This window comes from Ixodes scapularis, unplaced genomic scaffold (genome assembly GCF_016920785.2).
Source record: "Ixodes scapularis isolate PalLabHiFi unplaced genomic scaffold, ASM1692078v2 PGA_scaffold5__190_contigs__length_132052651, whole genome shotgun sequence".
NCBI lineage: Eukaryota > Metazoa > Arthropoda > Arachnida > Ixodida > Ixodidae > Ixodes > Ixodes scapularis.
Window position 1 is genome coordinate 95,427,365 of NW_024609880.1, and position 119,524 is coordinate 95,546,888.

The window sequence follows — 119,524 nt, forward strand, 5'->3', positions numbered from 1 at the left end:
CCCCCCCCCCCCCCCCCCCCCCCCCACGCGCGGTTGCCTTTCGCACTTTCGACGAGCCTCGTCGTCGGCTGCTGTGTGCGCGCGCAACCTTGGCCTTTCGTCGGAACCATTCCTCGTCGTCGTGTTTCTGTCGCCGCTCTTCTGAAATAGAAGGCACCCGTTGAGCGCCGCGCCACCGAACTCCCCGACGTCACGGCCTACGTGTGACTGCCGCAAAGTGACTTCCTCGCGCGAGCTGTACAGGCTCACCGCGAGAACCGCGTTTCGTTTGGAACCTAGCCTAACCCAACGTAACGTGATCAACACCTATCGGCGACTGTCCCACAGCCCCTATGACGTCTTCAGTATGGTTTATTGAACTCCTATCGACGGGAATGAGGGCAGTGTCTGAACGTAGATTTTGACGGCGTTGCTGTTTGTGAGTTTATTTAATATTTCTTTTTTTTTTTTTTTTTTTTTTTTTTGAGAACGCGGAGACAGCCAATCACGGCGAAGGATAGATTTGATCCCAGGGCGGGGACATCGAGCAAGCGGAACATCACACTCCTGCGTCTACGCGTGTTCTTAGAAAAAATAAACTCGCACACCTTTTTTTTTTTTTTTTTTTTTTTTACAATGATTTATTTTTAATTTTAACTGCCTTGCATAAAAAATTAAAAAAAAACTATCGTATTTTTTTTTTAGATTTTTTATCGCAATTTTGAATTTGAGTTGAGCGCGCGTCGCTAAACATGCGAATCGTAATACTTTTTTTTTTTATATACGCACGTTGCGCTCTCCCGTGTCACTTACCTCGGTCACATACGCACATCGCACCGTCTAGGCGTTTTTCCTGGGATGCCCTGCGTGCGTCCCTCGCTGTAGCGCCCTTTCGTGGGCGGCGGTATACCCCTCTATAGGAGGTCGCGCTGTTGCGAGTCTCCGATGTTTGCGTACCACTCGAACGCTTGCGGCCCAGCACTCCTGTTTGCGCCCTAAAAGAGGGCTGGGTCACCACCGAGGTCGTTGGCACGCTGCTCTGTCGCTCAGGCCGTCTCGGCCGCCCAGACGTCTCGCGCTTTTATGATCGACCGCACAGGACGCTACAGGCCATCCCAGCCAATCCGGTGTTGCGAACGGATCGCCTGACTATATACGCGGACGCGTCCCGCGCGTCGCTGCAGCGCCTCGTTCGAAGGTCACGCGACAGTCGCGCGGCATTTTGGATCGGCTGAAATGGCGATAACGTCCGCCGCGGTCTATCGCGAGAGGTGAAACTGTCTCGCTCGGAATCGAACGGTCGGGCCGCGTGGGCACGGAGAACAGCTAGGGCTTGTCGATGGTTGGCCGGCAATTATGCGGCAGCGGGAGACCCTCCGTCTTCCGCAGAGGAGCTGTTGACGGATCACCGCGCCTTGTTCGACGTGCTTTAGCGCCATCCTCTAAGGGTCTGTAGCCAAAAGTAAACGGACCGCTAGGTTCCATCACGAGCTCGTCGGTTTGCCGACGGTTCCAAGAAGTCCCCGACTGCATATGGCTGCACGGAATGCTACATAGTAAACACTGAAATTGGCTGAAGCAGTGCGAATAATGCACTCAGGGACACCGTACAAATACTAAATGCAATCTGCCATGATTGGTCTAAGCGAGCAGCGCGATTGGCTGCAGGCTAAGACCCAGAACAAGGACGAGTGATGGATGGAGCAGATTAGGGTTATGCTCCGTGCAGGGCCAATCTGAAAACGGTACGCTTTGGTATAGAAATGTAAAAGAAATCGACAGATGCTCGCAATAAAAACGCCGGGCAAGAAATGCCGCGCGGTAACGATAATAAGATGCTATCTGTACTTCATTTAACTTTATTTCCTTTTAATGCGCACGCATTATTTTTATAATGAGCCGTGCTTGGTCTCGTCAAGAGTAAACGACAACCTTCTATAAATTAAGTTTCTGACACGATTAGGTATGAAGTTCGAAAGCGCTTCTGTACTTTGTTCCACTCCTGTGCAAGGATGCGACGGATGCAAACCCGTACATTGTTCACTGAACCAGACGTTTATAACTATCGTGTGTGGTGCAACAGTTGGCGGGGCTGCGCGCGTTCCTTCGTCGTCTGCTTGTCGGTTCCTTGGCGCGAGCGTGTTTACTTTGAGTCCGCTTTTGTTTCCTCTGGCAGGGAAGAGTCATACGGGCATTTCCGTCGACGGGATGTCTCGGAGCCACGCGGCGCTCTCCAGCGCCCGCACAGAGTTCTGCATCGCGCGTTCTGCCACAAATAGAGATCGTTGCATAAACGTCGACCAGACTCGGACAGCACAAAGCCTCGGTGTTAGTTTGTTACCAGCATGTCCTTAAGCTGCTCGTACCTCGTACAAAAGACTAGGGTTTTCGCAGCAGGCATGAAGACAGAATCGTTTGCGAATACTCCTCAAACACGATGTTTGTTTCGCACAATTTTCGTTCAAAGTCCTTTTTTCTTTTTCTTTTTTCTTGCATGATCAACGTGACCGGATTGTTATACAAGGAGGAAACAGGCTCGATACAGTGCCTGAAGACTGTCCTTTGTATGATGTAGTAGCACAGAGGCTCTTGCTCACGTAGACACGGAGCGCTGGATTGCGTGCGCGGTTGACTGGGCCCCGTTCATCGCAAGAAGAGAAACGGATATCGAGAAACGAGAACGTCGTTGAAGACACTGGTCCGTTGCGTAACGTATATTATATGGATCGCTTCGGTGGAGCGTGTCGAGCAAGCACTAGAGCTGCGCGGTGAACGAACCGTATATAGAGAGTTCAGAAGCGTGCACGCTCCAAATCGATTGCCCGCCGACCATGAGCTTCGTTTTTGGCGACGCGGGATGATTTCCTTGGAATCGCCGTATAAGCGCCCGGTGGCGTTTCCTGTGTACGGAAAACGGTGTGGTGTTCTTCGGGGTTGTTCAACTTTTCTCGTAAACACGCCCGACCTTTCGACCGGTCGTGCGGATTGCGCACCGGAGAGGATATTCCGCGCGAAGATAAACGGAGCCACGGAATTGTCAACGTCGAATTTGTTATATATATATATATATATATATATATCGCCGACGTTCTCTGTTTACAAACGATGGGTGCATGCGTTCGCCCACATCGGGCGTGGCTATCTGCGCGTGCGCAGAAAACAGAATCGCGTGAGCGTCTGCGCGCATGAGCCTTGCTGACAGCCGCGCCACCGCAACGCAGTGGCAGTATACGACTCCTAACGGGAGATTTCTAAGGTGGTAATACACCCATCGCATAGAAAGAAAAATGCGAGAAAGAAAACAGATCCTGCAAGTCAACGTTTTTTTTTTTTTTTGTGTTAGGTACCAAATTGTAAGGGTGTGCCGATGCTGCCATTTCCCACTTAAAACGTCGCGTGCAACTCCATAAGTACCGCCTCCGGGCGCAGCCATCTTGCCGCTGGCGTGTGTATATTACTCGCGGTGAGAAGCTCGCTAGGGGCGCTTCTGGTTTCCTCACTATGGGCACGTGCTACCCACGCGGTTATGTTTTCATTTTCATGGTGCGTAGAAGCTTTTTCACTGCGCGTGCTTGCACCAGAAGAGGAAGTTGGAAGTATCCTCACTCTGGGTGGTGAAAAAACATTCCACTAGGCGGCGACACCCAAACTTCTCGCCGAGCGCGACTGCTGAGCGCGTGCTGGTGGCGAGATTACGCAGTTATTTTTCAACGTGCATTCCACACACCATCGAGATCGCCGGTCTTAGCAGCATATTAATGTGAGCTCGCTCTGAGCATGCGCTCTAAGGCATGCGCACGGTTGCCAGACGGGCGTAACAAGGAAAACGCTTTCCATCCACGGTGGCCAGACTAGCTTTTCAAGTGTGGCTGCTTGTGACTTATCTCGCGACTCCAACTAAACAAACGGCACGTATAGTGTTCTATATTTGAACCTGTCCAGTATGAGGGTCTCCCGCTAATTCCTTCTTATGCAGCGAGATTGTTGGTCGCGTAGTGGAAAACGTACGGAGCTGTTTAGTGAGGACCTGGAGGCGCGTGCTTGGAGTCGCGGTTGAACAGTGTGCGCCACAGACCCCGTGAACACGTTTCTTCGCACATCCCGCAAATCTAATTCCGTATACGCACGCGCAGTGCCGTCACCTGGTGTGGGCAAAGTCCGCTTGTTTGTAAACACGCGCATCGGAAGTTAGGCCGAGTGCAACGTATTAAATAAAACATTCCGACTTCATTCCAGGAAACCTTGAAGATCTTGAAATCGTTGCGCGTGATATCCCATTGGATAAGAAGGCGATTTCGTGACAGCTTGTTGACATATCCGCTTGCGGCATATTGACATTCAAGAGCCGCACCACGCGGCGGCGGAACGCGCAACTGTTCCTTCTCTTTCCTCCCCCGAGCGATGTCTTTGTCCGCTCGGCGGAGTTTCCGTTCGAATGCCGCCGCGTCGACTCCGAGTCAACCTGAAACTGTCAGGCTCTTTCTTCCGCGACCCGAATGACCGTGCGACTCACTCACTGCACGACGACCATTCGCGCAAGTCGTCGAGCTGCTCGGAGTCCCCCCACCTGGTATGGAGCGCAAGGCCACGACCGAGCGTAGAAACCGCAACCTGCAGCCCTTTGTCCGCGGCAACTTCCCGCGCCGAGAAATGTTTCTCTCGGACGATTCTGCTCGGCGACGCTTTCGCTCAGCGTGAGCAGGCTGCGGTAAGACTCCGACGACACGGACGAACGTTTTGCGCAAAGCGGCGCCGTCTCTGAAAAAAATAAACGAACAAGTTTGAAAAACAAGGAAAGCCGAGCGCCTCTGTGTTTGGCGTGAATATCGCGAACGCACGCGCACATTTGGACACGAGAGAAGGACCGCATACGTGTGCCCACCGTCGCTTGCCTTTTCCGACGGAGATTTCGAGGGTTTCCGGCTGATTCGGGGTTTGGTATAAAACGAGGTAAAAAAGCATTTATGCTCGATTTAAACCGGTTGAAGTCCGCTTAGAAAAAGGTATTGGGGACGCGGAGATTTGACTAATGGTCTGCGTTGAATGTCGGATTGAAGTTAGATCACCTTGATGGGTCTTTCTTTTTATGATCTGTTTTACAAGTATATATGATACAGGTTTCCCTCAGGCAGGAATCATTGTGCGACTGGTCGATTGAAAGCACGTCTTTCTTTCCAATTTTCTCCGCGCACCAGTGCTGATGCTGTAGTTTGGGGAGTTTGGATGTATGATGATTATATAGAAGGGGAGCTGCCACCGGTTTTATTCGTACACGATCCTTCGTAGTTGGGAAATCGATGGACCTTTTTCCAGTAAGCGTCTGCGCACGCGCACACCCTTTTCCCTTGCCCTTAACCGCCCTTTCGCCATTCTTGGGGGGCACTGTTTTCTTGCGACACTAATCTGTTCCTATGGGAGAAGGCGAGTCCGGTTGCCCTCCATTTGTAGTTGGCGGCGAGACCGTCATGAGGCACTCCTTACTGGAAAAAGGTCCATTCCGGTCCCGTCTTTAGGTGGGACGACGGACGTAGAGAGCTCAGCAAACTTCTCAAGATAGCGGCCCTACATGATACTAAAATGCTGTTTCAACACTGAATAGAGACAGGGACAGATAGCCTTTGCGTCTTATCCTTCCAGCCAGAGCTCGGCGCACCGACGTTCCCGCGCTTTCTCATCTCCTCCTCTCCCTCGGTGCCTTTCCGTACAACCAAAGTTTGGTAAGTACTGTATACGTGGGCGAGAAGTCGGGGCTCCGTTACTTTATCTATATATATATGTCCTTCCTGAAATTGTATCTAATCTTGAGAAGCGAAAGACTCCTATACAACAGCTAGCGATCGGCCTGCGACCGAGCGACTATTGTTTATGGGCTGCCGCGGGGCATGCGTGGAGGCGGCGGCGGACGGCGGCAGCGGGAAGTGACATCTCGATCACTGCTCTTGACAGCTGTCTCAAAGGCACGCGACGGGGCGCTGAAAGAGCTCGAAACAAAACACCCCTAAAGTTGACACACGCAGGTGCCGCCCCAGCGCGCGACCTAAACAACAATGCGCTTGTCGCATGGGCTAATAAAGGCCGACTTGTGTTCTTTGTCTCCTTCTTTTTGTGCCATTTCGTACGTAGTTATAAAATATGCCGGATTACGGGAGGTATTCCAGATGTTTTCTCAGCCCTGAGGGTCACTATATTCTGACCACGTGCCGCCTTTTATTTATTTATTTTTTTTTTTTTTGCGTATTGCAACATTTTGCGCAATTGTACACAGCCTTCGACTCCAGTTTTGCTAAAGTATAAGCGCGGCCTCGAGATATCCAGGAATGTATTTTACGCGAAAACGGAGAACGGTACTCCACAACGCACGCCGCAACACAAAACCAAGGCCGCCGTGTATTAGCGGCGAGATGTTTTGGTTGCGCCCTCCTATGGTTTCCTCTCGTGACGTCAATACCTTGCGAACAACAAGTTGGATGGTGTTTGTAATGAGCATGGTGGAAGCTTAAAATCATTGCGTTCTTAAAGCAACACTGCCATCTCCGTCAAAATCAAAATTCTTGCATTGCATTCCTCTTAGTTCCGTCGATGAAGAATCCTTTGCTGACGTCATAGTCAGCATTCGGCCAATCATGGCAGGCCGATCACAGTGACGCTTTCGATCACTTTCGTCGCCAATAGACGCTTTAAACATGCCCCAGATTGAGCCGCCATAGCCGACTTTCTCTTGTCTTACCGAGGTGCCGAGCCACTGAAGCGGGCGTTGACGCCCCTCCACAAAGGCCAGGAGAAGGACACAGCAGCTAGCAACTAAAGTGGCAATAACCTCTCCTACTGTGGGAATGATGAAGTGAAGCGAACGAAATAAGAGGAAACAAAAACCGTAGGTCGGTTTTGGCGGCGCCCATGCACAGCTGCTGCAAAGCGTCTGTATCTGGGGCCCCCAACTCCTTCGAATAATTTGTTATATGTATATGCGGAAGGTCAAAACAGTTTACGACAGTGCTAACCTGAATCGTGCATGAAGGTGACTGGATTATAGCCGGAGAAAAAAACAAAAATTACGCTCTAAAAAAACAGAAAAAAAAACAAAGTTACGTAAGTGTTTTTTTTTTCGTTATTTTTTGCAAAAGATTATAGATAATTAACGAGTCACGGCCTAGAAGAGAAGAATCCAAGCGAATGACGATGCTCACAAGGTGATGAGACTTGAAAGATTCAGTGTTCTGAGGGACAATATGAGCGCGCGAATCGTGATAATTTATAGTTCCTGCGTGCATCGCGTTTCCTACGCTACAACTACAGTTAAAGGCATTACTCACAACTAAACGCGGTCGCTACACGCATCGATTACGATGACCGCTCTATACTTACTGATATCTTAGCAAACGCTGGCCGCGGCGTGTCTCGGGTGACTCATTATAGCTGCACAGCCAATCAGATTGCAGTCGAACAACCAATCACGATGCAAGAAATGTGAACATGATAAGGCACGTCCTGCGTTTCTTAAATTATCTGTCACTATAGCAGTTTGGGTTGATTACAAACGTGGCTTCTCAAATAAAATAAAAAATAAAATAAAAAAATGTTCTTTTTTTTATGGTCCATTTGTGCGTTGTTGGCATACCTGGGTCGGGGGGCTCTTTGAGCTAATATCGATCGATCGTCACGCAGCGTCCTCGGAGGGCACGTCGGGCAGGGCGCGTCGCGCATACGTTTGCCCCGAAGCCCCTGAACCTGAACGAGGTCGTGTGTGAGCTGGAAACGCAACGTTGGCTCGGTCCCGGAAAATGGCTTCCGCCCGCGATTCCATGGACGCGGAAGCCCCACCTTGTGCGGCTCGTACAGAGCGGTCAGTGTTGCCCGTGCATGGCCGCTCGTCGCTCCGCAGAACAGAAAACGTGCTGGAAGGATGTAAAATAGCCGTCTGCGAATGCGGCCTCTGGGCGGTGCCATCTCGCTACTGCTGACGGTTGCCAGACTGGCCGCTTCGCAGAATGGACAACACACAGACGTCTGTGAAGCCTCAGGGCACCGCCATCTTGCTGCTGCTCATGGTTGCCAGACTGACCGCTCTGCAGACAGAGAAGACAGACGTCTGCAAGTAGGGCCTCAGGACGCCGCTACCTTGATACTGTTCATGGTTGCCAGACGGACAACAAACAGGATATATATATATGTCTGCAAGTACGGTCTCTGGGCGCCGCCATCTTGCTTCTGCTCGCGGTTGCCAGACTGGCCGCTCCGCAGACAGACAAAACACAGATGTCTGACTCTGCAAGTACAGCCACAGGGTATCGTCATCTTGCTGCTGCTCATGGTTGTCACACTGACCGCTCTGTAGACACACAACACAGTGAACACACAGACGTCTGCAAGTAAAACCTCAGGGCGCCACCTTCTTGCTACTGCTCACGGTTGCCAGGCTGGCCGCCCCGCAGAATGGACAGCAAGCAGGACCCTGTTTGTTGTCCATTCTGCGGAGCGGCCAGTCTGGCAACCGTGAGCAGTCTGCAAGTACGGCCCCTCGGTGCCGTTGTCTTGCTTCCACTCATGGTTACCAGACCGGCTGAACCCCAGACAGACAAGAAACGGAAGGATATATGGGCGTCTGGAAGTACGTCTTCTGGGCTCCGCCATTTTGCTGCTGATCACGGTTGCTAGACTGGCCGCTCCGCAGACAGACAATGCAGAGTAGGATGTGTACACGTTTGCGTGTGTGTACCCTGGGTGCCGCTATCTTGCTGCTGCTTACAGTTGCCGGACTGGTTTCCCAGCAAAGCGTTTTCTACCCATGGTGGCCGTATTTGCTTTTGAAGCATCTTGCCGACGTGTATACTATGGTCTAAGATGATCGTCACGCAAGCTGCTCCGCTAAGTACGTCACGGTGCCTCCAGTCGACTTGCCGAGAAATGTCGACTCCGCCCTTTTTTACTTGCAAACTTTGCTCGATCGATTGACGTTTATACACGCTCTATACTCTGTTTCACCTTGTGTTGTACCGCAGGGAAGTCTACAAGCGCGAGCTCCTTGCTCTAGGGCACATCTCGGCGGCACACGCTCTCGTGCACCAAGGGCAGCTGCCAACGCTATGAGCTCGCGCTTCTAGCCTTCGCTGCGGTACAACATAAGGTGAAACGGAGTATATACTCTGTTTCACCTTATGATGTACCGCAGGAGAGGCTACAAGCGCGAGCTCCTTGCTCTAGGGTACATCTCGTCGGCACAAACTCTCGTGCATTAAGGGCAGCTGCCGAAGCTGTCAGCTCGCGCTTCTAGCGTTCGCTGCGGTACAACATAAGGTGAAACGAAGTATAGTATATGCGCGCTCGTGCCGGCTGCCGAATGGAGCCTGGGCCGGTTTTCTCGTAAGGAACTGAGCAAGATCCAGCCTGAGGCAGTATCAAAGAACACACAAACGAAGGGGAACGGGTGTGAATACGTTCTCAGAAGCCCCTGAGTGTGTACTGCACTGCAGTGCACTCTAAACACCAGTGACTGGTCATATTTTAACCAGTTATTTGGTGCTTCCGATATCGAAAACACACACACACGCACAAACACAAATACACGTGCGCGCGGGCGCAAACGCACAAAAAAATATACGCACACACACACAGAAAAAAAAAAAAAGCCATAGCGGGTAGTAGCCATGACGAATCATGTAATGTCAGCGCGACGCATCCGATTTTTTCTCAGGAGCGGACTATTTGTGCATAGCGGAGGAACAGAGGAGTAATGAGGGTGTTAAGGAGGTGGCTTCTTGTGCATCCTTTACTTGTGTCTGACTACACCTTAAAGTCCTTTCCCTCTGTCTGATCGAGAACGGAGAACAATGCGCAACATGTCACGATGATCTCGGTATGTTGAGGCGGTCCATGGGATTACAGCACCGCTATAAGAACGGGCACTTACCAATCGGGAAGCCAAGGCTGTAATCAGGAACACACCCCCGTCTTTTAATGGAACTGGTCGTACGATTCTGTAATCCCGGGTACGTCAAATTCGTAGTGACCCCCCTCCCCGGCACACCCACTTCTACCCTTTTCTCGTGGCCCAAATCAGTGTCAGACGAAGTGATTACGTAAAGCTAATCAGAAATCAATGCGAAAACCCAACCTGCGGAAGGAGGGCACTCTAACAAATCGGGTGTGTCTACTTTCCCGCAGAGCATTTCCGAGAGCCAATCGCTGCAATCTACGTAGCGTGCTTGGCGAATGACGATGATGGTTATCTGTTTAGACCCAAAACTGTCTGCACTGTGACAACGAGCACCGTACGTTCCAACGTAGGCACTACTTTTAGCTCGAAATATATTTTCAGCCGCGTCATTCCCAAGCGCTTTGCGGGCTAGTAGACGGTCCAGATTTCTTATAGTCTAGCTACCGCAGAAACAGGGTCACACTCACTCGAGTGTTGCTGGTTCTCTAACCATTACAACGAAACATTTTTTTTCCTTTTCGTTTTGTTACGCAAACTTCGCGATTACGCGACACGTTTTCATCGAGGTCAACCAAACGGGACGATTACGTAATAAGCGGAGTGGTCTATGGACCCGACATACGCGAGCTGTACGCAGATTACAACGCGTAATCCAAAGGGCCCGCGCATTTGATCGATCGATGACCTCGGACCGCGCTGCGTGTGGCAGCACTGCGTGCGTGCGCGCTCGGTCGGTGCGTTCACCCATAAGCTGACAATGCGGTGGAAGCTAGGTGATCGCCGTGACCAATCAGCATCCTCCCTTTTGTCACCTGACCCCGCTTTCTGTGCATTGTGATCGCATGGGGAAGGATAGGGTGGTCCAACGAGCACCTACAGCTTGCACCGTACTGTCAGCTAAGGGTGCGATACACCGCACATTTGGGCACACACAAATCGAATGGCGCGTTTGGGCCTATGCCTGTCGTTTTAAACGCTCTCGTGTGATGCGGAGAACCATTTTGCGCGGAGCACGTGCTCCCCAACGGTTTCTTATTCGCCTTGCGCAAGCGCGCACGCGTGGGACGCGTAGCTGTGCAACGACGTCTTTATGGGGGGCCGAAATGCTGGCGTAGACGCGTGCCGACGTATGACGAGGTTTCGCGGAAATCGTTTCTGGAGTATCGAACATTTCCTCCACCTTTTTTTTTTAATTTTTTTTTTATTCGTTATTCTCAAATCACAATGGAGACAGAAAGAAAAAAGAGGGAGAGAAAGAGAGAGAATTGCATGTTATCATTTTCCGGCGATTCGTGTCACACTCGCGGAAATATGTCGTCTGCGAGGTTCCCCTCCCACAGAGCGAAGTGGAATGCCTTTTGCTCAATCTCTCGGGAGATTGAGTTGGAGTGTGGAGCTTGCGGCGGCAAAGTATAGGCAGTTGCGTGACGTGTGACGTCACACGCCGCACTCGATTTGTTCTTGCGTTCGTTCCACCGACGCTTTTTGGTCTATTCGTCTTGGCAGGCCACATAAAGCATCCAGCAGACTGTACAAGGTGTAAGCCAGACTTTGTGAAGCGGGGTGATTACTGCTACATAAAGCAATTCAGCCGACAAAACAAATCAAACAACGAAGTCCGATATAACCAATCGTTTCTTTTTTAATGCGAGAGCATTAACTGTCGCAAGGAGCGAGCCGACGTCATCAGCCTCGCCAAATGGCAGATAAATTCTTGAAGCCGCGATCTGAGGCATCCCAGTTTTGGAGCCGCGCAAAAGGCCACGCAAAACGGGAAGCAAGTGAAGCCGAAGGAGGCCGCCCCGCGTCAGCTTCAATTAGCGCCACCTCATGGCGCTGCGTGCCCGCGCCGCCAGCGCGCGGACGCGCGCAAGAACGTCATTCATGCTTTCGCATTCACAACTCTTAAAAAGTGCTTAGGTGTACCTCGAGCCTTTTTTAAAGCAGCAGTAGTGGTCACATTGCTAAATACATCATGCAGAAGACTGTCTTCCTGTAACATTGGTCAGATAAAAACTGCTTTTTTAGGGTGCGTTCGAAGCACGCATATGTATGGAATATGCGTGGGCGGCGTCCCGCCGTGTCTTTTGTATTACGTACATAACCAGGGTGACTACTGGTTAGCAATTAAAGGAGTTTCTATTACTTTCAGTGTTCCACGTGCTTTTTTACTCGCACTGGGAAAATAAGTCACCTGAATCACGAGCATCGCCCGCCCGTGGCCTCATATACAAACCACAAGATGTGCGCCACTGCCGCATGGAGCATCTCGACATCATATGTATATATATATATATATATCCCGCACGCAATCTTCTGTATAGTTCCTTTGTCGGCGACCGTGTACATGCTGGGCGCGCCGTTCGAGTGAGTATTATGTAAAGTTATGCGGCACACGCCCCACAATGCGCGCGTTTGTTTCTTTGCTCGTCGGGCCGCGTCTACTAACGCGTGTGCTATAGACGCCGACCGGACAGCGTCCACGTGTCCCATTCCATCATTGCGGAGCCGCACCCGGCGCGGGGCGAGACAGGGGCCACTCTGTGTCAGTCCGCGGGGTCGCCCTTCCACATCCGCCGTCAGACGCGTAACGTCGTTCACGCAAGCAGCGGAGGCTCGGGAGGCGTTCGAGTCGACCCACGGAGCGGGGGTGTTTGGAGACTGGCCAACTACGTCGAATACCAGAAGTACGTGTTTTGACTGGCTGGACGCGACTCCGTGCCGAATGCTGACGAGGCACATCGTGTGTAATCTGCGACCCCGCGCCGTGGCCTCCGATTGGTGACGTCAGGAATCCATGCAGTCCGGCCTTGTTTGTATTTAGGAGGTGCTGGTAAATGTCTGCCTATCCGTACGGACACGCTAAGCGTGGGCGTCTGCTTCGACGACCGGAGATGGCGTTTGCATGACGTTTAAAAGCGGCCGCTTTGGAACGATGTGAGCGTCCCAAGATTCTGAGAACTTCACGTTCGTCCTGTAACATACGGACTTTTGTCTGCTTGGCAGACGCTCGGAAGCACGCGGAAGCGACTGAAAACGTCACTTCCGGCCGCCATATTTGGCGTGCACGTTTAGCGTGTCATGTTCAGCGCGTCTCTGTCCGCCGGAAACGGAGGCATTTTGTTCTCACGCGAACATGCAATCTGCTCCGTGACACCGAGCATGATGTTTTTTTAAGTGCCCGGACCCCCGATTGCTTTTTTCGGCAGCGTAAACTACCTGGTCCTCCATTTCCTGGTGCACATTGCGTGCGTCTTAATGATTGGTTACACGCATGCTCTAGCAGAAAGCTTGTACACAGCCACGTGCAGCTCACAAAGAAACCCGCGTTTATGGTCATAAATCAGTCTGTTGGCTGTAATCATCATAAAAAAAACCAGCATTACATTCAAGCGTGGCTGATTTCTCGATTAAAATAGGAAAAACAGATGGCGCCATCAGACGAGAAAGGGCAGAGCCCTTCCCTTCCTTGTGCGACGGCGTCCTCGTTTGCGATAGTTCCGAAGTAATCGATCTTTTGATACCAATTTTAATAGAGAAATCGGCTACGCGCAAATTTAGTGTTTGGTGTTTTAGGATGCGTAGAAGTCTTAGATTGAGTTATGACCACAGATAGACTATCGCACACTGCCCCTTTAAACATGCGGCTTTGTTCACGAAGGCTAAGAAAAGTAGTCCATCAAATACGGTGTACGACTGCTGTGGAGTTCGTAAGCTATACGCTAAAGAAAAACAAGATATCTGATCATAAGGACACCGGGTCACCAACCGTTCCGTATACAATGGGGAAAGCCTCTAACTAGTATTTGGTTTGAGATCGTGATCATCTGCGCTGGGACACTGACCGGTGACATATCCGGTCAGTGTCCGATTCTCGTGACCTGCGGTGAAGTATCCTCGCGAACATGCTGACCATGCAACTCATAGGTCTGCACATGCGTCTCGCTTGAATAGATAAGACAAGAAAAACGCATGAGTCGAGCTATTCCATGCCGAGCAAGAGTTATTTCCGTCGTTTAATCGGCCTTAGTGATTCCTGAGGTCGGTATGATGCGTGAGTGGAGGCCTATCTGTTCCCATGGGAGGCGAGCGTCTGTTTACATTGCGGCTGGCCGCGCCCGCCTGCCGATGACGTCTGCCGATGAAATCATCGTTGGAGAGAAAGTCCCTTCTCGGGGTGCATCCGGGTATGTGTGTTGACGACGAGTCCGATATGGAGGCAGGCACTGGTTACTCGACGCATCGCGTCGCCGATCTCGTATATGCTTCAGCTACTCTTCTTCTTGTTGATCTCGTCCTAACAACACATCCAAACTTCATATCAACAATAACCTATCTGCCATCTCGAAGCGACCATTTAGTTGTACACTTTTCATTGCACATTCCGTTAGTAAGTCCTAAGGTAACCATAAAACATATTCGTGATTATAGCCGAGCTGACTTTACGTCAATTAACTCCGAACTGTCCCAGTTTCTTGATGACTACTTACCTAATTTTTCAAATCGCTCCGTGGAGTCGAATTGGGTTTTGTTCAAAAATGTTGTAGCATTTTTAACAGAAAAATACATACTCTCTAAAAAAATTCCTTGCAACACTAACTCACCTCGGTTTAACACTACTCTGAGACGACTGCGAAACTGGAAGAAAAAACTGTTTCGCGCTGCCAAGCGATCGTCTACAGACGCTCGATGGGCAGCGTACCACAAAGCTGAGCATGATTACACGTCAACTCTTAAGGAAACAAAATTACATTTTTTTAATCACACTCTAACTACCATGTTAGCGACTAATCCTAAACAATTTTGGAGTGTCATTAAAGGAGCTATGCAACAATTTTTGTACTTTGCGCAAATACCGCTTAAAACGGATCCCTAACGTTAATGACCTATGAAACACGCGTTCGTTCTTCACCCCACGCAATAGAAGTCCCAGAAAAAAATTTAAGAAAAACGAGCAGCGTTCGCCCCCTCAACTCACAGCCAGAACAAGCGATCACGTGATCTGGAGCCGATTTTATGCCGCCAGTGTTGATCATAGCCACGCGCTGGGGTTGGCAAAGCTGAGGACACGCGCTGAGTTCCAGACATTGTTATGGTTCGGCTGTTGTCGTCGTTGCAGCGATTGGACACGGGTCACTACCCGAATGCTTCTCGAGCTAGCAATTATCACGAGCCCGAGTCGAGTGCCCACGCAATGCTCGGGTCCAATTTATGAACCGCATTCAAATATCGTCACTTGGGAATACTGCGATCCCCACGTTACGTCATCAAATTTTGCAAAGGAGAGATTGAATAAAAATGATCGCTTTTGTCAATGAAATTACACCGCAACAAAGGAGTTTCTTGGCCAGTGTCGTTGCGTGTGGGTATCATCGAGTCCCAGGTGTGCCAGTAAGCTCGTGTAGAGTGAAAAACATTCCAATTGAATATCGTTGCACCGGTCCTTTAATCCCAACTTTAAGTCTGATGTTAGTCTTCAGTCTTCAGATGGTACAAGCATATCTTTTGCTGATTGTGCAACGGTGCTAAACGATGTTTTTAGAATGTCATTTTCAGCCTGTGATGTCAGCCGAATACCTGCATTGTCACCCACTTCTTTTTTACCGATGAACCCTGTAACAGTAGACGATATTGGTGTGACTGGAAGTATTAACAATATGAAACTTTCATCATGTGCCGGAATTGATGTAATCAACAGCAAGTTTAAAAAAAAATTGTAATGTGTATTGTTCTATAATTCCCTCAAGCATTTATACGCAGTCCCTTAACCTTGGCGTACTCCCGAGCGATTGGTTAGTTGGGAAAGTGGCTCCTCTACACAAATCGGGTGTAAAACATAATCCGCTCAATTATCGCCCGATTTCTTTAACCAGTGTACCTTGCAAAATTTTTGAGCACGTCATCTACTCGCAGTTGGTTAACTTTCTTGAATCTAATGACTTCTTTACTACTTCACAACATGGCTTTAGAAAACATTTATCATGTGAGACGCAACTAATATCCTTCACATATGATCTCCATCACTCTCTTGATGACCATTATGAAACTGATTGTGTCTTTCTGGATTTTTCAAAAGCATTTGATAAAGTTTCCTATAAGCTACTACTTCATAAATTGCAATCACTTAACATCGACTCACGCACACTTAACTGGATCCAAGCCTTTTTAACAAACCGCCTACAATTTCGTCACTGCTAATAATACCAATTCTCGCACTGTTCCAGTCAATTCAGGCGTTCCACAGGGCTCCGTGCTTGGCCCGCTACTGTTTCCTATTTACATTAATGGCCTGGTACTGAACATCTCTTCTTCCATCTGTCTGTTTGCTGACGATTGCGTAATATGTAGAAAAATAACTGACATATCTGACACATTACTTCTACAATCAGACCTTAACCAGATCTCATAATGGTGTAACCAGTGGCTAATGGAACTAAACACTGACAAATGTAAATATATGAGAATATCACGTGGTTCATCTCTGCCTCACACTTAACACCTTAACAGTAAGCCTCTCGCATCAGTGTCAAGTTACAAATACCTTGGTGTTCATATAACGTCTAACCTTTCTTGGAAACTTCATGTTGAATACGTGATTAACAATGCTAATCGCATGTTAGGATACATTAAAAGAAATTTCTTTCTCGCTCCGTCCTCTCTGAAACTAACCATGTACAAAAGTCTAATGCGCCCAAAATTAGAATATGCCGCCGCCTGTCTGGGACCCCTCACACTCTTCACTAATTTCCCTTATTGAATCTGTCCAAAACCGTTCAGCCCGTTTTATCATGCCGAACTATCACCGCACTGCCAGCGTTTCTAGCATGAAAACCTCTTTAGGCCTGCAATCACTAACGCATCGTCGTAAAATCTTTCGTCTGTGTCTTTTTCATAAAATATTTCATCAAAATGCTGACCTTCGCCGTAAGCTAATTATCCCACCATTCTACATCTCTGCTTGCATTCATCATAGTCATAAAGTTGGTGTGCCAAATTTTAAAACTTCGTTGTTTCAATATTCGTTTATTCCCCAAACATCATTGGATTGGAACCACCTTCCTGCCTCAATAGCTAACATTACTGATATTGTTTTGTTAAAGAGAGTTCTAACTAACATGTGCACATTGTAATTATTATTTTGATGTCCACTCCCCTCTTCAATGTTTTACTACCTTGAGGGCATTTGAAATAAATAAATAAATAAATAAAGTTTTTTTTCACATGACGCGCGCAACCCACTAGTGTGACGTAAAGCTGCTATACTCTTACGTAGTAGCTCTATATCCCCGGATCCTTTTATGTGTACCGCCATGTTGGCGTTCCTCGAGCTCTGAGCCCCGAAATGGCAGCTTCCGCAAGAGCACCGGGGAATTGAGTGCCCCCGATATTCTAAGCGTGGTCCTGAAAAAAAGCTTGCTTTTCGTCGGGTCCTTCTCGGGCGAGCGAGTCGGCGGGTGCTCCCCGTTCTCGTGACCCAGCGTTGCGGCGTAGCGTGACTCACGGCCGGCTGCGTCGAATGTTGCGTCGTGGGGTTTGCTCTGAGAGGAAGCACCAGCGCGTGGATCGTTTCTGGGCGTTGGCCTCCTCCCCGAACGGCCTTGCCTCCGCTTAGAATTCTGCGATCCGACATTTCTTTTTTTCTTTCTGGGTGCTCAATTGACACGATTGAGATCGACGAACCGATCAGATACCCGAACGACATCTCAGTGATGGAAGGAAGTGCTGCAGCATTTGCGCCAAATCGTTCTATGAACGAAAGTCTGCTACATGTTGCGCCAACGTACCTTTCTGGCTAAGAATTGTGCCACACCCGATCTAAAATGGGCTTAGCAAAGCGAGAAAAAGAAAACGTTATTATTGGTTGACTCTTATATTCAGGTAAGTAGGAGGAAAGGAAAATGGTAGAAATATGTACTTCACAGAGTCTCTACTCGCCGTATAGAATCTTAAGTCAGAGCACAGTCGAAGGCTCGAACACACACAACCACGAACACAGGTAGTAGAAGCGCAAATTACGGGACTCGCCGCATTTGATTGGTTTAATCGATCGAAGAACACGCATAGGAGGATGGACGAAGGCCTTGAGGTTGCGCTTTGTTGTTGTTTAGTTTATCTCCTGGCTCGTAGCGTCGGCCGCGCTTTAAATGTAATGTGAAACGAAGTATTGAGATTGCTCGTCAACCGCGCTGACTGACTGTTGCGCTGACGGGTTGATGGCCGACGTTGTCTACCTTTCCAGACGATATTGGCGATGTCAAAAGATAAAAGTAGCGAGGAAACATTGCAAAATAGTAGTATGGCGGATTACTGTGATAAGAAAGAACCAGGGTCTTGTACTCCCACTGAGATTACTGCGCGGGCTGGTGAGACGCGGCACGGTATGTCTCCGTGCCGCGTCTCACCAGCCCGCGCGCGTCGAGCTTCTCTGCTTTGCACCGGAGTGCTAGGAGAGGCGGCTGACACGGGAGAGCCCCTGGGTTAGCACGATTTGCTCGGAAATCATGCTTAGTACTATTGCTGGTCTGCATTCTTTGGTTTTGATTGCATGATCCCTCATTTTAAAATGGTGCGTCAAGAAAAAAAAAAAAAAAAAAAAAAAAAACGAAAGACGCGGGTCTATGTTTGCATAAACACGGAGGTCAAGGTAGTTTCTGTGTAGCTATCGATCGAAAGAGCAGCAAACTTTCACTTCACTCGGGTTCTAACGTTGCTGAGGGGCAGTGTCGCCATTAAAGCACGGGAAAATTTTCGTAGTATTTGTGGGTGGTCGTTCTTGCAGTTTATGATAATGAAGTCTCGAGTTTGGTAGGGTTCATAAATTTTGGGGGACGCATTTGTATTGATAGATACGTTAGCGGATATGCTGGTTTTCGCAGGCCCTTTACAAAAAATTACATTTACAGTCTAAATAGACTACCGCGGGCACGTAGCCAGGATTTTGTTTCGGGGGGGGGGGGGGGGGGGGGGGGGGGGGCGGCGGCGGCCCATGACAAAATGCTTTATGAGGGGGAGGGGGAGAGGAGGTCCCAGCAAAGTGGAAGATTCCGGAGAAGGGCGGGCCCCATGCCCCCCCCCCCCCCCCCCCCCCCGGAATCCTGCCTGGACTAGCGATGCAAAATTGGGATGGGAGAGGGGATTTATACAGGCTGAAGTGATGCGCTATGATTACTTGTTTATCCATTTTTTTTAGTACCCATCGTGAATCTGCTCTAAACAAACCTTATTTTGAAAAAAAAAAAAATGTTTTTTTTTTTGTTTTTTTTTTTTTGCGCTCGATCATGTCGTACTACAAAGGTAACATGCTCCAGTATCCAAGAGGAACTCTCAATAATTATCAAATATAAACTCATTTAGCGGTGCAATCATTAATATTTTTTTTTTTTTTTTTACTTTTTGGAGATATGATAAGTTGCTAGCATGTGTTGGCACCTTCTCCAAAAGATGCAGTGGCTGCTCCAAACCAATAGTTGGCGTGCTACAAAACCTGCTACAAAAAGATCAAATGCCGCTTCCACCTCCGACATCTGTATAGACCCTTTTGCTGTTTACAAATAATGAACCACTGCTTGCGTCCCAAGCGAGTTCCGGTCGCTCCGTCTGTGCTAGCCTTGTCGAGCTTGCTTATATCACCAGTGCTAGAAAGCATAAGTGCTACACGGACAGCAAAGTTGGAGATTTAACGAAGGCCTTCGGCTGTACAATATTACATCTTGGAGGAGGCAAGTTGGTTTACAAGAATATTATAAAAATTTAAAGCGCTTCTTGGTTCTTTTAACGTTCTCCTGGATAATTAATGGTTAAATGCTTCATCGACGTTTCGGGGAGCGGTGGTAAGGTGGACTTTGTTCATTCTTTTTATGAACCGGATGTTCTCTGGGACATCATAGAGTAACTGTATAGGCTCTGCTCCGCAAACGGAGCATATACAGTTACTCTAGGACATCAAAGACTGGAGCACCGCCTGGTGGCGTTTGCAAAGAAAAGGGCCTATAGACAGCGCAAAATCCTTCCCTAAAGAAAAAACAAAAATCTGAAAGATTTTATTAACAGACATAAGATGGTCTGAGTGCATATCCTTACTGTGTTGTGTTTATACATCCTTACTGAGTACATATCCTTACTGTGTTGTGTTTATACAACGAGAAGTTTGTGGGCCTGCTTGTACGCTGCTTGTATGTCATACGCTGCCTGTACGCCATACGCTGCTTGTACGCCATACAAAAGACAGTCTCCCAGTCACCGCGATCCGTGGTTCGAATGCCGCGTGCCCTCATTGCCATGCGGCATTCAAAGCACGGATCTCGTGGTGACTTACGTTCGAATCTGTTTGCAATCTGCGGCTCGGCGAATGCCGATGCTGAAGATGTGTATAGATCTAAAAAAAAAAAGGACAGTCTGCGTTCCGACACTAAGCACGGCAAACAAGTGAAACGTCAGTGCCACAGCGCAAATTGCAGACTGTGGCACATTTCGCAGAGATCCTTTCATAAGATTGCAGTGATTGACCCCCCAAACACTTTTGAGGGAAAGTAGAGACGCTCCAGATTCCTTAAAACGCACTTTAAAAAAAGATATAAAAAACAAATCGACACGCACGTTTTTTCTTTTTTTTTTTCAATTTGTGCTCTTGTATGTTTAGGTTAGCCAGCTCCAATAGGCGTCTGATGTCTCTGCTGTGGACATGAAATCTAGCCAGGGTAGTAGTAGTACCCACCGCTAGCCTGAGGTCTTTAGAGAGTGCTTCACGCAGTACACGACGGCGCGGCGTATACAATGTTCACTCAGGGACCCTAGTCTGGACACTAGGCGAAGAAGTCGGTGAAGAATTCGGTTGCCGTGATCGGCCGACGCCGCGCTCGACCTTGACGCCGGCCAAACACGGCGGTCGAATTCCTCGCCGACTCTTTCGCCAATTGTCCAGATTAGAGGGCCAAGTCGAAAACTGGAAGGGGTGGGGACTGAGGCTGCAGAAATGCTCAAGGTATATGCAGCGCGAGCTTTCGCTCCACCGAACTGCAGTGCGCGCCGACCCCACGCACGTTCGAGACGGGCCGCGAGTACAACGGCCTTAATCGGAACGTGCCGCCCGCACAACCCGATGCAATAAGGATAACAACAGTCATAATTGCGACTACTCGAGAGGCCAAATGGCGCGTATGTATCACGCATGCGGCAATTACGTTCGCGCGAAACCCGGCGCGCGCACTACTATAATAGAGGGCGAACAGCGGGTCAATGATCCTGCATGCGGCGGGGGCGCTTCACTCAGTCTCGCCCGATCCGTTGAAGGCTGGTGAAGGGCTGGTGTCTCGCCGCCCGGTTTCCCCGAGCTGGCAGCTGACGCGCCCCGCGTCGTCACTGTCACGTTGCCCGGGACGTGGAAATGTGCAGCCTAATTGGCCTCGTGCTGCGGTCGAGCAGCTCCTCCCTCCTGGCGCCCGCGCGCACTTCCCCTTGGGCGTTGTTCTCCGCAGTTGTGTCTCGCTCTGAATACTGCGACGACGGCGTGAGTCGTCGCCGTTCTTGCGTTCACTTCACCTTTAAACTGTTTTTGTTTTTGTATAAAGGTTTGTTTACACGTAGAGCGCAGCGCCGAATCGGCGCTGATGCTGCACCGAGTTGTCCAATTGGCAGCGACGCGTCGGCGCTGTGTTGGCGCTCACCCACTCCGGGGAACACAATCCGGTCACAATATAGTCATAAAAGAAAATTGGCAGACATGTTTGAAGCATTCGTACGAGTGAAGCAAATACGGGCTTCGAAGATGCTTGAGGTGCGTTCGGAGATCCTGCGTCTGTAGCGAACGCTGTGTCTTTTGTATCATGTATGAGCAATCTGGGTTTCTTTTCTTTTTAACACAAATTGTGCGCTTCTGTTGACGTTACATGAGCAACCATTGTGGTGACGTCGCAAGAAAAAACACCCTGTCACTGCCACTAAACTTAGCATCCAGCTAAATTTGGGAAAATTTGTTAAGTCCCGCCAATTGGTCGACTATAATGAAGAATGGTAATTAATTAATTATGAGGAGACAAACCTAACATGTCATTCCGCTGCACCCCTTGTGTCTCCTGACTTTACTTGTTTTAATGCTTTATTACGCGTCGAAGCTTCGGGTGAGACAGGTTACAATTTGCTTATATATATACGTGTATACGATCGATTGTGCAAAAGAAAGAAGAGCGCGTGTGAGTTGCCGTACTAAGGAGCCAACACCTTCTCCATTCCCCGAAGACTATAGTGAGATGGCTCGCAACATATTCGTCATTGAAAAGATAATAGGAACGTCTAGTCAAGCGGTGCTGTGTGAAAGGACCCAGGGGTTTTCCTTTAGGACCGACGCGGGGAACAGATTAGGAACCAGTTTTGCGTCAGCGCTCGGCCAAGATTCGTGTCCAGTCAGAGAGATCACGAGTCCTGCCGAACGGTGACACAGCACTCGGGTGACGCTCTTCCGTCACCAAAACGCAGTGTAAATATATATATATATTGATCGTTTTTTTTTACGTGCGTTTCCAGAAGATTCGTATATTCACGTGCGCAGGTGTGTGCGTTTTACGCACCTTTTCTTTTTGTTTTCCACATTTCCTCATCGACATCTTCGTCTTTCCTGTTATCATTCATTGGCGCCTTTGCGGGGAGCGGTCGGGCCCCTGCCCATAGATTAGGAGGAGGCGGATTGCCCGGACGTCGTCTCCCAGTTTCCTGAGAACAATCTCGGGCGTCCGCTGCTGCGTGAGTTGTGACACATCGCTCGGAACAAAAAAGAAAACGATCGCCTACTAGACTTATACAGAGAGCATGCAACAATTCGTGTGCGTACCGCAAGCCTGCCGAACCGGGCATCGCACGCAACCCTTTGGTAACTTCTTTTTATAGTGACTTCCTCGTTATTTAATATAGTAGTGTAAATAAATTTGGATACACGGTAGATCATTCTTAAAAGTAATTAAAGAAATGGCCTTCAAGTGACGACGGACAAATAAAGACAGTGGACAGTGCTGCTAATGTTACTCCTTGTGATATCATGTCACGGACAGCTTTTCACGCTTTGTGATTGGATGTTCGGTGTCCTTATTTGCTAATGTCACGCCCTTAGAGGCCGTGAATTAACTGACGGTGTCGTTTTCACTCCAGTCCGCGAATGTGAATCGATCCACTATGTGGATCGAACCGGGGTCCGTTGCGTACGAAGCAGACACCTTACCCACTACGCTATGCCACCGCTGCGAAAACGCGTTGTAACCATTCGTTTTATACGAGTTTCGCGTCGTGCGTATAGTAATTTGCGGCACGAGTTGCACGAGCTCGTGCGTATAACTTTACTCTTTCAAAATGCAGTCGGCATCATTCAAAATAAAACGTGTTAACGTCAAAATAACCTCCGTGACGTCAATGGTCACGCGCCCTGGACATCAAATCGGTGCCGAAAATACGCACCCCATCGGCTAGTCAGAATTTCCCTAGCGGACTCCTGAAATTTCCCTATTTGTGCCCAAAGTTTCCTCGCTTGCCCAAATAACTAAATATTCGTTGTTTTCTGCACTACTTTCATTTTTACGATGATAGAAATATTATATAGCCTTAACGCCTCGCGTACGTTTCGAAACAAAAATGAGTATATCGGGCCAAAACCATGACCCAACCTAATCTGGCGAGGGGAAGTGTTACCGGGAGATTCAAACTGGCGAATGAAACCCTATCTTCGCCTTAGGTGTTATGCACGTCACCAGAACATGGTGCTGCTTTTATAACTTCTTTAGCCCTTTTTATAATGGTCAGTTGAAAACAAAAGGTGTAACCCAAGCTAGAGATATCAAACTCGGACACACGGAACACGACACAGTAAGTACCATCTCGTGCACGGCACGACACGAAACAATATTAGTCATGGTAAGTCTGTATCTTGGATATGGTAAGTTTGTATCTACAGATATCTCACTAAACCTTCTTGTACTCAAGCTCTTTTTTTATCTTTTTTTTTTTTTAAGATCTTTTTTAAAGGCCTTTTTTGAAGCTTTGAGTTGGCTAATCCCTTCCTCCAGTTTTCACGGATGCAATAAAAACTAATTTTGCACCCCCCCCCCCTAAAAAAAAAAGTGTTCGAGTGGTTTTTAGTGTACCCAGATGGAACAAACCGCCAAACGGATGGAGAGAATAACCTAAATGTAGCCAAAGTCGCTAAAATTCAATTTTATCTCGAAAAAAAAAAAAAAATCGTAATTGACTTATTTATTCCCAGATATATACGGTGCCAAAATTTTCCCTCAAACCAGCAATATTGTTATTATTCCCACGTATACCTGAATAGTACCTGAATCTAGGAAATTTCCCCCGGGTTGGCAGCCCGGTGTTTCAGCGAGGACTGACCAAAAATTCCTAAAATTTGTGTATTCCAGATTAAAAAGATAATTTTCTCGGGACCGTATTACCATGGTAGCGGCCGTCAGAAAATGCGCGGTACTTACTAATTAGTTCGCTAATTAACTAGAACTGACCAATTAACTTTTTAATTAGCAAAAAGAGACATGGTTCCAATTAGAAACTTGCTGAGCGTCATCGTGAACCACTAAATCAGTAATTTTCAGAAATATTGTGAGAGCGTGAGAAGCGTAGTAGTGCGCTCAAGTTACCTCTCGTGGAGCAGGTACAAGGCTAGCGGTTGCGGTAAGGCGCCCGCTAACATTGTACTTCCGCGACTCCTCCACGACTGGTAACTTTCTGCTACGTTTCTCACGTGCTCAAAGTATTTCTGAAAATTACTGATTTAGTGGTTCTCGACGACGCCCAGCAAGTTTCTAATTGGAACCATATATCTATTTTCACTAATTAAAAAGTTAATTCGTCATTTTTTTTTAATTAATTAGCGAACCAATTAGTGAGTATCGCGCATTTTCTGCCGTCCGCCACCAGGAGCAATGCGGTCCCGAAAAAAAATTACCCTTTTACCTCGAACACACTAATTTTAGGAATTTTCGTCACTCTTCGCCGAAACGCCCGGTATAGTCAGAGTTCAACCACACCTAAGGTTGGGAATTTTGCGTGACTGTATATAGTATACACAGCTCGCGTGGGTTGCGCTCGCGAACCGGCGGCCTTCTGCAGAAAACAAAGGGCGTTTTCGTACATCTTCGGCGCGCGGTTCGTTGGCGCATCGTCGTCGCTGCCAGGCGAATAGCCACGCGGAGCAGCGCGACGGCCTCTCGCCTGGTTCGAAGGACGCCCTTCGTCGTGGGTGTCCGCGAAATGTCCGATCTCTTCGTCAGGGCGGGACCGAGCGATGCCCGATGACGGCAAGAAAGTAGCCGAATCACGCCACCACCGGGCTCGAGAACGAGACGAAAAGGGCCGCTGCCACTGCCGCCGCCGCCGCCGCCGCCTGGAAGCGTGATGGAACGAAGCACGCGTGCTCTTCGAAGAATCCCCAGCTCTTCCTCGTACCACTTCATCCATAGGAGAAAAAGAAACGCGCCGGTGCTGCTTCTTTCTCCGCGCAGAGAACACGGAGAGACAATTCATTGCTGTTCAGGGAAAGGGATGTCGGCCAATGACAAAAAAACAAAAAAAAAACGTTTTTCACGCACTACGTATACACACTCCGATACATCATGCATCATACGGACGATCGTTCAGGCCCCCGCTCTCTGGAACTTTCTGCCAGCTAATGCTCGCCGATCCCTTGACGTGGCCGAGTTTAAGGACTTGGTGCGGAACCTGGACCTGAACGTGTAAATGGACCTTTTCCACATACCGACGGCACCAGGCGGTAGCTGCACGAACTAAAAATCGAGGAAGTGACCTACCTGCGCTACCAATCGATAATGGCAGCTTCGCTACCAGTTTCTTCGCTCTCTGAGCAGCGGCGCCTGCACAATGCGACTTGAAAGAGGGGCATCCGTGGCGTCCACCCAAACGTTGTGTTTTCCTTTCCGTCGACGTTCTTTTTTTTGTAACACAATTATATATATATGCTGCAGTTACGTGTTCTACTCGCTGATATACAGCTTCCTTCCGATTTTCCTCGATTTTTCGTTCCGACTTCCGCCGCTTGGCATCGGGCGCTCGCGCGTGCGCAGAACGCTTCTCGGAAAAGGTCCATTGTATAACCCGATTCATTCTTTAGTTCCACCTGTACATGCTCATCATCATCATCACTTCGTTATTTTAGATTTCCTCTTTTATCATCTCTTAACCTACAGTCGAGGAGGTAACCAGCACACTGCTGCACGGGCTTCTGCCTTTTGGTTACCTCAGGCTCTCGGCTTTATGATCAATGTTTAGCCAATGAACACCTTGAACCTTGAATTTCCGAGCGTGTTCCAAGAATGTTTACTTCATATACTTGGCGCAAGTTCGTCTGCTTCTTGCTCAGGAATTGCGACGATGTCAGAACGCCGGGCTCTTATTGGCTGATAGAAAGAAAATAGTGGATAGTCCTCGAGGCATCTAGCATTGAGGTCTACCCACTATTTTATCAGTCGAAGCCAATCAGAGCTCTTCGTCGTTCTGACGTCAGTGCAACTCCTGCGCAAAAAGCAGACGACTTGCTCGCCGCATAGGCTTCCAACATGTTCGACAATTTCTTTTGTTTTTTAAGCGATTTTAACGCAATTAGTTTTTTTTTTTTTTTTAGGATCTTTAGGCCACCTTGAAGTAAGTTTCTGGCTGTTCATTTTCCTCGCTAAGTTTAGCGGGAAGAAAAAGACGTCACATGACTCGATGTCGCGTGACCTATACACAAATTGAGTTTCTCCGCTGCGGGAAAGTTGACGTCACGTGACCTCACCGCCAAATCAGTTTCCCCGCTAAATTTAGCGGGAAAATAACGTCACGTGACCTTTCACACTAATTCAGTTTACCCGCTAAATTTAGCGGAAAATTTTACACGTGATTGCGGATATAATCGCTGAATTAGACAGCGAGAGTAATTGCTCTTGACCGAATTTATTTATTTATTTATTTTTTGTGAGGCGAGAGGGCAGGACACTAATGTTACAGGACAGAGAAGAAACGCGTCTCAGAGTGTTAAGGCTGTCTTTTGCATGGATGGTGTAATAACAGTGTAACCGCACGCTTTTAAACGACCTTCGGAGATGGTATACACCTTTGACGGATCAACCGCGGCATTCCCAGTAAACAACGTGTATCTTTTTCTCGGCGATCTCGATGAAGCTGCGTCCGCGCTGACAGAGACGCATCGGTCGAGCCTGTCTCGCCCTCGCCCCCACGTTTCCAATCGACGGAGCAAACAAAATTGTCGGTCACGTTTTTGGGACGTCTACGGCCGGTGGACCGCGCAGCGATGCTGTCCCAAGGACGTAATGCCGCGGACGTATTCGTTCCTTTGCGGGGCGCGCCGCCGCTTGCTACCGGCCACCGCCGCCATTTTGTTGCCCAGATTGGAGACAGCCCTTTGGCGGACGGTCAAACAAAGTGCATGAATGTCGCGATTTCTTTTTTGCGAATTTTCTGCTTGAATTTTCGAACTTTTGGCAAAATTTGACGAAGTTCGACTTTTCTTGAGCAGTGTTGGCTCGTGACTTCAACTCGTTGGTTTAAAATCTTTGGGGAAAAAATAATGTATACGATAGTTTGTTTAGTTTGTTTTAAATTTGGAGAAACTATTAAGCCACAGTCACAGTGCTCGTATACCAACAAACAAACCTTTAATGATTTAAGTAATTCATTGCACTATTTTTTACCTTTTTCCTTTTTTTTTAGGGGGGGGGGGGGGAAGGGGTGATGAGAAAAGGGGAAGCCAGTAGAGCCAGAAGAATGTGGTGAATGTGCTTGCAGGTTGCACTACTCCCTCCGCCAGATGGCGTCAGCTCCCTTCCAATTTCCGCGCATGCGCGTATGGGAATAATCTACCTTTATTCGAATGCTTCTCAAACTTCGTGTCTTCAAAAGTTCGGAAAAAAAAAATTGTATCTGTTCGAACATGAAATTCAGGAGGTTTCCAAGCGAGGGATGGAGGACCAGGAAGGAGTATATATACTGCGCCCGTCGTCGGGCTGTCTGTCATCGAAGTCGTAACTCGACCACATCTACGACGCGCCCCTTGGAAGCGCGAGCGATGAGGAAATGTTTTCCGGTGGCAGCAACAACGACGGTGTTCTTTTTTTCTTTTCTTGAAGTGTTTGGAGCACAAACATCACGTGTGTCGCGGGACGTCAATACAACGTTGCTGCATGCCGCTTTCGCTGAAGGCCCGTTCTTAGCGTCCCTCAACCACAGTCTTGCTGTGGTTTAGGAGAGCGCGACGACAACGCCCCATACATACGATAAGGCTGTTTTGGCAGCGCACAGCACTCCCAGCCGCGTAACAAAAACTGTGTGCCAGTCCCGGCTGTTGAACATATCTATCGTCCTGGCTCCTTCGCGTATGCATGGTTGCTTGTGGCGAGCAAACCAGACTCGCCCCCCTAAAGAACTGTGACCACACGAACAGCGAATCGACCCCTGGTGACGCAGCGTTTGATCCCTGGCACGTTCCAGACGGCCGTCCGCGAACGTTTCGTTGCGTTTTCAAAATCCAAAAAAGTCGTAAAAAAAAAAAAAAAAAACGAAGATCAAACTTGTTGCAATCTTTGCTGAGGATCGCGGCGAAGTTTTCTGCCGACTATTTTCCTCCTGAGCAGAATACAAGCCCAAACCCATCTCTCCAGCGCTTATGACGCATAAACAAAAATCACATCTCCACGTGGTGAATGATGTTGATTGGGGCGAAGCTCTAGTGGTGCTGATGATACTGATTTTATTGTTCTAGGTAATGCTGATAATGCTGCTCTTTTTTTTTTTTTTTTGCTTATAGATAGTGCTAAGTTCCGAATTGCGTTTGGTAACCCTAGCTTTTAAGTTACTACCACATCTCAGAGCCCCCTACTCGTCCCGCGGTCGTGGTTGAGTGGTTAAGGCGATGGACTAGAAATCCATTTGGGTCTCCCCGCACAGGTTCAAATCCTGTCAACTGCGCAAACATCTTTTTTTTTTATTTTTTAAGAAGACATGTGGGATGGCAGTCGATGTGAGCACGGACGCCGGACGGACAAGGTTAGACTCTAAAGGCCCGCTCACACTCTTGCAACCGAGTACGACCGAGAGAGACCAGACCGGTTTTTAAGCCTCTTGCGACCTCTTAGGACCGGATGCGCTACAACGGAGCTGGTCCTAAGAGGTCGCAAGAGGCTTAAAAACCGGTCTGGTCTCTCTCGGTCGTACTCGGTTGCAAGAGCCAAAAACAAAACAAAACAAAACAAAAATTAAATGCTGCGTCGCAGGGTTGTCGTCTGCTGTTCCGCAAAAGAGAGCAACCGCGCAAGCTCAGAACGTATTCCACAGCCCAGTAGACAAAGATGGCGGCGACCAGAAGGGGATCATTTATTGGTATACGATGGATCCTCTGGTACGATGGATACTCTGGTACGAAGTGCGCATGCGCTACCGCAGGAGACTCGCATATGCGCAGTCCGTACCGGACGGGCCTTAGTAGCGTATCGGATGTGTACAAACGGTTCCCTAAATCTCCCTATAAGGGAGTTTTAGGGGACCGTTTTTACATATCCGATATGGTACAATGGGCCCTCCGGAACGAACTGCGCATGCGCTACCACACAAGACTTCCATATGCGCAGTTCGTACTGGGGGGTCCCATCGTACCTTATCGGATGTGCAAACACGGTTCCCTAGAACTCCCTAGTGTCCTCGTGAAGCGTAACGGTACGTCCTATTGTGTGATATTATAGCGGGTCGCAACTAAGTAAGACAACGGAGATAGCATAAAGCCACAGTCACTACACGGACGCGGTTTTCGCTGCAGACACGGTGGCAGAAGCACCTGCGGACATGTTTCGGCCATGTTCCAAACATGTTTTAATTCGCACACGCTTATGACCGCAGACAGCTTTTGTACGATCCAATCTGACATAAGCGTCGTACAGGGAAGGCCTCAGACACTAGGGAGTATAGGGAACCGTTTTTGCACATACGATACGGTATACGATGCATGGGCACTCCAGTATATATATGAAGTGCGCATGGGCTACCGCAGAAGAATCGCACATGCGCAGTTCGTATACCGTATAGTATGTGCGAAAACGGTTCCCTAGAACTCCCTAGTGTCTTTTGTACGATGAGGAAAACGGAGTAAAACATTAAAACTTGGGTTTGGGCTAGTTGGTCCATTACTGAATAAAAGGTTAAAAAGCGCGAACAAACGAGGACATCAAAGAAACACGGATGACGGGTCAGGCGCTTCAAGAGTGAGATGGTGTTTCTGGAAGGTTGGCTCCGATTGTGGCGATTGAATTCGATGTGGTTCGAGCGATGTATATGTATAGGTGACAATGGTGTTAATAAAAACCAGTTGAGAGTGAAGCGCCTGTCCTGTCGTCCATGTTTCTTTATTGTCCTCGTTTGTTCGCGCTTTTTAACCTTTTATTCAGGAGTAAAACAGTGTTGCCAAAACGCGCGGGGCTAGCATTATTTACTCGTAGGCATCGATGCAGCGACGGGAAACTTCGTCAACAATTTCTTCTTTTGCCTCCGCCTGCGATAAATAACTTTCGACTCCCGTTGACTACAAATAATATTTGTATTATAGTTTTTTTTTTTTTTTGGGTGGGGGGGGGGGGGGGGGGGGGCTCTAGCAGCGCTATACGATGGACGCTCTACACCAGTGCGAACAGCATTCCCAATTCCACGTGTGTAAAGAACGAGATCATCTTTGAAAAGAAAGAGATCATCAACTTGGAATATGCCATATATTCCAAGTTCGTTCACCCAAAATTATTCAAATGGGCGCGCGCGTCTAGTGGGAAGCTGATCACGTTGATCAAAGAGGCTCTTTCTGCATATGCACCTCAATTATATATATATTTTTTTACTCTTTAGGTAGGTTGCACATTCAATACCCGTGTTACTTATAAAACAGAAAGCCCTTTTCACCAGGACGTTGGAACGGGGATTAGCGTTTAAATGTGCCTTTTTCCGCTTTACCCAAGCGTCAAAGAGAATGCTGGGAACGTATGGTACACGTGCTGCGCTTGCTGGCGTCTGCAGATATGTAGCCTTCGGTCTACCCACTAATCCTTCCAATCAGAGCTCGGCGTTCTGACGTCCCCTCTCCTCCTCTCCCTCAGTTGCTTGCCGCATAGGGAAGGCGAGCGCGTGCAGCACCTGTAGGTTCCCAGCATTCTCTTTGATACTTGCGTAATTTAGCGAAAGGTCTATTACGCATGTGGAAAGCAGATCTCACACATGCGCATGCAGTATACAACCTGCCCGCGCGCACCTTACCTGTTTTGAATGCATGACTGATTGTTTTGTGGTGTATTCTGCTTTTCCCTCCGGTGTCCCCAATATCTCATATATGTAAATAAAAACACCCATTGGGCAGAAGGAAAAAAAAAAGGACTTCGAGTGATTTGCTTTTTTTTACCATTCCTATGTAGCTTATATTATAAGGTTGCTAAAAGCTGTAAAAAAAAAAAAATCTGCGCGCATGAGACAAACATGTTTTCAAGCTCCTTTTTCGCGCAAAACAAACGCGTACTTAAAATAAATAAATAAGTAAAAATAACAAAAAAATAATAATAATATTTTTTTTTTAAAAGCCATTGACAACTTAAGAAACTCGAGGGCGTGGTTTGTCCCGGGCATTTCATTATCGGTTCTCAGCCAATGATATTGCTGCATTAGATGAGTACACCCAGGGACCGATCGGCAGTGATGAATTATTTCTTCTGTGCTTTGTACTGATATGTAAACTATGTCTAATGATCGATCTAATAGCCGTGCCACACGGATGACATTTGTGTGATCGGCGAATCAGCTCGCAATCCGTGGCGCGTGGAATGCGCCACGCCCGGAGTGTCGCGAGCTGATTGGCCGTCCGCTCAAATGTCATTCGTTGTAAATGGAATTCGAGTTGCCCGTGTGGCACGGGCAACTCGTGTATGCTATGTTGACAATGTATAACAATCTGTATAGACCCTTTCAGGCAACATTTCATGGGCGCCGCCATCTTGGCGTCACGTGACCCTGCCGCCATAGCCGCCCTTCAGTTTCTCGCCGTTCCTCCGCGTTGTGTGCTGCGCCGGCCACTACCGGAGCTTTGTTTTCGCGTTTTTTTTACGTCCCGCGTAGAAATCGTGTGTTTTCTTTAGGTCTTTTCGATATTTCGGGCTTTCATTTAATTATTTGGTATCTATATGTCAACATAGCTCTTGTATTTTCTTATTTATGAAATGGAATCGGACAGCGAATGGATCGACGATACAAGATTATGGCTTTAGAGGCGATGTAAGTTCATCCCATTCTAACGTTTTTTTTCTAATAAAGGGCAGTCAACACCATTGCGACATATTCAAATTTCAACTAACGCAGTGAGGCTATCGCAGTCATGCTTCTCGCTGCACGCGCACGCTCGTTTCTGTAAAGCCGACCCGCATGTAAGCGATTTAGCGTGCGACGAGACGAGCGACGGCGACAACGACGAGAGTCAGCGACGAAGATTTCTCACTGTCGCCTGTTGCATCGCTCGGTTTTTTGGGTTTCTAGAAAACATCGCTCACCGTCTTGGTCGCTTGCTCCCGTCGCATCCATGCGGTTTGCCTCGTCGCGCCACTGCCCGAGCGACAGCGAAGCGGGTCACCGTCGCGTGTCTCGTTGCTCGCCGAATCGCTTGCATGCGGTTTATACTTAATATCGAGGCGCCAAAGCTTCAGTGCTGTGTGCATGGAAATTAATTGAGTATAAACCGCATGTAAGCGATTTGGCGAGCGACCAGATAGGCGATGGCTACCCGCTTCGCTGTCGCTCAGTCAGTCGCGCGACGAGGTAAACCGCATGGAAGCGACGGAGCAAGCGACCAAGACGGTGGGCGACGTTTTTTAGAAATCCCAAAACCAAGCAGTGTGACGGGCGACTGTGAGAAATCTCCGTTGCTTGTCTCGTTGCACGCTAAATCGCTTACATGCGGGTCGGCTTTACGGAAACGAGTGCGCACATGCAGCGAGAAGCAAGACTGTGATAGCCTTACCGCGTCAGTTGATATTTACATATGTCGTAATAGTTTTGACTGCCCTTTATTAGCGACCAAAACGTAAGAATGAGATGAACTTACATGGTCATTGAAGCCTCATTATCTTGTGTCGTCGACCCATTCGCTGTCCGATTCCATTCCACAAATAAGAAAATACAAGAGCTATGTCGAAATATAAATATCAAATGATTAATGAAAGTCCTTAGTATAAAAAAGACCTAAAGAAAATTCAAGGTTTCAACGCGGAACGTACAAAAAACACGAAAACGAGGCTCCGGTAGTGGCCTGGGCAGCACACAACGCGGAGCAACGGCGAGAAACTGAAGGTCGGCTATGGCGGCCCGGAAAGCGCGCGATGGGCGCGCCGACTGGTGGCAGCTTGAGTAACTGACTCGCTGAAAGCGTCTATAGACCGACACGCTCTTCACAAACCAGCCCGCCTTTGCCCACACCAGGTGTGGGCACTGCGCGTGCACAGAACCCGCATTTGGGAGGAGGGAAGCGTCTGCGCATGCACTGTGCCGCCGACAGCGCCACCGCAGCTGCATGACGTCAGGGCCGCGACACGCTGTTTACAAACCAGCCCGCCTTTGCCCACACCAGGTGTGGGCACTGCGCGTGCGCAGAACCCGCATTTGGGAGGAGGGAAGCGTCTGCGCATGCGCTGTGCCGCCGACAGCGCCACCGCAGCTGCATGACGTCAGGGCCGCGTGTTAGTCTATATTTTCCTGAGGTGAAGCATCCTGCATTTGTAACAGCTCCCTACTAAAATCCTTATATGAGGATTAGTAGTATTCATAAATAAAATAAAATCACGAAGCAGCTACCGTAAACATCAAAAACCACGCCTGCATTTTTTTTTTCTTTTAGCTTTTTGTGGTTATTAAGTTTTGGTTTCGCGCTTCAACGTTTCAAAGGAAAACGACGTTCGCCGACGCGATCTCTGGCTTTCTTTTTTCAGATCAAAAAAAAAAAAAAACAGTGTTGTACGGAACGGCGTTCCAAGGAACCACGTTCCTGGAGCGCGTTCCCTGTGGGCAGCAACGGAGGAACACCGCCGCTTCATCTTGTGTCTGTGGAACTGGAACGGGAACTCTTTAGGTTTTCAAGGAAGCGGCAGCGAGCAACGACGTTCCTTTGTGCAGTTTTACTCCAAGTTGCGTTTAGGCTTTTTGTTAGCGACTTTTTCAACCTCCGACTTCGAGAGATGCAAAACGTGACCGTATCGACACGACACGACACGTAGGTCGATGTGGGTAATTTCACTTGCTCGCTTGTTCTTGTTTACAAATTATCCAGCACTATATATAATAAATTAAAATATGCAAATTGAACGTTATAACGTTAACGACCTGTTACAATCTTAGAAATATGACGGGAGCGCGTTCCAAGCTTGAGAAGGAACGAAAAACGAGTTTTCGTTCCCATCTTGGAGGAACTTGTACAACCTTCGCGAAAGCAATCATGAAAACAAACCAACTTACTTTCCTTCATTAAAAAAAAAAAAAAAAGACAGAAGCCACTTAAGAAAAAATACTCAACATTAAAGCCGTCCCGCGTGTAACGCGGGTATCATACACACAATGACATGCTTCCTCGTTTTTCTCGCGCTTTTTTGTTGTTTCATTCGTCGGTCGGGCGAGTCGCACGCACGTACGCTAATTGTTTCCCGGTCAAGACTTCCTAACCCGACATAATTCTCCGGTGTAATTTAAAGAGTTTGCGTACACCGGTTACCGTCGCCCTGCCTCCGTTGTGCTCTGGGCAACGAAGACGCCGTTAACGCGCATGCGCGCCGCTAGCCTTCTCAGCAGCGTTCCGAATCTGATCCGGAGACGCGAGAAAGTACGTTGATCTGTTCGTTGACTCAGTTGATAACAACATCACGCGTGACCCACACCTTTCCTCCTTTCTTTTTAGCGGCGTCCTTTTCGTCGTCTGCTTTAACTTTAGTTCGTCTGCGAAAAAGTTAGCACCGCATGGATGCACGCGGTGGCGGCAAGACAGCGTAAGTGTACGCAGACGATATGAAGGAGCCGTATCCGAGTACGCGTATCGAAACGGTGAGTCACCGTGCCATATGGCGCGTGAAAAACAAACCGCCGCACCTGCAGTTTTTTTGCTGTGACGTTATCTCAGCACACGAGGGGAGTGTGCTCTGAAACGGGACTACTTCGATGTGTTGCTGTTCTTGACGCCCGGTTAAAAAAAAAGTACGTATATACCTATGTCGATTTACGTGCATGATCCATTGCTCATATCTCGAGATACCTGGTGGTTGCTTTGCAAGAAATGTTACAGGTATTGCTCGCAATTCAGTCAAGAAGCCTACCTTGAACGACACGCCGCTTTTCAACGCGGGCCTCAATATGGCGGTGCAAGACGCATTTGTGCGTGTATGACTCCACGCTTGTAGCGGAAGTAGCAAGATTCAGGTTCATGGCGATCCCGCGATTACACCGAGTGGCGTGTCTGTGAGATACGGCGTGCGCACCTTTTCGCTCTTTAAACGCTATTCACACGGACGGAGAAATCTGCGGAGGGATGTTGGTGACGTCATCAGCGAGCGCAACTCCTCAAAAAATCCCGGGAAGAACCCCGCGATTTCTGCCCCGTGTGAATATGCTTTATTCGCTGATTTCCGCAATTAGCAACGAAAAGCACAAAGTCTGCTTCGGACGACCTTTCTTTTTGACTGGTATGCCGTTCAGGTTCTGACTCGTTAATCTCTTTCATGCTAATGCATTTGCACTAAAGTTAATTTTTACACCTTTGAAGGTGTGTGAAAAGGGTGGCTCATGGCCATGCCCTTTGAGCACGATTATTTTGAGTATAAACCCGTTATAAATCCGAAGATAGGGCACTGAATTGAACACTCTTCATATTCTAAAGGGTGTAAAAAGGGCGTAGAAAAGGGTGTTGTGGTGCAGTGCGGGGAAGCCAAATCGTATCCGCTTCAAACAACTTTAGTGGAGGTGTTTATAGCGAATATATGCCGAATAATGATTGCCCGTGCCAATGTTTTTTACTTTGAGATACGTTGCTGGAACATCGAGATATTATGCTTTATGCGGAATTTTGACGAGAACAGACCAACCTAATTGCAATTTTCGAAATTGCGAAGGTGGTCACCCTCGCGAATTAGTATCTTTCGTTTTTCAAGATATACTGTTCGCGGTCAAAAGCTCACGAGGGGCGCTTTTGTTTTCCTCACTCTAGGGTGCCTACATGTCTGTCTGTCTCAGGGTGAAGACATCCATTGTTGTACTGAATGTGCCAGCACGTGATGCTCTCGCGCACTCGGTGCGTGACATGGGTGGTAAAATGGCGTCCATGCATAAGCCAAAGCTACGCGCTCGAGCTGAGTGACACCGGATTGCGCGCACTTAGAATTGGGCGGAAAAATGGCTGAGATGTCACCACTCAAGCAGAAGTGCGCCTGTGTATGAAGGCACTCTACCTCACTCTTGTGAGTGCACGTGCTAGCCACGCGGTTATGATTTAATTTTCATAGTGCGTAGCAGCTTGGCATTGCACGTGCTTGCTTTAGCAGAGGAAGTAGAAGTATGCCTCACTCTGGTTTGTGAAAGAATTCCACCAAAAGTGGAATAGTCAACAGGGTAATGATCCCAGTCTCGAGCACGTGTCTAATTGCACTTGTATGTGCGGTTTCCGTGAATGTGCGAACTGCATGTGCCGCGTTTTTGCTCGTAAAATACCTAATTCCGCCGCCATGTCTCTGCTTGTGCGGACAAGCCCGTGCAACTGCAAGCTTGCCAGAGCTATGTATGTTCACGCGTAAACTGCACGTGTTACATTCATGGGGCAGCAACCGGGGCGCCATGCTGCCATGCTTGCAATTATCTCCCTCGCCCTCAAAATGGTAGCCGGTTTACGAGCTGTTTTTAAGTGTGTAAAAGGTTTCGGCGTATTCAAGCTTAGCCTGGCACGCATCCTGTGCTCGCTTCCTTCAATGACAAAAAAAAAAATTAAATGTCATTAGCTTTGTTTTGAGAGGAAAATATCTACGAGTAGCGAAACTACCAAAGTAGCGGCATTTGACTTCAGCGCTCGTATATTTAAGTACGGACGATGAGGATGACGCAGTGTGGCCGAAGTTTGTACAGCTATCGATCATCAGCATGGTCATTATCACGGTAAGGCCGGTTCACACGCTGGCATTTGAGTGTGGTCGAGGACTGGAAATGCGTTGCGACCGCCGTGTGACCGCTTGCGACGAGAGGACATACTAGTGCCATCTATCGGTCTGATCGCCTATAACATTGTCAGATTTATTTGATGACCGCGGCAAAAGAAGAACGCGTACAAGGTACGCAGATTGAAAGTGTGCCAAGGGCGTTCGATAGGTGGCGCCACTGCGTCCTCTCGCCGTAAACCTGTATAAGAAACGGTTACACCGCAGTCGATCACATTCAAAACACAAGTGTGCGAACCGGTCTGTACAATAATATTAGTAAAATAGCGCAAAACAACAAGGAAGAAAGGGCGAGATAGACAGGAAGGGCGCTTCCTTGTTGTTTTGCGCTATTTTACTAATGATGAACGACCAACTAGCCCGCCAGCTCACCTTATTGTACAATAATAATTCCCCCATAGCCGTATATACACGGGTACCTTTTTTTTCCCCCGATTTCCTGAGCGGGAGCTAAATATTTCACACAGTAAACCCTTCCAATAATCGCTCTCTGCACGCTGCCATCTTTGCCTACCGAGTTGTGAAAACACGTTCTAAAGAACATCCGACGCCGCGCGTGCATTCCCAGCCCCGTGACTCGGCATTTTTACGCCCGTGATAAGCGCTTGAAAGATCGACTGCCAATCTCTCCACTACTTCGATTTATTCTGTATCTCTCTCCCTCCCCGATCGAGACAAATTGAAACCGGAGCGCTTTCGGACTCGCCGTGAAAACAACGGAAGCAGAGACGGCATCGATAAGCACTGATTGTTGCGTGGCACCCTGTAATCAGGGGCTCCGAAACGCGCAAGCAAAACACGTCCGAGTACAACGAACCCGAACGGGGCAGGCGGAGGGCGAACGCGAGATCGTTGGCTCGCGGGGTGAGATCGCGCGGCTCAGTTCGGAGAACGCGTATCGCATGACCTTCGGTCATTAGTGGAGGCCGTGCGCATATTCCCGGTACCAGGGCCAGCTGCATGCTTTAAGAACATCGGTTAGTATAAATTCGGCAACTCCCGATTCCGTATCATTCGCGGTGAGAAGCTCGCGAGGGGAGCTCCTGTTTTTCTTGGGTAGTGCACGTGCTAACCACGCGGCTGTTCTTTTTTTTTTTTTTTTAATTGTCATAGTGCATAGAAGCTTGGCATTGCACGTGCTTGCACCAGCAGAGGAAATTGAAGTATCTTCACTCTGGGTTGTGAAAAAAATTCCACCAGGCGGCGATATCCAAACTTCACGCCGGGAATGGGGTCTCTGGTTTTCGGTGATTTTGTTTTATGCGAGATAGAGTTATAGGTTGTTAAAATGGGTGGCTCGATTAAAAATACTCTTTCCCCGAAAAATAAAAATAAAAAGCAAACATTTCGAGCGATTTCGAAACGTGCTTCTATTTCGGGGTTGACGCCTCGAAAATAATACATGTTTCGGGAATCGCTCCTAACTTAAGTGTAACTGAAAGTTACACTTAGCGAGTTGTGCAGGTGAGCTATAGGAACAGGGTGACAGACTATAAGGGGCTAATCGTAACGATCAGTCGGGTAATTAATTAAAAATCGTTGATAAACTTTTTAACTAATGAAAATAGACATATGGTTCCAATAAGAAACTTTCTGAGCGTCATCGAAAACCACTCAATCAGTAATTTTCAGAAAGACTTCGAGTGCGTGAGAAGCCTACTAGTGCACTAAAGTTACCACTTGTGGAGCAGGTACAAGGCTATGCTCTGTTTCACGTTATGATGTGCCGCAGGAAAGGCTACAAGTGCGAGCTCCTTGCTCAAGGGCACATCTCAGCGGCACAAGCTCTCGTGCGTTAAGAGCAATTCCCAACGCTATGAGCTCTCGCTTCCAGCCTTCTCTGTGGTACAACATAAGGTGAAACGAAGTATAGTGGTTGCGGAACGCGCATCATTAGGTTATCATCGCGTTCCGCCGCTGCTAGCTTTGCGTTTGCTGCACGTGTGGTAACTTTGGTGCTCCCCTGAGTTTCCCCACGAGCTACAAATCACTCTAAAAAAAATTTGATTTATTGTTTTTTTTTATGACGCTCAGTAAGTTTCTAATTAGAACCATATGTCTATTTTCACTTATTAAAAAGTTAATTAACGAATTTTAATTGATTAGCCGACTTATCGGAAAGATTAGCCACCCACACAATGTCCCCTTAGCCGTATAACTCACCTCCATAAGCCGCATAAGTGTAGCTTTCACGGAATTTAAAAAAAAAATTGTTAAACTTAAGAAATACCTTGCACATATATATATAGACACACACACACACACACACGCACACACACACGCACACACACACGCACACACACACAGTAAAAGAAAATTTACACGGCCATTTTTACCGCAAAAATAAACTAGGCATCGTCGAACGCTCATTCTCCGCCCAAAGGTAGAGTTAGAGGTCACAACCAGATGCCAAAGTTTCAGCCCGATCCGATAACTTAATCAAAAGCTATTCGCGACTCCAGCGACCTATAGGGGGCGCCACCACCAAACAAACATGGCGGCTGAGTACAGGCAGAGCCGTATATGTAGAGAGTTTGGCCATTCGTTGGGAAGTATAGGAGACAAATGAAGCGGCGCCATTGGCCGAAAGCGGGCTGGGCGTGTTCCAGGGCGTCTTCAGAAATTCGAATGTGACCAACCAGAAGCCGGAAATAATACCCTGGCGGTGGTCGCGAGAAACAAACCTGATAACTGCATTGGAGTAACTCTCGATGGCTGAAAATATGGTACACGTGATGTTTCAATCACGCTCATCTAAAATGATGGTGGAAGAGTGCGACTAGCGGAAAGATCGACATAATCCTTACGCCAAACGCCGAGCGCCGGGAATCTGCCGTCGGAGCGGTCACACTCTGTCCGCGCAAAACTGAGTTGATGCGGCGCATTCGTTTCTTACATCTTTCTGCATGATCATGATGAAATAACACGTGCACCCTATTTTCAACCACAAAGAGTTACTACACTTCACTCTTACGCACTTGTTAAAATCATATACGAACAGAGACCTTCGATGATCGATCGGCTCAGAACTGTTTCTCGCTACCACCGCTAGGGGATCCTTTTCGGCTTCTGGTTGGTCAAGAGAGCATGCCAAGCCCTCTTTCCGAGTCTGCCGCACACCCTGGCCGTGTTCCAAAATTAACTCGATCATACTCCAGGGTAAGGGTTTCGTACCCTTGGCGTTCTGAAACCTACTCGCGTCCAGCGTTTTTCAATCTGTGCTGTCACGTGACACGATCCGCCGGAGTAACTAGGATCCATTAGGGTAAGATTTGGAACACAGCCCCTGGCTCTGCCCGCGCCTCCCATTGACCAAACTCTCTACATATACGGCTCTGAGTACAGGCCGCGTCGGCTCGGCCCGGCCACTGTATCCGGGCCGCCTGAATAGGTGGCGCGTTCGATTTAACAGATTTTCTTTTGTTTAATGCCCAATGTTATAGGTATTTGAACTGAGACGGTTTAGTGTAGCCGGTGCACATAAACTTGCAGAGCATAGTTTTGTTTTCCAATTGTGTTTTTTTTTTTTTTTTTGTTTTTTCATGTCAAACCTTCGTTTCGGAAATTTCGTTCGAAACCAAAACTATGGGCTCTGGAGAGACGGTAATATACTAATCAGTTTTGATCATCTAAGGAAAGCGGCAATGAATGCAGAATTCTCCCACCGGCAGTAATTTTCAGCCAACTCGCATGCCTCGACCATATGCGACTTATCTGTCCGCGAAATCGAGCTTTTGTGCGTATCCGCGTTTAAGAAACAGCTTGAGTCGTATGCTCGGTCAACAACACGGGCTGCAGGAAAATTACGAAAATTAAGCAAGCGCTCCTTGAGCCAAGGAGCATGTTAACCCGCCGGCACCCCACTAAGCAGCTGATATTCGTATTTCAATTCAGGTTTGAGTGGCAATCGAGAAGTCATTTTGACGAGCGGGTTATGTATTATATTACGTACTATGTCCCACTAAAGCGATATTAGTATATTCTTCGGTTCGAAATATGAGCTTAGTTAACTAGCTATTATGTGAACTGCTGAAAAAAAAATATTTGACAGACAGAGAGATGCTAAGTTAAACTTAACCAAATGGTTCTAGCCAGTAGCACGGAGACGAATGCGGACAAACTGAAGAGAGTCTTCATTGGAGATTCACGCAGAACCTCTCTGGCATTGAACTTGACTTCGAATCCTGAACAGAAAAAATTAGTATTTTTGTGGTCGGTCAACCTGAGCAATGTAGACGTATATTGCTGCTGGCTTAATTCGACAGGGGTATAATATAAATATTGAAGGCGCTATAGATCAAAATGCCGTGACAGCTTCTAACGTTGCGAGATGCGTCCCCCACCTTTTGAAAACAGATAATTTCCCTCATTCATCATTTGCAGCGAGCAGGTTTTCCTGAATCAAGTAATTGCGAAATCAGCCCAACTCGTTTAGAGTGGTCCAGAGGATTTTTCGGCGAAAAGCAGCAAAGATGAATAGCCAACGCACCGACCGGCGTGGGTGGCTCAAACTTGAGGCTAATCGAACACAACCAAACTCAAGAAAAGCAGCTATCGAACCTCCCCATTCACTTGACTGCAGCATTGGTGTTCCCTCCAGTGAAATGCCTCGTCTGTTGTCCTCCCAATGTTCTACATCTTCATAAAGAAACCCCTTATCAGTTACCAAGTAGTCGTCATTTTGAATGGGATTCGAGACAGACAAGAAATCAAAACGTTTTTCCGCGATTCCTCCCCTTTAAAGAAATCGAGAACACGTGATGGAAGGAAACAATCTCATGAGGTTTCGCCACACTAATGAACACTCAGGCAAACTTCAGAAATTCGCGGACCTTCGTGAAATTACACTGTTCGCCATCGCGCCGACAACGTGCACGTGTCCGCGAAAGCCACCAGAGATGCGAAGGGGCGCGGTGCGACCTGGACCGGCTGGTTCCCGGTTTTCCCGCTTGGTGGCGTCCGTTTTGCTAGGGTCGCGAATAAGTGATTTTCTGAAAATTTCAATGGGAAAATGGCGGCCGACGCAGTTTTCAAACACATGGAGCTCTATGGCGCCAGAAACCGAAAACGGGCAAAAATGGGCTCCATTTTCCCATTGAAATTTTCAGAAAATCACTTATAACTTTTGATTAAGTTATCGGATCGGGCTGAAACTTTGGCATCTGGTTTTGACCTCTAGGCGGAGAATGAGCCTTTAGGCGGAGAATGAGCCTTCGGCGATGCCTAGTTTAGTTTTGCGGTAAGAATGACCGTGTAAATTTTCTTTTGAGACACCCTATATATATATATATATATATATATTTCTTTTTATATATAAACTTTTTAGCGACTTACTTGTTCTATCCGGCCACTTGAAAACAAAACAAACAAAAAAGTTCTGGGTGAGGTCATTGTCCCTTTAAATTTTAAAGGAAATCTAAAAAGCAAAAAAAAAAAAGTATGTTCTTGAGTTGAGAATGTTTCATAGAAAATTCATCGCACACCATCAGCTGACAAGCTCTTTCCAGGTAGAAGGACCGGGGGTTCGGCCTTTTAATATTTAACTCAGTGTAGTGTCAGACACTGCGATGTGCTTTCCGCGACGCCTTTAGGCGGCGCTCCACTTCACCTGAGTAGATAAAGTACCAAATAAAGGTACGCCAGGTACAAACCTGTCAAAAATCTGTCGCTCCCCCAAATAAGAAAATACAATCACTTTGACGTTGTTCCTGACTTCTTTTTTTTTTTTTTTTTGAGGGGGGGGGGGGGGGGGGGGAGGAGGGGGGCACGTTACCGCGCCCATGCCGACATTACACCACGCAGTTTCGAAGCAAACTCGTACGCAGCCAAAACTGAGCACCTTCCACGTTAACGACCGCGGCTGGGGCCCTGTCGTGCAACGACCTTTGCAGTCCTGTCAAAAAACCACGTTCGCTTTTTCTTAAAAAAATAAAGAAAGAAAGGAAAACAATGGGGTGGGTGCTGGGTGGCCAACCTCCTCTTTTGCTTCCGCCGTGTCATGGCGCTTCCTTTGTTACGTCTTTTACTTCTCTCGACGGTGGTTTCGCACTGTAATAGACGTCATTTTGAATACAGGGAGGGGAACCGGGCAAACTGTCTTGTTTTTGGTACGTGGTTTTGTGGTGTTAGGTCGTGTGTGTGGAGTCGTTTATTCCTCGACCCTCGTACTTGTACATTGACGCTTTTTTTTTTTTTTTTTTTTTTAAGTAGTAACGCATGCGCAAGACCCCGCTATTGTTTCTATATATATTTTTTAAGGTGCGCGGAGTCTGCATATGTTTCGTTTCCCAGCGTTTGTCGTGACATCACAGAATGAGGTTCGTCGGACAAAATGAGTTTCGTGAAAGCCGTTCTGGCGAATCCATCGAGTTACATCTAACCACTTTCACGACGCTCGTTGAAAAAAAAAAAAAAAATAAATAAATAAACAAAAAAGATTGCTTGTTGGGATGATTTGTGAAATAAATAGGTTCGCGTAGTCGGTATTTATTACGTCACAACAGCTTCCCACCGCGGAAACGCGTTATGACGGCGCGCCATCATTCGTTGAGTTCAAAGGGAAACAAAAGCACGGAGCGTATTTCGCGGGCACGGTGTATTCGCGGGTAAACATGCACGAGGAGCGCAAGGAGCAGGCAAACTTTAACGTCACAGCTCGAAAAAAAAAAAAATTTACAACGTTATTTACGGCTTGAATCACATCAAAGCTGAGAACTTGAAGCGTAGTGGAAATATAAGGCGTTCGTTCTCAAGATCAGCCGTAATGTTTTCCCTAGATTTTGACCTCGATTCCCTGAGGTTTCTAGGTAGGGAATCTAGGGACATTACTTCAACGGCCGGCCGTTGCAGTATTCTAGAACTTTCTCGGAGTTACGAATGCAACATACATTGCACAACAGTTATTATTCTAGAAACGTCGGAACGCCTTGATCATTGCATCACCACGTAAGTAGCGTAAGGTCGAAGGGCTTCTAAAAAAGCAGTGTCGCGCAGCCTTTTCTTGCACTCCGTGCGATGTCTCGGTAAATGTCGTGTCGCGCAGACGATGTCGCTGGTGACTTCGAAAGCGCGTAACTCATTGACCCTATTTTTATTTGGGACATCACGAAAGAAAAATCAGTCACGAAAAAGAGCTGGAGAAGAAAAGAGTTCGCACAAAGGCGGAGGAAGGTACGCCTTTCAAAATCTTTTCTTTCTCAAGACAGCGGGTCGAGAAAGAAACACATGTTGGCAACAAATTTCTGAAGTCCTTCTGTACACGCCCGTCTGCCCATCCTCAATTTATTTTCTCTCTTTCTTTTTCTGGTTTGTGACAGGAAGGTGCGGGGAGAGATTTGTTCTCTGACGTCTGTGACGTCCGTGCCTCTTATCTGCTCCGGTGTAAAACACGGGCGGCGGTTTCCGCCACAGTCCGTCTCCCAAATTTCGAAATCAAAGCTATCCTTCGCTTCTGTCGGTAGTTTCTCGCGGGACCTTATTTACTTTGCCGCTGTTACCGATTTCCCGTTGCCCCTTTGGACCGCTTAAATTGGACCTTTGACAAAGCAGCGCTCGCCTCGAGCTGCAGCAACAACAACAAAACAGCAGACGACAGAAAAGCGAGGAGGAAAAAAAAAAAGAAAAGGAGAGGAGGACGACGTAAAAGAACGAGGCGGAATCGTCCTCCTCTCCCCTTACGCCGTTCATCTGTTGCGCCCGGTGCATGCTGGGATAGAGGCAACCTGCCGTCCGTTGTTGGTGCAGCGGGTACCGCAGTGAGGAGCGAATGGTCCGCATTTTTCGTCCTTCTTTTCGGAATACCCGTCCCCAGGAGGTAAGCGGCTTTTCGAAAAAACGATTTATCGAGTACGGTGGCCGCGCGGGCCTACGATTCCGCGTCCTCATTGCGCGCTTTAACGGTGTTCCGCGTGGCGAGGGACGGCGGGCGCGCTCACAGACACACGGCTATCTCTTCGGGATCGGCGGAGTCGAGCCGCTGCTACAAGCTGTCGCCTGAGTGGGAGTTCTTCGTCGAATATTTTCTCGCTTTCTTTTAAAGGGAACGAAGCTCGTTTCTAAGCCTAACGTACTTTGCATTTTTGTCTCTGACGTGGGCCTACACGTTTTGCTGTCGCCGCGAGCCCAAAATGCTGGTTACGGAACGTTAGGGCTGCTCTGTGTTGTGTCGTGTGTTGGCGTCGTCGGCGTCGTGGAGCGAACGGCAAAGATGGTGGTGCGTTGCATCTTTTGCGTCGATTGTCCTTGCGTTTTCTTCCCTTTTTTGCTGGAACCTTTGAACCGTTCTGTGGCCACCTTTGATGGTTTACCGACGATACTGTTTCTAGACGTGGCCTTCTTGCTACAATTTCTGGAACGATTGGTGGATCAACTAGTATCGGCACTTTACGTCCGTTTATTTTTACTCACCATTCATACTTGTCTTGCTTTCTCGTTCTCACTGCCCGTTCTCTACTAGGATTCACTTTAGGTGGTCATGCTCTTTATCGCGATGTAGACACCTCATCGACAGACAGGCCCGTTTCTCCAGCGGAACTCTCGTTTTCGTACGCTTCGATGCGTGAACAATTCGTTTTGTCTAGCCGCCGTAGTCCCTTCCCCGAGCAGAAACCCCCTACGTCAATGGAGGGGGCTTTCCTCGCTTACGGTTGGAGACAACCGTCGCTTTATTTAGCTTCACTTGTCGGAGTACTTTCCCTTTTTTTTTTTAATTTTGTGAACGTGTATATACGGCCAGTAGGAGTGACTGTCAGGATGAGGCAGCAGCCTTCCTTATTTTTAGTTCCCGCCGCTCGAGTGATAACCTTTCTGGAGCCACACCAAAACTTCCACATGCCAAAGGCGTGGGCCAATGCGCCTAGCTGCGATGGTCGTTTGTAATTAGAAAGCGTTCGTCACCCCGTCGACGCCTTGCGTTTCCTCGCGCGAAAAAACAAAAAACACCCGCCGCGTTACTTTTCACGAAACATCTTTCTCTAACTTTCGAGGAGGAAGAAATCGTTTCCCTGGACGTTTTTTCCACTTCATCATTCGCGCTGTATTGCGCGCTTTAGGAGGGGCTTCATCTTTATTTATTTGTTTACTTTGTTTTGTTTCCTGGCAGGTTTGACACCTCGAGGCGGCCGCCAAAGCTGCTCAGCCCGAGTTTAAACTACGCCTTCGCTCGCCCACAGTTTGACCATGGTGGATTACTACACTGTACTCAGCGTCCCCAGAAATGCCAGCACGGATGACATTAAAAAAGCGTGAGTGCACTTTTTGTTTTGTTACATGCATCTCCATACATCATTGCATTGCCCTTTCATTAACCAAAGTCCTGCAAGCGCATGAGAAATGTTCAAGGGACAATGGTCAGGCACTCTGCTTGCTCATAAATAGTTTCGTGTTTTGCATTGTGGGTTGATGCGCATTTTAGTGTTTATCTCCCGAATTCGATGACTGTTGGGATCCTTGCCACAAAACTTACTACTAGTATTAGAATTAATACTGCGAAGTTACAATTAATCCAAAAGTTTTGAGCTAAGGTTATTTTTTTTTTTTAATAACACAAGACACCTGGGGAGGTATGAAGAAGGTAAACATGCTTCTGCTATGTGGAACAAATGTTGCTCCAACCTAATTTGTCACCCCAAAGTTATTGCCCCACGTGTAATTCGCATTGCGAGGTTAAAGGAAGAAATTTACACTAGCATCTTGGGATGCTAGTGTAAATTGTGACACATGTGACTAGAGCCTTTCACCTTTCAGAGAACTGAAAGGCTCTAGTCACATGTGTGTATTATAATCCTTAACTTAGTTCTCAAAGGTAGAAAAAGCAATGAAAACGGATACACCACACTAGCCTTTCACAATCTTGTTCGACTAATAATTGTAACCTCTAACCAAAGTTTTAATAAGTGCAAAATTCCCGATGGGAATTTCGTTTTTATTAAATCTTTGGTTAGAGTTTCAAATCTTGGCCAGTTTTTTTCTAACCAGACAGATCTCTATAGATGCTTACTTTTAGAATCTTGTTCATTTACAATGCACAGTGAAAAATGGCTTCATTTGTCAGTTTATACATATCTGTTGCGAAGAGGTATGACGGTGCCCATTTGTCAGGGTAGGAAGAAACGAAATGTTAGATCCTAAACCCCACACTTTACTAAACTTGAGATAAGGAAAATAGACACCTCACACATTCCCATGTGTCATCAGTATAGAGGTAAGACGTATAGACGCTTTGCAGCAGCTGTGCATGGACGCCACCATAACTGACCTTCAGTTTTTGTTTCCTCGTATTTCGTTTATTTCACTTCATCATTACCATAGCAGGCCAGGTTATTGCCACATTAGACTCAACTGTGTCCTTTTCTAAAGCATCAGCTTTTGTAAAGGATCGTCAACTACCGTTTCAGTTGCTCGGCATCTCGGTAAGACAAGAGAAGGTCAGCAATGGCGGCTGTAATTGGGCGCGTGTGTAAAGCGTCTCTATTATGCAGAGATAGGTGCTCTATATTGTTACTAATACCATTCAATGGGGGGCATGAAATATGGAATCGGAAATCATGGGCAAGATAAGAGTTCATTTGACTCAAAGCTGGATGTTAGTCGTCTCTCCATTTTTCTTTGTTCAGTGAAGGATTGCTTAAATTAGAAGTATAGTGATAGTGACCTCAATATCTCACAGTACAATTTGCAATGCATCCTGAGAAAGTATGTATTGCTTTGTGCGTGAAAAACGTTTTATGGTTCTACTTTGGTAAAGTTCTTAGTAAAGCAATAACTCAAATACCAAGTCAATGTAAATCATCATTTATTTTCACCACCCTGATTTTTCTCTTTAATCTTTACAAATTGAAGAAAGGAACCATACAACCTGCCTTTAGCTCTAACAAATTTCAATAGCTGCTTCCTGTATACAGTTTGTCAATTGGTTGCACCAACTTATTTCTTGATACTTTTAAGGTTCAATTTGTAGAACTAACTCCATACCAAAAATGCATTATAACTAGGTCATCAGCCTCCTTAAGTTCTAGCGACCTTTTGTACAAGGATCTGCTGATTTCCCTATAAAGTAGACACTTGACCTGCAATAAGCTAAGTTTCTGAGAACAAGCATTTAATGACATAAACTTAAGCCTAGACAAAATGCTGAAATTAACAACTGGTGCAACCTCCTTGGTTGGTTGGCCATGGCTTTTGGCAGTTTCCGGCATTTGAAAAGTTTCCAGATATGAAATGTTTAGACTCCTTCGCAGTTAGTCCAGAATGTTCCAGGGCAAAGCGGGTATAAAAATGTTATCAGTGGTACATTTGGGCGAGAGAGTATGAAGCTGGCATGCCGCCAACTGGGCTAAGCAAACATGACTTAAGCCAGATTATCTGTACTTGAAGGAATCTTTCTGTGGTAGTGTAGGTAGTGTAGCGGAAGAAGGGGGGTACATATGCATAGCATTTATTGGCACTCAAGGTGCTCAAGTTCCCATTCTATCTTGACACCTTTCAATAGTATGCACAACTGCCCTCAACTTCAGCTGCCTATTGAGTTAACTGAAACATTACTTTTGATTCCATCAGTAAATATGTTTCCCCCCCAAAGTATGCACAGGAGGTGCTCTTTCCCTTTCCACATGACAATGGTTTGCAGAAAAAGGGGAAAAAAATTCAGTCCTGTTGAATGAAGCTGGTGTTGCAAATTGGTCCCCGGGGGTACCTTGTTGCTGGTTGCAGGTACAGAAAATTGGCCCTAAAATGGCATCCGGACAAGAACCCAGACAAAAAGGAGGAGGCTGAGAGGCGGTTCAAGGAAATCTCCGAAGCCTATGAAGTCTTGTCTGATGGTGAGTTGTGCCGTATTATTACCGACACATTATTTTTTCGGCAAAGACTTGTTATCTGTTTTCGCACGCAGTGGAATTGCGTGTGTGCATAAAGAGAAGCAGTAAAGCAGGGGAATATGAAACCTTCAGATTACCTACTCTAGAGCAGTGGTTTTCAGACACGGATGTTTCGCAGACCCCTTGTGGATCGGCGGAGATGATGGAGGACTCCGTTCATTGTGAGGGGGAAGGAAAGGTATAGTATAATTATGATAATGATTTATTAAATGAATATAACTAAAGGCTAGTGTGAAGTACAGTTCTCTCTGACATACACACGAGAAAGCTTGCCCGCAAATTGGAATGTTTCTTCTCAATCTGAAGAAAGACAACTTTTATTGGTGGGCTTGACTAGTGAGACAGGGCTATGTGGGACCCCTAGAATGCCTTCACGGACCTTCATTTGGGAACCACTGCTTTAGTGGTTTAAAATATGTGTGTGCTTTTTCAGTGGCCTTCGCTTAGGATCACTAGGGTACGACATCCCACGAAGGTGGCATTCAAGGTTGTAGTGTTTTAGTCAAACATACATTGTCGTTTTGGATATCTCTTCCTCATTCATGAGGAAAGAAGTTTGGGAACAAGGACAAAGAAATTGCTAATGCCACAAATAATGGATACTCAAAACGACATTTATTACGGGCAATTCGCCAGTGATATGCAATTATCATAGTTTTCCACTCTGCTGTGTGGAAAAAGCACAAGAGACACTGCTCCAAGTTAATTTCCACAACACCCTTCACTCAATTGGTGTTTTTACGATTTTTGTATGAACTTGACAGATTACTGCTTACTCTTTAAAGTTTATGAGACACCCTAGTATTTGAAAATTGAAATATCATGAAATATCCTTCGTCTTGAGGTCCTAATTGCAGCCGCTGGAATTCTTTCAAGTTTGTAGCCAGAAATGTGTCCCCTGTGCCCAGGTCAGGTAAAATTGGACCCACAAAAGTAAAGGGGTTTACAGCACTACAAGTAGGTTTATTAGTTTCACTTATACCAGGGTCTTTAAAGGCTTCTCTTGGAGATAACATGGGCTAAAAAGGCCTTTAGTGATATTAACAATATGCATCTGGGTTGAGCCAGATTAATTATGTTTACCGACATTATTTTCCGAAGGGGGTGGCATCAATCGTAAGCACACTTATAGCTGCTTGACAAGCGCATAAATACCAATATATAGAGGGTGTTTCACAAAAGGTGTACAAATTCAATATTGCAAAAACTATGTGTAGCAACAAAAAAAGGCTTGTGTCGTTTTGCTCCTAGTCCAGGGGCCTATTTAGGAAAATTATTAAAGTCCAGGATAATTAGATAGTTAATAATTTTTGGGTAATTCACTTTTTCATTAATGTGTTTAAGGGCATGGTTTCAATCAAATAGAAGGCACGCACAGCATTTTACGGCTTTCTGAAAAACTGCACAAATTCAACGGGTTTTTAAGTTTCTGTTTACTATGGGAGCGCATCTCAGCCCCGGCGGCACCGCACCCCGTGGAGAGATAGCGCAACCAACCTCTGCTGCGGTGCCATCTTGCAACGCAGCAGAGGTTGGTTGCCTCTGCTGCGTCGCGTCACCCATAAACATATTCAGTGGCAGGAGGAAAAGAAGAGGAGGGTACAGAGGAGGAGGGGTATACCCTCCTTCCTTCTCCTCAAGAGCTGTGCTCTAGCTTCGCATTGCAGAGAGATTTGCACACGTCTCATTTTTTATGGCAGGTGTTATGCAGGGAGGAAGCTGTAGTTTCAAATTGAGTCTGTCAGCGAAATGCCAAGTTGAGAGCAAAAATGAGGTCACTGAGGGGAGATATCCTAGACCTTTACTGTAAAGGTTTGGTTCACACACAGTGCAATGGTGAATTGGTGCTGCGATTGGCGCCAAGTTTAGAACCGAATTTCTTCCTCACAACTTGCAATACCTGAAAGCATCTTGCCACAGCGAGATCAATTTCGTTCCGACGATAGGAGTGCTTTTGACTCCGAGTTGAGTATTTTGTTTACAACACGAAAATTGAGTTTTGGGCATTATATTTTACCATAATTTCTTGTCTATGTGTCCTTCCTATTGTATAAGTCAAACCCCCCTAGCTATTACCATTCGTTTTCCTAAAAAAGTTGCTACATAGATTGCGCCTTTGTGTAAGTCGCTCTTCTTCATAAGGTCAACGCTGCAATACTGCATTGATAAGCCTGCATATGTGCACTGTGATTGTGATATGTGCTCAAGTGGAAACAGCCACTTTCAGTTTTCTGGGCAGAAAATTGAACGAGAAATACAATACCCATGGTTATATTAGATCACAGCTTGTCCTGCCTTCATAAATAAAAACAAAAAGCTTACGCAGTGTTGTAAAATAAGCTGGACAGGTCGGCGCCTGCCGGTTTTTATTGAATGTGCGTTGAAGTAGGGCATTTTACTATGTGAAATTGCAAAGTATACTTATCTTCTTGTAAAAAAAATGAGTGCAACAAACTTACTATAGTCAACGGCGGCGTGTTCACAGACAAGGTCAGTGATGAATAACTTATGACACCAACTCCTGAAAGGCACAGCTAGCAGACGACGGTGTGCTTCGTCTGCTCACTGCGCCAATTGGGAGGCGTCTCCACCGGTTACGTCCATCGCCAACTTGGTCGTCTGCAAACACGCTCGCCATCGATTTTAGCTCATTTGTTGGTCTCACTTTTTACAAGAAAAAAAACAACAAAGAACTGTGCTCTGAAACTTCCCTTAATAAAATGCCCCACTTCAACGCACATTCGGTGAACGTTCGAGCTTTTTACTTGCAGCCGCCGGTTCTGCCATCTGGTATTACGGCATAAGATCCACTGGGCGCGACCTATATAAGTTGCACCATTGTACAAAATGCAACAACGGAAATTTGTGAGAGAAAAAAATTGACTTACACACCAGAAAATATGGTAGTTTGTTGTAGCCCGTAATAACTTTATTGTCGACACAATTTTTTACAATCCTTTGCGTCGCAGACAAGAAGCGCAAGGTTTACGACCGGTACGGCAAGGAGGGCCTCAACGGGACCGGGGGCAGCGGCATGCGCCCGGGCCCCCGAAACCACCACCACTACGCCAACGGCGGCATGGGGGGCATGGGCTTCGAGGACGGCTTCGCCGCGCCCTTCTTCAGCTTCACCTTCAGGGACCCCGAGGAGGTGTTCCGGGAGTTCTTCGGCACGGACGCCTTCCACATGTTCTTCGAGAACCCCTACTCGGCCACTGCTGGCCGGCCCGCCCACCACCACCCGGCCAGGCACGCGCACACGCACTGTGAGTGGTGTCTTCCTTGCAGTCCCATGTTCGCTGTCGCCACCGAACTGCTTCACTACATGCTCCTCACCCTTGGAGAGGAGTGAGCGAGCCGTCCTTTTGCGCGTTTTCTCCGGGTCCAGTTTTGCCCCCCAAGCTCTTTCAGGCACCTCATGCACCGACCGACGACAGAGGCCACTCCAAGCTTTGGTGGGCTCTCTTTGCCGCGGAAGATGTCGCAGTGGCGGTCGACTCTGAGGAAATTTTTCTATTGACGAGGAGATCAAACTGTAGAGGACACCTTGTCCGGCTTGTTATCCACGGAGCTTGGTATTTAACCGACACAAGGCGCACAAACTGGACTCTTTATGTGGTCTTCTTTTATCGAGCACGGTGCCCGGATTGTTCCCAAGTGTTGTGTCAGCCTCCGACTAGGACTCTGGTTCGATTGCTGCTTTGCTGATAGACCATGTGTGCCGCATGAACATAAACTCCGGCCGAACGACACAGAAAAATGATCTGTGTCGTTCGTGTTCCAGCGGGTTTAAATCTTCAGCCTTGCCGCTGAGGGAGCAATTGTCAGATTTCCTTCCCAACAGCTCAAGCTGGTGCTCGGAGTTAAGCCTCTCATTACTGTGCCGAGCTTTTTCTGTGTTCCCAGATTTGTTGTCGCGCCATCTCGTTGAGCCGTCAAGTGCCGTTGACTTCAACCGAAGCTACTAGTGAGCAAGTGCATGTTGTGCAATTGCTTTATACTTTGATTGTTCGGCTACATTGACTTCGTCACCAAGTCTATGGAAGCTAATTAGGATTGGTGAGGGCCTGTCGGTTCACGCCGTTGTCCAATGAAAGTGCGTGTGCGCCGTCGGCTTTTGCAGTGGTTTGGAAGAATGGCGAAAGGTTCAATATGCCAGACCTGTCCCGTATTGAGGTGGGGTGCCCTTTTGGTCGTCTCCTCAATTTGTTAAAACTGAGTCACATCGTTCCCGTGAGAAGTCGTGCTTGTCGGAGTGGTGTCCTGAACTGTTTGAGTGGAAGGGGGGGACTTTCGGCCAAAGGACCTCACCGCGGCATGTTTGCCATCCCGTGGGTAATGACAACGTTAAGAGCTTCACCTGGTAGCAGCGCGCAAAAACACAAGGACAAAGGGAGGAATGCACAAGTTGAGCGCTTCTGCGCTAGTCTCGTGCATTCCTTCCTTCGTCTCTGTAGTTGTAATCATGAACCAACTCGCCTGCATCGTTAGATTAAGAGTTTCAGCTTGGACTTATTGCGTGGAGCCTTGGGCGTCTCCGAGAATGCCTAAAAATTAGGCATTTTGGGGTATTTTTAATTGCTTGTAAACATTTTTTTGCAACGCTTGAAAATATTTCATGAGGTGTCATATGTAAATAGGTTTGTGATAATGCATCCTGTATAGTTAAACAGAAAGCTTGTGTCTGCTGCTTGGTCTGGCTTGACCCCATTACAAGTTTGGTGGCCTTAAGGAAGCATTAGTTTTGATTGTGTAGATATGATCAAACCATTGTCAAAATACGGTGAAAAAGAAAAGGTATTTCGATTGTGCCAGTTATTGCCTTGCTAAATCAGTGGGCATTGGCCATCTGACTTCAGCTTTTGTAGCATATCATTTAGCTTAGTGAACCATCATCATGGCACAGATTCATGCTTTGTACAGCCATGCTTTTACTTTTACAAAGTATCAAGAAAGCACTGAATAGATCACTAAATGCAATTTATCATATCTCAACACTTTTGCATCACATGCTGTGGTAGGAGTGTATAGCATAGTTACCTAGAAATGAGCTTAAGTTTCCACAGCAGCTAGCTTACCACTCTTTCTCACAAATGGGCATTTTTTCGTTCAGCTTAAACCATTCAACAGCCCGCTTTTGTAGCTTCTGCTACGCTTGCACTTAGACTGTGGTCGCATTGCGAATACAACATGCAAAAGGCACTCTGCGGATGCTGTCTGAGACTTGTTTCTCGCCTGTTTAACCGTTATATGTTGGTCATACATACGTTGTCATACTTTAATCATATACATGTTGTCATACTGTCTGCAGACGTGTATGAGGCAGCTTTGGAAGTGCTCGAGGTATGTGCACGGGCACTTCCGTCATCCTGCCTGCAGCGGACATGGTGCCTTTTGTACGATGTACGAGCAGTGTTTTAAAGTAAAACGGATTATAGCGTCTGCTTGTCCTATGCGACAATGCGTTTGAAGACAACAAGCTGTATCTGCATTTTTGCTTCTGTTTTCACTCTGGGTTACTGGGATTCCTGTACTTGACGAATGTCTATGCACAGCAACAAGACCTTGTTACGACTGTGTTTGTATTCTCTGAAATCTCTGTTGTTTCTTTTTAGTGAGGGATGCCCCAACGCAATAAATTGAGTATCCCTCGTCGAAATGGATTACTAGAATATAAGCTATCATATCTAGAAAATTTGTGGAGTCCACCAAGTATCTGAGTTTGCTTTGCAGTGAACTAGTGAACCGGCACATTTTGCTTTAGTGCTGTGAAGTTTGCTCAAATTCTGTTTTATTGTTTCATGTTCATATTGTGCTTTTGTGTGAGCAAGTACTAGATACCAGTTAAATATACTGCACATTCTCTTAGTTCAGTACTAAGTCACCCTGCTGCTTAGCCGTCCTACCCCGTTATTGCTAGCCACCGCCTTCTTGGACGCAAGACATTCCCGTGGCATTACCCTGCCATGTGGCTTCCAGGAACAAGCATTACAGCATGGAAAGGCCTTCGTGAAGGCAACCTTTGTCAAGGTCTCGATTGCAAAGCATCGAGCAATGTCGGCGTACACCCCGTCTTTCCAGTAAACCAATAGGTGTGCCTCTGTGGCTACCTAGAGTGCTCCCATTGAAGTGTGCAGCTTATGCATATTTTATTTTTGGAGCGGGATACAGTTCCTTATATCCTGAACTCGTGTATATGGCAAAGAAACTCAATAAAAATGGATTCTTCCCAGATCTTACTACTGCCTGTTTTTCTGCAGCACAGTGGCTTTTCTTAGCAGGTTGACTGCAGTCTGGATGATGGATGGTTGACTGTATTTTGTTGAGACTGATTTGAGAGTGTGGGCCGTGTTTTACGAGCGCTTCTTCCTACACATTGCGACGAGACCCATAGTGTCGTTTTTTGGGTTTGTGGTGACTACAGTCGAACAGCTGTTGTGACGACCATTCCCCTTTGGTTTCAATTTTAAAATCTTATATGTTACTCTGGCAATTTTAATTGGAGTTGAGAAGCAGCAAGTCGGCTCGTGCATGCCGCTAGTGACTGTTCGCTCGCCTCGCTTCGCTGCGGTTGGGAGGCTGTGTGACACTGATACTACGTTGCACACACACCTTTTCTTAATGACGGATTGCATGTCCTAGATATTTTCTCAAAATATTCTTGTAGAGTGTTCTCGCAGGCGTGTGGAGTGTCGTGTCGCTTCCAAACCAGTAGAGCATTCTAGCTCTGTAGCCACTGACAGGGTTAGAACGGCAGGGGGGTCCTTCGGGACCTCGAGCGTGCACATGCAGCCAAAACCACATCGAAAGGCATAGAGTGCACGCTGTAGGCAGCGCAACTGAAGAACCTCCCTGCTATTCTCGTCCTGCCAGTAACAATAGTAACATTTTTATACAATACTGCATTTGCAATGATTTTAAGTTCCTTTGGTTGCCCCTATTGACGGGGTAAAGTACTTCGAGTAGACCCCTTTTTGAATCTGTCTTCTGTTGTTCAAGGCACAGTATTGAGCCAAAACTGTGGGGCGCGTCAGTGGACGGAGATGTGTGGGGATACGAAGAGAACAATGCCTCCGCTGTTGTTGTTTTCTGGATTTCAGCGCCTCTTCTGAGCCACCACCGGGCGAATGTTGAGGGTGGCCGAAGGGCCGCGGGACGTAACCGTTCCGTGCACGGACATCCAGGTGTGCATTCCCCCTCCTCGTAAAAAAAAGCCCAACTGGGGTTGGGGGGGGGCTCTTTTTTTTTACGTTTGGTTTGTTGTCGCACTTGCTTGCACCCCCAATAGCTTGGTTTGGGCACCGCTCTACCCTACTATTCCCCCCCCCTCTAGAGCATTGTTGTCTGGTGTCTGCATACGTCTGCGAATTGCACTCAACTGACGCTTCGTGTGGTGGAACACCGTTGCTCCAAAGCTTTTCTTAGCTTAGTATGTTTTGTCGCTCCTTGCCAACAGTCTGCCGCAGATGTCTTATTAAAGCATCTGCTCCAAACTGCGGATGTTGGTCTGCTTTATTTGTAATGGCGGATTTAGGTGTCTATTGGGATGTCTTGCGGTTTGTGCGGGGTTTCAGAAGAGCACTATTGCTTTCGGTCTTTGACGAATTTCGAAAGCCCCTTTTGCTGTAGCTGCTACACGACCTTGTGGCACGGTCTTCAGCATTACGGATGTACCGTTAAAGCATGTGCTGCAGAGTACTTAAAGTGGGTGTTTTATGTCGGCAGAAACTGTGCCGCCTTGTTAGTTTCTTCGCTACATTGATGACCTGTAGTTAGGAGTGCCGCGCACGAGTGGCACTCCATCAAACCCTGAACCCAGAAAGTGTGTGGTCGCTTGTCGGACGGTCTCCACTTTGATCCCAAGTGTCTCAATGGCCTCGCCGTTTAATTTTTCATCATTGTGCCGATAACTGGGCGGTGGAGGTCTGGCGCTCTTCTTCTAATAACCCCATCAACCCTTTCTCTGAGAACTGCTACAAAGTTGTTTTCTCTATTCTTTCGTGTGTGAGCATCACAAAAGTGAGAAAAGCTTTGGAGTTTCTGTCACCATTGACCTGTTTCCTGGTGTAACCACCCTCTTGTAACCAAGACCTGTTCTGGGCTTAGGACTAACCTTCCTTCCTTTGTTAACATTCTACTACGTTGGCTGCTTTTTTTCCCTCCAACAATTTACCAACTTTCCCGTTTGATGCGATAGTTGAGAGCTCTTGACGAATGCACCATTTCCTTGCGGTTTCGTCTACTTGGGATTAACAGAGTTGCCGAGCTTTGTCTTATCTGCCAATCTGACTGGTTAACATATTGCTACCCACTACCAGTAACTCCCTTGAAGGTGCACCGTGGTTGCGAAAGTAGGGCAGCCATTGCTAGTTAAGTTTATTCACTTGTGGTAGCTTAGTATGTATTTTTATGCTACAATGCAGCTGCTCAGTTTTTCAACGTCTTATTGCTTGCTGCCAGTGTGGTAAACTGATACAAGTGGCCCTCTCAATTAAAAAGAAAAAGGAACATAATTGCCTGTGCCACTGTTAAATTGTTAATTCGGAGCAATTGACAGTATTTAAAAAAAAAAATAAGCTATCGCAATAATAATTGGGGAAATTTGGACAAACTGGTTTGCGGAAAAACACTCAGCTTTCAGTATCTTGCGACTGATCATGCAATAGAAAAATCGCCCATGGTCTTACCTCTTGTAAATGTAGAGGAGACGTTGGTAGGTCATCTTTGTTGTGTAGCTGCATTAAAGCTGTATCCCTGATTTTTTTTAACCTTTGTATAGCCTGCAGCAGTATTTTGGAAGACCGTTTGGTCAGGAAATTTGTGCTCTGGGATGCCTGTGTGTACGGTAGCCTTGTGCCTAACAGCTTTGTCCCCCTTTTCACTTTGCCACTCAAAGTAGATGCCAATAACCTTGTGCTTTGTATTTAACCATCTCACCTTGTCACGAGCACGTCCTAGTGCCACTACTGGTGTGTGGTGCCTTCATTAATCATATTTATTGTCATATTGTATTTTTTTTAGTCTTGTTACGTATTAGTGGAGTGTCACAAACTCCGATGTTCTCTAGATTAACCTGCAGAAGTTGGAACATTGTAGAGGTTAATGTAATTAATTATTTGAGTTGGTAAATGAACCAATTCCTTTTGCTTCTGGAGCAAATAATTAAGTGCAGTTTGGTTCTTCTTTTGTGGAAATGATTTCGTACCTAAAAGAATGGTAGCTTACTATAGTGGTTTGCTCTTTATTCCGGGGATAATATCTTGTTAATGGGAAAAAAGTGTATTTTTATAATCAAGTTGTAGCAAAAGCTAGCAAGTTTTATTCATTTTGCTTCTGGAGCAAGTAAATAAGAGCAGTTTGGTTCTTCTTTCGTGGAGATATTTTCGTACCTAAAAGAATGGTAGCTTTCTATAGTGGTTTGATCTTTATTCTGGGGGTGTTAACTTGTTAATGGGAAAAAAGTGTATTTCTAAGATCATGTTGTAGCAAAAGCTAGCAAGTTTGATTCATGTAGATAAATGTTTGGAAACAGGCAGGATTTGTGAGAATCATACATTTATGCCCTGCCCTTTTCTTCTTTTGTGTTCCAGCTGCGGCAGTGCACAGGAGAGACGACTTTTTCGCCATTCCTAGCTTCAACATGGGCTTTCCCAACATCTTCAACGGTGCATTCAACGACGGGTAAGTGGATGGTCCGTCAAAGGCCGCCTGTTTGTGCCACGGACCTCTTGGTTTTTTTACAACCGACGACAACAAGCACCTGCCGGGCTTGGAAGCGAGATTCGGGAGGGACGCTTTCGGCAAACTACTTTAACAAAATATTATTATCTGCATTGCGAAAGAGTATAGCTACCAGGGCCGTAACCAGGGGTGGGGTTAGGGGGTTCTGACCCCCCCCCCCCCCCCCCCCCCCCCCCCCCCCCCCCGAAATTTTTTTCTGGGTACGGCCCTGGTCGGTGCATTTGCAGCCAGCCGATTTTAATCTCCACCTCTGCGCACGCGCAGTGGCGCCGGTCGGCTACCGGGTGCCAAACCGGGACCGGTTCTCCGGTTTGCTGTAACCCTCCATTATATGCCACCGATGCGCATGATTCATAGGCGAAAACAAGACAATAGACACTTTCAAAATGGCCGCCGTTGTCCCCGAAAACCCCCCCGAAATTTTTTTCTGGGTATGGCCCTGATAGCTACACATCTATGGTAACATTCTAGCGTGTTTTTCTTTTTATGTAATTTTTGAGGTATCTTCACAGTTTGTGCACAAGAATATTTGTTCTTAGTCCTCTCGCAACCAAATTCGGCATGCATATACTTTAGAAAATGTGGATTGCCTTTATATAGGCTTGGTTAGAATGTATGTTATTTATACTTTTGAAAAATTTAAGAAATGTTTGTTAGCTTTTTTGAAATGGCATTTCTGCTGTTCTTTAATTACATTAAAATAAAAGGAGTGAATTAGTTTATTTTACTAGGCTTTTTTTAAGTGTGTTGCTACGCCTCGTGTGTGCACAAGAACTTGTTTTTTTTTCTGCATGTATGGTTCATCTAGAACTTAAAAAAACAGGCTGTATCAGATCTAACACTGGATTTATCAAGAGCAGATTAAGCACCATAAACTAAAAACTGAAATTCAATATGATGTTTAACAAAAGAAAACAATTTCTTCCTCCTGGTGCATGTCTACCCTTCTAAAAGGGACAGTGGCAGGGTATTTATGCTTGCCGAGGTTTTTATTTGTAGATGGCATATGAGAGCGCAACTACTACCATGAACACAATTTGTGGCTCGAAATTCCTTTTCTTTCCTCCCGAAAACCAATGATCGAGAACTGGCCGGTTTGAATCGCACTCACTTTTCTCTGTGGTCACGTGCCGTTTTCTATGGTTTAGACACAACCAGGAAAGATAATCAGAGTTGTGGTTCATCGAAGGCTCACACTCAATATTAGAAATGGACAAAAAAACAAAAGATGGCCATTTTTTGTGGCTTCTAAAAAGCAGAAAATATGTTAACTGAAAAAAAAAAAAAATATGCTGCCATGTGACTTGCGCTATTTTTCTCCTCTATATTTCTTCTTCCTGTCCAATTTCAATTTCGAGCAGTTGCATTTTATGACTCTATTAAAAATATATGTGATGCTGTAGCAAAATTGACTGGGTAATCTTCTGACACCATAAGAAAAAAAGAAAAAGAATTGAAAGAAAAAAAACAACCGCATCTCCACGTGGTGAATGATGTTGATTGGGGCGAAGCTCTGGTGGTGCTTGTCTGCGTAGACTGTGAGCCGCAGCATGCCGAGCCTTTCGTTTTCATCCATGTCATGCTGCGGTCAAATGCTCAAATGCGTATATAACCACGTTCCATACCACACATTCTCTTTCTGACATGGATGAAAACGAACAAAAGGCTTGGCATGCTGCGGCTCATTGTCTACACAGACATGCACCACCAGAGCTTCGCTCTAATCAACATCAATCACAACGTGGAGATGCGTTTTTTTTTTTTGCCCTACGCGAGCACGGGTTCACGTGCTCGTGAGCCCGTGAGCTCACGAGCAGGAGCACGTGCACCCGACGGCGGATGAACATACGGACATGGCTAGCCCCTAAGGAGCTTCGCCCCCCCAAAAAATTGGGGGGTGTTAGTGTCTTCCTAAGGAGCACTAAAGAGGATTCTTCGGTTGTCTGTTTTTGGTCAACTAATTAACTGACACACTAAGCATCCTAAAAATCCAAAAATGACAATTTTGTGAGGCCGCTACTTCCTGAGCGGATCTTTCTGCTCAGGAAAGGTGGGGAATGCACCAGCTGCGGTGTCAGTGCAGTGGTAATGAGCGCTCATTGGCCAATCGCAAGCCGCCTTTCTCGGGGGAGGCGGCTTGCAACTGAGCGGAAAAATCCGCTCGGAAAGGGTCCTGAACTTTCACCTTGTTTTTAATAACGAAACGAGCGTCGCGTGATTGCATTTTTTTAATTTTTAGGATGCTGGCCCGTAGAATCGGTTATGACCAAGAACAGACGATCGCAGAATCTTCTTTGTGCCCCTTTAAGCCTGCTTTGCAACGGCACTATCACCTGCAGCTTCACTGCTTTGCGCTGGTGTGGGCCCGTATAGAGCTTCTCCACTTAGCACCTGTGCAAAGCGGTGAAACTTTATGTGCATGCATCGGTGCAAAGTGGTGAAGCCCTTCACGCGCAGACATGTGCAAAGCGGTAAAGCTTTACGCGTGCGTGCCTCGCCACTTAGCACCGGCATGCTTGGAGAAGCAGCTGACGTAGAGGAATGGCTGAATGGGCTCTGAAATTTGCTGGGGTGGACACTTGCCATCGGGAAGAACGCTTCCATAAGAAATATTTTTCTTGATAATTGCGCATCCACAAAGAGAGAATGGAAGCAGGGATACATGCCAGGAATGCATAGTTTCCTAAAATTTTTGGAGTGTGGTTTAAGTCGACATCCTAAAACGTGTAGTCAAAACCCTCTTTTATATGCATTTTGCTTCATTTTCGTAGCCCGAGTTTAACACTTCCTCTTTTTTGTGCCTCCCAGGTTCACCGCATTCACAACGACGTCGACATTCAGCGCGGACGTTGGAGCCACGCGGCCGGGCGTCCGCAAGACAACGACATCCACGCGATTTGTCAACGGGAAAAAGATTGAAACCAGGAAGTGAGTTCAGAGACACTGTTTCTGCAAAATGTGCATTTATTTGCAGACAGTTTTCACATCTGTTATTATTTATTTTGAGTTGCTATCGATTCACAGATTGTGTCTTCCCATTGAAGTTTGGTGCAAACTTTAAGCGTGTAAGGACTATACTCGGGGGCAACTTTTTGTGGCTATGCAGTCAAAGGTACGGGGGCACGTTCATAAATGCAGATTGATTGAAGCTGTGCCTGTGCACTCCTCCTCTCATCGAAAAGGCCACAAAATGTTGTCTACGGGTATGGGGATGGTGTTGACTAGGATGATATCATCTTTTAACTTGCTAAACAATCGTTACTTTCTCGAAATAGTCATTGATGACGAGCGAAGAGAGAATGAATAACTGATAAAACTGAATGTTTATTACGGCGAACTTGTGCCCAAAGTAAGAGTACAATAATGGGCAATATTTTCAAATATGTTGTCTATGCAAAGTGCGCTAATGCATCTGGATCAAAACGCAACAAGTTTGTTATGCCTCATCACTTTACCACTAACTCCTTTAGGAGCTTCTTCATCAAGTGTATCGACGAATGGAACTGTCCATCTATGAATGCCATGAATAGTGCAAATCAATCTGATAAATTGGAAACTTGGGCGAGTTGATGATTCATATCCTAAGGTTAACAGTGCAAGATCAATCACACACACAAAAGGACAAACACATGCTGACTTACAACTCGTTTTGTATTCAGTTAACTTTGTTCTCGTCATTAGGTTGACTTTCCCAATCTCCATGACCAGCACAATAGCACAAATACAGAAAACACTGCTAAATATGCTTCTGACTCCTCACCGCAATTATCAAGATAAAAATTCGAGCTCTTTTTGAGGCACTGTTAAGGACGGACTACTAACACATTTGTCAGCAAGAAGCGGTATTTTCTGAGCTTCCGTTATCTCTCTGGTCAGCAGGACCCTACTTCTTCCTATTATAGAACATTTTTCAAAATTTGCAACGCATCCACAATCCCTACAGTGTATGCCGAGGTGTCCGAAACGACTCTTTGGGTGTTGTAGAGGTGCTCTCTTAAGTGATTGTGTAAACACCTGCCGGTTTGTCCTATATAATCTCTACCACATAAGAGTGGAATAGAATGAACTGCCCCTCGATGCAAGTAACAAAGCTCTTCTGGTGCTTTTTTTGTACAACCAGCTTGACAGTGTGGTACACACCCATGCACACGCACGTGCGTGCGTGCACAAACACACACACACATACATATATATATATATATCTGAAGTAAAAAGATAATTTTCTAGGGACCGCATTACTCGTGGCGGTGGACGTTGGAAAATGTATGATGCTTACTAATTAGTTTGTTAATTAATTAAAACAAACTAATTAACTTTCTAATTAGCAATACAATACATATGGCTTCAATTAGAAACTTGCTGAGCATCATCGAAAACCACTACATCAGTAATTTTCTGAGAGACTTGTACCATGTGAGGAGCATAGTAGTGCGCTGAAGTTACCAGTCCTGGAGCAGGTACAAGGCTAGTGGTTGCGATAAGGTGCCCGCGCGATTTTTCAGTCTCTTATCGGAGCCCCAGCCTTGTACATGCTCCACGAGTGGCAACTGTAGTGCTCTGCTATGCTTCCTTTATGCTCGAAGTCTTTCTGAAAATTACTGATTTAGTGGTTTTCGATGATGCTCGGCAAGTTTTTAATTGGATCATATATCTATTTTCAGCAATAAGAAAGTTAATTAGTCATTTTTAATAAATAAGCAAACTAATTAGTAAGTATCACACATTTTGTGACGTCCATCACCACCACAAGTTATGCGGTTCCTAAAAAAATTTACCGCATCTCCACGTGGTGAATGATGTTGATTGGGGCGAAGCTCTGGTGGTGCATGTCTGCATAGACGCTGAGCCGCAGCATGCAGAGCCTTTCGTTCGTTTTCATCCATGTCAGAAAGAGAATGCGTGGTATGGAACATGGTTATATACGCATTTGACCGTGGCGCCCTCTTGTCTCCTGTATAGACGTTGAGCAGCTACATGCAACGCTTCATCCATGACCATCCCCAGCTCTTGAGTTAATGCCACATCTCAGAGCCCCCTACTCGTCCCGCAGTCATGGCCGAGTGGTTAAGGCGATGGACTAGAAATCCATTGGGGTCTCCCCGCACCAATTCGAATCCTGTCAACTACGCAAAAAATTTTTTTTTTCATCATTTTTTATTTTTATTTTTTTTTCCTACACGAGCACGTGAGCACATGCTTGTGAGCTCACGAGCACCAACAAGATCGATGTGAGCACGGACGCCGGACGGACAAGGCTACACCCTAAGGAGCTTCGCCCCTAAAAATTCTTTTTACCTCGAAATGCACTCATTTTTGGGACTTTTGTCAGTCTTAGCTGAAAGACCCGGTATATATACAGTTTACTTTCATTAATTCAAAATCTCTTAATTCAAAATTGCGGATAATTCAAAGTAACATGCAGGTCCAATCCTATGTGTCTCTATAAGAGGAAACTCCTGATAATTCAAACTTTGCTTTATTCAAACAAATTTTCAGCCCCCCCTCGAGTTTGAATTAATGAGAGTTGACTGTATATATATTTTTTTTGTTTAATAAATATTATTTTGCAACAAACATTAAATAACAGAATAAAAAAAAAAAAAATTGTGGAGCATAGTGTTTGTAGGTGTGATTTAGAAAAAAAACTTCTATTTCGGGTTACACATTCGAAATAGAAGCCTGTTTCAGAATCTTTCCCAACTTGTAGAATTTGACTGCAGTCTCTAACCGCATTCTCTCTCGTCTCTTGTCAGGGTGATGGAGAATGGTGTAGAAACAGTGACGGTGCACGAAGACGGTGTCTTAACGAAAAAGACTGTCAACGGCCAAGTGCAAGCGCTGGGCTACAAGCAGAAGTGATCAGGCAGGGGCCATCCTCGCCCGCCCCTGTCCCGCATTTGATCCTCTGTGGGGTTCCCGTCGTCGCTGCGAACCCCGCCTTTCGGACAGAAGCTGCCTCTTCGAAGACTCATAGTCTCGGACAAGAACGAGTGTGCTTGGGGTGCGTGTGTGTGTGTGTGCACAAGGGTTCGTCATTGCCGACCAGGCCGATTTCAACACGCGTCTTTTTTCTTTTTTTGCACAGAAAACAAAATTTGTCGCTCGGAAAAATCTGTGCCGAGCGTATTTATGTGTGGTTGTTTCTTGGGGACCAAAATTTGTTTTGTTTTTTTCTTTTCTAGTTTGAGACATTAACGGTTTGCACGATCTGTTTTAGGCCACGTCCTTGACTCTGATCCGATTTGGCGAGCGCCATGTTTCTCCAAAATTGAATTTTCTAGGGTACGTAGAGCAGGTGGGGCATACGAGTTCGCCGACGTTGATCTTGTGTAGTTTGCCAGTATGCAGTCAGTAAATGTTTTTCTATACAAAACTTTCTAGTTTGTGATGAATGGCAAAATGATTGATTGCATGTTGTTGGGAGAATCTCTTTTAAAATGTGGGGTGTGCTGTTTCTAGTGCTCTATACTTCAGCTGGGAGAAATTGAACTATGTAAAAGAGTTTTTGTGAGGAAGAAAAAGAACCGGTGTGTAAGGGCAAGCATACTTTTGGTGTGTGTCGAGAACGTTAGGGAAATCAGTGTTTGAGCTTTCAGTGAAACGGAGATTTTGAGCTCTTGTCGCGACGAGACAATGGGACCAGTTATGTTGAGCATATTTATTTCGCAACATTTGTTTTCGCCTTCTGTTCCCTGCGGTACAAATTAGATATCATGCATGCTTGTATAGATCACTTCCTCTTTTTTTCCCCTCAGCTTTGATTGTAACTCAAGTGTATAGAGCTGGAATAGGCTGAGCAATGCTTCTGTACAGTCTGTTGTTTTTCCTTTCACAAGTGCTGTAACAAGCACTTTTCTGATCCCGAGAATTGGTAAAAACATTCCAGATCACTAATGTTGCCAAGTGTGAGCTTTTTTTTTCTTTTCTTTTCATTGCCTTTGCTGAAGTAAGAGTATGAATACTATTACCCTCTTTGCAGCAACCGTACAACACTGGTGTGTTATTCTGAAGAAGAAAAAAAAGTAAAGAAACCCACATACCTAGGACGAGCCTGGACATTGTGGTTCTATCTACCATGTAAATAATAACCACTGCGAAATTAGCAGCTTTTAAGTTATGTTAACGAATGTTTCTTCACTGTACACACCGCCGAGTGTATTTTGTCAGTCGACTCCACTTTTGTTGTAGGAGTGTGCAGATGTGTAAATAAAACTAATATGTGAGGTGCCTTATCTGGTCCTGACCCTTTCTCGGTGAGCCTCCAGGTGGATCTGCTATCGGAGGGCAGTAAAAGGGTGCCTCGAATTGGTTGACTACTTCTGCTTGACCAACACTACCTCGAATAATCGAAGCCAGCGAACAACCTCCCTTACCTCTATGTAACGTCATTACAGTCTGATGGCATGAGTGTCCAGCTGGACTTTGAAGCAGCACTCGAGTCTGTGTAGGCTCAATCTCTCTGCAATGACGTTGAAATACTGGTGCTCGGGCTTTGATTATTGTAGATGGTGTTGGCTTGAACCACAAACCTCCATTATTACAGCCTGTACTAGTTTGTTTCACCACACATGCGGGCTATGCCGAAGCTACAAGCACAAGCACGTTGCCCTGAACGATGTTTGCACAAGCGTGCGTGCTTGGCAGGGATTCTGAAAGCCCCAAGTCGCTCTTGTAGCTTTTGCTAGGCTTGCACTTGGAGTGAAACTTTTGTAATATACAAATTGTTATAAAAAAAAAAAAAGTTGTGTGTATGTTTATACAGCCTAGAACTTGGTCTGCCTCAATGGGCGACGAGTCTTCCAGCTGTAGATGAGCAATTTAGCCAGTGCGATACAACCGCTAGCCTGGGGTCTTTAACATGCACCACGCAGTAGTGATGAACGACCGCACGCCGGTGCGATGCTCATCCAGATTGAAACGGGCAGAGGTGTGGATCGAACCCAACGTCCCTGTGTTCTGCAGCGCGAGCTTTCGCTCCACGTGCTCCGCGCTGGTGTGCGCTGGCCCATTCGGCCACCGATCTATTCCCCTTGTTGTAATCCAAGTACCTCCTGTTTGCGTTTGTGAAAATAAGTTCCCTGTGGCTGTCGATGTAAGACTTGCTGGATGCCTAATATCTGACACTGTCTTTCGCCTGCCACCTGAACTGTACAGAGAATGAGTATGCAATCAAAACATCATGCATGTGCATTGATGCACCTCTTGGAGCTCTGCAGCTATTGCATGGGGTCAGAGTGAATCATAGGAACAGTTCCATTCTGAAGCATTCACATCCCCATGTGAATGCTTCAGAAGAGTGTTTACAGAAGATGCAGCCTTGCTACGTTCATAGATATCGTCATATCTCGATCGACCGCCTTGGGAACCGATGGACCCTAAAGCCAAGGTAGCCGGTAAGTTTACGACGCGACCATGCACGTTGGATGAAGCGTTTTAAAAGGCAGGGACGCGGGCACGTGGCTTCGAAAAGTGTCCGTCCTTCGAGCGTTTATACAGACAAAACATTTAATAAGGCTACGCTAGCGTGCCTGTGGCTAAATTTGAAGCATTTGAACGTGTGCTTTGCCGGGTTACTCAAGAGAGTTGGGGGAACTTCTTTATTATTTTATTGACTTTAGAACTAATTCTAAAGTGCGTCATTTAATTGTTAATTCGTTCGGAGCGCTGCTTGTGATGCGAGTGAAACGTATCTTTGGAACAAAATTTTGTTTTGTTTTTATTTTATTTTACTTATTAATTTTTTCGAAGGGTCTCTCGTGTGGGCAGCAGTGTCAAATCGGTGCGCAGCGTTTCTCGCTGTTTAGTGCTTCAAAACTTTCACGAGTTCTGTCTTGCGTGGTTCTTGTTTCAGTTTTGAAATCGTAGACCTTGAAGGCCCGAATCTTGGTTCTCAAATTAGTCTATATAAATTCAAATATCTTATGAGGCTACTTTTTTTTTTGTGGAGTGAATTATTATAAACAGATGAAAAAAAAAACTACATAAGAGGTGGCAGAATTTATCAGAATAACTTGTCTAAATTTGGCGGAAACAATTCGAATAAAGGGAATCAGCCAACCTCACCCAGTTTTTCTTTCTTTTTTCTTCTTTTTTTTTCTTTCCCCCTGGTCGACTTTAGCGCCAACTGCGCAGTCGCACGCGCAGCCATTCAGTCCCAGCACACGAGATTTGGCGGGCGGGTGTGATCTGCGTCGTCGTGCATTGCAGCTGGGAGGGTGTAACGCGCTGTGACAGGTGTTTTTAGGAGAACAGTAACCAAGAACAATAAGCAACACCAGAACCATGGTGAGTGGACGGCACTGTTCTCTCGTATTCCTCGTGTGCGGGAACGCTGGGTTTTGTAGCCCCTATTCTCGTCTTGCGAGCAAAGGTAAAAATAGACGCAAGCTCAGGGTCTGGGCGCTGCGGATACTCGACCCGAACGGGCAGTGTTCACTGCCTCGACCTTACAACCACTTTTGCGACTCCCTGCTACCTCGTGTGTTCACTTTTTTTTTTTTTTTTTTTTTTTGTAGTTTATGAACGCAAACTGGAGGCACATTGCCCCGCTGCGACTCACGCGAAAGTTCGCGGCAAATTCATCTTGGTTTTCCGCAGTGACCTCGAACCGGAACAGTGTTGCGCAACTTGTTTCGTCTTTGGGTTAACGTTAAGAAAAACGCTGGTTCGCGGTTTAAAAACATTGGCTTTTCTTTCTTTCTTTTTCAGCTTCGATTGTCATATTGGGGTTATGCATTTTTTTCGATCGTTCCTGTTGCGTAGCTAAATCGAACCGTAGATAACCGGGCAGGGCGATTCGGTACTAATTAGGCCTAATTACCACCATTTTGGTACTCACCGTTTTGTCGACAATCGCGATGCCGTGGTTGTAATGTGCGTATTGTTTTGTCAAGGACTGTGCAATATGTCGCCCCCCCCCCCCCCCCCCCCCCCTCCCCTCCCCTCCTTCAAGACGTGGTTGATGCTCTAGAACCGCCTAATCATCGGCGTATTGTCTCTGCCGTCGTATAGCTCGACAGAGCTGTACGACGGCAGAGACGACGACGGCAGAAGCAATTTTCGTTCGCAATGGTTATGAGCTGACAAGTTGATCGTTTGCATATTTTAACATCTACGTGTGTGTGATAGAACTGAGGCGACCTCGGGCGTCCGGGCCTCCCGGTAGATTGCCGTGCGGCAAGCAGCAGATAGAGTGCATCACCTGGCTCTCCGCGGCGCGTTGGTGTAAACAGCGCACTCCCCTCCGCTGATGTAAACATTCAGCACGCCATCTGAAGCCGAGGGTCATGTTTCACGCCCTCTGTGCGCGGTGCGCGGTCGCCTTCAGACGGAACAGAAGGATAACGTACTGCTCGCAAGACCATACTGTGTTCGCTGTGCTTCCTCATTGTGTCGCAAGTATCGAATCTTTCTGGAGGCAGCAACAACTTTAGCGACACCGAGAATCGGCTATTTGCGTACGCTTGCGAATCAACGTTGTTTGTCATGTTTCCGACGTTTGGATTCAGCGGGTCTTCCGCCCCGAACGATAACGCGGACCACAGGAACGTGGTTAGGGAAGTCTTAGGGACACGTTTATGGAGAAGTCCCTAGGTCCTAGGTACCAACAACTTTGCGCCGTGTGCTGAAGGCGATCGCTCGCTCTAGTTTCGGTTATCATCTCCAAGTATTACAGTGCATTGCCTGATCAACATGCCTCGCGGGGTAAATATGGGTGCCTACTCGTACCGGTCTTTGCTCTAACCCTGTTATTTTACGTTCATGAGGCTTTAGTTGCGGTGTCTGCCATTCTGTGTGGACATGAACCGCGGCATCTTCGGAAGGTGGTTCCACATTGGAGGCTCGCTACGGCTTTATGTTTGCGCCTTTGTCAACCCTGCTGTCTTTTATTGTTTGAGTTCATAGTTCCTTGTGTTGTGTGGAAATAGCGACTGTGACTAAACTTATTTCTTCGGTTGTCTTGAGTTTTTCCTGTTTGGGGAAAACGCTTCCGCAGTGCAGGGAAAATTAAATTGCTGAGCGCATTGTTAACTCCCTCCATTATTACACTCTGGGGATGTAATAGTGATTTGTCTACCCACGGTGAGGGATGGAATAAACTTTGTTTTGTAAATTTATACAAATTCCAAGATGTCTAAACTACAAACTCGATTTATTGTATTGCCAGACTTGAATGACAGCAAAGCCAGCGCTTGGTATGATTTCATTGTTGAAACTCCATTTTACATTGCTCTTTTTGTGCTCGGTCGTAAAGCGGTACTGGCTGTGCGAGTAGTTACTTTAAAAATATGGTTAAGTGAAAAGAAAAAAAAGTCATACACGAGTCATTGACTCTTTCTTTAGGCCCGCTTCAGACTGGGCAACTTTTCCAGCAATTTTGAGGTTGCTGGCGGGTTGTTCTCTTTAGCTTTCCCTAGATCGATGCGAATTGCTGAGGTCAGGTCCGGCTAGAGCAAGCGAGCAACTCGGGGCAATTCGAAGACATTTAAAGTGACCGCAGCCTATCAGGGACGCAATATTTTCACGTGACACCGCTGTGGTGGTGATGATGACGGCTAAAAGACTTAGTTCTGGTTTGAAATGGATCGTTTTTAAAAATAAACATTTAAAAAAAAATGAGTTAGGCCCGCTTCAGACGGAGCAATTTCACCCAGCAACTTGACGTCGCAACACAGGCCACCCGCGTTCACACGCAGCAACCGAATTGCTCCGACTTGCCATCATCATCATTAAATTTGATTTTTCTTTCACTATTTAGACGCCCAGCTACGCGCTAAAAACCTGTTCTTATATGTTCGAACGGTGTTGAGAATACTAACTGATTTTTCTGAAAATGTTTATTTCCAAAAACGATTCATTTCAAACCAGAACTAAGTCTTTAGGCCCGCTTCAGACGGAGCAATTTCACCCAGCAACTTGACGTCACAACACCGGCCGCCCGCGTTCATACGCAGCAAGCGAACTGCTCCGACTCGCCATCATCATCATTAAATTTGATTCTTCTTTCACTATTTAGACGCCCAGCTACGCGCTAAAAACGCGTTCTTATATCTTGGAACGGCGTTGAGAATACTAACTCATTTTTCTGAAACTGTTTATTTCCGAAAACGATCCATTTCAAACCAGAACTATACTTCGTTTCAGCTTCGGTCCAGACGCAGCCGATGCTACAAGCGCGAGCGTGTGGCCCAGAACAGTGCTTGCACTGCACGAGCGCGCCTGCTTGGCAGGGATGCTGAAAGCCCAGAGCTCGCGCTTGTAGCTTTGGCTGCGTCTGGACCGATGCTGAAACGAAGTATAAGTCTTTAGCTGTCATCACCACCACCACAGGGGTGTCACGTGAAAATGTCGCGTCTCTGATTGGCTGCAGCCGCTTCAACCGTCTTCGAATTGCTCAGAGTTGCTCGCTTGTTCGAGCCGGACCCAATCTCAGCAATTCGCATCGATCTAGGGAAAGCTAGGGGACAACCCGCCAGCAACCTCAAAATTGCTGGAAAAGTTGCCCTGTCTGAAGCGGGCCTTAGCTGTCATCATCACCACCACACGGGTGTCACGTGAAAACATCATGTCCCTGATTGGCTGCAGCCGCTTCAAACGTCTTCGAATTGCTTCGAGTTGTGCGCTTGTTCGAGCCAGACCCGATCTCGGCAACCCGCATCAATCTAGGGAAAGCTAGGGAACAACCCGCCAGCAACCTCAAAATTCCTGGAAAAGTTGCCCCGTCTGAAGTAGGCCTTAGTATTCTCAACGGTGTTCAAACATACAAGAACACATTTTTAGCGTGTAGCTGGGCGTCCAAATAGTGAAAGAAATATCAAATTTAAAGGGGCGGTGCAACAATATTCAATTGGAATGTTTTTCACTTTAAACGAGCTTACTGGCACTAATGGGACTCAAGGATACTCGCACGCAAAGCCACTGACCAAGAAACTCTTTTTTGCGCTGGAATTTTGAAAACAAAACCGAGCGTTTTCATTCAATCTCTCCTTCGCAAAACCTGATGACGTAGCTCGGCGGTAGCAGTACCGCCCAGTGACGATATTTGAATGCGGCTCATAGATTGGACCCGAGCATTGCGTGGGCACTCGATTTGAGCTCGTGATAATCTATAGCTCGAGAAGCATTCGGGTAGTGTCCTGTGTCCAATCGCTGCAATGACAACAGCCGAACCATAACAATGCCTGAAACTCAGCGCGTGTCCTGTGCCTTGCCAACCCCAGTGCAATGCTATGATCAACATTGGCAGCATATAATCGGCTCCAGATCACGTGGCCGCTTCTTCTGGCTGCGAGTTGAGGGGGTGAATTCTGCTCGTTTTTCTTTATTTTTTTTTTCTGCGACTTCGATTGCGTGTAGTGAAAAACGAACGGGTATTTCACAGGTCATTAACGTCGGGGATTCGTTCTAAGCGGTACTTGCTCAAAATACAAAAATTGTTGCATCGCCCCTTTAATGTTGAGGATGGCAAGTCGGAGCAATTCGGTTGCTGCGTGTGAACGCGGGCAGCCCGTGTTGCTGGTGTTGCGACGTCAAGTTGCTGGGTGAAATTGCTCCGTCTGAAGCGGCCCTTAACGACCTTCAAGGCCCTTTACAGTCGTGTGAATGGGGTATAATACCCCATTCACACGACCGTAAAGGTACCTTTAGCTGAGAGACCTTTATTTTTTGCGGTCAATCGATTCACAATCTTCCGCGCGTGGCGTGTGCTCGCGGCCCAAGAGCACGGGCTGATTTGCCGATAGCATAGGGGCCTAGGTTAAAGCTTTATGCTGACCGTGTGAATGGGGTATGAGAACAGGAGCTGGCCATGACTCCGGTTTTTACCTGTATAAAATGCTGCTAGATAATTTTACACAAATTTAACATTAAATATATATTTCAAATGTGATGACTAAAGCTCTATATCACATGCTATACCAGTCTGATTTGCTCGGTATGCGTTTGTATAAATAATCCTGTTCGCAAGGCGAGTGTAGTGTCCTTGGTACGTTGAGAAAACATCCATGTCTAGTATATAGTATCAATATATAAAGTGTATATATATATATAGGAAAAGTCTGAACACTGGATAAACTGAACCACAAGTTGAGGTTTAATACATTCAACGAGATGGGGCCGATGAGAGCATATCGGTAGAAAAGGGAGTAAAAGAAACTGAGTGGAAATCGTGGGAAGAGAGAATTGAAGGGAAATCAGCTTTAACAATGTACAGGGCTGTCACAGGTTCAGAAAATTAAGATTGAAATGATCCCCGTGCAAACAAAATTTATAATTTTGTTAGGACCGCTGACCGGACAATAGGTCCACACCCTGGTGGACGGATTCACTGTGAGGGGCGAGGAACGAGACAGATGTTGGATTTAAATAATGAACGCTTTACTTGACTCGCACTCAAAACCGCAACATCAAACACAAAAAAAGTAACAAACACAAACCAACTCCTGCCCTTCTCGTACGCGGCGCTTTACACGCAATGAAATTCAAGGGGAAAAAAACACTGCTTTCCTTTGCATGCAGGCACTACTCATACATAAAAAAAAATAACCGGCACAGCAACGGTTTAAAGGCATTGTCCACCCTGGACACTAGACAAGAACAAACAAACAAACAAAAACAATAAAGTAGAATACAATAATAGCTCTAAATGTTATACAATTCTACGAAAGTGAGTGAAGTCAACCTGGGTCCGGAGAGTGGTGTGGGTGACGCGGGCCCGTTGCGGCGCTGGTCGAAACGGGGAAGTCTGTGCGTGCTTCAATGCTCCGTGAGATGCTCCTCGGCACCACACTCGTCCACGAGCACACACTTGAGGGCCTGCAGAGCCGCTCCGAGCTCTTCCCGCCTTCTGTCGCTCCCAACTTGCGCGTCGCGTCCACCCACCGGTTCAGTCTCGGCATACACTGCCTCGACTTGGCTCAAAACCAAGCCGAGGTCCTCACTTTCCCATTTCTTTCCTTGACAAGACAACACAACAACAACAAAAAAGGGAGAAACCGCCCTAGTTGGGGACAGAACATTCCGCCACACCCTCCTCGAGAGTGGACCTCTCCCGCAGTTCCCAACTAGCGGGGGCTACAAGACAGCACAAGCCAATGGCCCCAGCTCTCCTGCTGACCCCGTGGGGCAATGGCCGTCCGACGACTGGATGCGCTCCCTCGTGAAGACTCAAAAAAAAAGATAAAAATAGTGAATTCTGTGACAAGGGCACAAAAGCAAGAATTAAAGAAGGAACAGTCGTATGATAATTCATTGGGGAGCTCGTTGCTGTTTGAAGCTATAATGGGTGTTCTAACAACGAAGACATATAGGGCTAAATTCCAGGAAATAGACACTGTGCGACGTATGCAGCTGCAATAGGGAAACTAAAGGACATGTAATTTTAAGGTGCACGGGGCTTCGTCCCACCCTTTTGGGAGGTGGGAGGATGATTACAGATTTGGAGGGGACTCTGGGATTTGCAGATACGGACAAATGGATAGGGAAAGAATTGCGGCAACTAAGAGAAGGTTTGTGGAAAAGATCTAGGGAGTAGGGAAAATACAGATAAAAATAAGCAATGGGAACACTTTAAAAGGGGGGAGGGTTGTGTTAGAAAAAAATTTATACACATTTAAAAAAAAGGGATGACGAACGGTTAGGCTAGGTGACACAAGCTGCCGCTCGTTACAAAGGATGTACCCATTACCATCCATCCATCCATCCAGGGAAGGCAGTAATTATCGCATGGAAGGCACTGTGTAGCTGAAGTCTCAGTAGAGCATGCCACAGAATCCACAGGTGGTCAAAACTAATCCTCAGTTTTGACTTGACTTGAGTTATAAAACCCTCAACATTGAATTTTTTTTATTTAGCATGTTTTGGGTTACAAGGTAGATTCTCTCAATGCCCTTTCCCGGATGGAAGGATGGATATTGGCTGTTTCCTTTATACTGGGTGGTAGCTTGCACCACCTAGCCTTAAATTACATAAAATTCTTCTCTCTCTACCTCCCTGCAACTATCACTTGACAGGCAGAGTAATTAAAAAAAACAAAAAAACCTTTGGGAGATTGGGCAAAAAAAATTTAAACACCGCCTCTTGCCTCCTCCCCCGGGCGAGGAAGTCTCCAAGTTTTCTCTAGTCAACCTTATCGGTGTTTCTCCTTGAACCAGACCCACTTGGCGACAGGTTTGAGGCTTTGGGCCATAGCCTTGGGGAGGGAGTCCCAATATTTCTCTGTCCCTCCTGTCCCCCAGCTGTGCTAATTGTTTGTCCTTATTTTATTTTCCCTAGACTGTATCCATTAGTTTTTCATTCTCCTCTTTGCAATTGTAACACTTCTCCTCCATTCTTCATTCTCGTCCGCAAATCCGAGCGCTGCCACCAAATCTGCTGACCCCTTTGGGAGAGCACGACAAAGACTTGTACATTCTAAAACCAGAGGCTGCATTGTTTCGTTCTGATTTTGGCATATATGGCACATAATATGTCCATTGTGCTTTGAATGCATAATTTCCATTGAACGTTTCGACTTTTGTACCATCAACTATATTTTTGCTTGCCGATTTCATGCGTCCCGGGTAAGCTAAAAATTTATATGTATCATCAGCTAACCTCCTATTTTTGATTGTAAATCTTCCCTTCATTCTTCCAAGCCTGCCCCCGGTGTGCCCCCTATATATATTACCCCCTCGGGGGTGAAGGACGATGCCCCTCCCTGGGGTTGGGGGGTTGAAGGTGATGTCATTTTTCTCACGGTGTGTCCTCTTCCCGGTTTCCAGTCCACGAACAGCACCGAGGGCTCTCACTCTTCGTCTCCCTCGTCCCTCAACGCTCCCCGCTATGGCACCATGGTGCCCAAGCGCATCTTTGTCGGAGGCATTTCTCCCACAGTGAGTATGGCAGACTTGTCGTTTCAGAGTTTTTCGTGGGTTGTTTCGGACGAAAAAATGACCAGATGCCACGGTTGCCTCGCCACACGGAAAACAGGTCTAAATGCGTGGCAGTAATTTAAACCTTTTGAAAGACGTTGACGAGCTTACTGTCAAAAGCTTACTGACGGGCCGGATGCAAAAGGGCGCCTGCGACCGTGTTGACGGCCTTCGTGACTGCGGAAGCAAACTACCGTATGTGACGACGGCAGGTACCCTTGTAACTTCTTCTGGAAGACAGTCTCTACTTTCGTGCAAAGGTGGCCTCACAGCTGGTGGGTCTCGTCTGGTCCGATCGCCTTTTAAAGCTGAGGGCACCAAATGGCTTTAGACGCGAGAAATTGTAAAAGATAAACGCCGGTCGATGCAATGTTCAGTGAACATTAAAGGGATACTTCAACAGAATTTGAAATATACCCGTCGTGTTCAAAAATAGGTTCAATATGATCCACAATATCCGTAGATGACAATTGCACGTTTGTATTTTGAGCCTGGTGGCCGTATTTTTCGTTATAAACGGCCCACTATGGCAGGCGCCTGTGGAGCGCCTACCATGCGTGACATCCAACGCAATCGTGACGTAGTTCGTCTCGGGACGAGCAAAGCTACGATGAGGCTGACGTCGAGAGGATGTCCTGGTTGTTCCAGCCACCGAAGCGGCTTTTAATCTTTTATAATCTTGTAGGACAATAGTGACTTCTGTGTTGCACAAAAGATTCTCAGAAAGAGGGGAGTTCCTCCTTCCCCACTTCTCTCGTGGTGGCCGGAGGCAAGACAGTTATCGTCACTACCTGTCAAGGTTCCTAGATGGGCATTACAAACGAGGCGTTAGCGACATCCACCAGGTGCTCTTTGCTAGTCGATTAGTTCTTTAAAGTTCCTTTTCATCTCTTTTTTAACAAGATATTGGTGCGTCTGTTATGATACTGCTCCTTTAAACACATCTAAATAAAAAAAATAAGCGCCGAAATTTCGTTGTAGTATCCCTTTAAAACAGTTGCCAGTAAGCGCCCGCCGAATTTGACTAAATGTCGACGCCGAAAACTCTAGGCCCTAAAAAATAAAGTGGTGGTTGATGCTTGTATCTCATTACCTTTCTCTCTCTCTTTTTCTGTAGACTACAGAGGCAGAACTTCATGAGCTCTTCTCGCGCTACGGCGTAGTAACAAACACAAAAATTATTGCAGATAGAGCCGGAGTTTCCAAAGGGTGAGTGTGTCGCTGTAATGGCATGTTTCATTACAGCCTATTGTGCGAGTTGGCACTTGCTTCTAGCTTGTTGAATACAAAGTCTTCATCTTCAAGGCCCTGAAAGCCTTTGTCCTTTCGTTAGCCCCCGAACATCAGTTCGAAACCGGACTCTGACCAGGAAATAAATTGTATGCTATAGAAGAGGCCAAGCTGACTACTCTAGTGGTCTTGGATTGAGAAGGCACGAGCGATGAGTGAGGTCGCCTCTGTTTCTGTTGTATAACCACCCTGGAAAGGGTGCAGTATTAAAAAGCCTGGAGGGCATTTATAAAATGGAATGTTTGAAAAGAATTTTTGGGAGCATTTTGGACTGAGATGCCACTTTAGGAGGATAGTCTTTCTTGTTAACTCTCGGAATGAAGCACTACTCAAATAAATACATTTTTTAAGGTAAATTAGAAAAGTAGGAATAAATTGTTTGTTCACTAATAACTGATTTAAATATACCGTAAGTACTAATAAACAAAATAAAGGAATAAAGCAGCACAGTTGACTTCCGCATGTCGCTTTTGAGACCAGTGTGGATGGACATTTCTTCAGATGCTTATTGTGTTTTCCGGGCTGTACCGTATTTACTCACATAATGAACACATTTTTTTTCCCCGAAAAATTTAAGCATATTGGGGGGGGGGGGGGGGGGGGGGGGGAAAGAGGGAGGAGGGAGTTCCTCATTACACGGGGTAAAATTTTTGCATTTACACAGTTCGTGCAAATGTCATATTAGGTGCCAATATGACACGGCAAGGTACTGTGTCACGTCTCCAGTGATGGAGGCGCACCCATGGCTGGTCGGGGGCGCGGCACAAAACCGTGCTTTGTAAATTGCAAACCTTTTGAGGGCGCTTTGGGGGTGCCTTTAGCTGGAGGAAAAGTGCCCTATGAAGCTCACTCAGTTTGAAAAGCAACAAGCCCGCTCGCACGGATCAAGTTTCGTTCACAGAGAGGCTACCAGACACTCTCAGCCTACAGTGCAGCATGCACCTCGCTGTGCCGTTCCGTTACGGATTAAATAAACACATTTACCCGCAGTATGCGAAATTAGGCCTAACCGCTTAAACAATCTCAATATCCGAAAGCGGACCACAGGCAGTGGCTTGTTTGTTGACATCAATGCAGCCGTTAGGCAAAGAATGTCCGGGGCTTGTCAATTCCTCGACCCAAGCTTCGTCAAGTGTGCTCGACGCTCGGTTTCACGATTGATCACTTCCGTAACTACAGCAACCACGCACTTGCGGCCATTACGTGTGCAGCCTGGCCTGGCTTGGCTTGACTTGGCCTGACCGCTTGGCGGCAAAAGAAAACTGGCTTGGTGGCTTGCTAAATTGGACGTAATTCGAGACTCGTGGATCCCAAAATTAAAGGTGCGTTCATTACAGGAGGGAAAAAGGAAGTCAAAATATTGTTGCCCGTTGTGGGGGGTGCGTTCATTATGCGAGTAAATACGGTAGTCCGCAGCCGGTACATAGTCCGCAAAGGCAAATTCGGGGTCGAAAATAAAAGTTTGTGCTTAGATAGTCCACACCGGGCGTATAGTATGCTCGCCGTGCATAGTCCACACCTGGTGTTTAGTCTACATTAAAATCTTCTGTACAGTTTGTGTACTATATCCCAGAAAATGCTGTACATAAAATGACTGTGCTCCCCCTTTAACAGACACAGAGAGGGGAAGAGAATGCTTCTTAAAAAAACTTGTGGATACAGCTTTTTAAGTGATGCAAGGTCTCAGTGCCTTCTTTAATTAAATGAATGCTCATACAAAAGCAAAGGATTGATTTTTTGTATGTCTGTGCAGAATTATAAGGTAGTAGTGCGATATATTTTAGCAAAATTTGGCACCTTTTTTAATTGTCCTTGCACGTTTTGCAGTTACGGCTTTGTGACATTTGATAGCGAGGAAGAAGCTCAGAGGGCACAAACATCTGTAAGTTGTCTTGTTTTTGTTTTGCTTTTTCCTTTGGACAGGGCTGTTAAATATTCTCTTAAAGAGTATGCTTCATTATATTGGTCTGTTGCTCAGAAGTTTGATGACTCTTTTGGCACTCTGTAAACTTGGAGCTAAGTGACCATTGCCCACCCTTTGTGGTGAATGGGAACCACAAAGACTGGATCGTGTTTGTTTGCCATGGGAAATGAATGTCTGCCATGGGAAATGCCCAACTTCGGTCAAAACCTGAAAATCTTCTGTATGTCTTCAGTCGCGGTTCAGTAAGCTAGCATATCATGAGCACATACTAAAGCACCAATACTTCTGTTGTGAAGAGCAGGGGCTCTCTGGATATTTAAATTGATCATATCTCGACTTCTGTTACTTTTGTCTAAAATTGTGCATTCAAAGGAGACTATTTCGGCAATGTAAGTAGAATACTTTTTCTGTAACTACGGGCTAATATTTTTGCTCAGTTTTTTTTGTTTTTTTTTGTCTTCAGCAGTACAATATGCAGAGCATCCCTGTGGTTGTATCTGCATTCCACATTGATTTTATTTTTATTTGCAGGGAGCTAATGTAATGCTCAGAGAGAGGAGACTGAACATTGCCCCAGCCATAAAAAAGCAGGTTAGTGGTTTTTATCTTAAAATCTTTTTTTTTTTTTCTGTTTAAATTTCTTCTGCGAAGATCTTAGTGAGTTGAAATGAAGAAATGTTCATGCTGGTCAGTTTTTTGTGTAGCAATTCTCACCTTGCTCTTAATTTGTTGCAGCCTTTTACACGAGTGTATGGTGAGTTGTTGGTTCTTCCTTTCAAATACTGCTTTGCAATGCAACTGCTAATAATTTAAAAAATTTTTTTTTTTCTTTCTTGCTATTCAAGTAAAAATTGTGTATTTAGGAATTGTAGTTGATAAAAATAACCTCGAGCACTTTTTTTCTATCTATATATAGTTTAAGTTTGGATTTGTCTTGGTTAGTGATTCCGAGATAAGTTGAAAGAACAGCTGTTTGTATACTTGATGATTGAAAAATAACCGCATAAATTGGAGAAGCTTAGGCTAGAAGGTCCTTAGGTCTAGGATTTAATCTTAAAGGGACCATGAAATGATTTTAAAATCGAATTTCATCCACCGCACGTCATAAAAGGTGTGAAAAGAAACAAAAGCACAAAAATAGGGAGCCAAAAAAAATTATTTGCTATAGAACTTTTAAAAGAAAACTGGACTCTTCTGCGCCTTCTTTTCTTCGCCTTTTCACTATGATGCATCCGCGGAAACGGAGCACGTCAGCCGAATCCATGTCGCCTATTGGGTAAGAGCCTACCTCACCAGCATTGCGATCGTAAACAATAAATAGCCGGCAAATGTTTCCTAAAAGTTTTGTTAAATAATATTCAGATCCACATTTTGTAGCATAATTAGAGATGTGTGGCGAAAATTGCCAAATTTGATAATGCCGAGAGCCAAGCGCCATCTATCGTGTGGTAAACGAAGCAACTACTGCACGTGTTCAGTAGGGCAGGGCCGACTTCAGTTCGACGACCAACGAACGTTTATTTCCTTTGATTTCCTTCCTCTCAAAACTCTGACTGACTGAACCTTTATTTTTCTACGTGTTCTCGCGTGTGCCGACTTCAAGCAGCAAGAAAAACGGTACTTAAAACAGACCACGACGAACAAGAACACTGGATCTACAAACACCCGAGAAAATTCATAGACTCCGACAAAGCGAACTGCTCAGAATATAGGCTTAGCAGGCACTCCGACTCGGCGCAGCGTTGCTTCGTCGAAAGACCGTCTGCCTACGATCGGCTGGCGTGCTGAATGGAATATGCCCACGCGACCCTTGTGGACCCTTCCCGTATTATAGTTTGATCGCTGACCTCAATTTTAGATTAAGAGGTGAGGTCAATCTCTTCCCCTTGTTTTCCGAGGCAGTGTTGACGAACACTCGTCGAAATGGGACCCGTTGATTCTATCTTCTTGTTTTGTGTGATATAGAGCTGAAATAAACGACGTATGGATTACCTTCGTAACACGGTATGTACACATTGTTATTGGTATGCCATTTTTATTCTGACAGACTGCACGTCACTGTCGAGCTATAACAGTTCGTGGGAGGTATGCGTCCAATGCCGGTCCAACCTTTCTTTGCCGAGTGTCGCGTCAGTATCGAGTTGCAGTCGTAAAAGAACGGTCCCGAAGCGCTTGCCAACAGCGCGAATACAGCACTTCCATCAAACGCGCGCGTCCTCTCCGAGTGTGAACAGGTATTTACGTGGCTCTTGCTGACACTTGTAGTTCAATCATATCTTTTTTAACGTCGGCTCGCTCCTGCATCTCCGAGGCTGCGAAAAACACCGCGGCAATTTGTTTCTATCTACGTCTCTTTGCAAACGACTGACACGGGCCGCCTTTTACCAACAATCAGTTGGGTTGACTTCTGGAATCTTCACCGGAAGACTTGCTGCACAAGCCGGTCGTGCGCTGCACTTCCCAACAGGCATACCGGCGTATGGGACTAGTCCCATGCTGTCACTGTAGCGCAACATATCTCATTGAATTTCGCTCAGCTGCAATGCGGCGATGAGAGGCGCCGATTCAGAAAATACGTCGGTGATATCAGCGCAGTAAAACCTACCGGCGCACCCCAACTCGTCGCCGCTAACGCTCCCATTCTCCTACTGCCGAGAGAACTTCTGCTTCCGGAAACAGCATACGTCACGGCTTGTTTTGCGGTCAGTTGGAGAAAAAGAAAAAGTCGATATTTCATTAATTTTTTGTGTAGAAGTTAATAAACCGAGACGAAAACGGATGCCTGTTCGGCATTCAGTGAACATTGACGGTTTAATGTAAAAGTTATCTGGAAAAAGTAAAAAGGTCATTTCATGGTCCCTTTAAGTGAGACTCCTCAGCTGTGGTGATTTGCACTGTATATTACGTGAAAGAACTGCAAGCACCATTTTGAGGCAGGTGTGGGCCCTTCAGAAGCAAGACGCAGGACAAGGACTGAACCGGCCATCTCTTCAAACTGGCATCTCGCAGAACAGCGGATCTAGAGAATCCTCATGACCTCTGTTCCACAATCGTGTATGAGCTGAGTTGCGCATATATAGGCTTCAGGTTCATAACGAACTGCTGTTCATCATGAAAGCAGTCAAGGGTTCGTGAGCTTCTGCCCTAATTTGCCCCTGTCTATACTTCGCTTCATCTTATGACGGACCGCAGAGGAAGCTAGTCGACAAGATCAATGCCTCACGAGTATTGCTTGACTCTTGGGATGCTGGTCTGTGATCGTTCACTCGCTGGATTAGCTGAGGTGGCCTGTAACGTTTACTGTGGTTCATCATAAAACAAAATATGGTACAAACCTGAGCTCTGGCCTAAAGGCCCGTTCACACTCTTGCGACCGAGTACGACTGAGAGAGACGAGATCTCTTAAAACTTCTTAAATGTTTTTAGAATGAGGGAACACACTGGCATTGTGGCGCCATCTATGCGGTGACCCTAGAACTGCATTTCACAAGAGTGAAGGTTTTGCGGGATTTCCGAGGTCAAATGTGCGTAATACCCATAGAAAGGCTCCTTTACAACATTGACAAAAGTTTTTCGAGCCAAGAAAGAAAGGATAATGCGCGAGAAATAAAAAAAAAATATGCCGGACTTCCGAGTTTACATTGCTTCCCAATAGATGGTGCCAGTGTGTTCTCTGGTTTAAGAAGTTTTAAGGAACCCAGGTTTAAGAGGTCGCAAGAGTGTGAGCGGGCCTTAATTTATATATACTTGCACCAGCTGTTTTTTTTTTTTTTTTTTTTTTTTTTTTTTTATTAGTTGCTGTGATGTGAAATGACAGTGATTGGGAATTCGTTGCATAGAGTTCTGCGCATCTTCAGATCCCACCCAATCTGTGCCAAATGGGACAATCCTGTACCACAACGGGATTCCATACACATACCACAATGGCATGGCCTTCTTTGTGACCCCCGAGACGGCATACCAGTATTCTGCCACCTCCCAGGTAAATTTCATTTATTTATTTCGGGTGCCCCTTGTGGCTCGTGAGGGCATTATAGTGTTGGAGGGGCAAGTGAGTAAATGGACATCTCAACACATCAAAGGAGGCACAAGTCTCGTATGGCGAAACACAGTTCCTGAAACTTGGCGAGCACTAAAACAGATACTCGTGCGGTACATAAGAAATAGACAATCTAAAATATATGTGGAGGAAGTTGCTCACGATACCTCGCTCACCAGGTGTCCTAATGTCGATCCTGGCGAGTGCGAGAACCTTCCTGGTATCATATTGGGCATGGTATCCGAACTTTCTGCTGAGCGAGCGTTATTGACCAATAGACAATTTTTTTTACTCATTTGCGTTTCCACAATAGGATGTTATTTTAGTGTGAACTTCTCACCAACACACGGATTGGGGGAGAGGTCTTGCGGCTTCTGATGTGCTTGTGTTCAGTGCTCCTTCATTTGCCGGTAGATTTCGGCTTCTACGCGGCAGCACAGCAACTCGGGTCCCGCAAAGGATGTGCGGAATGTTGATCGCTTGCGACTTAAAATTGCAGGCTATCTCAGCTTAAGCTTGTGTCCGGTATCACGTTGCCCCTGCAGTCTGTTTGTAGCAGACCGCCATCCTTTTTTGGTACAATTAACAGACTGGTGTTTTCTCGTTTTATTTTCTTTTGCAAATGGCTTTTGATGGTGAGCAAGCCCCTTTCTTCTCTCGTGTTAGCATACATCATCTGGTCAAAATACCTTAGCTCGCTCCGCGAGAGGTCTCGCAGCGATCGAAATCTCACCCCGGCCATAGTTGAAACAGTTAATCGTATCTCCTGGTGGCAGCCGGCTCTGCTGGCTTGTTCCGAGACAACCTGTGGAACTAGCCCGTAGGGAGTTGTGAGCTTGCGTTTAAAGCTTCTGGGCCCGTTTGCTCGAAGCCGGTTAACTTTAACCGCGGTTAAGCCCTTTCCTACTAGGTACCTACAAGTAACTAGAAAGTTTGACGAGGGCTGGATGAGCGATAGCTCCGTGTTTTATTATGGGGTGGTAGCTGGTGTCACCTACTGGCTGTAGCGAATATACGTGGCTTCCGTGGAAAGGTTCCCGAAATGGGGGGACCCAAAAAATGCGCGCTGCCTGGTTTTCGCGACGCAGCGCGGCATACATTTGAGTTTAAGAAACAATTTTTATTGCTTATGGTACAAATAATCGGCAAGGTAAAACTAAATTAACCCTTGTTTGGAATTTTTCTAAATATTTGGCTGTATGAAGTGAAGAAAAGCCTCGGTGGAAATTTCTTTCAGAGTTCGAAAGAGGACGACGAAGTTCAGTCCTAGAAACAATGAGAAAGAAGTGAGCAATGAAAGGCGGGCGGTACACCGGCAGCATGGTTGGCCAGCATGTAAGAACTGTATATAACACCATCATAAATTGAAAAAAACCTGTAACTCGGCTCCACTGAAAATTGACCTATTAGTAAATTACCCGAACATTGAGAAGAACACTGGAAGTGTAATTCTACGATCCGCGCGTGGTGGCCTTTTACTTACAAAAGATTTGGAGTAAATAATCATTATAAATCATTGACGAACGCGCGTGGACGGCAAAATTTGTTTTAGGCTATTTGCTTCAGAACAGTTATTACTGCAGACGCCAGCAGGTACAGCGCGTGTAACTAAATTCGTAGCATGCACCTCGGTGCTTTTTAAATTTAGCAAAAGGTCTATGGGAACACACTCTGCTTTTGTGTGCTATCAATACCCGGCCGATTGGGTCAAGGCAATCCATTTTCCAAAGACGTTGCCAGGCCGACAATTATCGCGTTCATTTAGGCTTAGGAATGGCCAGAGTCGAAAGTCTTATCTAAAAAATGCGGCGAGGTCATTGCTCCTGTTTTGCGTTTTAAGTGAGGTAAAGCAACGCGAAAACCTCCTGCACCATTCATTGCTGACTCACTCGCCCGCTACTGCAGCTACTACGACGTATTAGTTCCAAACCGAGCGGCGCTCACTCACCGGGGCACCGCCATGTTTCCCCGCCGTACTCACTCTGCCGGTCACGTGACCCAAAATTCCCCCTCGTAGGGAAATCCGGTTAACCGCGGTTAGTTAACCAGCTTCGAGCAAACGGGCCCTGGAGGACTGAGCTCGAAGTGTTGAAAACGTCAGCGGACAAGGCTTCTCAGCGGTTTCTCCGTTCAAAGAAGTGTGTTAGAAAAGCTTTTTTTCTTTTTTTTGTGCGCGTTTCTGCTATCTTCCAGACCACCACACCCGCTGCAACCACATCCAGTTACCCTGTGGTGTACCAGCCGTCCATGTACTATCCGCAGCACACGGCTTACCAGTACCAGAACGTCGTGAGTGTCTTGTTTTGTACTCTACACTGCACTATACTTTTGGTGAGCAAGTGATCGTGGGATTCTTTTTCTTTAACTTTTCTTTTATAATTGAAAGGCTGTCGTCAAAACTGCTAGTACGATGGAAAGACCTCGATTTGGAGCAGTAACCTAACGGACAGAATTTGTCTTTTTGGGTTACAAACGTTCTGTTCTCTATTACAGTGCATCCTGTATGCAGACTGTTTGCAGCACACGATGCTTCTACAATACAGCTGGTTCGGTTTTATTGCCTTTTGCAGATTCCGTCTCAGTGGAATGCTTCGAGTGGGCAGTGGAGGTGGGCACCTCCTGTAAGTAACCTTCCTTTTTTTTCTTCTTCTTACTTTCATTGTTTACTTTCCTTTTGGTAGCAGAAAAAGCCAAGGTCTGAGGAGCTTCGATTTTTATTCCATCTGTTGTATTTCAACCTGAGACTACCTATAGTGGAAACTACTTCAGTTCACTGCAAAGGCTGCCCTAGATAACATTGTTTAGCAGGGCAGGAAACCTTTCTCTCAACGTTCGACAGAATGAAGAAAATATTGTTCAGACTTGGGGCACAGCGCCACTCACAATAGGCACAAAACATTTGGAGAGTACTTAATGGAAAACACGATAGCAGAGGCTGCAGGCGTGAGTTCGTCGCTTTAGAAGCAGTCTCTGCTTTGCGAACGCTCATCGGCAAAAGCTCTTATAAAGGGGGGAGACAACCCAGAAAAAACAACTTCTGCCAAAAAAAAGTTGATTTTGAAAAATGTCCTATTTACTTCCACCAACATTAAGAGAGTATTCCCAAACAGTTTCATTAGTTTACACTGCATAGTTCATTTTTTATAAATTATTTTCGGTCCACCGATGCTAAAGAAAAGGTAGAGGTTGGAGCACTTTGAACACATTTTTTTTTCCATTCCACTTTTTGGCATAAATTTCACTTCAGGAAAACTATTGTTTTGTTATTACATAACTTTGATTTATTTTTGAGTTTTTCTGGGGTGAAATTTTAAGGGGAACATAGGTATGAGCTTGTATTTATTATTTTTGTCATTTTTCATGCTCAAGAACTAGAGTTTTAGACAAAGGATGGAAATTCAAAAGCAGTATTTGTGTTTATGTGGCTTTTTTGTCATGAAAGATGGCATAGTAGAGAAACATAGCTCCATAGCTATCTGGCTCTGAATTGTCCTAAAGCAATATAACACATGAAAATGAAGTCATAAGTAATTTCAAAACAATAGTTTTCCTACTCAGATACGCCCACTTTAATCTTTAAACATTTGCAATCTTTTTTTTTTTTTTTTTTTGCACTTTATTTAGGTTTACAAAATTTGGCACAAATGTTCTCAGCAGAAACAAGCCCTGTAAATGTAATCTAAATCAGACATGTGGTTCAATCGTTCACTTTTTGGGGTAGTGTCCTCCCTTAAAGCCTCTAGCTTGCGCCTGAAGCATTAAGTTTGTGCTACAGCGAATGGCTGCAAAGTACAACTTTCTGTATCTACATGCAAATCTAGAGCAAGTCAGGGGGTCTCTTTTCTCTAATTAGCTTATAGTCATTGACAGAATGGGAACGGCAGGGGTGCCTTTCAGACGTCCCACCTCCAGCACAAGCTTCTTAACTTTTATAGCACTTCAGTGTTTTGCGAGCCGCTCTGAATGTTCACGCACAGCCGAAAGACTTCAAAAGGCAACTGGCCAATTCTGGAGGCGGGACATCAGTAAGGGATGCCTTGCCATTCTCATTCTGCCAGTGACTCTAGCTCGACGTAGTTGAACGAGTTTGTTCACGAACGTAAACACGAAAGCAGACAAACTAAGTTCGTAGTGATAACGGGAAGGCCAGTAACTTGTAGGTTCTGTGCTGTGCTGCTGCTCCTCCATCTTCTAGAAGTGTCCCTCTTTTTTCTGTCCGGGACCCCCCCGTAGGGAGGTTCGGCGGACTCGGGGATGCCACAGTCCCCTCCCCCGATGGGGCCGGACACATTCCTGCACACGGGCAGCGCCTCCTGCTTGGGGCTGCAGCCGTATTTGCTCCCGGACCGAACCTTCTGAGCCGGGGGCGGGAGGGGCCGAGAGACGCGCGTTCCGGACCCCCTCCTTCCCACCTGACCTTCTCCCACTTCCTTTCCTCTCCTCTTCCTTTCCTTTTTTGTGACGCTCGATGGCTACACCTTCTTTTCTTCGATCTTCGCACATTCCTCTCTCTGGCCGGTCTTTCAGGTGTGAAACCTTTCCTTTCTGCTTGGTGTATGTGACTACAAAGAAACAGCTGCTTGCGCTGCATGTGCTAGATTTCTTTTAATGCTCAATGCTAGATTTCTTGTTGCCATGGGCGAGTAGTTACCGCATGCTTACGGGTTTCTTGTGTGGGTTCGGGAGGCAATTGGAACGACTGCGGTCAATATGGTTTCAAGTAATAATCGTACGAGACATTTACAGTTGATGACGATGGATTTAGAATGTTCGACATACTTAGTTGCTTAGGTGGGTGCAACTTGGTAGCAATACTTCAGATGTTTACATGCAGGTGTTGGGGCAACGTATACTTTAGACAAAGTTTAAAAAAAAAAATAATGCCAGGAAGTGAGATGTATTGGCGTGTTCTACGTTCTTTGGGTGTGAAGGAAAATGGGGAACTGCCGACCGAGGCACACAGTTTCTTTTCACAGTCATTCTCTAAGGTAGTGGTTCTCAACCGTTGATGCTTCGTGGACTCCTTTTGGATCGGTGGAGATAATGGAGGACCCAGTATGGGTGAGAAGGGAAAGGTATAAGTTGATTAGAACAATGATTTAATAAATGAATATAACGGCTGGTGTGAAGTAACTTCTTTAACTTCTCGTAGACGTATTGACATACACAGGAGAAAGCTCGCCCGAAAATTGAAATGTATCTTCTCCATCTGAAAAAAAAAACAAAAAAAACTTATTGTTGGGCTTGACTGGCAGGGCTTCGTTGACCCCTAGAATGCTGTTGCGGACCCCCATTTGAGAACCACTGCTGTAAGGCTTCCCACGTATGTGCAACTCTCTTCGAAGCTGCTGAGAATAAACATGTGGCACATCTCTAGGAAGGAAGCGAGCAGCCATCTTGCATTGCCATCCCTATCTGACTACTATACTCTCTCGTCCTACCACATGGTGTAGAGCCCTTACATGCTCACGTTGGGGCAGAACATATCACAAGGTTCCCAAATTGCTTGCAATTAAGTCTGGCGGTCCTTAGCTATTGTAGGGTGGGACAAAGTATGGCGGTAACTTTACCGTACTGTGAATGGAACCATAGCTTCTGCCTCTATTGAAGTTCAAACCATGTGTCTCTCAACTATACTGCGTTCACTCCTAAGTTGACAGTGCGGTGGTAGCTAGACTTGCGCAGGACCGATCGTCCGCCTCTTTATGCACGTGGCCATGGGCGGTAGCACAGTTACGTGGCAAAAGATATACCCGCTACTTGTCCAGCGAGCATGTAGCCTCCACCACACTGTTCTTAGGGGTGAACGGAGTGTAGTCGATTTTGTCATGGTCGCAAGTGCTTGTCACCAGGTGGAGCCATTTCTCACCCCCAGCAGAGTGTGGGCCACCCCACCTACGTCTATCCGACCGCCGCCATGATGAGCATGGGGGGCGGAATCGGCGGCGGTGACACGTCCTCGGAATACCAGGATCCGGCCATTGTCGAGACGGGCACTGAGGTAGGTGCCCTGGGCCTAATGCTCCGTAAGGAGGACGGAGGAGGCGGCGGCAGCGGAGCGCTCACGGCATCGATGGCTGCTGTCGGATTGAACAGCTTCTGTAAGTCGACGTTGTGATCGGTGGGTTGTTGTCCCTCTATGCGAGCATCGTGCCTCGCCTGGTCTGTCCACAATCTGCCTCCTGAGCGGATCTGGTCCGTCTTGCATGTACCTACTTGCAAACATTGTACCTTGCTTGTCTCATCTGCTCCAGCTTGGCTTGGGTGTGGACATGTGGTCTGGACTCCCAACAGATTCCTGTCTCATGGGAATCTTTTCATGGTGGTGTTCACAAACAATTCACCATTTTCTTTTTCTCCTTGATTATATCCATTCTTTTATCTTCGGTGGCTTCTCACTTGGTGGCCCTTTCTGCTCAATGGCCCTTTGGTTGTTTCTTTGTGCATGCATTGTCCTTTGGTTCTGCCTGGTATTCGGCTTCCGTTGACAACAGGTTGGTGGTTGTGTGTCCTATTTACCTCATCTTTCCTAATCGTTGCCTTTCATGTTCTGTGTCCATACTGACAAGTGCTCTGGTGGAGGGCTACTCGCCTTGTCTGCTGCTGTTCTTCGGTTTCAGAGTAGAAGTGCAGCATGCCACCGCTGCACTGCATGCAGTAGTGTTTTGGTTATCACAGTCATAATTATTGCAGTATTCGAAAAATTCATGAAGCTTCAAGAACCAAATGAGACAACTGCAGTGATACTCAGATGTGCGGAAGGAAAAACTTCATATCCTTGTCTTGCTTCAGTATGCTGTCTGTTGAATGTTTCTTGTTCTTTGGCTAAGTTCAAGCGGTTTCAAGGTTTTGTTGCTGACGTGTGCTGGTTATGTCTTTAAGCAGTATATTTTAGCTTACAGATAGCGGCAGAATTCCTTCCTCTGATACACGATAACAGATTGCGGGCAATATGTGGTAGTGGTAGGCCAACCGAATGAATTATGTGGATGTAGTCCAAGCATAAATACAAAGCTGTCGGATCCAACCACTACTAGCCTGCAGACTTATTTTGAATAGGCTAATACTCTACAAGCATGGGTGAAAGGCAGGTAACAAATTAATCACTCGGGGTGTCATCTGTACAAATGTGGGTTACTGTCTGATTGATCACTTCCTTGCTTTACATTGTCAAACTGTGCACTAGTTGCTTTGAAGGGGCTTGCTTCTCTTACTATTTGGCAGTTAAAGTTGGAGGTTGTTGATACAGTCAAGCCCGCTTATATCGAACAGCGCAAGGATCGTAATGTAGTTTGATATAGAAAAAAATTTTATACGAAATGAAGCAGAAAGTTTTAGTAAGAGCAATAAAGCCGACACAGTAGCAAGCTAACTCTTGGCTCTTACCGTCCCGTGCTTCACCATCGATTGGAACAGTTTCTTAAAAAGACAACAAGAATTTATTGAAGCGAAAAAAACCACATCATATGTGCCGCCCATTTCTTTGAACTCGTCTCGTACGCGATAAAGGTCTGCTCCACGGTACCTAAGCGGTCGACGGATGCAAGTCCGCTGCCCTCAACGGCACCACAGTAGTGGCGTAGTAGGGCCACAGCAGCGACAGCTTTGCTCGAGCTCGGAGGCGGCACAAAGTCCTCAGTGTCTGCGCCTGCTGGCCGCCCCTGAACAACGAGGTGGCGCTCTTGATGTCTGTCATCTCTGCCGTGGTTACCGTGACGATGCCATCGACGACATCGCGGGAACCGTGGCAAAGCCGACATTCGTTTCCTCACACTGGGAGCCATCGCGATCAGAAAGGGACAGACTATACAACGCAAACGCAAAGGAGCTGAAAAAGTGCAAGTGGCACGGGTGTGGTGCTCGGCGACGCCGCAGTGCCCTATGTGGTGTGCCAACGACATGCGTATGGTGCTGGTCCAGCATTTTAGTTGCAAGCACCTGCCATGCGCCGGTGTGTTGCGGCGATGCCTGCTGTGCGCACCTCCGGAGCACATGCGATCCGGCACGGGAGGGTTTGATATATTCATTATGAGCCCAATCGCGTTTGGTATAAAAAGATTAAAATGTGCGGAATTGTTATCGGAACTTTACAACGGTTCGATATAGGCAATAATTCTATGTACCCACGTTAGATATAATCAAATTCGGCCGTAGCGTGCCAATTAAATCTCCTTCATCTTACAAACTGTCACAAGGCTGTGGTGCTGGATACGACTCACTGGCAAAAGATATAAGACTCACTGGCAAAAGATAACTATAGCCTGTGACGAGTTAAAAGTTTGGGGGAAGCTTCTCCCACCTCCTTCTATTATAGCAGAGCAAACGCTGGAGAGGTGGCGACCTCCTCTACAGTGCTTGCTTTGCTAAAGTGAAAAGAGGTGGGTGGAGTCTTCCCTGAACTCTTAACCTGTCACCGAGTTGTACTGTAATCAATCGGAATGCATGCAAGTACTAACAGGCATTCAGTGTGGCTAACTAGTGTATGTATTGTGACCCTTCAAGACCAAAGTTGGGGGCTGTATAAATTGGTTTCAGTTTGCTTCTTTGGAGGTGGGTTAGTGCAGATATTTGATACCTTCACTAGCTCTGCTGAGAGTGCAAGAATTCGCAAGTTGCTTGTTACTTGAGTATGCATGCTACCAACAAATTAATGACTTGCTATGTCTGCAGCTGTTAGGGGGGGGGGGGGGGATTTTAAAACATCTCAATCTGCGGGAAAACAGCGACTTGTTTGTAAACAGCGTACCGGTCTCTATCTGGTATAGAGACCAACCCCCCTTTCCCCCTCCTCCCCCGAAATGCACTCTCAAGCGCGCGATTGAGAAGCGTTGCGTCGTCTGCCAGGGCCCAAGGCCGGCGGCGGCAACCCCGGCTTCCACCAGCCGGCCTCCGCGTCCCTGGACTGCTCCTCCGCCGCAGTCCCCGGGCGCCCCGTACTGGACGACAATGCCGGCGCCAAGCCTCCCTGTGTGCCCTCCGGCAAGTCAGCAGCGGGCGTCGAGCAGCAACCTGCCGTCCCTTGCCGCCAGTTCCTTCCCCCACGGCAGCGCCGCTACACTGCACCCCCTGAGACCCCCCTCGCCAATGCGGACGGTGCCCAAGGTCAGGGGCTGGGATGCCCGCCTTTTGCCTTATTTGGCGTCAACATGTCGTCGTGTTATTACCGTAAAATCCCGTAAGAGCGCCCACCCAAAATGAAGAGATAAATGGTGAAAAACATGGGGTGGGCTATCTTTGGGGATGCCACAGCAAAACTTTATCAAAAATTAATGATCAGCGCCCGGGCACCCGCTCAAACCACGTGACACGTGAACTGATACCGCAGATCGCGGACACGGCAAATTCGCATTTCACGATGCGATAAACACGCGGGAATTCGCTACAACCTCCTGTGTCACGGGAAAGGATATCGCTAGTGGCCGACGCATCAGATTCACATTTCACGGTGCGCAGGACCTTGCGGAAGCCAGTAAAGAACTAGCATCTCGGGGAACGGATTTCGCGGACACAGCAGATTCAAGTTTCATGGTGCAATGAAGATGTGGGAACCCGCTACAATCTTGCCCGTCACGGAAGCCGATATCGCGCGCGCAGATTGCGGACAAAAACACGGGAATACGCTACAAACTCGCATGTCCACAGAAACAAATGCCACCGATAGTGGACGTAACAGAATCGCATTTCACAATGCAATATACATGCGGGAACAACTCGTGCGTGTTACTTGCAGATAAAAATCGATATTGCGCGCGCAGATCGCGGACGAAAACACGGGAATCCGCTACGAACTCGGAAACGGATACTGCAAATCGCGAACGCAGCAGATTCGCATTTCATGATGCAATATACACGCGGAAAGAACTACCGTGTGACGCGAGTTGATATCGTGCGCAGATCTCAGACAAAACCACGAAAACCCACTATGAACTCGCTTCTCGGACACACCGGTACCGTCAGTCGCGCCGTTGATGCGCGATTCCCGTTGGTCATCGCTTGACGTCTAACAGGAATCGGGGGGTGTGCGATGTTTCGGAATTTTTATGTTTCCGATATTTAGCCAGAAAAATGGGATGGGCGATCTCTCGGGGGAGGGAGCCCTTACGGGATTTTACAGTATATTTTTTCTCACATAATTGTTGCCAAGGGCCAGACAAGGTAGGAGAAACACCGTTGAAATATCTCGACGAAAGACGAAGATTGACACGAAGGTGTGCTACCACTGTACCCATAATTGGTGCAGAGCACTAAACTCTCCTAAAATAAATGGAACCCTGCCCAGAGCGTGGGAAAAACGTGTCACTATTTTCTATATGAAAAAAAAAAAACGCAAAAACTGCATTATAGAAGCGAGAGAAAAAAAAGTACAATATTATGATTTTAATAAACCCTGAAATATCAATATTCTGGCAACCCGTTCAATAGGTCTAAAAACGAGGATGCACAATTTAAAGAGATTTGATTTGGGGAGCAAATTCCATTTGCAAACAGTATGTAGAAAAAAAAAAAGGAGTGTTTCAAACCATGCTAGTCTCACAGCACCAAAAAAGTTTACGCTAAGTGTAGACACTTGCCTTTTCTTTTTAACCTTCAAGATACTTTGATTGTCGCCGACGAGGTGAGAGCAACAGGGTAGCTTTTTCGAACGTCCAGCTTCCAGCAAGCTTAGAGGCATGTCAGCTCTGGGGACTTCATTGCTGACGGTCCAGAAGAATAATAGATCGAACTTCTTTGACGGCATCTGCGTCTTCGACGGCAGTCAATCCGAGACGAGCCCCAAAGAGGAGGAAGCAACATTTGAAAATTCCCTGGACTCCATTTGTGCCAAACTGCTAGAACGAATGACCTGCTATGTGCTGCTCCAAAGGCTATATTTGTGCACAATTTGCGCCATGTCTGCGCCAAATGGGAGCTGTTCTCCAAAAGGAGACTGAAAGTGTCTGGCACGTGGCATAGTTGGTGACGCCACTAAAAATTAAAGTAGTTTTTTTTATTGTTTTTTCTGTTGGCTTAGTACCATGAGCGAAGAGTAGGGTTCTGCGAATATTTGAATTTTCGAATAGTAGTTTCAAATACGCTATTTAATGTTAGTTTTAAAATAAACTGCGATATTCATACTTTTTGAAGTGTTGGTCGCAGCGGGCTAGATCCCTTAAGTGCGCTCCTCCCCAAGCGCCGGTGCAGTGTGGAGAAGCAATCCTTGTGGAGCTGACACCGCAATCTCGTGACTCGCTTCGCCATAGTGCAGCCGCATACTTGCACGAAAAACACACCTTTAATGCGTTATAATGCACGTGCGTGTGCCTGGTTCACTAAAAAAAGGGAAGGGTAACGTGATTGTTGATATAAAATCTTCAAAATTAACTGCAGTTATTATTCAAGGGCATGCGTTAGTCAGCGACCTTTTAACAACTTGTCTTCATTATTAAGGTTTTTTCTTTTCAATTCAGAATTAAAAAAAAAAAAAAAAAATTTAGATATAGCAAGTTGATTTATTAATCACCTCAATTAGGTATGGCTGGACTCCTCTAACACAAAAGTGCCCATTTGATGAACTCGCGACAATTACGTCACCGTGATAAAAAGATGTTTTTGGCTATAGAGTAGCCAAAAACATTTTTTTACTTTAAACAGAGACTGAAGATGTCTTTGGTAATCCTAATGGGTAATTAAGACGTCTGCAAAATTGCCTGCATACGGTTGTTCAATAAATATATAAATATCTGTAGCGGCCAGGTCCCCTGTAAGTATGACACTACGTGGTCTGCCAACTCTTCAACAAATGCAGTTTTTTCCACCGGCTAACTGTTAGAGACAGTATAAAATTTTCTGACATGAAAACTCGAAATTGTCTGCTCCAAAAGTGGAAATTTCTGCTCCAAAACCCTTTGTTCTTTGATACAAGAATTGATCCTAATCACCTCTTGTCGTTCCACCACTGATTGCGGGTGAGGTGGATGCTGCATGTTTTAGGTAGCTCCGACTGCAAGAGTACACAATGCCTTTGCGATTGCGCATTTTTAATGCCGAAGCAGAAAGGTGGCGACAAGCAGCAACAGTGATCCTGTGCAACAATGTGACCGAAGTGTAGCTCATTTGGCGTGTCTAGAAAACCCTTCGTAGCGAGTCGGTACCAACACGAATGTTTAACCTTGGTTATCCGCTGCAGGACTGCCCAGACATGTTCAGTGTCATGTTCATAGAAGAAGAGCAATGCTATGTACTAGCCAGGGATGGGCAATATTTCTAATAGAAGTATTTGAAATATGTATTTCAAATACTTTGTGTATTTTGCATTTCTATTTAATTACAAATTGGGTAATGTATTTGACGGGTGTATTTAAATACTAAAATGTGGGTATTTCAAATACAATTGTAAAAAAATACAATTTTGTGGGCAAAAATACATCGCTCAAGTTTATTGTCACTGTCCAGAGCAGAACGAAAGCTATGTTCTGCACCCAATGCAGCGTCTCTCAATCAAGCACAAGCGTTTAGTGACTCTGATTACGGTGCTAGTCCAAGGCAAGAATAGTGACAAAATCGACGTTTACAGTCAGACTGGCTAAATAAGTGCCTGTGACAACTTGTGATGCTTTCCAGCCTGATTTCCATCCATATTTTTGCCTGGAATATTCTGAATGCGCGGGTCGTCCAGATTTTCGTAAAAGGCACGAGTTGCAACAATAAAGAATTCTCTAGCTAGTGCTGCGCGTCTTCGTTGTCTCGGTTCCTTGTTGGTCTATACCAAAATGTAATCGCCAAAAAAATTTGCTTGAAGCTCTGTACTTTTTTCACCGATTACGTCCAAGCTGATTACATATTTTTTTTTATTATATTTTTATTGCGTTACTAGAGCCTCGCACACTAACTCCCGAGTGTGCGATGCAAAATTAAAATGAGATACCCAGAAACTCGTTGCAGGTGCCCTGAAGTCGCTGACGCAAATTTTGAAGAATGTATTTGGAAAAGTATTTGGAGCAGACCAAATACATTTGGTTGTATCTGTATCTTGTACTTAAATGCTTTTTTGGAAATGTAATTAGATTTGTAATTAAATACATTTTTGACGAAGTATTTTGTATTAGTATTTCAATACATATTTGCATGTATTTTGCCTATCCCTGGTACTAGCTTATACTTGAAGATCCAAAGGCTCAAAAGTAGGCACAAGTGTGCAACTTCATAGCATGCTTTTTTCATATGTAAGACGCCAAGCATATTTACGTAGTCCTGTCGTGAATAACCGAACTTAGATGATTGTGTTCGTACCGAGTTTCTACAAAAGGGTTTCTAGAAAAGGGCAACACTTGAGAGAACAGTAACTTCAGCCATTTTATTACGTAGAATCACTGTTGCTGGTTGTAGCCACCTTTTGGCAAAGTGCCACACAAAGAATGTAGGAACTGTTTTGCTTGCTGAAACAGTCTGCCAGAGACCGCTCTGGTGTTACTAAAATCCCCTAACATTGTCTTTAAATTAAAAAAAAAAAAAAAAAAAAAAAGAATTTTGAAGCACAGTTATTGTAGACAACACTCGTACGGTCCGTACTTCGTACAATTAACAAAGGCAAAGCCGCATGCTGCCAGGTCTAATCGGGAACCAGTTGGAAATGGCACGGTGTAGTTGGAAATGGCACGGTGTATTGTTTCAATATGTGCATCGTCTGGGCCAGTTAAACCGAGATGCACTGATCCAATAGAAACCGACGCACATGGTTTTTATCGGTGTTGCAATTCCCATAGCTTCCGCTTCAGTTTCTTGTAGGGCAAGGCACGGGATAGACGAGAAAATGGCGGTTCCTACGAACTGATAAATTCTGCACTGACCACAAGGTGCTGGCTTGGAAACAAATGTCACATGATGCAAATCTACCCGTGTAGCCCTCAATCGGTAGCTCTTGATTGATAGCTCTCTACTAGTAGCTCTTGATCAGTAACTCTCGGTCGGTAGTTTTCAATTGAAGAGACCCTACGGGTGCCATCGTGCAGAGGCCGCCCTTTTCCACGTATGCGCAGGTGGTGAACGGGACCTGCCTGATGGCAGTCGCCCCCACCGTGAGCGTGGCGGGGTTCCAAACGCCAAGCATGCCGTCGGCGGCTCAGCAGGCACCTGGCGGGACTGCCTGTTTGGCGGCGGCCACACTTCCTCGCCACCAGGGGCAGGCACTCCCCGGTCGCAGTGCCCCTAAGTGCGGCAGGGGCAGGGGGCTCGCCTCCTCTCACCCCAGGCCCATGTGGAAGCCCCTGCAGGATTCACCCGGCACCACCGCAAACGGCCTCCTCCTCCGCTGAGTTCTCCGCCCTCCCTTTCTCGCGGTTTCAGACCCGGTTTTTGCGGTAGACTGCAATGGGTGGAAGGTGTACCCGTCCAAACATGCAATGCCGATTTCCACTGGCTACTTTTTTTTTTGGTGGAGCAATGCATAACGAAAATGGTGGCGTCGAGAATGCTCGGCGTCTATCACGGTACCTCGGCATACGGGCTCCCAGGGACTAAATTGTTTTTCTCTTCCGCCATTAGTAGACCACAAGCAGAGAGCACTATCGGTTTAGGTGTAGGCATATGTGCAATTTTCCTTCTCTCCAAAAGGAGGGAGGCTGTCTAGGTTGCAGTGTGTCGTTTGTTCCCAGGGAGAACCCAAGCGTTGTAAGGTGACCTTGTAATTTTTTTTTTTCATGTGGAAAGATTTATATTAAAAGTGGCAGCTCAGTCTTTCACAGCAAGAACCTCATTTTGTGTAGTCTTGCAGCCTTGTTCAATGGTTAAGGGGTTGGGGCAATGGATGGGGCATCCACTGTTTGAAACAAATTCACCTTGTTTTCCCTAAGAGAAGGCTTGACTGAGGCGCTCGTGGATGAATGCTCATGAAGCATGCCTTCATTTTTCCTTTTACGGAGCTTCAGAATTTATACCAAAAACCTTGTCATTCAGTCTGGTACACACCTTGTCATTCAGTCTGGTACACAGCAAAAAGGTTCTACCTCGGAGTAAATTGGCTCAAAAGGGCATATTGCATACTTCTTTTAAAGCTAAAACTAAGGCAGCATTGTCCAGTTGAAACATTTGAGGCACCTCTTCATTCCACCACTGTATTCCTCACCACAGTCTAGGGGTGCTGCATAAGATTAGTTGCAACATAACTAAATCTGTGTAATTTTTTTTTTACATGAACTAAGGGTTAAAGCACTTAAAAATGTGTGGGGGCACGCCACATTCTTGGAAGTGGGGACAGCCGAGACCTATATTGGGAAAGGACAGCTTCCTCTGGTGTGCACCGGTTGATCTCCATGTCAGTATTACACGTCCTAGGTTTCACAGTGGTGCTTGAGAGGCAGCTTCTTTTCAGAGACTGCTGGGCACATGCATATGTTGCGATTCCTCACAACCCGAGCTATCTGTACCTGTCTGTAGTGCCTTAATTTTTTGTCCCATGCCTTTTTTTTTTTTTTTTTTTTTGGAGGAGGAGGGGGGTGGGGGGGGTTTACGATTGCGGCATACGCTGTTGGCCTGGCAAGCCGAGTTAGATTGGTAAAATTTTCTATGCGCCTTTACATGCTTTACAAGGAGCAAAGGTAAGGTATCAATGCGTAAATTTGCCCGAGTGCATTGCAAGAGGTGTTCACAAACTGACCCTACCCCTTTTTATATAATATTTTTGGTGTCTTTTTTTTTCCACACTGACAAACTGCCAAGAGATTGTGATTGCAACGGTCTCACCTGTGATGTGCAGAAAATATTTTCCTTTTCTTGAATTGTTTTTGCGCTATACCTAGGGAAACTTCCGGGCTCGTGGTTTGCCCCAGAACGTCTTGTGATAACCTCTTTCTGGTCATTTCAAAGTACAAACTATACAAGACAAATTATAAATGTGCAGTTAGGAGTAAGCAATATTTGTGCTCTTATTTCCTAGTACTTTTGGGTGATCAAGTCCATCCAGCACACTCATACCTTTTCATCCAGACTGGCCAGTCAAAGGTGTCAGTGTTTATTTGTAAAGTCCAGATGGTGGTATCCCAAGTGCAGGGCCTTCCTTTGTCAAGTGCAATGTCCCACTTTTTTTTTTCCTTGAGTGTTTTCTGCCACCACATACATATTTTTTGTGTATGTGCATAAAAAGTTGGTCATTTTGTGCAAGATTGCATAGGGTGGCCCCCTACCAGGGTGTCTATGAGAGTTTATAACAATATCAATGATAGGATTTTAAAGGCATGGAAGCCGCATGTATCTATATTATAATGTATACACTCCATCATACACCTGTGCCAAACATGTGCTGTCATACTCTGTTTGTGTGTACCTCTTGTTAAAAAAAAAGAAAAGTGATCTCGTATGTTCAAGAGTGTTGGGAGAACAACAGAAGTCTTCTATCGTAGAGATCTGAATGTGTGTATGGCTTTTTCTTCGAATGAAGGGTTTTCAATTTTTAAACTCTTCAACCTGCACCTTCTTTTTCTTTCTTTTTTTTTTTTAATGGCTATTTATAGCGGGAGGTACTTATTTTTGATGTAACCACTACTGCCCATGTTTTACGCGTGCAGAAAAAAGTGTTTGGACAAAGCGTGAATCGAGCATTACAAGCTCTGGATTTTGTTTTACGCTTTGTGCAAGGATATGAAGACTTGTTTTAGTGACCGCTATGTGGACGAAGATGAAAAAGTGCTAATATTGCTGGTATTGGTTGGTATGTCGGGAAGAGTGTCCATAGACATTGTCCCTGTGTGTAAACATACTATTGCCTGGTGTTGTAACAATAAAGGAAAGATTGTATGAGCTGTTGTATCTGCCATAGTACTTGCATGCATCACTTGTTGCAATTTATTTAAAGTTATTTTTCTCATAATGATTTATCTTGCCTCCTTTAGCGATACCAGTCTTGTTACATTCTTATGACAAGTAGACATTTTACAGCGGAGCTGTTAAGGGCTTGTGTCCGCAGGATAGTGTCTGTCCCCAAAGAGATGTCGACGCAACGCTGGACAGCTACCGTCATCTTTGAGCGACGGCGGCACCCAGACTACCGGCGTTGCCGCCGTCGCTCATAGATGGCAGTAACTGTCCAGAGTGTTGTTTGGCGGTTGTCTGGTTGCCGCCGTCGCTCATAGATCGCGGCAACCTTTCCAGCCTTTCCACTCTGGCTTGCCAACTTGCGGCCAGCCATTACTTCCTTCCCAGATAGTACGGTAGTACGGCTTCTTCCTTCACCAGAGTGGAAAGGCTCAAGGTTTTTTTTACTTGCATCCAAAGTGCTGTTTAGAATTCTTTCCTCCAATAGCAAGGGTTGATACATTCATTGGAAACGATAGTTACAGTAGACTGGTTCATAACTTGGCAGCTTGGTTCTTGTTTGGGCACGCCACATACACAGTTAGTTGGTGCAATCCAACCAGCAGGGAGGAATTGATGTGGTTATTGCACAGCAACTGAATCCTATTACCATTGCAGATATGGCAAAGTTCTAGTGCTTTGAACTAAAAGAATGCCCAGTTTAGTGCATGTTCATTTGAACTGCATTCAATTTTAGATCTTGTGCTTCTATAAAAATGTCTATGCCGTGACATTGGTATGCAGACCTGGCTTCAGTGTTTGCCACTGATGGTGTGAAAACTCGATAACGTTCTCGGTTTATATCTGTTCATTGTAGTTTCATGTGACCATGCGTATCCAATGCAAGTATAGATGTAACTAGAAAAGTAGAGGGCTATACTCCGTTTCACCTTCAGTCCGTGCGCAACGGACGCTAGGAGCCATCCCAGCCAATCTAGCATTGAGTGTCATGTGACCTTGAGCTCCCTGTGTCGCTCTGCGCAACCGGCAGGTCGCACGATTTTCTCCTGGCGCTGGATCGGCTGGGATAGCTCGTGGCGTCCAGTGCGCTCGGACTGAAGGTGGAACACTTCCCAGTTTTGTCTTTGCTACACTCCTAAGTAATTAATATTAAGCTTGGAGGAAAAGATACACATAACAATTTTTCTAAGACGGCACACAGACAATAAGACCTATCACAGACGTGCTGGCGACAACGAAGTTGCAGGGCAGTACTGACGTGCCATATGTTAAAAGCTAAGCAATGTGATGACTGCATGAAAAGGACATCTTCCATCAGAGTTCAGTAGCTGGACGTCTTGAGTTGAGTGCGGCGGAAGACAACGCACACTGTGGCAAGGACGGCACTGCTCAGGAAGAAGACGCTGTGAAGTGGTTCTTCAAAGTCGCTCAGCAGAAGACTGCACACCACAAACGCCAACAGTACCATCCAGGAAATCTTCCTGCGTCGATTGGAGTAGTTCACCAGCAAGTAGATCTGCAAGGTTTGGGGTACTACAGTAGTTTCTGTAACGGTCAAGCTTTTGTTCGCCAAGAGTTCGCATGAGAGCCTCGATTATAACGAGCTGCATCAGCCTCGCGCGAAAGTAACGCGACTCTGGAAACGTCAGTGAAAGGCCCTTCGGTCTTCCCGAGGCTGCTTGTAAAGTGGGCTTTCCCGTTGCGAGGCTGTAGTGTGCGGGGAAGCGTGCATAACTGCGCGATGTGCTCCTTTGCCGCTGCATTCATTGCAACCCGTTTCGAGTTTGAGCTTACCTGGACGCAGTAGAGCGCACCTTGGCACACAAAAACTGTTCCGTGAAATGCATCTGCGCGTTGTGGTATTCCAAAACGTGCTTCTTCCTGAAGTACCAATGAGAATGGAAGGGTCGATACATCTAAAGACAATTAAGGATGCCCTTGCTTTTCTACACATCAAGTTCTGCTAATGTTTTTCTCGCGAGAGTTGATAATTAAGTTCTTACCTCATTCATAGTGTGCTGCTTGAGCATTCTCAACAGAATGCTTCCTTTGTAAATGCTGAACAGTGCGCTTGTGATGCTGACCACCAGCACTACAAAGCCAGGCGGGGACAGAGGTGTCAGCTGGATTTCATTGCCTGTGGAGTACAATTTGCAAAGAGACCAAAATATTGAAACCCATTGTCAGGTAGGCTGAGGTCGATAGCTATACATCGAATATTTAACCTCATGATCTGACATATATATGCATGTAAACTAAATTAAATGATCGTGATGTAAATTAAGTTACTTCACCTTGGTTACAAGTGCCCGTGCTGTCTTGCGCATCCCCAAGGTCCACACCAGTCTGTGCAGATCGGTTCTTCAGTTCTTCCTCTGGCATACTGCTCAAGTCATGTCTCCCCTTGCAGTCAGTAGAAAACAAATTCACCCATGTATATCAACACTGGTTAGTCCTTCATTTGCAAGCCAATGAATATAATCACGACCGTGAAATCCAGAGGCATCCAGACAGCGATGATCAAATGCGTGTCGCGGACGAAGACTAGGCGCGTCACGCACCAAGAAATCGAAATTGAAAATGTAATGCGTACCGGATCTCAAGCTCTTTCGGTCCGTCACCCGTGTCCACGTCGGTTATTGAGAGGCCAGAACAATTGTCTTAATACCATGGCGTAATGAGCGACCGTAGCCAGGAAGAAATGTATTTCTCCGCAAGTTTTGGTCGCTCCTCCTCGGCGCGCTCCGCTGGGTTCGCAGGATAGGTTCATTTGACGCTCGTGAAATGAACGCCGAGGAGTCGAAGGTTGTGACGTTCTAGCCCTTACTGGCCGAAAACTCTTGTAGTGTGCGTCACGCCATCCGTGATGTGTACCCGCGCGATTTGTAGAAATAAGTAGGGAATCTGAATCAACGTTGGTGTAGGAATGGCCTGAATGTGCGTGTCGAATCGCAACTTGGGGATTTGGGCCGGAATTCGCTGGCTGCCACTAGCGGGACATTTGAACAACAATGGCTAGGTTATTATTATTGTAATTGTTTGTCCTCAATAAATTAAATAAATATATACGCAGCCACTAGATTGCGCGGTCATGTCTTTCTCCTCGATATACGCCCGAACTCGGCTACAGGAGGTTGCTTTCACTGCGATACGCGCGTACTGCGTGGCGAAACCCTTTTCACACTTGCTTGGCGAAGCCCGCCGACGGTGCGTCAATTTCTAACGAAACGCTCGAGCCATGCTGCTGTTTTTTCGTTTTTCTTCTGAATGCAAACGACGCGATCGCTCCTACGTTCGACTGCGCTATACGGAGCACGTTGACCACAAAAATGAGGTATCTGCGAACTGACCAGGTCAATATTTCTTATTTGTATAAACGAAATTAAAACAGCAACAACACACATTTGTGTGTGCGTGCGCCCGCGCTCGTGTGTGTGTGTGTCTGCGTGCGTGTGTGCGTGCATGAGCGCGCGCGTGTGTGTGTGTTCCACATGCAGTCTCGGGCTCCAGAACTCTGGATGCTTCGCACAAATTTAGGCAATAGCTAGTAATTTATATTTCATATACATAGCATATATATTTGTATAACTTGGTTGTACGCAAGGGTATACTAATTAGGTAATAATTGAATTACTGTAATTATTGCAATTGTAATTCGTTACTTCTAAATATTTACGCAATTAGAATTTTTATTAGTCGCTACTTTTTTATACCCATGTTGCCACGTGTTCGTAATTTCCAGAATAATTAAGGGCCTACATTATATACATATATATATATGTATGACTAAAAGAACAGTCGCAGTCAGTGGTGGTGTTTGTGGCATGCGCGGTGACCAGCGCAGTTCGTCCGAGTCTTAGTAGTGATGCAAAACAAAACGACTGACTCGTGCCGCGCGCACGCACGCAAGCGTGGAAATGGCCACTGATCTCAGTGGAAATGGCTCACAAGGGAAGTAATTTACCCAAACATTAACAGCAGACAATCACAGCTGTTCGGCTACTCCGACACTTTGCACAGCAGGCGCTTTCATTTCTTGAGTAACTTATTTATGACTATGCGCCGAGAAAATGAGGGAGGGGAGGAGACGAGAGTGCGCGGGGGACATCAGAATTGAGTGGGAAAACAAACCAGACCCGACCCCCCCCCCCCCCCCGGGCCGGGGACGGTGCCCCTTGGTTTTCCTTTAGCGCCGCCGGCCAGTGTTTTGCTGCCCACTGGCGGCTGTTTTTTTTTTTTTTTTTTTTTTTTTTTTTGGGGGGGGGGGGGGGGAGGAGGAGGAGGAGGAGGAGAAGGAGGAGGGGGAGGAAGCAAGCGCCCCCCCTTCCCCCCCGGTTGGCACGCCCATGGATTAGTGTCTTTGTCTCCACTGCACTTGTCGAACGTGCCTCGGCGCCGTCCGGCTTTTGGTTCTCGCATTTTAACGCGTTTGACGAGTGCTAGTACAGACAAAGGACGCTAGTTTTAGGTCTACCCACTAATCATTCCAATCGGAGCTCGGCGTTCTGACGTCCAAGCGCACACTCGTCTCCTCCTCTCCATCACTTTCCCGGCATGTCTTTTTTATTGTTTCTGACTGGAGAACAATTTCCACAAAAATCATGAAATGTGTTCGAAAGCTTGTTCTAACAAAACAATCACCAACACGTTAAAGGGAAAAAAAAAGAAAGCCGTTTACAACTTCCTGTAACACCGAATTGGAGCGCAGCTCTTGAGGAGGAGGAGGGAAGGGTACTGAGGGTTACCTGTTCTCGGGGCGGGGGGGGGGGGGGGTCATGTGACCTTGGGGGGGGGGGGGGGGGGGGGGGGGGGGGGGGTAACGTGACCCCCCCCAAAAAAAAATCCGCTAAATTTAGCGGGGAATTTTTTCCGCTAGATTTAGCGGGGCACTTTTCCCGCTAGATTTAGCGGGAAAATTTTTCCGCTAGATTTAGTGGGGAATTTTTTCCGCTAAATCTAGCGGGGAAAGTTTTTCCGCTAGATTTAGCCGGGAAATTTTTCCGCTAAATCTAGCGGGGAAATTTTTCCGCTAAATTTAGCGGAGAAATTTTTCCGCTAAATTTAGCGGGGAAATTTTTCCGCTAGATATTGCGGAAAAATTTTTCCGCTAGATTTAGCGGGAAAATTTTTCTGCTAGATTTAGCGGGGAATATTTTCCGCTAGATTTAGCGGAGAAATTTTTCCGCTAAATCTAGCGGGGAAATTTTTCCGCTAGATTTAGCGGGGAAATTTACCCATAATGCACCGCGCGGTTACGCGGGTTACGCCGACGGCGACGGCGACGCCGACGCCGCTCAAGCCGGAAACGGGCCCCTAAGAGCTGCGCTTTAAAAAAGGAGTGAACAATCGACAACAGAGATAATCAGCATGGGTTCTGGGCGTTTTCTCCTTAGCGTTTATTGTAATAACTCTAGTTTTCTCGTTTTATGCGAAATCACGATTTGAAAATACCGCGAATACCGCGCCTAGTCGTGACACTTCTGCCATCGTCACCAGATAGCGCGAGCTACCGTAAAAAAATATTCACGGGTTATGCAAATTTACGGGTATTAAACTAAACGATGTGCTATGTTAAGTGTTAATATGCGGATATACACGATTTAGTCATCTATATATTGTGTGAAAATAAATATTTTGACCGGCATGTAGCGCTATGAAACAATACCAGGTTTTAAGTGAAAGTGCACGCCTGATCTCTGGGGAGGCTCCAAGTAACATGGCGCCGTTTGTTCGTGGCGTTGTTCGGAAGGCTCCACGATGATTGTTTCTCGGTGTTTAGACACCGCTATCGTACTTAAACTTATAGAGCACTTTTCAACATGGCTTCGAAAGAGTCAAGAACAGTTAGCAACCTTTCACCCGAGTCGATGAAGGTTATCGCGGAATCTATCGGAATTTCGAATTTACCCGATGAAGCGGCCAAAGAGCTGGCGGATGAAATCACATACCGCCTCAAAGTTACAGCGCAGGTATGGCCTCGTTTTTTCGTCCGAATTTTAGAAAAGATCGACCATTTCGGGTCTTGTGCACGTGTTTTGTGTAACTTTGACGATGCTTGCTCGTGTTGGCGGCGCGGGAAAAACACCGCTTTCTCTCCTTGACAGAAAGCGGGAGCGGTGCGCCCGTTCGCGTGTGTCTGATCGCGCGCCAAGCGCACCCGATTTCAAACCCAATGCGCGATCGTGCGCGCTCGCGGCGAACTTAATTTGCCCCTACTGTCCGCGAACCTGCCTGGCGATTGTGCTTCGCGAGCTTTGCGGGCAGGATCGAGATGTCTTTTTGCCGTATTTTCAGGACGCAAGCAAGTTTATGGGACATGCAAAGCGGAGGCGACTTTCCACGGCCGACTTCGACAATGCGCTGAAGATGAAGAACGTTGAAGTACGTACATCCACTTTTTCGGGTGTTTTTTTCGTACTGTTTCAGCGAGGCCCGATCACCTTTTTTTCATTTTTGGTCGTTATTAATCGTCGAATGTTGTCGCGACTGTTCAGAAACTAACGAAGCGTTACCTTCCGGCACCAAACTGTGTGATGCTTTCGCTTGATCTATCAGACACGTTTACTTAGTTAAAAAGAAGCGAAATTGCAGCAATTAAATAAACTTTCACCGTTCCTTCCTTGGAAATAAAAGCAAAATAGCAACAGGTAAAGACGAGTAATTTTGCTGCATTGTTAGAAAAGTGTAGCTAAACTCGACAAGTCATTAAACCAACATAAGCACAAGCCGTATTTGTCGGCTCTTTTCACCCTTGTTGCCTTTTCTGTTTTTCTTTTCCTTACCCCACTTGAATGTAGCTAACTCAGCTTCTGCTTGCTGAGTTTGTGAATGGCTTCGAGTGTTCGAGACTTTGGGTTCTTGCATATTATCTAATCTGCGACTTCTTTGTTCATCCCGCAGCCACTGTACGGATTTCACTGTCCGGACTACGTGCCTTTCCGCTATGCCAGCGGTGGGGGCCGGGAGCTCTTCTTTGTTGAGGAGAAAGAATTGGAGCTGAACGACGTCATCAGCTCGCAGCTGCCCAAACTACCTCTGGACGTTTCTATAAAGGGTGACTGCAATTCCTTTCACATCTTCTCTTCACACTTTTGAAGTGTTTCCTTCACTTAAAGATGTCCGTTTTTTAGGGTATCCAGGCGTTTGGTATGTTTGACGGAGAGTTTTGCATTTCTCCGCGTTTTACGCTTTGGAATGTAACAAGCAACCCATCCAGGGTTGCTGCACTTTTTTTGCCTCTTGACAAAATTAGCTGCTATATTGTGTTGTAGTTTAAAAGTAGTAAGACAAGTTCCTCCCACAAAAGCCCTTCGCTTCACTCACAGAGCAAGTGCTGGGGAAAGGGCAAGTGGAGAGGAGAAAACAAACAGGCTTGTTTTGCTATTCGAAACCTACAACAAACTGTAGTTGAAGAATAGATTTGGTGCCAGTCTTTAGGAATGCACTCCCACATATTCATTGATCTTCATAAATTTGTGTGCGATCGCTACGAGTATAGAAACTTATTCAGGAACTGGATCCCTTTATGTAACTGTAACCTTTTTTTAGTGTGCTGCTGAGTGACTGGAGAACTTTCTAAATTGAAGAGAACTAATGGAAGACGACATAGTTGTGCTTGGCTTGGTTAACCTTTTGGGCTTATTGATGTGGATCCGGTGGTATGTTTATTTCACCTCGCATTCCCAATTTGTGTGTGGATTCCGACCTGATCCGTGTAGATGGTTGAACAAGCCAGCGCATGTTTAAGTAGGTTTTCGATCTAAGCTCACAACCGGATTAAGTGCCAGCAATGCATCTTAGAAAATCTGGTTTCTACAGCCTTGTAGACATTTACCGTCTCTTTGCGGCACCACTGATGCTTAAAGGTGCACTAAAGACATTTCTGAGATTGTCTGTTCTTGGTGATAAGTTATTCTACGGAATTTTAGCATCCCAAAAATCGAAAAATTATGCTCGTGTGACGTCTATTTTCCTACTAAAAATATGATTGAAGTTTGTGCAGTGCCCCTTTCTGAGCAGAAAAATCTGGAGCACAGGATTCAGCAGAAGCGCAAACGGTGTGACGACAGGCGCACGCACGACAGCCAGTTGCAAGTTGTTTTTGCTAGAGGGGCGGCTTGCGACTGGCTCACACACGCCTATCATCACACCGCCAGCGCCCCCGCTAGATTCTGTGCTCCAGATTTTTCTACTCAGAAAGGGGCACGGCACAAACATCTATCACAATTTTAGTAGGGAAATAGATGTCGCACAAGCATAAATTTTGGATTTCTAGAATGCTTGGAGCCTGTGAGATAAGTTATCACCAAGATCAGACAATCCCAGAAGCTTCTTTAGTGCACCTTTAAGAACCATTCACATACTTCCAACTTCCTAGAACCGAGTGCTTTGAAACCTCTTAAAATCTCTTATGGCGAGAAGACACACTGGCACCACCTATCGGATGGCAGTGGAACACTGCTACTCGATAGGTGGTGTACATACTTTTGTCCTCGCGAATACGCCTAACATTCTAGTGAAATGCAATTCCAGGGTCACCACATTGATGGCACCAGCTTGTCAGTGTGCTCTCTCGTCGCAAAAGATTTAAAGATTTTAAGCTGCTCTGTTCTAAGGAGTTACAAGTGTGTGAACCAGCCTTTAGGTGCGGCTCACAGTGGAGTACTCGGTCTTTAGGTACTCAGAAGTGAAGAGTTTGTCGATACAGTAGTTTTGCCTGTGTTGTTAACTGATGTCAGCGTGACAATTTGCCACAATCATCTGAGAGCTGCACCATCGATGCCGGCATTCCAGCGTGAATCTAGCCTTGGGTGTAAGCAACTTCAGACTTACAGAGGTGCAACTTGATGGCTGTTTAAACTGGTTCATTTTTCCTCCAATTTCAGCCCACTGGCTAAGCATAGAAGGAATCCAGCCCACTGTTCCTGAGAATCCACCACCGGGTAGGTCGTCCTTTTCTGGTGCTTGCTTCCGTGGGCGTTCCACCTTTGGAGCTTTTAAAGCATGAAATGCTTTTTAGTGCTACCCCCAATCGCAAAGTTAATTTTCTCTGTCCGTCTGTCGCTGGATTTCCTGTAAACTTAGCGGAGAAATTGGTATCTTAAGACCTATACACAAATTCAGTTACCCGCTACATTTAGCGGGAAAATTCACGTCTTGTGCATTATAGGACCTTAAAAAATAAAGGTTGCTGCCATTTTGTTTTCTTAAATTTTATTGTTTCAAATTTATCTGGTATTTATACATGCTACTACGGCGTTGGGTGCTCCCCCAATATTTTATGTTAAGGGGCCGCGAGATGAATCTTCAAGTTTGACTAAATATTGACCCCAATAAATCCCGAGCGTCCACAGAACCCAGATGAGAAATCCATTTTTTCTTCAGTGTGCTATCTATTAAAGAAAAACAAGAATAAAATAAATAAAAACCTGAGTCAGCTTTTCACCTCAACTCGCCGACCAGAGAAATTAGCAGCGACAATTGAGCTTTGCAAGTGATTTCAATGTCCCTTTTTCCGGCTTGTAGCCAGAGCATGCTGCCAGCTATCTTGATAGCAGTCGTGCCCTATTAGGGTGGCGATGCGAGCTAGTTGGTGCACACTTCAAAAAATGGAACACAATGTGCAAACGACGAAGGCTTAAAGAATTAGAAGGACACAGGACTAGTGCTGTGTACTTATATTTCTTTGTATCCTCATCGTTTGCAAGCTGTGTTTCATTTCTCGAAGTGCCCTATTAAAAAAAACTTTTTCTTCTATTAAAATTAAAACCGAGCATCGCGACAAGCCCATTTCTTTTTTAAACAAATCTCGGAGGTGAGTTGCAATGCAATGTTTGGCCGTGTTTTTTTTTTTAATAAAGAAAGAGGTCACGCATGAGTTGGCTTTTCTAGAACGCTTAGGGTGCATAGATTGAGTTTACTTCATAAAAAGATGATCCTAAACACTACTTATACAGTAGCTTAAAGGCAGACTTTATGAACAATGATGCATCGAAGTTGGCTCGTAAAATGTCTGCAAATTAGGGCTCGGTGAATGCAGTGTGTCTTGCCAACTCGAGGCGTCCGAGTGACGTTGGGCTCTCGGCGTTCTTTCCAGTGTCCAAAGACCTGCAGCGGGTGGAGAGCATTGATCCCGTGACCAAGCTGAACAAGGCTGTGCTGCCAGGGAGCACCAAGGTGCCGGGGTTGCCCACCAAGCAGGAGCGCACCAAGCATGTCGAGACGGTCAAGGTCAAACAGCTCGCAACACACGAACTCTCCGTGGTACGTGAACTGAAGGCCTCGTGGCTCAGGGTGCCTTCCGTTACGAAGGGTCCACTCATTTATTCGTTTATATGTCTCCTCAACTGTAGCATGTGTGTGTCTTTGAGGGAAAAGTAAGTCGTGCAGTACAAGGCAAATATGAACCTTACAGTTGTACCATTGTCAGTTGCCACTGCCATGGAGCGTTTGGCGTGATAAGAAAATATTTGCGCCAAAACAAAGTGACACTTGCTGACGCGCTTTCCAAATCTGGTTGGACTAGGCAGACGATTTGAGGAGAATATAAAACCCGAAAACGTCCAACGAAACTCGTTTGAAAAACAGAACTGGTAGCAAACACTTTTGGTTCTTTTTTCTCTAGGCAGTTTTTATTAGTGATGGACCGAATCTGCCGAACTTCAGATTCGGCAAAGTTCGGCGAATGCCGAACTTTTGCAGGAAAGTTCGGCAAAGATTCGGCAAAAATTCGGCAAATGTCTGCGCACGCGCGAGAACGCGACGGAGCCTTGGATTGCAAATGGACGCCGTGCAGTCGTGCGGTGACGATCGTGCAGTGTAGTACAACCAGTGGTTACGGCGCGGTGTGGGGTAGGCAACGCGGTAACTGTGCGTTTGTCAGCAAGTGTGGTTCTCTTCAATATTTTCTGCGTCAAGAATAGAAGATCGACCACTAATTTACGCAGTCCACTGCGCAAGTGACAAGTGATGCGGTGCATTCTGAAACATTGAGACATTGGCCGACAATTAAGGCCCGTTCACATTCTTGCAACCGAGTACGGCCGAGAGAGACCAGACCGGTTTTTAAGCCTCTTGCGATCTCTTAGGACCAGCTCCGTGCTGCAGCGCATCCGGTCCTAAGAAGTCGCAAAAGGCTTCAAAACAGGTCCGTTCTCTCCGTCTTACCCGGTCGCAAGAGTGTGAACGGCGCTTTACTTTAAAGCACCCCTCGCAATTATAATAATTCTGTTTTGGGCTCAGGAGTAGTGTATTCCAAAACAAAATAATATTGCTTTTTCAGTAGTGTTATTTTGCGATTTTCATGTATCTGCATAAAACTAAACACATAACTATAACGCTCGACGTTGCAAATCCGACATTCACTCTCCCCATCTTCCGAAACGTTTGTGTGTGTCCTAACACCAGAAACAGGCATTTTGAAGGTTAAAAACGAGACGTTGCGAATATGGGATGCACATTTTCATGCAAAGCTGAAGTCAAGTGACTCAAATCGAAGAACATGCATATTTACAATATTGTTATCTCTTCATGGGTGAAGGCTCAGCAACCGTTGCATTCGTTTTCGCGCACGAAACGATGACTCCCAGAGAAAGCAAGAACGCAGCGCTATTGCCTTCATTTTAGCAATGTACACACCGTACACACACATGCAGGCTTGCCAGGCTTGCGTTGATGATGCCTCAAAACCGAAACTCTCGTAGCGTGATTCGTGACTGCGCCACGCTCGCTTCTACCATCTACCCAACCTCGTTGTCATGCCACTTCTGCAAGGAGTCACTAAAATTGCCAGTAAACACACAAAAACGACACCGATACTATTATCTTGTAGAATATTACCTTATTTAGTAAACATGTTGCATTTAAGTTAAGGAAAAAAGAAACATAAAAGCGTTTTTTCACCAGAAAAAAAACATGATATCAACGAATCTAGTAACAATGTATTTTTGCCGAATCTTTGCCGTATCTTTAGAAAAGTTCGGCAAAAGTTTGGCTTTGCCGAATCCGAAGATTCGGCACCGAACTTTCGATTTGGCAAAAGTTCTGCCCATCACTAGTTTTTCTCAACCGTCTCATCGGCCCTCGACTTTCTGTGTGGTTGAAAACGATGCTGCGACAAACTAAGAGGTCCTTGACGAGTTATAGTTTCCTAGTGAGAGTAAAATCGACAGAATCTCGAAATTGTGCATCGATTCCAGTGCAGGCAGCCTGTTTCTGGATGACTTGAACGTACGGAAGGAATTGGTTCTCTTTTGTTTTGTTTACTTCATTGGTTGCCTTTTCTTCCTTGCTCTTGTAAACAGGAGCAGCAGTTGTACTACAAAGAAATCACGGAGGCATGCGTGGGGTCCGACGACTCTCGGAGAGCGGTGAGTCACAGGAGGTGTTTCTCTCTCTCGTGGGAACTCTCTCCAGGGCCAGTTGTAAATTGTAATATTATGAATTTCGAATCTAAATACCAAACAACCTAAATTTTGAATTAAAAAAAAAAAGGTTTGATAGAATTTTTGAATTCGCCCAGTGCTTATTTTTTGACGAGAAGTGGGGCATTTCAGGAAGCGCTGCAGAGCTTGGCTTCGGATCCCGGTTTGCACCAGATGCTGCCACGCTTGTGCACTTTCATCTCGGAAGGGGTGAGGCATTCCGGCTCGTCTTCCACTTTTCTCCTCTCGCCCGTGTTCGGCCAACGCCTGCAAATGTGGGGAACAAAGACTAACTTTTTGCACACCCCGCTTTCCCACAGGTGAAGGTGAACGTCGTGCAGAACAATCTGGCGTTCCTCATCTACCTGATCCGAATGGTTAAAGCTCTACTGGACAACCAAACACTGTACCTGGAAAAATATGTAAGTATTTTATTTATTTTATTGTTCTTTCGTCAGTGATTAAGTTTTAGACGGCGTTGTTCTACGCTGCTCAAAATTGAAATGTGACGACTCGAGATCGATGTAAGAGGTGTGCGTCATTCGCATTTTCTCTGTTTGTCCTTCATATGTGCCTCTTTCGTTCGTCTGTGATCGGTGAAAGCCGTCTGCATCTGACTGTCGACTTGCTTTCCTCCCGACACCTCCAGCTTCACGAGCTGATTCCGTCCGTGGCCACGTGCATTGTAAGCCGGCAGCTCTGCACCAGACCAGACGTGGACAACCACTGGGCACTGAGGGACTTTGCCTCTCGGCTCATGGCGCAGATCTGCAAGTGAGTGTAGCCACGTTTGTGACGGTGCACTGCAACGAGGTCACATCTTCCGAGTGGCCGCCAGTCGTCTACTTGCCAGCGACAATTTCAACTCCAGGATATCACCCTTGTTTCGTGCAGCCTCGATTGGGGGAGGAGGGTGGCACTGATGTATGGTTCCATGACATCGTTCCATGACATAACATCAGGCCATTGCCAGTTTTCCGTTTTTCTCTCAGTAGTGAAGTGCTGTCATTGAAACTACAGTAGTGGTGGAAAGTGCCCAGACGACGTCCGCCAGTACTCTTTTAATGTGAAATGCGACGAAACACGAAAATCGTGTTTGCGCCGACAGTGTTGCGCAGCATACCTTGACGGCAACAAAGAAGTGGCTAAAATGTTTGGCAACTATATTATTAAAGCCCAAAACGAATTAAATTAATTTAGTTTCTTGTTTAATTTTCTTTCGTCTTAACAGCAGGTAACGGTTCTTAACAGTGCAGACCGCTTAACTTAAAACTGTGCTCATTTCTTGAAATGTGGAAGGATGAAGAGCTTGTCATAGTCAGCAATTTCTATTTAAATTTTCTCGTATGCCGGTTTTCCACAGTCCACATCAAGCAGTGCGACGCTCAATGCTGCCGCATTGAGCGTCACTCGATAGACCGCAAATTGGATGCGACTCGAGTTTTGGAGGCGCTTGCAAACCGACCTCAAACCCGCTCGGCATTCGGCCACCTAACCAAAGCTGCTTCAAGGCCACTTCAAAGGCTCTACCCGAAGACCGACGGGACAAAGGCTGATTTATAGGTTAGGCTTTGAGGGAAGTCTGCAGAGAGATCGAATGTCACGGACGGATGTGATGTCACTGGCGACGGATTACCCAGATCCATTTTGTGGACCTAATATTTACCATTTCACCAAAAACTAAACATTTCTGCTGCAGAAAGAGCTGCTGTATATAGTTTTTTTCTATAAAAATTGTTTCTCTTGATGGCTCTCTGGCGGCGGCAGCAGAGGTTGCTCGCCCTCCTTAAATCCACCCCGACGACGGGAGAGTTTGGATCGCCTTTGACCATGGTCCCCCGTCTGTCTTGTGCAGGAACTTCAACACGAGCACCAACAACGTGCAGACGCGAGTGACGCGCATGTTCAGCCGGGCGCTGCAGAACGACAAGATGCCACTGGCGTCCCACTACGGGGCTGTGTCAGGCCTGGCCGAGCTGGGGCCAGAGGTGGTGCGGTCGTTTGTGCTGCCCCGCATTCGGCAGCTGGGAGAGAAGCTGCGGCAGGGCCTCGAAGAGCCCAGCACCTCCCCCGTGGACAAGAAGGCGGCCGAGCACATCAAGCAGCTCGCCCTGGTGAGACCCCTTGTTTTTCCTCGTCGCCGTTCTGTCATAACAGGTTGTGTCTAAGGGCTGGGATCCCCGTAGAACTAATGTCTGGAGGAGAACGGTCCCACGCATAAAGGTCTCTCCGGAATGGCGAGGCATAGACACAGATGCCGGCAGTCCCGGTGCGCTCGTGTTGCTGGCAACGCCCTAATTTACGCAAAGATGCGAGAAAACCTCGCGTGTAAAGTCTGCCTACCGTAATATCCCTAGAGATAGCCGATTTATAATCGAGAGCAAGTCGGGTGAAAACAGGGAGTGGGCTGACTTTCAATGTATAACCAAGAAAAGTTAAAGAAATATTATAGCTGGAAAGGTTGCCGCCATCAAACCACACTGGTTGTGTGCTTGCTGCCGTCTCTTATAGATGGCGGTAGGTGTCCAGGTAGGTTTGTGTCGACATACAGGGACACGATCCTTGGGAACCCAGCCCTTAACAGCTTCGCTGTAAAAAAGTTGTAGCAAAAGAATGCAGAGGTTTGTTTACACTTTGTTGAGTCACCCTCGAAACCTTTGAACGCTATTGTCTTCAAACAAAATTTCAATCACTTTGTCACGTAGGTGCTGCGACCTTTCAAACTTGTAGCAGGAGGGCTATGAACCAAAGACGGCCATTTTCCCCAGTCAACAGTCGTCACCTGCCTCATTGTCCTTATTTCCGTCAAAATCACCATCACCATGGCAGTGCATTTACTAGAAGTGGGCTGTCTCAGTATTTTGGGAAAAATACCGAATCATGCCAAGGGTATGGGTGGGTTATCTTTAGGGGGTAGCTTATTTTGCAGGAAAACACTGGTATCACGCATTGTATAAGAAAAGTAGTAGTTGGCAAGCACTCTGTTAACTTCAGCTCGCCGCAACAAAATAAACACTCCTAACCTATCGTCTCTTCCTTTTTCCGCCGTCGCTCTATTGTTCTTTCTCTTGGGACAACGGATGTTAGCGCTCGGGATTTTGCGCGTTCTGCTTCCGTCTTCAACCCCCTGGGGATTTCCAAGGAAAGTGTGGTGAAAAATCATCACGATATGAGCGACGCGGATTTCAGGAAGAAAACAACGCAAGAGAACACATAATTAAAAGAACTAAATTCTGAGCGTCCCCCAACAAGAACCGAACCCCAGATTCTGAGCCAGACGATCTACCATTACGCCAAGAAATGGACTTGCGAAGCGACAGTTATCTCACTACGCCAAGGGTAGGAAGCGTGTGGCAGAGTTTGTACTAGTTTGTAGTGCGACAATATTCGTCAAGGAAACAATTCATGAAGGCCCTTCAAAGGGCTAATCCGTCACAAAATCCATGCTGCATTTTTTTTTTTTTTTTTTTTTTTTTGTGGCCCGATTTTTTTTACATTGAATATCCTTTCCCTCTCGGCCTCTTTCATCGTTCTCTCACTCGGCGATCTATTTTTAATTAGGCCTCATTTGTGTCGCGTGTATGTTTGCACTGCGGGAAGTTTGTCAGCCCCAGTGGGCATCTAGTGTCTCTGCCATGGACGAAAAATTCAGTCATTGCTAGCCTGGCATTTCACAACGTCCATCCCGCAATGGTAGTACACGATTGCATGCCGGTACGACATTCTTCCAGATCGTAATGGGCAGACGCAGAGATTGAACCCAGCCCGAGCTTTCGCTCCCTGTGCTCTCTAAGAAATCAGGAGTGTCTACTTTACCACGAAGCGCTCGGGAGAGCTTATCGCTGCGGTCTACAAAAGGAGCTAGGTGAATCACTAGGCTGAAGGCTGAAAATATGCCTAGACTTCACACAAAGCAGAATGTTTTTGTTTTTGGTTCCAAACATATTTTAAGTCTCGTCATTCATCGAGCTCACCTTGTAGATGGTAGCGATTGGCCGTCCCCAGCGATTGGCAGAAAAGTGAGACGCATTCTGCAGCGCAGAATGTTTTTGCTTTTGGTTCCAAACATATTTTAAGTTTCGTCATTCGTCGAGCTTTCCTTGTAGATACCAGTGATTGGGCCATCCCAAGCGATTGGCAGGAAAGTGAGACGTCCTGGATTTTTTAAGAGTGTGCTTCGAGCTGCAATGCGTCAATATACCTGACCGACTTTTTATGGGAAACAGGGCCAGCCACGCAAATGATTTGCGGTTTCTCAACACCTTTTGAGAGTCGTGGTGTCCGTCATGTTTGCAGCGGGTGGTGGCACCCGTGCTGAAGGCAACGCGCTCTCCGCCGGACAACCCGGACGAGTACCGGGCGGAGTACGGCTACCTGGGCCACCTGCTCCATGCGCAGGTGGTGAGGGCACGCATGCAGCCCACCACCACCGCATCTGTGGCTCGCACCACGCTCACGGTGACGCAGGTGAGCACCGCCCCTTCAAGCGAGCTGCGACTCGGCCTCGGAGTTTTCAACGAGACGTTTAAGCCAGTCAAATTTTTCTCTTGCTTACGCCAGATTTGTTTTTCTCCACGCGACAGCCAACCAGGTTACTCCAGGCGACGCCGCGTGCCCCGACCCTGGTACCGGCGCCACGCGTTCCCACCGCGACGCTGGCGGGCGGCACGCAGAAGTATGTCATCGTGACGTCCAACCCCCCTCGCCCCTCCGCCCCGCCGAGCCCCCTGACGGCCGCGACGAACAACGCGAGTGCGGCGGGCTCCACGCCGACGCTGGTCAAGATAGTCACGGCGGCCCCGAGCCAGGGCGGGCTCCAGACCAAGGGAGTCACCTCCACGGCGCCGCTCACCAAGGTCGTCGTTGTGACCATGGCGCAGCCACCTTCCTCTGTCGCCGTGAAGAGCGTGTTCTCGCCGGCACCCGTATCGTCGCCGGTGCCGGCGTCGCAGCCCTTTGCCGCGGCAACGGCGCCTCTCTCCGACGGCGTGGGAATGCAAGTGGCAAATTCGACGGACGTCACAATCAAGGAGGAGCCTGTGGAGATGGACACCTCATGAAGTGGCGTCTTCAGTTTTTAAAAGGGGGGGAGTACGTTGTGCCGCAACGTGCAACAATTTTCACTTTTTTTTTTCTTTTAGTTTGGGGCGTTGTTTTCTCCGCACTCGTTGCACGAACAATGTTGTAGATACACGATGTGGGGGGGGTTGAACCACTGCTCTTTTCTGCCCATCACATTGTTTCCTTTTTGGCCGGGTTTTGGTTGGTAAGATTCGTGGTTTCGCTGGAGGGAATCGAGTAGCATACAGCTCGCCGAGGTTGGAGAGCAACTCCCAAAGAAATCGGCGGTCGCGGCTCTGTTGGCGAAAACTGAGCAGCGTGAAACTAACGTTTCGCCGACCTTGAAACGTCGACAGCGCTCGCGACAGCGACACTTTGTTGCTTTATATAAGGAGTGCGATTCGGGGGTCTAGGTAATGAAGTGCGACGTTGGCACGAGGAACCTTGCAAGAAGGTGACTTCTGCCCTGGATTTCCAAGGATTTAGCTGTGACTCAAGCTTTTCTTCTTGCCATTTCTGTATTTGCATTTTTTGGGGGGCTGGGAGGGGGTCAATTTCTGGAGCCTATTCCAAGTGTAAATAAGAATTATGTATAACGGTTATTTTTGAGACTCCTAGTTTCCCCTGTTGCAGTTTGTTTCTTGTTGCTTTCTAGTACCCCTTTCCGTTCTCCCATCACTCGAGACTGTTTATGTATAGCTCAGAGAAATTGCATCTTGAAAGCAAGCTCCCAAGAGTGACTTTTTCAGAGTGTTTCTTTCCTCCACCTAATAAAACTGCCATTCTTTAAGAAGTTCATTGTCGAGGCACGCACTCTTTTCGCCACGTTTGGCGGGAGTCATTGGCACGAGGGTGCCCGTCCAGAAAGGGTACACAATACGCCGAAGATTTAAAATATACCGTAAAATACCGTAAAATGTTCAAGCGCCCATTATTGACATTTCCTAAATTTGGGGATTCTGCAAATTATATGTTAAATGCCTGATTCGACTGGACAAGCGTCCAGGTCTAGATTGACCCAGTTTTCAGCTAAACTGGGCTGGGTGCTCCCCCCGCATTTTACGGTAGTGGTTCTCAAGACTCTTGAGGTGAAAGCTTTACAGAGCAAGTTGTGCAGGTCATAAAGGGAACACCGTTTATCAAGAAACTGAAAGTTCCTAAAAAAGGAAAAGGTGCGGTTCCCATTTTACAGCTAGGCTGTTTATGGCTAGGGTTCCGTAGATTTTTTATGTGTGTCAGCAAAAACTCTACGCTCAAACAGCTGCACGCGCATGCCTTCCCCGTATAGAAGATTCAAAGTAAATAACCAAAATAAAGATGCAAGATACCATTTGTTTTAAGGCCCGTTCACACACTTGCGACTTCTTAGGACCAAGTGCCTTGAACCCTTTTAAAATCTTTTACGAGAGGACACATTGGCACCACCTATCGGGCAGTAGTGGAACACTTGGCGGTCCCGTATATTTTCTGTTTTTCGCACATCATTCTTTCTTTCTTGGCTCGAAAAACTTATGTCAATGTTATAAACGAATGTTTCTCATAGGTAGTACATACATTTGACCTCGCAAATGCTGCCAAACCTTCGCTCTAGTGAAACGCAGTTCCAGGGTCACCGCATAGATGGCGCCAGTGTGTTCTCTCATCGTAAGATTTTTAGAGGTTTTAAGGGTCTCTGTTCTAAGGAGTGCAAGTGTGTGAATGGGCTTTTAGGCTTTTGCTTTAGAACAGCGACTGCTGCAGACGCCGGCATGTGCAGTGCGTGGAACACCATTCTCTGCATTCTTCTTGATACTTGGGTAATTTAGCAATAGGTCTATTCAGTAGACTATTTATTAATAGGGACCATTTTCAAGATCAGTCGACCTTCAGGTAGATAATAAAGGTTTCTCAAAGATTTGCCGCTGTGCGACCCACGTCTACGCTCGCACTGCCCTCTCTTTGTCGTCGTTCCAAGCGCTTGCGTGCCTCGTTTCCTTTCCTTCCGCTCTCCCGAAGTGGCGGTCCTGTCGCGAGTGTCTACTTTCCGTTGGGTGGCAATCCTGTCGTGCGGGTCTAGTTTCCTCTGGCTCCTCGTGGCGGGTCTATGTTGTGCGCTAAACAGCTCCGCTAATCATCCACCTTCACCGAGGGGAATGGCTTGCGATTTATTGACCACTGCATAAAACTTTGCAGGATAACCTTGCCGCTTTCAGAAACACCGTAATAACTAAAATTGAGAACAAAGAATACATAACTGACATACATTTTTAGGACGTCTTCAAATTGCAGTTGGATTAACGGCGAGAGAACACTCCCATGCAACC

The 119,524-nt window shown here is 46.4% G+C and overlaps 4 protein-coding genes across 13 annotated transcripts; 3 read left to right on the top strand and 1 right to left on the bottom strand.

Moving 5' to 3' along the window:
* The first annotated feature begins 12,693 nt into the window (after window positions 1-12,693).
* On the top strand, window positions 12,694-66,022 carry LOC8035320 (dnaJ homolog subfamily B member 6). 5 transcript variants are annotated; one of them, XM_029977502.4, is made up of 8 exons: window positions 12,694-12,746; window positions 46,274-46,415; window positions 48,883-48,992; window positions 52,019-52,315; window positions 56,150-56,233; window positions 58,640-58,730; window positions 61,599-61,718; window positions 64,544-66,022. In XM_029977502.4, exons 2-8 carry the CDS (start codon window positions 46,351-46,353, stop codon window positions 64,647-64,649), a joined length of 873 nt encoding a protein of 290 aa, XP_029833362.2. In that variant the 5' UTR covers window positions 12,694-12,746; window positions 46,274-46,350; the 3' UTR covers window positions 64,650-66,022. The 5 variants fall into 5 exon arrangements, with proteins under 5 accessions (XP_029833362.2, XP_029833363.2, XP_040360262.1 ...); XM_029977503.4 differs by lacking the exon at window positions 12,694-12,746 and adding an exon at window positions 43,965-44,118; XM_029977501.4 differs by lacking the exon at window positions 12,694-12,746 and adding an exon at window positions 44,176-44,986.
* Window positions 66,023-67,971: 1,949 nt separating this feature from the next.
* LOC8035319 (protein boule-like) lies at window positions 67,972-99,730 on the top strand. 5 transcript variants are annotated; one of them, XM_042294002.1, is made up of 12 exons: window positions 67,972-68,075; window positions 75,551-75,661; window positions 76,818-76,909; window positions 78,818-78,872; window positions 79,446-79,505; window positions 79,650-79,668; window positions 82,772-82,896; window positions 85,147-85,242; window positions 85,524-85,574; window positions 88,829-88,954; window positions 91,798-92,055; window positions 96,969-99,730. In XM_042294002.1, the coding sequence occupies exons 1-12, from the start codon at window positions 68,073-68,075 to the stop codon at window positions 97,242-97,244; spliced, it is 1,272 nt and encodes a 423-aa protein (XP_042149936.1). In that variant the 5' UTR covers window positions 67,972-68,072; the 3' UTR covers window positions 97,245-99,730. The 5 variants fall into 5 exon arrangements, with proteins under 5 accessions (XP_042149936.1, XP_029833359.3, XP_042149935.1 ...); XM_029977499.4 differs by lacking the exon at window positions 67,972-68,075 and adding an exon at window positions 69,387-69,494 and having other exon boundaries at window positions 88,829-89,054; XM_042294001.1 differs by lacking the exon at window positions 67,972-68,075 and adding an exon at window positions 69,387-69,494 and having other exon boundaries at window positions 88,832-89,054.
* LOC8035318 lies at window positions 99,401-102,630 on the bottom strand. 2 transcript variants are annotated; one of them, XM_040219820.3, is made up of 5 exons: window positions 102,332-102,630; window positions 102,033-102,141; window positions 101,742-101,875; window positions 101,533-101,619; window positions 99,401-101,254 (listed from the first exon to the last, which is right to left on the bottom strand). In XM_040219820.3, exons 2-5 carry the CDS (start codon window positions 102,118-102,120, stop codon window positions 101,060-101,062), a joined length of 504 nt encoding a protein of 167 aa, XP_040075754.1. In that variant the 5' UTR covers window positions 102,121-102,141; window positions 102,332-102,630; the 3' UTR covers window positions 99,401-101,059. The 2 variants fall into 2 exon arrangements, with proteins under 2 accessions (XP_040075754.1, XP_042149937.1); XM_042294003.1 differs by having other exon boundaries at window positions 100,175-101,619.
* Window positions 102,631-105,400: 2,770 nt separating this feature from the next.
* Window positions 105,401-118,014, top strand: LOC8035323 (transcription initiation factor TFIID subunit 6). Its single transcript, XM_002411220.5, has 12 exons — window positions 105,401-105,707; window positions 106,033-106,119; window positions 106,639-106,792; window positions 108,624-108,680; window positions 109,835-110,001; window positions 112,041-112,106; window positions 112,293-112,370; window positions 112,481-112,582; window positions 112,810-112,934; window positions 114,016-114,274; window positions 116,457-116,627; window positions 116,744-118,014. Exons 1-12 carry the CDS (start codon window positions 105,558-105,560, stop codon window positions 117,218-117,220), a joined length of 1,893 nt encoding a protein of 630 aa, XP_002411265.2. The 5' UTR covers window positions 105,401-105,557; the 3' UTR covers window positions 117,221-118,014.
* Window positions 118,015-119,524: the final 1,510 nt, after the last annotated feature.

Bases quoted from the DNA above. Each gene is read 5' to 3' on its own strand.
- LOC8035320 (XM_029977502.4), top strand. From the start codon at position 46,351: ATGGTGGATTACTACACTGTACTCAGCGTCCCCAGAAATGCCAGCACG. The intron at 56,234-58,639 runs GTGTGCATTCCC...TTTGTGTTCCAG, and splicing joins TTCCGTGCACGGACATCCAG to CTGCGGCAGTGCACAGGAGA. The intron at 58,731-61,598 runs GTAAGTGGATGG...TGTGCCTCCCAG, and splicing joins AACGGTGCATTCAACGACGG to GTTCACCGCATTCACAACGA.
- LOC8035319 (XM_029977497.4), top strand. The intron at 76,910-78,817 runs GTGAGTGTGTCG...CACGTTTTGCAG, and splicing joins AGAGCCGGAGTTTCCAAAGG to TTACGGCTTTGTGACATTTG. The intron at 78,873-79,445 runs GTAAGTTGTCTT...TTTTATTTGCAG, and splicing joins CTCAGAGGGCACAAACATCT to GGAGCTAATGTAATGCTCAG.
- LOC8035318 (XM_042294003.1), bottom strand. From the start codon at position 102,120: ATGCCAGAGGAAGAACTGAAGAACCGATCTGCACAGACTGGTGTGGAC. The intron at 101,876-102,032 runs GTGAAGTAACTT...TGTACTCCACAG, and splicing joins CACGGGCACTTGTAACCAAG to GCAATGAAATCCAGCTGACA. The intron at 101,620-101,741 runs GTAAGAACTTAA...TTGGTACTTCAG, and splicing joins AGCAGCACACTATGAATGAG to GAAGAAGCACGTTTTGGAAT.
- LOC8035323 (XM_002411220.5), top strand. From the start codon at position 105,558: ATGGCTTCGAAAGAGTCAAGAACAGTTAGCAACCTTTCACCCGAGTCG. The intron at 106,793-108,623 runs GTGACTGCAATT...CTCCAATTTCAG, and splicing joins TCTGGACGTTTCTATAAAGG to CCCACTGGCTAAGCATAGAA. The intron at 116,628-116,743 runs GTGAGCACCGCC...TCCACGCGACAG, and splicing joins CCACGCTCACGGTGACGCAG to CCAACCAGGTTACTCCAGGC.